This window comes from Trachurus trachurus, assembly GCF_905171665.1.
Source record: "Trachurus trachurus genome assembly, chromosome: 12".
Lineage (NCBI taxonomy): Eukaryota > Metazoa > Chordata > Actinopteri > Carangiformes > Carangidae > Trachurus > Trachurus trachurus.
Window position 1 is genome coordinate 23,096,863 of NC_139908.1, and position 144,179 is coordinate 23,241,041.

General features: G+C 42.7%; 1 protein-coding gene across 1 annotated transcript; it reads right to left on the reverse strand.

Moving 5' to 3' along the window:
• Positions 1-35,333: 35,333 nt before the first annotated feature.
• Positions 35,334-110,363, reverse strand: efna5a (ephrin-A5a). The gene is made up of 5 exons (XM_083982876.1): positions 110,206-110,363; positions 45,873-46,165; positions 37,026-37,091; positions 36,800-36,880; positions 35,334-35,499 (listed from the first exon to the last, which is right to left on the reverse strand). Exons 1-5 carry the CDS (start codon positions 110,328-110,330, stop codon positions 35,375-35,377), a joined length of 690 nt encoding a protein of 229 aa, XP_083839002.1. The 5' UTR covers positions 110,331-110,363; the 3' UTR covers positions 35,334-35,374.
• Positions 110,364-144,179: the final 33,816 nt, after the last annotated feature.

Genomic DNA, 144,179 nt, shown 5'->3' on the forward strand with positions numbered 1-144,179 from the left:
CTCTGGGGATAGGAGGAGAATATCTACGGTATCACAGGTCAAAAATGGTTTATAATGTTGTTGTTTTTTCCAAGAAAGTTTGTTTCTTTTATGGAGGCAAAGCAGGGAGGTGCAAGGAACAGGGTTTGATGACATCTGAACGCTGCATCTGAACTTCTGACATAAATGTGAAATATTAAAACCTCCTCTCACCGTTTGAAGTCCGGAGCTCTTGGCAGACCTGCAGAGGACACACAGGGAAATGTCTGCCTTCAATAACTCTGTGTGTGTGTGTGTGTGTGTGTGTGTGTGTGAGTGAGAGAGAGAGAGAGAGAGAGAGAGAGAGAGAGAGAGAGAGAGAGAGAGAGAGAGAGAGAGAGAGAGAGAGAGAGAGAGAGAGAGAGAGAGAGAGAAAGAGAGAGAGCTTTTGTTTGTGAATACGTCTGTCCCTGCGCAGTCCCAATTTACCAGGAAGTCTGGTTCTGTGGGCATCATGCAGTGATGCATGCTGGGAGCCTGAGGCAGGGAGATATTAATTAGCTCAGAGGAAACAATAGATGACTGGCTAACAGGGAACAGAGCACAATAGCGACACTAAAATGGGACCATTTTCATTCCAGCTAAATGAAATATCTCACAAACATGCCATGATTGAAACAGCAGCATTTTCATCTATTGTATTGAAAAATATGCTCTTGTTATTTTCAGAGCACAATATGAAAAGCTGCATTTCTAACAAGAAATGCATGAGGGATGATACAGCAGGAAATGCTGCTCTGCCCAGAGATTCCTAATCAAACAAAGTGGCTTGCTTGCAATGTATTTTTGAAAAAAGTCAAACTAAGTACAAGCCTTCATTACAGGTTTCTAAATTGTTTTCTCACATATCACAGAGTGGGTGGTGCCATTCAACATCTAGTTTCCCATCATGCGGTGAACATTAATTGAAATTCTTTTATGCGGTGAAATCAAACACATCATGTTTCATCTGCTGTGGTATTTAGAGTTTTTCAACCTCACTTTGTAACATTAATATTTCAACTCTGCTGTCAGGGATTTGGTTTGAAATGGGAACATTATAATCATACTGAATTACCAGTGAAAGAGATTGATTTTTAATAAATAATGCTTTATGATGAGATCAGACACAAGAGTGATTGAAGCATATCTTCTCAAGTGGTTGTGGTGACGGCAAGAAATATGTTAGTTTTTCAAATCAAATTATAATAATAATATTAAAATCAAAATGGCCCACTTCCTGTTGGGTTGAGGTCATGATGTCAAGAGGCTTTTTTACATATCTGGGTATGAGATCCGATTTTCGTGTGCGTAGGACAAAGTCACCCAAATTCCCTATGGGGATTTAGAAAGTTTGTAGGGGGCGCTATTTCGCGTCAACCATGTGCGACCACCCAAAAATATCGAATTTTGGATCAGGCCGGAGGAACGTGCAAAGTTAGACAACTTTTCCAATTTGGGAAAGGGGCAAAATTGGGGCGGGCAAGAATAATAACAGAGCGATTTCAATAGGGCTTTCGCTGGCAACTTGCAACTCCCTAATAAGTGTAACTGTTTTTTGTTTCTTTGGAGTGGAGAGAAAATATGTATTTGTTCCTTTTCCTATTAGTTCTCCTGAAACCACGGCATGTGGAGACATAAGATGTTCAGTTTACAGCCAAAACAGGCTTTTTTCTATAAACTGTCAAAACAATCGCATTGCAATTAAGAAAGGGGTGTTGTTTTTAGATTTTAGATTTTGCACCACTTACATGAAAATACATTGGGTTTAGCAACAAGAGAAAGAGAATTTCAACCGCACAAGCCCAATGAGAAGCACAGCAGAGAGGTGGGTTTTGACTACATGGACTATTTGGACATGTCCAAGCACACATGCTATTTGCTTTGTGTAGGTATGCAAATCGACTGCACTTCCTGTAGGACTTTTCTAAACTCAGGCTATTGACCATTCAAACTGCTTTTCTGCATACAGTATAGTGCTTTTCTACTGCACATACACTCCACATGGGTGGTAAACAGGGGTTCAATATTTTCCCCAAAAGGGACCAGACCAGCAATTGATCCATCAGGCTTCCCATTAGTGGGTGACCTGCTCTGATTCCTGAGCCACAGCTGCCTCAGAGCAGAGAGCAGAAGGGATGAGATGGATGCATGGCCATTCAATAAAACAAACAAACACAAATACAACAACTTTTAAGTCACATTTCTGCTGTAGGTCATGACTCATGTCCTCTCCCTCCTGTGATGCATCAGTATACCACCCAGACCGACAGAGGACTTTCAAGTTTCAACTTTCAAGGAAATGACCTAACTATTGGGGCGCCACAAAAACTGTGGGTCAGATTACTTACAGTATACATGTCAATAACTTGTATATACAGCTAGTTAGCCATACAAACGTAAGCAAACTAATCAAAAAGAAAAGGTTGTCACTTTAAATTCAAATGAAAAGCTTAGAAAAAAAGAAAGTTTCAGCAGAGGAACCATTACATATAGCAACTGTGGATCAGTAGCCTACTGTATCACCAATGGTAACATCTGTCTGCATCTATTACCACTAAACCTGCCTCAATTTTAACTAACACATCTTCTAAATTAAAGAATACATTTATATTATGTCTGAAAAGAACACATTCAAACATATTTTTTACATTGAAAGCTCTGTGGGTATGTTTCTTCTGTCTATACTGGCCTCAAACAGATCCCTCCTTAAAGCCTGTTCACTGTAACAGAGCAGAGACAAAATCCACAGTCCAATCCACTGGATGTTCAGCCAAGGCAAATGTCAGACTTCATTAGCCTGAGCTAGACAAAACTAAGCAGGTATCTTTCAAAGTTAAAGTTTTTCTAAGTACATAAAATTCCTTCTTTTTCGCAATCCGCTATCCTTCCTCGGTAAGGACAGACTGGAAACAGAGACAGGGAGCAGAGAATAAAGGGCCGTATGTTTGAAAGACACTCATTTGATTTTTCTGGCTCAGACCGCTGTACGCTCACATTAGCTTCAGCTTGGACTCAAATATGTTTTACACAGATCTCTGGAGTGTGTCTGCCATCACTTGTACTGAACTCGCTTTAGGAAGGTGTGTTTTTTTGCACTTGGCATGATTAAGAGCAGAAATGTGAACCTGTCTTTCAAATAATGAAATGCATCACTGGTCCATGTACCTCCAGCGAGAGACGGTCCTCGCCTCCCCGTGGCCCCGATGCTGCCAAAGGATCCTCCCACCTGAGCCGTGAACCATGTGAACCATCTTCACGTATAAAATGCTGTTTATACTGTGGCTTGGCTGAATAATTAATGGTTATTGTTTAGTGAGAGATCATTGTCTTGTGTAATGATGTTTTCCATTGTGCAGCGCCAACATGCCATGCTGGGATTCTTGAGTTTCATCTAATGTAGGTGCATGTGGACACATGTTTTTGTGCAGCATAATAGAGGAACATTTCATGCTCTCATCAACATTCTCAACAAAGATGAGACAGGGCTCTATAGGTAACTTTGCTGTTCTGTTCCTTGCCTCACACCCATGCACTAGAGCCGGTTATACCCGAGTTCAAGACCTTATGATAATGGATGGGCAAAACTCTGATTTGTGCAACTGTGGATAGAGCTTGTCAGGTCCTGTCTGACGTTACAACAAGTGCTTTGGTTTCCCCTGTGTTTCATGGTAACTGTGTTTTGAACTTTCCACATACATGCTCGTATATGTGCTACAAATGCTTTCAAAAGAAAATATATACGCACAGGATGCCTCTAATATGTCTCCCACTTTTTCAAATCACCATTGTTGACACCTTTGAGCGGCGACCGGGTACTAAGAAAGGCGATTTATGTTGCCCACTTAAAAACCTCAAAGGTCGCAGCAGGATGGAGATGGAAAAACCGAGCCGATGCTCCGCGGCGACGAGGTGAGAGCTGCTCTCACGAGGCCCCGCGTAACGAGACACGTCTGCAGCGGGCGAAGCTGCGATTTCCGCCCATTAAAACAGAAACCCTGGGTTTCGCCCCGGCCGTCGTTATGAGGCAGCTGTGTGTGCGAGGGTCAGCGCTGACACCGAGTTGGACTCTGATAGCGTGTCTCCAGCTAATTGTGAGAACACTCATTATGTCTGATAAAGAAGAACATAAATCACAAGGAAAGGCTTGACCCGCGGCTGGCCCCGGACGTTTGGCTCGGGAAACTCTCAGGGGCCGACTCAGAGCAGCTAAGATCTCATTACGTCTTTGTCTTGACAAAGAGCCAGCAGCATCTTTGATACTGCCGGGGAGACCTGTTTTCATACACGCTGCCTCTGTTCTGTGTGGCCGGATAAAAGCAACCTGAGAATGACACCAAATCTGGCAGCGAGTCTCTGATGCTGTTGGCTGGAAGTCCTGCCTACCTCACTGAAAATATCAGTGATCTGTCTGAAAGCATGCTCTGTGATCCAAACCAACAAGCAGCGGTGAAAATACCAGCAGCATCTCCTGCGAATTCCATTCATGTGAAACTGTTCTACATCAGCAGTTATTTTCTGGGAGAAATATAACGCCGCGGTGACTCAGACCTGTTGGACGGAAACATGATTACTCCTGAGCCTTCAGAGGTCACTCGGGCGGCTTTCACACCTAACTTATCAGCTTCGGTGTAATTAACCCGGCTCCCTTCGCTCCTTCGGTTCGGTTTGTTTAGCCTGGAGTGAAAGCTGTCAATCAAACTCTTGCTGCAGACTAAACATGTGAGTAACTAAGTGGGTGAGTTTGTTTACACAGCGCCTTTGGAGAGTCGCCTCCACTAAGTGCTTCACAATATAAGACAACAACACTCGCGACACGTCGTCGGGCCGACATGTAGGGACAAACAAGGAGTCACGTTCACGTTCACAGCTATGGTGGGAATCACCAATTAAGAGTGTTTGTGTTTAGACTGTGGGAAAAAGCTGGAGAACCTGCAGGGAACCCACACTGGCACAGGGAGAACATGGGTCAAACCAAGAACCTACTTTCTGGAAGGATCCACTGAATCCACAGAAACGAGGTGGGATTACATGGAGCCAAATATTCCCAATTAGAATTGGTTTAGATGTCCAAACCAAATGAAAACGCTCCATTTAAACAGATCAATCAGAATAAACAGGCCCAAACCGAATGGGATTCATCATTCGTGGGATTCCGTCTCGACATAAATGCGTAGACACATTTCTTCACTGGCAAATGATTGAATAAAAGTGTCAAAACAATGACACTACTGTGCTAATCAGCTACCTACCTAAATACTGCATGTCTAGTAGAATCAGAACAATATTTGACTCAAATACATAAATCAAGCTATTAACATCAAAATGGTCCGTCTCAGATATTGATCTACAGTAGCTTGATATCATACATGAGCGGAATTTATATACTACAAAATTCAAATTGCGCGAGATTTGCACTGACACAGGCAGAGCAGTGAACTGAGACACTGGGAGCTTACGCTACAAACAAGCTTAAAATATAGACTTATCATACAAGAGGGACATTACAGACGAGCAGTATGGAGGTATTTGGATGTTTTTTGGTGTGTCTTTTTGGACGAAGAAAAGTGAGCCCTGTTCGCTACTGTCATATGGACATGCAGTGCTGCACGGAGCCCCCCTGTAACTCCTAAAAGGCACGGAGGACTCTGAAACTTCTCCCAGCCCTTAGTCGACATGAGGGTCAGTAGAAAATGAGTGAAATTTGAATTTTGGGTGAACTATCCCTTTAAAAGTGGTACAATATGAAAGTGTGCAAATAAAATACAAGTGAAGTATTCAATAGCTGATGTAATTTCATGACTGCTGCATGTGAATGATATATCAGGGAAAACTAAGTGGAGTGACGACAAGTTGAAACAGTTTGTTGAATTTCCTCCTCAGCAACACAGACTGACATCACCACGGCCACTGTTTCCCAGCAGGCTTGTTTGTAAGAAATCAGTGTGAACACGAGCTGGACCAGAATGAAAAATAATACAATTGTGTCCGAATATTTTGGAAACTGACATTTCAGCTTCTTATTAGTGAAGACAGAAGAACACAGAGCAGAGACAGCAGCAGTCACGTCTGGCTTTTCAGGAGTTGAGGAAAAATTCAAAATGACAATTACATGATAATCTTCATCCCCACACATCAAACTGATTCTGGCTTTATGAATGAGACTGAATTATAAAATATAAAACAGATACAGTGACTGGCCATGTTTTTTTTTGTGTGTGGGTGTGTGTGTGTGTGTGTGTATCCTGACTGAAAATGTGATTTCTAACATCTCCCCTCGATACAGCTCCACTTCCTCCAACAGATCGAGTCTCTCCCAACAATTCACCCTTGAACGACTTCGCAGGTCATCGACTTCTCTCCCGTGTGCATAAGAAAATAGAGAATTGGTATTAACACAGTATTTTGGTTGTGTTTTTCTTTTTCTTTTCTTTTTTTTTCTTGCTCTTGAGCTGTTGCCCAGTCAGTCCATGTCTGCGGTCCAGCTGCAGCAGCTTCACAAAGAGATATGAGACGGATCATGAGGTTTTTTTTTTCAGTAATCCACAGTTTCCTGATCTGAAACAGGAAGTTCAGTCTCAAGCCTATTGATAGAGTGTGAAGATTCATTTAAAGGATCAAAAGAAACGACAAATCAAACTATTTTAGAAAGTTACAGCTATAAAAACTGAGTTATTAAGATCTCATACTTGACTGCTGTGTTTTAGTTTTCACTGGACTGGTTCTTCCAAACTATGTAAGAATCTAAGTATTTTTCAAGCCTGACTTTTATTTCACCCGTTTTTCATCTTTCACACCTTATTTTCATTTCACTGTTTTTATTTGACTCTTCTTTTTTCTTTTTGTTTCTTTTCCTCCAATAATCTGTCTTCACCTCAGTTGTTGTCAGATTCAACATGACATGTATTGTAAAACTTTGGAATATCTTTTAAAAAACATTTTTCCTTTTCCTTCTACTTTCCTTTTTCTCTCCACGTATTCCTTTCTCTGTTTCTTAATCTAGCCTTACACTCTTTTCTTCATGTCATTTGTACTTATCCTTCTTTCCCTCCTCTTTGTCTTTCCTTTCTTATTTCTTCTTCTCTTCTCTCTCTACCTCCTTCCTCTCCTGCAACATCTGAAGACAAACTGTAAAAAAAGAAAAGAGAAAAAAAAACCTCTCCTTTTATCTCATTTCCTAAATGTATGTTTTTATTTAATACATTAAAGTGCAGTGTTTCTGATTATCTCTTTCTTTCCCCATGTAAACCAGTTGGAGAGGGAGGGTCTCTGTGCAGCAGGGGGAAGTATTGGTTTGAGGAAGTGGTTGACCTTTGACCCCAGCTACATGCTACCTAACTGCCAGAGGGTTGACAGCGCCCGGCGCGGTTCCAGCTTCGCTTCAAACGCCTGGGCTCTCTCCTCCAGAGGAGCGAGCCTGTACGATACTGCAGGGCTCTGACACGTGCTGTTATTCTAACACATGGCTAATTTTCTCCCTGACACATTGGAAGCCAAGACAAATATTCACTTTCACTCTCCTATGTGAGTTTGGATTATCAGCCGGAGGTTTGACAGCACAGTACGGAGAGAGCAGACTGAAACATTTTGCTTCTGTGGTGAACTGCTGAGGCTCCGCCGAAAAAAAAAGCCCTCATTGGTTTGGACATGAAGTATACTTTCATTTGACATGCGAGACATGGATGTGTCCTTGTCTTCAGACAGCGTGATTCTGACTATAAACATTTCCAGGACATTCCAGCTCTGTGAGAATCAAAGGGTAGCGACATCTGTGGGGGGAACGGTTACCCCTCCTGAATCAACTTCTCACCAGCAGACTGAGCCAAAATCATTTTCACCATTTAGCGGCTTTTCAACTGAATTATGCTTATTCTCAGGGCCGGCTCTAGCCATTTTGGTGCCCTAGGCGAGATTACTCTCAGGCGCCCCCCCAACAATGATCATAATGATCATAACGATAACATAGCAGTGTATCTCTATGTCCCCTCTGACCCTGAGATACACAACTTGCACAACAATCAGTAAAATTGCATTGAGTAAATCCTGGGTGAAGACATGAAAAAATTAGTCTCTTCACAATCTGATGTGGTGCTTGAAATGGGTATACGAAAGTCTGGGCTTCACAAAAGCAGTGGAATATACTGTATGATATAAGGCGATAAGTGTAGAAAAAAATTGTGAAATTGCTTTTTGAGCATAAATGTTAGGCCTAACTGTCATCCTCACCAAATGTCTCAGATGTGGGATAACAGAAGCTAAATATTGACTTCGCGTTACATTTCAAACTTCATGAGATGTGTGTAGCCCTAAATGAGAAATTTTCTCCAAATATCAACTAAATAGACAAAAAACACACAAAATTTACAATATTTAATAATGTACCCTATATGTGTTGCCACTGTGGTACTGTTTGAGAGGTAAAAAAACAAACAAAAAAAAACTAGTTTGAAAGCTCAGCAGGTCTGAATACAGAGCTGGAGCTGATCTGGAGCTGTGGCCCACTGGCCCTGCTGTCTGAGCAGGCTGAAATCTCAACTCTCTCTTCTTTTTTCATAATCTTCCTCATCAAATTAGTCAGAACTTTAAACCTCTGAAGCACCTTCATCATCCTCACTGTCTCTCTCTCTCTCTCTCTCTCTCTCTCTCTCTCTCTCTCTGAACGACTCTGCTGTTTCGAAGCGCTTCACAGTTGTTGTTTTGATTGACAGGTCATCAAGGGCGTGCAGCCGTACCTATTTGACAGAGAGTCTCCCGATCACAGTAGTTGAACCGCATTTCTACTGCGTAAATGACCGACACATGAAAAAAAACAAAAAAAAAAACATATCGAGACGGTCGCGCAAACACGCCGGCATTTGTGCCACACATCTAATTAAAAATGTGGCGTTTCTAACAAGAAAACGGCTTGAGAGCATTCCTGCTGCAGACAGGTATCTGCTGTGTGTGTGACTATACACAATTTAGGAACATGTTTGTCATTGTTTATTTATTTGTTTTGGGGTTTTTTTTCTACACAGAAAACACTAAGTGAGGGGGCGCCAGCGGACATAAATCATTATCTTTTTCTTTTTTTCCCCCTTGACTGGCGGCGCCCCTCCAGCAGTTGGCGCTCTAGGCGACCGCCTATATCGCCTATGCCTAGAGCCGGCCCTGCTTATTCTAGTGAACAATTTACTGTGTGATATGAGGATCTATGGGGCAGCAGACAGTTGGCTCTGACATATTTCATATGAAGCTATTTCTCCTTCAGTTAACATTTCCAAGTCTCCAAGTTCGTCTCTCTCAGTGGGATTTTGACCAACAGCTTCATGCCGCACCGGTAAGGTGACCGCAGCAACATCATCTCAACAGTTTGTATTTTATGATACATTCACTGTCAACTGTAGTCAGTAATTAAGGCCCATTTCAATTTGAATGGCTAAGATTAGCTAATGTGTACTGTACTAATTATTTGCCACGGTTGCCTTTTTGATACCACCACTAGGGGGTGTCAAAGTTAAACATTTTCAGAGTTTTAATGTCAGAACAGCTAAAAAAGTAAAAAAAAAAAAAACAACAACTAAAAAACACCCATATTTTACAGTTATTCTGTGTTTTAATTAAAGTGGTGATCCATTAGAGGATATATTTGTTGTTAACAAAAACATCTTTATTCATATCTCCTCTCTCTGAAGCTCTGGTCAGGGCAGTGATCCAATCAGAAGAGAACAGGCTGTGATATTTTCTTCTAATTGTTTTTTGGTAAATAAATAATTAAATACATGGAAAATTGGATGGTGGGTTCAGGTGGGTGGGACTTGGGGTGTGTCTAGGGGGTGGCGACTGCTTTATTGTGACATCACAAAGTCACAGAAGTCCTGACAGCTCATTTGAAGGCTCAGTTTTTCAACACAGGCTGAGTGCATTATACATTTACATCTTAACACCTAGGTCTTGCAATATATTATATATTGTATATAATATATAATTTACAGTATATGATACACAGTCTGTCAGGTCATATTTGATGGATTTTGTCAACAAACCCCACTAAAAAAAATGAACAGGAAATTGCGCAGTAAGTGTTTATGTATCAAAGTCTAACATAGCTTCCTCTGCGCCATAACTCCATTCTTTCATTATTTTTCCCTTTTTCTCTCCCCTAATTTGCCGTTCTTTCCCTCTATCTATCCATCATGTTTTTACTACAACCACTAGTAGTAGTATTAATCTGACTGCGTGTTGATTGCAGACACATCCTCACCCACCTCACACAAACTCTCACATAAACAGCTGATATTTTTATTATCTGACCCACATACACCAAACCTGCACAGGAACATACATTCACAACCACCACTCAAATATTAAATAATCAGAAATAAAATAAAGTTTTCTAGTCTTTGTTTCCAAAAATACAGTGAACTGCATTTTGTGATGTTTTTTTTAGTTTTTTTAAGTGACTTCACTCTCTCTCCTGCTGCTGTAAATATCCACTACCAAATGAGTAGGCTATTAATCCGCCACTGAAAATAAACCCATATAATGCACTAATCACTGCTGAGTAACAAATGCTAAAATATACATTGCCGGGCTTTTATTATGTGCATATAGTAAATAACATAATAAATTCATAATTTATTAACAGTTTATGAAACACCCAACAACAACAACAACAAAAATACATTTTATTGGCTATCTTGGCATCTTCAGTAAAAAACCATTGGGCTGAGATCCACAGTCAGGGAAGAGCAGTGGGAAAGAGAGACAGACATTTTTGACATAATTCACATATTTTTTTATTGTTTCAGATTTAAAAAATAAAGCTGTAGACTGGAGTCTGCACACATGCCTTTTTAAGGGCATTTTAGTTATTACTGCGGCTGCTTGCTGATTTGTTTTGTTTTTGTTTTGTTCTCCCCCCCTCCCCTTTAAAATATAATTGCCAAAATAAATGAATAAATAAATGAAAAAAAAATGAAGGAGGAGTTGAGGAAAGCCAGATGTCCACACGGGACCTGGCCCTGCCAAACATCCAAACTACAACAAAAAAAATTAAGTGCAGTTTCATTTTTCATTGGTAATAATCGGCTGTCTCTATCTGACCTGTTCAGCCCTGGGAGTGGTGCCTCTTAGTGGCACTGCATGACTAATGGACCATGGTCATTCATCCATCAAACCATGAGAGCAGGCGTCTGTAAGCCACCATAGCTAGCTACACTCCTGGACCCCAGGCCTGGGCAGTGGCACTGTACTGTAGCATGGGAAACAGGACCAGGTGTCACCTCACTGTAAAGCTATGCTAATTAGCCCGGCAATAAAAACATTCAGGATAATTAACAATGAAAAGGCATATAAAAGGAAGGAATGTCAAACAGGAGAGGGGAGGAGGGGAGAGCTCAAACTGTGGGCTCACAAAGGAAGGAATGTAAAAGACCAAACACCAGCTGAGGGTGTGCTGAACATGCTCCTGTCTGTCTGCGTGGTTTTGTGGGTTTTATTTTATTTAGTGGGTGTGTGTGTGTGCGTGCGTGTGTGTGTGCATGTTAAGGGGTTTGTGTATGAGTTATGGAGGCCACGATGTCTGAGAATATGCAGCCCTTCCATATGGTGTCTGAGGTCTAATTACAGCCTTTACCATGTTCATCTTCTTCCTGAATAATCTAATATTTATTATGATTGTTGTTTTTTATTATTACAATACTTATTTCTCCAATAGCTGTCCTGAGCCACTTTCCACCTGATCTTATACGTGTCTATTACTTTATAACTTAACAAAACAATGTTAGATAGAAACACACAAATATAATACCCATAATAATCTCAGCTAGTACATAACTATTATGTTGGAAGGTGTATTTGGTAATTAATGACCAACAGTAGTACTAAAAATATACCACATATTTGTAGCTTATAAAGTGATAATAAGAACTGTGCTTGTATGATATAAATAAAGTTTAATAAAGTTTATGTAATTCACCTTTGGATGTTGCCAGCACTCATTAGTAGACAACATAAATAAACTAACAAAACTATATTAATATGAATGTTTTCAGATGGTAAAGTCATAGTAAATTCTATAATGCCATCACTATATTTATATTCTCTGCATGGGCTCTTAATTAACTTAATTTAATGTTTTTGTTAAGTCGCCCAGTTTAGCTAAGCAGTAGGTAAAGGTGGAGATAACATGCTCGGGTAAATGGTAAAAAAAAAAAAAAACTCCTGAAGCATAAAGCAGACTTTTTTTTTCTTGATTTTTATCTCTTTTTTTATTGTTTTAAACCAATTTATGACCAGAACTGTCGTTTTCTCATTGTATCTTCTCTGTCATATTATTTTTTATAAGCTGTTGTGTTGCAGTGTTTTTCTGTACGAACTTTTTCTGTTGCCAAATACCCACACTGGGTCAGACTAAGGAGATTATGGCAATTAAAAAAAGTAGGTTATTTCCTCTGTTCGAAATATTCCTTGCAAATCCGTGTCCTGAAGGACAATAACGTGCTGCATGAACCCCAGTAATTGTGTCCTGTGTGGAAAATAACCTCCTGGACCACATAAAAATACAAACATAAAGAAACAGCTAACTGGTGATTCAAGGCCCCTATCCAGCCCGTCAGCCCTGATCTAACCTCCACATGTCCCTGCTGTTCCTCAACAACTTTTATGTGTGTTGGTTTGGAAATGAGAATGTACATCTCAAAGCAGAGCTCGTGTCATCCTGTTTTTTAAGAGTACAACTAACAATGTTTTCTTTATCAATCTCACACATACTCCCGTTAGTCAGTCCGTGCACGTCACCGGGCCTCTCTCTGCTCTGTCTGCTGGGCCTCCTGCTCCCTCTGGTATTCTGTTCTCAAGATTGCAATTTCATTCAATGAAGAGTTATTGAAGAGAGAGACATCTTCGAGCTAACTAGCTTGCTAATTGACATTTTAGGGACAATTAGTTCACACGGTTTATTCAAAAGCTGCACTTCTATCATCGACTCCTGTCTCACAGACCACGCCTGTTTGGGTCGAGTGCTTTTCACTCTGATAAATGCAAGTGGATGGTGCCACATAGGTGCTGACAAAAGATCTCTCCGTTTTGGATTCTCCAGCTCTTCATTTTCTCACAGTTCAGCACAGTCAAGAATTGAGACACAAATTAAATACTTAAGTGCACTTTCTCTACCCCAGACTGAATCCACTTGTGATTTAATAATGTATTTAGAAGTCAGTTAAAGGTAGGGTTAAGGATCTTATTCCTGGTATTTTTTTACTGAATTGCTTGAAATCCTCTTCACACTCTGATTGCAACCAAGTAATGTAATGCTTTTTCACAAAAACGAACGAACAAGCCTGGCAAAACATGATTCAATCGTCTTGAACACCATGTTCAAGATGATTGGATAGTGATGTGTCAATCAAGCTGCCGTCTCTGTCCCTCCCTCCCTCCTCCACTCTGCGATCAGAGTCTTCAACGAGTTATGCTGTGGAAAAGACAAAGCCAGTGATCCATTAATGTACCATGCTGAAGTCTGGTAGGTGGCAATGTAGCTCTAAGCTGGATGCTGATGGTTTATTATGATGTCAGGTGTTTTCTTTTACCTGAATGAGCCATGAGAATTGGTGGAAAGTTAGCAATGCTATGCAGTTTCGTTCTGCGATGGCGATACCTTCGCGACACGACCCAATGTAATCCCAATGTGAACGACACAGCTTTCCGCTGTACCGTTGTGTGTAGCTCGGCTTCACCTTGATGTGAACCCAACACCCAACAAGCGGTGTGTGTTCCTGCGCTCTGGAGGCGTGGCTTCAGGAAGAAGTCTGAGGAAAGGCGTTTGGACTTTTGACTTGTGTATTTTCAAAATGTGGCCTGTTATAACCGTTTTTCCAGGATCTCCAACCCTACGTTTAAAGATCCTGTTTGCAGACCATCAGAGCCTCCGATGTACAAAAACAAATCATACAGTTTCATGCAGGTCGTATGTTCAGTTTTATTTCACTCTACAGAGGGTCTGACTGAGCAGCCTCGGTCCTATAGATTATCACATTGTAAACAGGCAGTGCGGCTCGGGGGTGATATGTTTCTGTTCAGGAAGTTCCCTGTGACCAAAACCCACAACAGAGTGATTCCAGCTGCAACAATGTGCGGCTGTAAAACGCACTGTAAAAAGTCAAAACAGGAAGAACTTCTAGATCCCAGCACATCTGTGTGTTCGACAAGTATTTATGAGAGTTGGTGAAAAACACCAGTCTGGTCTAAGACTTAGGGAGCCCACTGTGGGGCAAACTTGTAAGAGCATACCAGTGGCAGGTGTACCTGTCCTTTGTTGTTATGGTAACAATAATCCGGTTGTTAAGTCCTGACGTCACAACTTTATTTCCGGGTCCACCGGCATTATCAGGCCCATGGCAAACACAACAAAGTAGCCTACCGCATAGTCATGGTCCCATGAAAAACAATGAAAACCGGACATTTTCATGAACAGAGACGTTATCGATACGTATTAAGTTTCGGCCGAGTTAAGACTGAGAATTGTCGCTAATTAGACGGACCACATCGGGTCCGGTGTTCAACACCCGCAGGTCGGACCCGGGTTTTAATTTTCAGGTCTGTTTATACTTGTAGTAGGCAGCAAAGACAGGAGCAGCTCCTGAATGGGGAGTGTGGAGGCACCAGAGTTGCACCAGTTAATCACAGCTACTCTCTCTAGGCCTACTCTTTTTGAATTATATGAATTCAATCCATGTTTTACTCTCAGAGATGTGTCATGGAAGAAAGAAGTTATAGATTCACTGCTTCTGCCATTGTTTACAACTTGTAACTGCCACTTGGACCTGGAAATAGAATATTTGCCGTCACGCTTAACAGCCGGATAAAGACTCCTGCAGCTTTTCCTTGCAAGTAGCTTCATGGGTAACCATCATCCTGGTGGTGTAGACCAGCGTTTAACTACCAAGAAAATGATTTTAGGTTAAAAGCATTTCGATCAGACTCGGCCTCTCAAAGCACTTACTTTGACCTATAACGACTGTGCGAATGTGTCCTGAAAAGGATGAGCACCTCAGTGATAAAAGAGAGCAGATTTAAGAAAAGTCATAAAAATACAGAGATTAGAACTTAACTGCACCCGCTCAGACTTATCTTGTGACCTGCTGATGGCTGCTAACCTCCACATCAGCAACCACTGATCTACAGCATCAGATGGAGACACAGTTAAACCTCTTTAAGGCCCAGTGAGTGGGTGAAGTTTCACACATGCACAAAACCAGATCATTTACATGAAACTGTGATGAGAGAGATCAACGTGCAAGAAACTTTAATATCAAGTTATAAACTTAAAATCTTGACTTGTGGCTTCACAGCTGTAGCCGGTTACACCATGTTGGCCCTGAACTCTGCAGGAATGAAGAGTCTGAATCAGAGTGAGCTATCGTGGCCTTTAGCTGTGTCACCACCCCGCTGTGCTGCAGTATAAGCAGCTCCACAGAAGATGAGTGGTTGGGAGCAGAAGTCAATGGAACAAAACAACTCTTAAACTGTCACTGTTGCATTAGTGATTGAGCCAGTGAAGCTTACCTGACCACTGCTGATTCAAGCTCGTTAGCTCTGTGACAGTGTATCTGACAGCTCTAGTATGATTCTCATGCTAATAGTGGTGTGAGCTATGGGGTGCCAAATGTAAAATTTAGACATTAGACTAACATCCCCAGTGAAGATTAAGATTTATTTAGAACAATTGTTTATAACATGTTGTTTTACATGAATTTCTGTCTCAAATGATAAGCTAAATGTGAGAAAAGTGAGCTACAGGTAAATACTCACAATATATCTGAATGACTCCCACAATCATGATGCCTTACACAAGAGCTATCAATTGATGACAGCACAATACCCTATTATGGCAAGCATGGCTGCAGGCATATTATCAAGGGCAAACCCAACCAAGTTTGGGTACAAGTTGTGGAGCCTTGCTCCACCCACAGGGAACATGTTTCACATTTTGTGGAGCCCAGACACATCTGCCTGAAACTGACTTAGGACAGGGCCCAAGTGTAGTCCTTGGTCTGGCTGAACAAGCAGAAGCATCTCCAGGATGCACATTTATCCATGCCTAGTTGTTACACGTTAGTGTTATTTTTAATTTTTTTTATACATGTAAATGAGTCAAAGTAAAAAATAAAAAAAAAAGTGAAATTGAGACAGACAGCAATTGTTACTGAGTATACAACCTTAACATAACATGCAATTGAAACAAATTATGTGTTAGGGTGGTTTAAGGAATACACTTATTTTGCAGGGAAAATTTTGGGATCAATGCTAATGTGTTTTTTTATGTAAACCAAAATTTGATATAAGATACAATAGTTAACCAGCATACCCTGTGAGTATTGCGATATGTGGATGGATAGGCTGAAAGCGTTTATTTTTTGAGACATTTCAGCCTCATTTTATTCTTCTATCTCAAAATCACTTGTGTGTGTAATGGTTTATTTGTGTAACTTAGAAATACCCAAAATGTTTTCTTTGAATTTTCTTTGCGGGTCATTCATGTAAAAGTGTCCGTCAAGAGTTTAACTTTGCAGACACCTGTGATCAGTTGTCACGACTGCAGGACCTGTCTGTTTCCTGCTCTGTTCACCAGCCAGTGTGCCGGTGGTTTTTTAGCACTTCTTTTGAGCTCTCTAATAAACTCACACATGTGTCTGCTATTAGTGTACTGAAGGTTTAAATATGTGTCATGATGTATTGTTGGGAGGAAACATGTCGTTCACCCAGAAAAAATACTGCAAACTGGAGCAAAACCTTTTCGCACTCAACACCACACATTATCTGTCTCTTCATGTTGACTTTTTTCTCCACAGTTTCCTCAGGAGGACCCATTGACATCCTGAAGTGCCCTCTATGTTTAGGCTTTTTATTATAGGGAAAATAAATGAACTAAAAGTCCAAACAAACATTAGACCTAATGAGGCTTAAACAGTTAAAGACAGCGCAAACACAACTGTCCAAAGTGGAGCTAGGGCTGCAGTGATGTAATTGCCAGTTTAAAAGCTGCAGCTCAACGGGCCAGCTGAGAATCAGGGTTTATGCGCTCCTGTTAAATATTGAGATGCCTTCTTAAGTATGAACCCTTAATTATCAGCACAGTGATTCCCACAGATCAGACTCCAGACTGCTGTGGTTTCTCTGACTCTGGTAAAAAAAAAAAAAAAACCACACCAGCCACACGCTGCAACTGACTTTCTTACCAAATAATGTTTATACGTTCAGTACTACAAATCAAACAGACACAAGCAGAGTGCTGATATAGCATGAAGAAAAATTACACGTGAAACATGTTGGAAGAAAAAAAAGAAAAAAACTTGTTTTAAGAAAATATGCTCTTTTGGTGAGCACCAGCATCGCCTCTGCTACTTTAGCTGATTAAAGGTCCCATATTGTATAATGGTAAATGTCCGTTATGTAGGCTAATACTGTGAAAGTACCAAAGCACTCAGAGGTGTATACAGCCTGTGTTCTTAAAACAAGACGTCAGGAGTTCTGTAACTTTGTGATGTCACTATTTGCCATGCTGCAGTATGACTTTATCAACAAATGATTTCCTGTATTTTTATTAATATCAATTCACTGTTCAGCTCAGAGGCCACCAGCAGCTACTGGCAAATTTTTAATGTAGAATATTTTCTTGCTTGTGTCTCGATGTATGACTGACATTTGGAAATGAGTCAATACACCATAAATCTCATTGGTCATTTCATTTGTGTTTACTAGCTCTTCATGTCACACACTTTAGTGATGACTGGATTTTTCAAGTACATAAACATATGAATTTCAGTCACAGTACATAACAGTTTAAAATAAAACACTGTAAAAGAGTAAACTATGGAAACTTTAAGTGTTGTGTGCTTAATATGAATGTTTCAAAACCTTAAGACAGTCATTTAAAAAGACCAATATAAAATTACTGCCACGTTCCTAAAAGAGACACTGCCACAGCAGCTCAGGACCTTTTCAGAGGCTCGGTCCTTTTCTGTGGTATCCCTGACATTTGCAGACCCTTAAGCAGCAACCAGGCTGCCAGATATTTAAACATAGCCTCCAGCAGTTAATATGCAGTCTGCATTTGTGAGAGGTTGGTACTTAAGATTGTCGTCAAACCTCACTTTGACTGCTCCCATTAACAATAACATTGGTTTAGATTCAAAAGACATCACTGCAGAGTTTGAGCCTGGGAGACTCAACACAATAGTGTTTGTATATGTTCACTCAAAAGGAGGAACATCCCAACTAATGGTCATAAAGACTGAGTAAACAATTATATATTTTCTTTCCATATAAAGCTACTTCTATAGAAGACACTAAGAAACATAGACAGAGACATTATCACATCCAAAATCATTTTGTAAACACAGATGATTCATCTCATAGATGGCTATTCATGTTTTTTTTTTTTTTTTTTTTTTTACCTGTTGTTTATTTGGTTCACTTATTTTACTTTTGAAGGCCAAAAGTTTTTTTGTAAATATGAAAATCAATTTGCAAAGACTAAGTTGCAGAAATTGAATTCTCATTGTATAACTATTGTATTAATAAATATCACCTTAAACTGTATTATCACAAAATTAATTGATTAAATCATATTAAAGGGATAGTTCACTCAAAATTGAAATTTGACTAAGGGTTAGGAGAAGTTTCAGAGTCCTCCGTGCCTTCTCGGAGTTACAGGGGGGCTCGGCGCAGCACTGCATGTCCATATGACGGTCGCAAACGGGGCTCACTTTTCTTCGTCCAAAAAGACACACCAAAAAACATCCAAATACCTCCATAGTGCTCGTCTGAACTCGAACTGAGACACTGGGAGCTTCCGCTACAAACAAGCTTAAAATATAGGCTTATTTAATTTTTTTCGGAACAATTTCTCATGTTGGGCCTTCAATACAAGAGGGACATTACAGATGAGCTGTGTGGAGGTATTTGGATGTTTTTTGGTGTGTCTTTTTGGACGAAGAAAAGTGAGCCCCGTTTGCTACCGTCATATGGCAGTGCAGTGCTGCGCCGAGCCCCCATCGTAATTCTGAGAAGGCACGGAGGACTCTGAAACTTCTCCCAGCCCTTAGTCGACATGAGGGTGAGTAGATAATGAGTGAAATTTCAATTTTGAGTGAACTATCCCTTTAATATATCCTGTACCAAAGTTATTGGTACAGAATCAACTTATCAGCTGCTCCAGATTTGATTTCCACAACTCCAGTCACTGCTCCAGTTACTTTGTACCACTTTGTACTAATTCTACTGAGCCAGAGGTCAACTCCTCAGTGACAGGTTGAGCATGTGTGTGTGTGTGTGTTTAGCTGCGTGTTGTAGAGCTGCCCTGTCTGTGAGCCGGCTCCTGGGATCTCATACAGTGACACTGTTGTGAAGTGTGTGTCTGCATACAGTAACTGTGTGTGTGTTTCTGTGGTTTTGTGTGTATGTGTGCGTGTGAGTGAGTGTGTACCTGAGTAGCAGGTGGCCCCCTGAGGCCCCGGGCTGGGAGAACACCTGCCTCTGCACCGCCTGCAGCTCCCTGCTGTCCCATGTGTTTCGGCTTCATGTTGTTGTTGTGTAACAGTTACTGTAACACTGTGCTGAAGGCTGAAGGAGGCATCACTTATACTACAGAAACGCAGTGTTCCTACCACTAACACATCTAATGTTTATCAATTATCAACATGTCTCTATGGATTCTGGACCTCAAAATGAACAGCTCTGTTATGTTAAGTCATAAGCTTTTATAGCGTTTTTCATTATTATTTTTCTCATATCATGGGTGATTTTTTCCTGTGATCATTTTCCTGAATGAGGTGAACATGATCACATACTGTACCATTTTTTTAATAATGTGCAGAACCATAAGAGAGCTATTGCCCTGCAATGTGAAAAGATACTGTCAGTGTGTTTCCATTAAACTATCGAAATAAAAAACTCTCAGATATCGCTAAAAAGTTTTTAAGCTGTCATGAGGTGGTGCATTTACTGTACACATCACCGGAGTTGTGTGTTGGGTTGGTTAATGTGACTGGAGGGGACGAATTAACCACATGTTTTTTGGCATCCATTGCTGACATGGGCATTGTTTCTCAATAAATTAGAACAACTTTTCCTATCATTCCCCTTTTCCGTGCATGGTTGAAGGAGATTGGCTCGCATCCACGCTCCACGCGCTGAAATGTCCCCTCTAGTCAACCAACCCGGGCGTGTGGACACAACCACCATATATTGTTGTCAGCACCTCATCAACGCTGGTGTCTCTTATTTGTGGCCGCTGCCAGCGCCACACAGCCTTTAAGCAATCAAGCACTGCCTTTGTCTTTGTTAAAAACAATAACAGCAGCAGCATGAAAACGCAAGACGCTTACGTCCATCTTCCTCAAAGTGAAGTCTCGCAGGGCGACAATTATGGGATATCGCGAGACTAGATTACGGCTCATTCGCAAAACACCTTTCAATGGAAACACCTGCAAATAGCAACTGCACTTTTTTGAAGTTTCAGAAATATCGTTTTTATTTTGTGAAAATCTGTAATGGAAACACAGCTAGTGATCACTTCCAGGTCAAATGAATCTGCAGCAGTAAAAAGTATTTATGAGCTCCAGCTGCAATCAGCAGTGATGTAAACACCACTTGCGGGCAAGCACCTTAATTTCCTCTCCTTTTCCATGCTGTGATGTCTGTAAGAGAACAAACGCTCACACATCTGTCACCTTCCCAGCACAGAGCTGTTACACCAGAAACACAGCAGCAACACGTTCAGGTGAGAGCTGCTGCTGCCCAGAAATGAATTTCACAAACAAACAATCAACCGATCGAAGCGTCTTGCACACAGGAGCTGCTGCAGCGTGCAGAGATGTGGTAGAACCATCCCAGCAGTGTGTGCATGGCAGCTTAAAGATCACTCTTCAAATGTACATCTGTGAAGTTACTGCATGTGATGACATCGGTCCCAGCAGGTTTGTCTGTCTCGTCTCAGTCCCACTGTCTCCTCCGCTTCCATTTGCTATTTCCATAAATCTTGGTATGCATTTATTGTTGCCTTCAAGTGGGATTGTTTTTTATAGAGTTCATGAGAAGTCAGTTTCAACAACAATGTGCTCCTCATAAGTTTGCAAAAGAAAAAGTTTATGAAAATTCCAAGTTCATAATTTGCGTGTGGAGTAATCCTGATAAAAAGCTAAGTCGCCCAGTTTAGCTAAGAAACAGTGCAGCCTCATGACACTAGTATTCTGGCTGTGAGTCAGATGTTTTTCACATTTGATTTTAGATGCCTTTGATTTATTGAAAATAATAAGACAGTAACATTTGTTCAGAGAACATTTTTTCGGAACGGGTTGAACAATACTCTCCTGCACTAAGCCTGTACGATCCTTTAGATCTTAAAGCGCTTTCCCTTTAAAATCAGCCAGTCGTTTTTTAAACATGGGTCAACGCGCTAACAATCGGCATGTGGCTCCTTTCCCACGGGCCAAAAACTCCAGGTTTGATCTCCAGCTGGCGAGCTGCATGGCCGTTCACCCAGACCACAGTGTGTCTGATGTCATGTTGATGACATCATCAGTGCGACAGAGAACAGCGAAATAAACAATGGAAAAGCAGCATGGAGGCTAGTGAGGCGGTGGTCATTGTCTTTTCCTGTTTTACTCTTTCATCCCTCCTCAAAATGATCGAAATGCTGATGTAACGCAGGTGAATACACGTTACACGCTATACAAACAGACGCTACACGTCATAAATAAACAATACGTAAATTAGCAGGTCGATCTAGGTGCAACGTTACAAGTGCAAGCAATTGCAGAGTCGTTTGATGGGTTTAAACAGGTTTTTTGGCCAGTGGGAAGTATTACCTACAGTGTCTCACAATAGTATTAGTAATAGTAATAGTATTTGGAAGGAGCTGTTTTTATGTTTTTTCATCATTAGCTGCTCTTTACTGACCAGTGCAGGAAAGCGTTGCAAGCTTTACATCAAATTTATTCCATCTCTCTCCAAGAGCTGCAGTTGTGGAAAGCAGCTCTTTTGTTTTGCTTATATTTCTTTAACTTCTTTTATTCTACTAACTAGTTAACCCTAGCGCAGTTAGGCCACCTTTTAACTTTACAATATGAAGTCACTGTAGCATACAGTCTGCCTTTAAGTAGTGCTGTTCATGGCACAAATTAAAAGGTTTTGGAGTTATTGGATTGTGTATTTGATTTGTATTTGAGTTTGATGAGGGAAACCAAGAAATCCCATTAGCCTCCGTAGCGTAGCTCTGAGCAGCTCGCAGCTGCGCTCAGCGGTTTTGCCAAAACGTTGAACTATCCCTTTAATAACAAGTAGTTAATGCTAACACTTAGCAATAGAAAAAACATTAAAGGAAAAAATAGGTTTAAAAGTTATTTATCTGTTGCACATCCTCCAAACTTCACAACCATTTATCTTTCCTTCACCTTTTACGCAGATGTACTGTTGCTAACTGCCTGAGAGCAGCGCTGCACTGAACAGTCTGAGACACAAGTCCTAGTGACAGTTTAGCCCTTAAAGTTTATCACCCACAAAATACAGCCACGGACGTCATCCCTGCTTCATTTATGCAGAAACACACAAAACTGACTCAATGATTTAATACAAAAGATTCTTCAAATGTGCCACAATACATTAGCTCAAACGCCGAGAGGAACAATTAATTATCAATCATGATGCTCCACACTGTGTTGCACCAGGATAAGAGGACATTTTGCCAATATTGATTTTTTTTTCCCCCTCTAAGGTACGGTCTTCACGCTTCAGTCCTGTATGTGTCTGAATAATAGATTTAGCCCTCTTCACCAGCCTTGAGTCAATCACAGTGCCGTGCTCTGTGTTTTCTCTGGCTCAGCTCTCTCTCCTTTCAGAGAGCCCATTCAGCTCGGAGCCATCTACAGCCGGAGCAGGGAGCAACGAATATGTTCTATTCCACTCAGCCTTTATTTTTAGGTTTGAGTAGACTTACAGATGGCCTACATAAAACTGAATAGGGCTTCATTTTAACAGCGGGGCAGAGAATTGGCCGACATACCATTGTGTGGTCTCTATTATCAGAATACGGGGGGAGTTCAGTAATACAGCCAGTCCTTCGCTGTCCACACACACAGCCAGCACGATTTTTCCATGATGATGTCTGAAATGGGTTTGTCCTCAGGGTTTGCGGCTGCACTGCTGCACTGTCGAAGGTCAACATCTCTGAAGAGGTGGTGCAATTGTTTGGCTGATGATATTACATCTTGCCCCCACCTCAGACACACACACACACACCAAAATAAATAATAAAAAAAAAACAAGGTTTCATTTACCAAGACCCGTCGACCAATTCCATCTGCCTGAGTCTTCAGCTAAATTGAAAAAGACAGGAATAAAAGTATGGAGAGGAAGCGTTGAGAATTAAAGTGGAGATATTACAGAGGGCTCTCCCTCTGAGAACAAATTAATGCGAGCCTCGTGAGACGCTCTAAAGACCAAGACGACAAGAAAATTAATCAGGAAAATGAAGGATTATGAATTAGAAGGTGTCAAACTGAGTGTGCTGAGTGAGCTGGATATTTAGAGATTCTCACATCTCATTTTGACCAGCCACTGATCCCTGTATTCACTTCTGATATCTTATTTTATAACTTAACTACATTTTTATTTGGCATTAACTCTTCTCCAACAATGAGATGAGATTTACATGATAGTTTTATCTTTAAAGATTGTCACTGAGTCGAATTCGGCTTCACAGTTATAATTCCATGGTTTACGGCTGACAACAGCTGACAGGGAGATGACTTCACTTTTCCACATTAAATCTCCAACAACTGATGTTTGCATATCACTCTTTAATTACAGTACACCCAGAGCTGTTCATCATCACTTGGAGGCAAAGTGAGACTCTGTCTTTTTCCTCTCTTTTATCCTTTCCTGTCTTTTTCCAGTTGAAAGTAAGCGAGAGTGTGGACACGCAGTGTGTGTGTGTGTGTGTGTGTATGTACAGTATGTGTGCAGAGGCTTTTGTTGCACCTGCATGTGTAATTAATTTGCATTTGACCTGAGTAAAAGTCAAGTGGACACAGGTTTGTGAAATGAAATCACCTCTCTTTGCTCTGGTGTGTTTACAGCTGTCAGACTCCATGAGACTCGGCAAAGAAAACTCTGTCCTGTCTGTTTGTCCTCCACTGCTGTGAGACACAGCTCAGAGTAAAACAAGCATATTGTCCTGTCCTGTGACCGGGGCCTTTATCAGCCAGATAGTGTGTAATCGTATAAACATTTGTGGGATGTCCTCGAAGAGTGGAGCCACATTTCAAGTGCAGTTTAACTCTTTATTTTACTATTTAATTCATTAAAAATTGTATTTAGTTGTTGGTCTTGGATGCTGACTGTTGATTGAATTCATTTAAAGTCAGAAATCAATTTTTCATGAAAAACAGTTTTTTGATTGTAATTGTCCTTTAAATTCCCTGCTATCCTTCACTCATTTGCAGGTTTATTTTTAAATCTCTGATGCAATCTAATGACATGTCTGCACACAAGTAGTTACACAATACAAGGCCAAAAGTATGTGGACACTCAACCATGACAAACATACTGGTTACTATGTCAGAGGTTCCCCATATTTTTTGAAATATATCTGAAATGTTTAAACATAACATTTAATGAGTGGATACATGCTGAATGAGTCTGAGTCATAATGGCAAAATGTGGTGACACCTACTGCAGTGGGAAATACCTCGGAGGCAGTTTTGAGTAGTTTGGCAGCTTTTATTACCTTTTAGAGTCAAAAAGAAAGAAAGCTAAGTTTGAGAAAGTAAAAAAAAAAAGTTTTGTGTAGCAGAATCCACTCCTAGAACAGCCGTCTTTTTGCTGACTTCAGACTTTCCACAAGATTTTGGATTTGCTCCTGTTCAGCCGCAAGAGCATTAGTGAGGTCCAGTGCTGATGTTGGGTGATAAGGCCTGGCTCACAGTCGGTGTTCCAGTTCATCCAAAAAAGGCTTGGATGGTGTTGGAGTCATTGCTCCGAGTTCCTCCACACCAGACTCTGTAACTCATTTCTGCATGGAGCTGGCTTTGAGCACGGGGGAACTGTCATGTTGGAACAGGAAACGGGCCTTCCCCGAAAAATGTTGCCACAAAGTTGGAACAACATTAACACGGATTCTGGGGACAGGATCCAGATTTGCCACCGCAGCACTTATCATAATCATCATTATATTATATTATTAACGTCAAACTAAAAGTGTGTCCACATAGTTTCGGCCACATAGTGTAGTGTCTTTGGAAGTGAAGCTATAGGCTCAGACTTTTTCCCTGTCTTTTATCCATTTCTTTCTTTTTTCAAGTAGAAAGTGAGTGAGTATGTGGTTTCCCAGTGCGCGTGTGTGTACACTTTTAATTATTATCATTATATTATTAGCATAAATCTAAAAGTACAGCAGACATGTGTCCACATAGTTTTGGCCACATACTATATGCGGTGTCTCTGGGAGAAAACAAACCCGCTGCAGCTGCTGTGTCAGTCCTCACTTTATCTCCTGCTCTCTCAGACGAAACAACAGCAGCCAGCCGACTCTGCTTCCTGTCGCTGACATTTTCTCAAGGTGGCAGGTTCCTTCACAGCCGAGTTAATGAAAGAGACGCACCTCGCACCTCCCGCTAAGGCGTCCGCTGAGTGAGGCGCTCTGCAGGTGGAGAAAAGTGACAGAAAACAGCTTCCAGGCCCTTTGGCTGTTTTAAAGAAAATGATGGAGCAGGTTACCTCCTCACCCTCAATCTCTCAGGTGGTTTAACGTAGGATTACACACAGATGCTCAGCCCTGAGCTCACGCACAACACTCCCATGATGTCACGCCGCCGCCGTACGGGGTAAAAACCATGTATCTCCAAATGAGGTGCTTTGGAAAGGATTACATGTTTTTTATGAGAACTGAAATGTCTTCCCAGGGTAGTAAAACCCCTCAGAAACTCTCAGAAATGCTTGAAACAAAGCAGCGTTTCGTAATTCAGGAAAAAAAAGTCATGAAAGTGTGGCAATGAGCTGTGAGGAATCCATCCCACATGATAATCAGCAGCTTTTTTGCAGTCTTAAAGTTGATCTATCTAACAGCAGAGCAGATACAGTGAGTCTGTCTGCAGCTAATCCCGCTACTGTGAAACAGGTTCCTGGCTTTATCCTCCATAATCACACTGTAAGAGTTTAAACACAAGAGGAATCGCTTCATCTTATACGCACTGATTATATCCTCTGCGGAGAAGCAGATAGCTCTGATTGCATGTTTATTTCTTGACATCGGCGGAGCAGACAGCCCAGGAAGTAGACGTGTCCCTCAGACCGAAAACACAGATAACAGAGAGAGTATCAGTTATCGGTGAGAAGCCCAGGTCAACACATTCCCACAATCCACTGTGGGTCAACATGAAACACAGTAGTCAGAGTGTTGGAAACAGAGACTAGCGTGATGCCACTTACAAAACCTTTACTTTTATATAAATTTGCAGTTATATATGGTCTGAATTGCACCAGTGTAAATCTGTAGAGATGACAGCCATTGATTTAATATGTGAGTTTCCATAACAACAGGAGACAAGAGCACAAAAGAGTGAGGATAACTCATTTGTGAGGCGCAGGTGCATCAGTCTGACACATTAAAAAATGTCACTCTGAATATTATGGATGCTAAGTTTCTGTTTTTATGTTTGCTCACTACATAATTTTACACTAAAGAACTCATTAAGTTTTTCTGCCTCAATTATCTCAATCAATTTATGTTCTTTCTTTCTGTGGTTCCGTGGCTTTTTTTTTTTTTTTTTTTTGATAACTCCTATAGTTATTTCTGGCAAGACAATTACATTAGTCTAACTTCAATGCAACACTATATTGCAGGTATTTTTGTGCTGCTTTTCAGTACATTGGGTGGTTAACTGCTAATTAGCATGAATTCAAACACCCTCAGTTCTCACAGTACTGGTTAAAGCCATGTTAAATGAAGTGCTCACATTATTTCATCCACCCACTGTGAATAGTCGTAGGCCTACAGCTGGTAACGCTCGCTATCTCTTCTAAGACCGCCACCAAAAAAAAAAAAAACAGCAGGAGAAAAACTCATTCACTATTGTGTCCTAACCAGCCACAGGCAGGACTTCACCCAGACTGACATACAGGAGTCCATCCTGTCCTTATGTAATCTCATCATCAGAAAAGGCCAGAGAGTTAATATATGATATAATAATAATAATAATAATAATAATGATAATAATAATAATAATAATAATAATAATAATAATAATAATAATAATAATAATAATAATAATAATAATAATAATAACAATAACAATAATAATAATAATAATTATTATTATTATTATTATTATTATTATTGTTATTATTATTATTATTATTATTATTATTATTATTATTATTATTATTATTATTATTATTATTATTATTATTATTATTATTAACAAATTAGTCATTTTACTCTTAACTCATATAATACAACTTTTAAGATGTAATGCCAGCATTTATACACCTGAACATAATTTAAAAAAAAGTTTTTAGCATATCTGCTGTAGCAAGCAGTGAAAATATTGATACTGAACTCTAGTTAAATGTTAACTGACAATAAATTGCTTTTGTTTCCCCCCCAGTTATCTATTTATTATTTATTTATAGTGATTTAAACACTAATCATGTAGTTGGACTTCACCAGGATATCATGCTTTCCAATTTCCTCCTAAAACAGCCACCTTAAAATATATTTGTTCTGAAAATCAACCCTTTCTAGGTTCTTATACGTTTACTTTGTATTTTCTGAGTGTAGGAAGTTATTCTTCATGCAGGGCTCATTGGGAGGAGAGGACATGAAATCTCTTGACTTTGACACTGCAGACTGGGGTTCACATCCTCCTCTGTGGGTTAAGCTACAACAGCACTTTAGTTAAGGTTAAAGAGTTTTATCCAAGTCAACACGTCCTGTCTCGTGCTTCATGCTGCTGTGAGTTTCTCTGCAATAAACCCAGATTGTGACCTTTATCTAAACCAAATGGCTAAACCATAAGACGGTTTATTAAAGCTGTGTGGTACAGCAGAGCGGAGCAATGGTTTACAGATATGCTCAGAATCAAAACTTTGTGGCTCGTATGTTATACACAACATTTCCCAATTATCCTCCCAACATAAACTGGGCAGCATTATGATTTCAGCCTGTTTCCAATACAAATAGACATTTCTGAATTTGTTTAGCAATAAGTATAAGTATCGTGAAACATTACAAAGTGGAGCACATCAGAAAAGAAATGTCAGATCTGAATTAAAAACAGGAATGACTTCACTAAATAACTTTTTGAAGTGTTTCTTTGAGGGCGCTGTGGCAGGGAAGACATTTTGGATTCAAGAAGCGACTGAAGCGGCTCACTGTGCCTGTCGTGAGGAGTCTTTAACCACCAGGGCCTCTGTTCCCTCTTTAACCACTGCTGCACTGACTGAGAGGGAAACCAAGTGTGTCCTTCAGACTGAGAATAGACACCGTCGCCGCGTAGGACCAAGAAGGAAGGTGGTGATGGAGCAGAAGAGGAGGTCGGTTACATCAGCAGCAGCTTCTCTCCACATGGAGGTACATTTCCACATTATTCACAGTAGGAAAACAAACTTTATTCCATGTTCCTCAGAGAATAGAAAGATATACTCACAAAGTCTCCAACATCATAGCTGCAGAGACAGAAAGTAAGTTAATACTTTTACAGCACATTCCACATGTTCTAACAGGCCTGTCATTACCTCACAATCTTTCCAATGTATCTCTACATGACATTAGATTCCAATCAAAGTTAATTTAGTTTCCACACTAATGTGAACAACATCAGGACTGATCTCACAACGGAGTTTGCTCACACACTTTCTACTGCTGCTAGTCACCCGTCAAGAGATCCAGGATTATCACCTCCAAGAAACGATGCTCTGACCTCTGACCTCTCAGCTTGGCCTCAGCCCTCATCAATGGCACATCATGTTCAAATGAAAGAAAGTGTAGATCAGTGATTAACAACTCATGGCCCACTTGAAAATGTTAAATATACACTGCCTGCCCCCCCCAAAAAAAAGTCACACTCTAATATTTCGTTGGACCACCTTTATGTTTGATTACGACACACATTCACTGTGGCATCATTTCGCTAAGTTTCTGTAATGTCACATCATTTATTTCCATCCAGAGTTGTATTCATTTTTCAAAGATTCTCAATGGGGTTAAGATCTCGACCACATTGGCCCACATTTCTTCCTTGAAGATGATGGTTCTCCACTCTCCTTCCAGTTTTTAATAATGTGTTGGACATTTCTTAAGTCTCAGCAATCTCATTGGATGTTTTATTTGATGCATGTCAATAATTTGACCATTCTGAAACAGATTAACATCTTCTCCACGATCACAGTAGGCCTATGTGTCTTCCGACGTGGTTGTTGAAGAAATGAGAAGCTACTGACTGCATCAGTTAGGGTTCAATAAGTTGTTGCCAGCTGAAACATCATCCAAGCAGTAATTATCCAATGGGTGGCCCTTACCTATTAGCTTAGTTAAATCCAAGTGGTGACTTTTTTTTTTGGACAGACAGTGTATATTAGAGGCCGACTCTCCTGACTCTCTTTCCCTTCAGTTCATCCTGTTGTTAACCAGGTACATTTCGATACTGAGGTTTTTACCGTGTCGTTTAGCAGCGATCATGCAGATGGAAGGGAACTGTATAAGTGTATAATGTGGTTCACTTTGCTGCCAAAGTGCAGACATGTTTTTATGTGAATTGGATTAAGCCACATGATCCATCATGATGGGACGACCTGGGGCCCATCCTCTAGATCAGTAATAAATAACATGAACATGAATCCTTCATAGACTAATGCTGCCCTGAGATCAGACGTGAGGAGAGATCTACTTCAGAATACTAAATTACATCTACTGTTTGCTTTAGCTGGGATAAGCACGGCTCACCTCGCCTGCCCCGATCACACACCACTCTGTCTGTCCTCTCCTGTGTTTCTTTCCCCCGACAGTGAAACTCATCTTCCCCTGTTTGTAATTTCACTTTTGACACTCGAGTAGATTTGTGTTTATTGCTCTTTACTTTTACTAGAGTTGAGTTTCAGACTGAAGGTGTGGAGTTTAAAAGACAGAGGCATGTGTGGGTGTAATGAACAACACTATCAGGTTGCCGGACGGAAAATGAAGGACACATGTTGTGGGAGCAGCCGGATCCTTTTTGGGGGAATAAAAGTTTGGATGTTTCAGCATCTGCTGCTTCGATTCAAACCATTGTTGTTTTTCTAATCCGCCTTTTGTGACTCTGCTAACATGGTGGAAGTTTCCCCTTCAGTGAGGAGAAGATTTCCCGCCATCCCACCTCCCCCACCTCCCCCACCCCCCCCCCAAGAATTCACGGCTCATCCCAGATCTGCAGCATCACCATGCACTTTTGATTCAGACGCCTCAGCTGCACTTTATTACTGGTGATAAAGCAGGTTGTTACATTTGACCAGGGTACAGTGCGTTCTTGACCTTTCACTGCGCTTTCCTGCATGTTCGTGACAACGCTGTCGAAACGCTACAGCGTGACGACTTTTAAGTTGTTGCATCAGGTTGGCAAAGTCACCGGAGAGATGGAGGGAGGGAGGGAGGGAGGGAGGAATGGAGACAAAGGGGGAAAGACAAAAAAAAGAAGTGAGAAATTGAAGCAGACAGCAGGAGAGGCAGAGTGGAGCGAGGAGCAAGAGAGCGTGTGAGACGGAGTTTTCTTGGCAGAGCTCCCTGAAGCGCTGTACATTCCCGCAAGATTAATTGAAGCTGTTTCTGTTTTTGTTTTTTCAGCCTGTGAATTACCTCCAAGATTATAGAGAAACAGCTGTTCACCCACTTCCCCCGGACTCAGGCTGTGTGATTATGCATCGAGTGACAACCAAGACAAACATCACATCACAAGCGGCTCGCTGGAGCTGCTCCGGCGCAGCCTTCACGCCTTTCTGATGTTCGTTCCGTTTCACAAACTGTCACTCATTTACATAACTATTAATAAAACAAACCAGACAAGATGATTACAACGACAAAGGAATATTTATTAAATCTTTTTTTTTTTTCATGTTTGTTTTGTTTGTTTTAGTTAGTCATAGCTGCTCCAACACGTGTATTTACAAAGAAATGGCCTTTTTGTAGAAAAGTCTAGTGAGGGGACTGAGCAGGAAACAGACATTAGAACAGTTTAGATGAGTACAGGAGAGGACGGGGCTCATATAGGCACAAGGTACAGTTACTACAATGTTCAAAGAAATGTGCAGTTTTGTGGCACATCCATGTCATGTTTGGGAAAAATAAAATAAAAACAAAGTTGTGGCTAAAGTAAGAAAACATTCCCGATGCTAGATGCACTGACAAAAGCACACATCCTTTACTTTTTTCTTTTTTTTTTTCTTTTCTTGTTTCAAATACAAAGGATGGAGAACAGATGCTGCAAGCCAGGGACACAGTGCTGTTAGCTTCAGGCTACATGGTACCAAAAAAATCATGTGAAGAAGAAGTCCTCAGAGCACATCGCCGCCGCCGCCCTCCTTGTAGCACGGTTTATTCCAAAAAACATGAAACATCAAAATTTGATGTGGGGAAAAAAACCAGACTTTCTCCCGCTGCCATTAACAAACAAACACATCGAGCGTCTACACCAAGAAAAAAGTCAATCACATCTTCCCGGATCCTTGCAACGTACGTCGTCACAGCAAACCGTTAACCGCAACAAGCTGGAGGTGAAGATTAGCGAGAGACCACAAATGGAAACAAAGATCGTACACTGCACCTTGAAGACACGTTGGATGCAACAATACAATAAACAAAAGCAGTACTTTTTTTCTTTAAAAAAAAAAAAAGAGAGAAAATGGATTTTCAAGCTCTTGGAGATCCATCTGTTCTTTCTTCAGGCCCTTTGATTCATGATTGTTACCCGACCACACTGCATGTTTGATATGTGCCATGTCTGCACGAACACATGTACCCTCACAGGGTGCAATGTTGATCCTGTGTTTTTTTCTGTTTCATATAAAAGACATATAAAATGAAATAAAGCGTTTTTTTTTATTACAAACATTGACTCTTTTTTTCTTGCTAAGAACATTAATGTGTCAGTTAAATCGCCCTTCAAAAGAGGTGTGAAAAAAAGAGAGTATCTAACACTGTATGTTACAACAGGCTAATTGTTGGATACACAGTATCCACAAAACTAACTGATTGGATTTTTTTTTCTCATTGTGGCATGGCTAAAAGGCAAAGACGTCAGTGACAGTGGACTTTCATATTGAACTAACTTTGTGTACGGAGGCTGAAAGGTGTCAAGAGGAAAAGCTTTTTGATTAAGTAGAAATTATTTGTGCACTCAAATTCAAAATGATTCCCTGATAATAAACATGTTAAGTTGAACTCATTCATTCCCAAGTACACTTACTCTCAACATTCTAATCTCCAATTATTTACCTTACTAATTATAAACGTATGGACGGAAAATGTAACGTAATTGACAACAGTTTTTCTCCTAAGCTCCAACAGTTGAGATGTAACTTCATTTTAAATAGATTTGATACTAAGATGTGAGAATGTTTTGGAGGTTAAGGTATAGAGGTAAATCAAATATGACATTATCTCCTAAAATTCAGCAGTTAAAATGGAAAATATCTTGATGTTGTGAATTTTTTCAATCTAAATTGGGAGGGTGAATTACTTCTTAGGGGCACTCATCAGTTTCCTTTAGTGAAAATGTCTGGAAAAAAATGACATCACTATGACATATACAGTATTCAGCTGTTTGAGCTTGACCTCACTGACACCAGTCAGTCTCACTACTGTGGCAGAGTGGTATAGGCCACCGTCAAGGGAAATAAAAATCTGATGCTAGCTCAGAAAACATTTTTCTTGTAATATTGTTTCTCATAAATTATGAATGAAATTATAATTCATAATAATGTAACTTTTTTTTGTATATTTATCACTTTATATTGTTATATTTTGACACTCTTCATAAAGTTAAATTTGTATTCTTGTATTATTGTTATCTTTACTATTAGAATAAAATTAGAAAATTCTGATTTACTTTTATAATAGCCTCTTTGCAGTTACATTTTATATTGTTGCCTTTTCTTGTAATTTGAACTTTAACTTAGGCTGCTTTTCAAAATGATTACTTTCTTCTCATTGTTCTGACTATGATCATCATGTCTTTCATCTGATTATTTTGATCTCAGTCGGATATGTTTTTCCCCATAAAGTGGCCCGTTCCTCCTTTGCACTGTACCGTATGAGCAGGTACTGCAGTGGCTCTGTAAAACTAGCAGGGCTGTGGTTTGGTTTGGTTTGGCAGTGAGTGCACGTGAAGGTACAGTAACAGTGCTGCTGCGGCTGACGTGTGGGGAGGATATGTTTACCGCACATATCTGTTTAAAAAAAAAAAAAAAAACAAACAAAGCAGAAGAAAAACACGAGCATTGATCTCAGCAGGAGCACTACGAGGCTTCACATCTCAGTCCGTCCCCCTCCCGGGTCCACTGCTGGTAGAGTTTCAGTTTTGCCCCGGAGAGAACAGGACACCTCGCTCCGTTTATTCCATCCCTCCTGGTGGTCGATTTTTCATTCCAGAAATAACCGGTACGAGGGAGGGTGCCCCTGGTGTGTTTTCTGTACAGACGCCACTTTACACAACATCAAAGAATGCAACCCCAGACCAACAACGTACACGCTGCAACCGCCACCTGCTCTGTAACTCAGTCACTGTCTCACAGAAACATCTTTAGCCACAGAAAACTTGTGCTGCTTTATTCGGGGAGAGTGACCCCCCCGATCAGAAAACAAAACAAAACAAAAAAGACTAGAATCATTTCTTACCTCATGTTAAGCATGGACACATCCCTGAACTTTGTAGGAAATTTGCCTCTATATACAATAGTTGTGTTATGACAGTGATCCACAAAAGCAATAGTGTAATAGTAAAACTACATTTGTGACATTCGTTAATGACAAAAATTGGAAACACAAATAATCTATGATTTCTACGCCCTGATAGCATATTAGACTTGTTTTTTTCTTCTTCTTCCTGGACAATTACAAAAAACCTCCATCAGCAATTGATCCAGACAGATACTGTACATACAGTGTTTTTGTATGATTGTATCAACTGAACTGCGTGTAATATGGACTAACTTGAATGGGACGTGTATTTGTTTTTTTATTGCCTTTCTGCTGTACTAACAGACTAAACCAGAACAGAAAAAAAAGCACGAGGACTTCACAATAAATAGGAAAATACATTTTGCCTGGCAAAATACCATATTGACTTCTACGCTCCACTCAAATATTTTACTGTACACTCGTGTTGACTGCTACAATTGAATTATGTGATTTATTTAAAAAAAAAAAAAAAACATACATTATTCAATCATTAAATCGCCTCTACCCAAACACTAAAAGATGAGTGCTTCTTTCTTTTCTTTTTTTTCTCCAACTCTCATAGGGGTCCTCCACAGTCTGAGACGATGCATCCTTTTTAACCTGAGAGGAAGGTTAAGTCATCAAAGACCTGCCCTGTAACTCCGCTTGCCCTCGGCAACAGTCTCCTAGCAACAGCATCCTTCTTGTTTTTCCTTTCTGCTGGCCCGCTCTGTGATGTGTCGCTTCCAGATCTTCTTCGAAACCTTCTTCCACTTGGTTGTGAGATTTAATCATGATACATGTCGGGGGTGGGGGTGGGGGGGTCTTGGGGGGTCTTGGGGGGTTTGGAGGGTTTAGGGCGTTTGGGGGGGTTGGGAAGGGTGGGGGGTGTTCACGTGATCTTCCTGAACACAAAAAAATTTTAAAAGTCTGTAAACTTCAGAGGGATCCTGATGTGCTCCTTTGCCATTCGCGCCAAAGTGTGTACTGATTGTGTAGTTTGTGTTCAAATGTGTGTGTGTATATGTTTAAAAGCATGTATGTGTGCTTTTGCTTAAACACAAATAAACGTGTAACATCTGCGTACTGTGAACAGCAGCGAGGCGAACGGGTAAGAGACTCTTTCATCTCAGGTGGGGGCGGGGGGGGAGGAGGGGGCGCGACCATCAGCACCCACTGGAAAGTCAAGAATCACACTAGTTGGCATTTTCCAAAGTCAAAAACAACAACAACAACAAAAGGCTTCAGCACCGAAGTCCCATCCTCTCTCTGCTCGCTGAGAGAGATTGTCAGTGTTTCTTTTTTTTTCTTTTCTTTTTATGTATTTTTTTTTTCAAAAAGTGCTCCTTTAGGGGGAGGGGTTGTAGGGTTAGGGCGGCCTGTGGTCCAATCAGGACAGTCCATTCCTGCAGGGATTCCTCACACCAGGCGCTATAAAGACAAGATGGCGGCCAGGAGCATGAGGGCGGAGCTGAGCAGGAGGACTGAAGTCTGGCACCGGCCGACCGAATTCACATCCCTCCGAGCCGGCTCCGGAGACTCGTGACTGATGCCGTCTGAAGAGGAAGAGACGGAAATGATTAATATTCACAGGCGGCGTAGGAACTGAAGTGATGGTTTTTGTTTTCTGTGTGAAAATATTGAAGAAATGAGACTCTGGAGGGGACTGCTCAATATGCAGAACAACACAAGCACACAGACATGTAGAATAAGGCTGCATTGCCAACCAGGAGAAGCCTGTAACAGGCCCTGGGCCCCCCTCCACCTTCATATTAATCATGTGTCAGTTGGTTTGTGGTAAATTGAATGAGTGCTTTGGTTGGGAATATGCACCCCTACAGCAGAGTAGAACGTGAAATGAAAAGCACTTTAAAGAGCAACACGACACCCAGTATTAGCTCTGACGCACGCCCCTTCACATATTCAGATAATGCACCAAACCCAAGGGTCTGTGTTAAAATTACAAGCTGCTAAATACAATCCAGTTTAAAGGAAATTAGGGAGCTTTGGAGGCGCTGGTAGGTGGGGAGGCTGCGTGTCTCCTGGCTGCAGCTTCATACGTGATGGGCAGACTCAGCAGAGGCCTGAACAAGCTTATTTTTGCAAAATGTCAAATTATTCTTTCCAGACACTTATCGTAGATAGTGGGGTCCATGGGGGCTCGTTGCAAATCTTTGCCCCGGGGCCCCCCGATGTGTTGATACAGCCAGTGGTGTACAGGCAAAAAAAATAAAAACCCAACAAGCTGTCGACAAAAACAAAACCCACAGAAATGGGAAAAAAAACAAAAATGTTGACACATTGGTGACAGAAGGACGGTCGGCTTCATCAGCTGATAATGACACAGCCAGGACTAAACACGAGGCGGCTCTGGCCCGTGTACGGCTCAACCTGCGTGAGCCCAGGCTCCAGGCTCCAGTCAGACCCAAGTGCACTTCTGTTTGAGTTTACACAAAGTACCATTTCCTACATACAGTATACAGTTCTTGGGATAATCCTATCCACAGTGCATCAACAGCACGATTAAAACTCACATTGATTCAGTCTCTGTGATACTGTTTCCTTCGCATGCTTTTTATTTTGCTGCCTTTGTTTTCATTTTTTTGCTCCAAACCTCATTAGATTAGAATCTAAAAGAGTCATGATGTATGAAATGGAAGTAAATTCTCAAGGAAATGAAAGGAAAAGGGAATTATCTGCAGACACAGCAGTTATGGGACACTTAAATCTCTCTCTCTCGCTCTCTCTCATGCGCACACACACACTTACACACACACACACACACACACACACACACACACATACACATAAACACACATAAACAGACTACAGTATGTACTGTATATTCCCACCAACCTCTGGGTTCTAGGGAGTTGTGACTGTTGTCCTCAAAGTCGACCCCTTCCTGCACGCTCCCAGTGTTTTTCACACAATTGTCTTTGAGGAACAAAGAGAGGAGAGAGGAGATGTGAAGATTAGAGAAGTGGAACGTCACTCGTTCGACAGCCCGACCGCGAGCTGGTAGCACAACAGCACGTAAAAAAACTTGGGCAGAGCACAGACACAACAATCTGTGACTCACTTTGAGGCCTGACGAAGACTTTGAGTCGAAGGCAGCTCCGTCTTCCCTTCTCGTCGGTGATGGAGGCTGCGGAGACAAGAGTCGAACATGTTAAACACGTTGCCCACACTTTTCCGTTCGCCTCACGTGATCTGATCTCAGGCTGCGTGATTAGAGACTGAAAGGACTGGCAGCGTTCCCTGCTCAACAATGAGATCATGATGATTCCACCATCACTGGAAACAAAACACTTTTACTGCACTTGAACATTTTCATTATTTCACTTCCACCTTTTACGTCACGTTCGGACAATATAAGAAAATACACTGAGATTAGATAGACAAACTCAAGACTCATTCTGCCTGACATCTTATCAGCTTTGATCGAGACAATTTACTATAAAAGTGTCCTTGTACTTTTTAGGCTTTATCTGTGGCAGGTAACATTTTGAATTAGCTCCTGTTGAATGACAAAAGAACAAATAAGACTGATTATGTTGAAGTATAAAGCTGTTGGGCAGAATATTGTCTTGTTATGATAGTACCATGCTTTGATGTCTGCCTGCACAACATCTTTTACTCGCCATTATTTTCAAGCTAAAAAATCAAATCTTGGTACTTGATTAGATTTGCATGTATTCTTTTATCCAAATAGCTCTTGATTTCAAAGGCAATTTTGCCAATTTTAGTATTTTGTTTCTATTTCAGCAAAGTTCTTGGACAGATGCTTGTGTTTAGAAGTTTAGCATTTAATATTCAACAAGGTCTGGCTTCTTTTGATAGATGAAATAAATGAGCTCTACAGGTCAATAAAGTGCAGAGGATGCCAGGTTCATCCACAGCATCAGCAGAGTGATGGTCACAGGCAACATGTGAGCAGTATGCTGACAGAACATATCATTACTTATTTTTATCCCATATTGTAATAGGCGAAGAAAAAAGCAAGAAAAAGAAGAAGAATCTTTCTCTGACCCACTTTTACAGCGTCTACAACATGTTATGTGGTGTTAAACTGCTGTTTAGCTACAGTGTGTTCTGTACATAATGGATGCAAACACCCTACGGTATGTTGTCTCTCTGTGTTAGGTCATGGTCACAGTCTGAGCTGCATCGCCGAAGACAAAACTCTCCTTTTTGTATCAAATTAAGCTTACTGGTTTCTGGTAAAAACAAAAAAAGAAAAAGAAAAAAAAGAAGCTCACTCAACATTCTCCGCTCATATTCGCTGGAGCAGAGACCTCTTGACTCTGTGAAATCCATTCTTCATTCATAAACATCAGCTCGGCGGCAGAAAGGAACAATATGACAAGGTCGATTGTTTCTTCATCAGAGGAATTCCACTCTGTCTTCCTCTGAACACAGTCTGAAGAGCTTTATCTGTCTTTACCTCGCTCTGTCTGAACCTCACACTGGTGTGGAAGCATCTCTGCCATATTTTTTTTATTTTTGATATGAAACAACTCAATGTCACCCTCAGATTTCCATGTCTAATCTGGCCACAAGCTGCTGTTTCTGCAGATGCGTGCTCACCTACAAAATCTCATTTCCTCTGTTTCCTGATTGTGAAAGGCAAAGATTAAAAAACTTTTTTTTGTTTTTGAGTTGGTGTGATTATTTTGCAGAGCTAACAAAACTAATTAGTTTTCAAGTAGTGCTGGGGACCAAGTTGCTAATAGAGTGCTGAGGGTGTCTCCAGCTGTGACGAATGACTTCAACTTCTGTCTTCACTTTCGTCAAGAATATTTTGTCTCCAGCCCTCGGTGCGTTTTCTCCAACTGTTTTCCTCATGTGCATCCACACTCTGCTCTTTCCTGCTGCCAACTTGACTCACAAACACACACACACACAACCTGGAGTGTGTTTGGATATTCGTGACTGAGTGTTGGGCATTCATGCGTGCACGTATGTGGTTGTGGTTTCCCTGAGTATGTGCATCTGTGCACAGACGTGTCCGTAGATTGTCCACAGACACTCGCTCTTCTATCCTTTCACCCAGACGCTCCGTGTGATGGATTCAGGCCCCGGCGGTGAATTCCGGATAAAAGTAAACCATGTCAGTGTTTCCACTGTCGCAGATGACTCGGGCTCTTATTTCAAAAGGCACTTTATCAGATGCCGCGTGGCTGTGGGAGGAGATAAAAATCGTCTTTAAGACTCCTCCATGAGGGGAATATTGAAAGCGAAGCAGCAGAGGGAGGAACGCGGTGTCCATCATGCTGCTGCTTCTGTCTGTGTCAGCGGGTGTCCAGTAACTTACCTCACGCCCCGACGGTGGCGGGAACAGACGGGACAACTCACTGTCTCAGTTTCTGCCTCTGAACTCCACTGGCCAAAGCTCTGTCTTTATCTCTCTCTGCCTCTCCTTCTGTCTCCTTTTCCTCTCTGTCGTTATCTCCCTCTAACTTTTTCTGTTCTCCCCCCCTCCATTAAAAAGCCTGCGCCTGCAGTCTTGCGTGAACGTCTTCAGGGGCGGCAATATCAAGATGTATTAGTGGAAGAAATAAAGAAACAATTGTCCGGAGCTCCCATCTAGAACATTAGATCCATCTAATGTAATTATTCAGATTATGACTGCAGCTAACCAGTGCTTTGGTTATCAAATGATCCCCTGAAGAGTTCTTGATTAAATGATTAATCATTGAGTGATTGAAAAAAGAAAAATGTTGTCATTGCAACAGTAATCCACATGCTTTTTCCCGTTTTCTTGTTTTTACAACAATTTTAGAATTAATGACATCTTTTTTTACCCATCCACTAAATAAGAGACCAAGCAAACTGCAGGTAACCATAGCAACGACGCATATGCTTCACATTACATTTCCTGTTTACAAGGAGGCTGAGGATGCAGAGCTCTACTCAGGGAGAGAAAACACAGCAGCTTGCTGCGAACCTGTGAAATGACTGTTTAGGAGTGAATTTGTATGTGACACACATCAGCCAACGTGATTAATATTCCACTGGTTAATGCCAAATGAGGCCCCACACATGGTGAGCTTCACACGCTGGGATGGAAATGACCTGCATGTGTCAAAAAACATGAGCAGACCTCACAGTGTTATGTTAGTATTAGCATTAGCTAGAGAGTGTGACCGATGTTGTTCTGTGACCTGCCCTGAGCGGGTTTCAAACCAGGTCTCATGCACCACGGGCGACGATGCAAACCGTTTCGCCAAGAGGCCAATGACCACTTGGCAAGTGGGTTAGCACGTCTTTTATGGGTGAGTGAGTACTTCAGTACAGCTAGCCGCCACACACTGTCACTGTCTTCTCCTTACTGGTACCTCGTGACTGTGACTATACCTATAGTTGAACTAACATGTATATTAGCCTGTATGTTTCTTCAGAACGCACCCACACTGGAAAATGTGCTACATTAAAAGCAAAAGCCTCACTCCTGATAAAATGTGTTACATCAGGATTCAGTGTCATCAGAGTTGTTGGTGCAGACAAACAGGGTTATTATGAATTGAGACTCCTGTGTGTCTGTTTTAATTTTTTTCCTCTCTGGAAAATTATAAGCATAACAACGTGACACATTTTCCATCCAAAGCCATCAGCTGTCACCCATTCCCAAACTGAAACCCTAAACGCGAGTCAAACGCAGAGCCTCGGCAGCAGTAGCCTCCTTCATCAAACAGCCTTTAACACGCACTAACAGTGTGAAGCTGCGTGACCTTAAAAAGCTGCAGTTAAACCATCCAGCGCCTCCGTCCATCCTCTGACCCAGACTGCCCGAGCTAATGGCTAAAAGCTAGCTCAGCTCAGTGAACTAACAGGCAGATTAATGAATGTTCTCCACTCATTATTTCTGTCAGTTTTACTGTTTCAGGCAGAAGGAACTCCTCATAAGCTCTGTGTTATTTTGGGTCACTTTCCGTCGCCCGCCTCGCTGATGATGACGTCTCTTTAAAAAGCCCCTCTTTTAATTCCCTGTTGAAACAAACACGGTTTAAACTGACCACATGTGTTAGACGGCACTATATCAAACTCACAGTTATCAGCTAATGTGGCAAACAGGCGGCTCTAATTATTTTCATGAATCTATTACCGCAAACGGCCAAAACAAACTGAGGAAACCACAATCAACTGCAGATGACACCATGGCTCCCTGTTAATGTCAAATCTAATTCTTATAGCACAAGTAGCGACAGATTTATCAGATGTGCAGATGTCAGACGTTACATAGGTGCAACTGTGCATCAGGTGGATATGTTGACCAATCACAGACCGACCTGGGAGCAACAGTAAAAGCAGTTGCAGTTGTTTTTAGATCATAAAAAGAGAAATTAAAAGTATAAAACTATTTGAGCCTCTGGAGGAATGAAACACAGCTGCTCTTGTTTTCCTTTGGTTAGTGACCGTGGTGTAAGCAGCATAATGCACCCTGCAGGTGTCAAATATCAACAGAGCCCGTCTCTTACGGATGACCTAGATTTTTTTTTTTTTTTGGTTGATTTGTCTTGGTGCACGGTCGATCATTACAGTAAGTTATTGTACCTAACAGTGTATGAGATGCATGTTGTGCAGCTGTTACAGGATCTTTTTCTTCCTTCTTACTCTGTTCTTCTTGCATCTCGTGTTCTCACCCTCTATTTCTCTCTCTCCACACCAGCAAACCTTTAAAGATCTCAACACACACACACACACACACACACACACACACACACACACACACACACACACACACACACACACACACACACACACACACACACACACACACACACACACACACACACACACACACACACACACACACACACACACACACACACACACACACACACAATTATCCAACTGTCTCTCCTGCTCTGTCTCATGTCTGCCACTGAGGTCAGAGTCTGGGTTTTCTGTCCCGGAGCAAACGCGGCCGAGCTTCGCCAATGACTGTAACTCCAGCTCTGCCGCGCAACTTTAGACTCAAGAGCGCTGGTCGGGTCATCTTGACATCGCCTCGTCATGACGACAGGGTAAGCCTCCCAGTAACACGCTCATCATGACACACTGTGCACGTTCGGTCTTGTGCCGAATGAGCTGTGAACCCTGCGATCGTGCATTCACTGCAGCGGGCTGGGATGGCGTGTGAGGCCGGGCTTTAGTGTAGCTGCGAGGTGAATTACACTGATTCCGATATAAATAACTACTGTAGGATCAGGTGTTTTTCTTGTGATGATCGGTTTATCTTGGGGGACAAAGCCCTTTGTCTTTGCTTTTCAGCTGCGAGAAGCCAAAAGGAAACCGTCGGGGGAACTGGTGCTGGCGGGGTTCATGTCATTATCGATGTAGATCTGCACTGGCTGTACGGAGCGGGACCCGGGCGTTTGAAGCGCGAGGGCTTTACAGGGAGACAGTCATCCCTCTCACACGGGGAGAGCCAGACTCTCAACTGTCTCCTCTGAAAATTGGATTTCTATCCCCTGAGATTAGGATCAGGCTTCCCCCCGCTCCACTGCGGCTCTATTAGAAAAACATGCCGCCCTCCGAGACCATGAGAAGCTCGCAGCGCAGACCTCGCCGTCATCTCGGTGACCTTTGACCTCCTAGGACCAGCCGCGGCACTGATCCCACACCAGGCTTTCCCCCCCTCCCCACGGGTGTGTGTCTGTCTGCCAGACGGGGGCAGGCCCGTAGCACACTGCAGGTGTCATCTATTTGACTTGACCCCGCCTCCTAACCCCCCCACCTCCCTCTGCCTGGGGCGCATGACAATCACCAAGAAGGAGCACAAAGGACTGTCTGTCTTCAGTGAGACAAGCAGACATGAACCCCCTTTCTGTGTCATTTACATCGCCACTTAACAGATTCCCAAACCATATTATATGTACAACACAGGTATTAACTATCGCCTATTGTCAGGCGCTGCTAGAACAGGACACTGCTAACACGCAATTTGACACTGATACCAGCAGCTGATAAAACTTACAGTAGTTTACTGTGATGCAGCCAGAGTCTCTGGACCTGGATGATGCTAATGGGAAGAAAAACAAAGGGTCCATCTGGAAAAACATGTTGTTCCTGAACTACAGCAAGACATTTTCGTCTTCTGCATTGATATGAACTTCAAGTTTCCAAATGAAAAAAAACTTACATAGGCCAGAGACAGAGTCCTGTTGTCTGCACAGACAATGTTAAGTGCTAAGACAGTCGGAGTGCCGCGGGGCTTGGATGGACATCAAACTCTGGTACAAAACTTACACAGCTGCTTTATAAAAATGTCTTATTCAGAGGCAGAAGGTTCAAGGTCTGTGGAGCCTCAGTTCAGTCAGAGACCTGGTAGGAGACCGAGCAGCTGCACTGATCAACATTTTGTTATTAAAAATGGATTAAATGTCTGTGTGTAATGTGAATGGGGTCATACAGTAATGAAGAACCTACAGAGTCTAATGAACTCGGCAGTTGCCCCCAGGTCTGCGCAGCATTTTAGCCTTGTTAAACTAATTGTTTTATTTTTTCTCCCCCCTGTCCTCAGCTTTAATATTTTTTGGTTTTCTCTCTTCAACCTAGTTTTCAGTTACAAAATGCAGCTACTTTCAGTGAAATAATATACCCGGTCTACATCCACCCTTGCACCAAATTCAGACAAAGGATCGTTTTGCATTGATTTGCTTGATTAAGGTTCTGACAGCTTCTTCTCAGCAGCAGCCGAGGCTCGTGGGTATTGTAGTATTTAGAGCCATATGTCATGACTGATAGAAAAAATTCAGACTTCTCAAAAATCAATCTGGAACAATGCAAACTAATAGCCACGAGATAAACTTACAGTGCTGTTACATTATCTGGGCGACTCCTGTGTTGAGGAATGAGGGAAATGGAAACTTCCACATTAGAGTTCAGGGGTAAACATCACTTCCTGAAGCAGTCCTTTTTTTTCCCAGCTACACAACTCTACACAATGAGGACAAATGTTGGTATTATGTTAATGCTCTGACTACAAGGTCATGGTATGTTCCCTCAGGTATCTTTGTCTGTTATTTCGTACCATACTCAGATCCCATGTCAGGAGGAAAACAGTGTCTTTGGTGAACAACGATTTGATGGATGAGTCACGAATCTGAGTCAGCGAGAGATAGTCCATATGGCCTCAGACTGCTCAAAGCCATATGGGCTGTCTCCCCTCTCTCTGTGTCTTTCTCTCTCTCTCTCCATGAATGATCAATCATCATCCAAGATTGCAAGAACATCATCTTCACTAAGTCTCACATCAGCCAGAGCCAACCGCGCAAATGAAGCGGAATTAGGCAATCTGATTTTTCTTATCAACATCCAAAGTATTGCAACAACATCAGTAATTCTCTGGCAGGGCTAACAATAGACCGCAATTTCCCTAAACAGTCAGATTTTATGCAACGGAGTCACGTAGACTGGCCAGCGAACGCAGAGGTCCAACAGAAACATGCAGTGAAGGGTAATACATCACCACAAAAAATACTGCAACTAAAATACAGGTTACGTGAGGACAACTTTGATGATCTTGTGAGTCCAGATGCTCGTTTATCGGACAGCCTGAGATCAATGAGGCAAAGACAACAGCGTGTGTTAACAATCAACCACTTCACCAAAGTTCACTGAAAATATTTCACGGTGATCTTAAACCTGCCTGTGTCGCAGCAAACCCACAGATCTTCATTTCAGTGTCTAGAGGAGACCACACAGACACAAAGTGGATATTGGCAGAAGAGTTTGGCTTTCCAATTTTAAAGGTCCCATATTTTAAAAGTTTGTGTGTTTTAGGTGTTGTAATCAATAAGAAGACATGTTTGTGCTTTGAAAGGCCAAGAGGTACTTGTCTGGCTGCCTGATTTGTGAGTGATGGAATAAGAGGTTGGATGATCGGAGATTGGAAACTGCTTTGCTGTGACATCACAAAGTCGCAAAAGTCCAAACAGCTTGTTTTAAGGCTCCGTTTCAGTGTCTGACTGAGGCCTTGATACTTTCTCAGTCCTAACTTCTTTTCACACCGCTCAGATGAGCCAAAGTATTTTTCACATGAATTGTCTGAAACACCTGCTCTGGTTCTGGAGGCTGAAAAACTAAATGTTGTACTTTGTTGTAAAGCCAAAATAGTTCTCCTTTCTACTGACACTTGCTCCCCTTATTATTCCTGTTCTTGCTCCTGTTAATACCCATGAAGCTCCTCTGACCACAAGTGTCAGCTAAATTCCTAAAAATCTACCACAGAGCTGCGTGTATCTCTTTTAGTCCCTCTCCTTCTTTACCTTCAGGGCATTGACTTCACTTATGAAAACATGACTTCCCAGCTGCTTGTTTTCCCAAGTCTTCTCACGAGGAGCAGAAAGCTGAGCTTAACCAGTTAGCAACAAAAGATGCTTCAGACGAGACCTCGACGGCAGGGATGTTTTGCTCCCTCTGGCTCATGTTTTGGCTCGGGCCTCCTTTCCAAGGGCTTGCAAAACAAAACCCAAACATTACTGCTGTCTTTTTGCCAGATTGAAGAATGAAGCTGATATTGATCTCCTGATGTGGGTCCGATAGAGCTTCTTTTCAATGTGAATGTCTCTTAGTAGTGCTGATATTATGCCTGACTTCCAGTACTGATAACAAAATGACACATTTTGTTTTGGGTACCTTTTCCTATGGGTATCTACTTGTTTGACAAAAGTTTTCTTCTTTTTCTTCTTTTAACAAAATAAGCAAAGTTTTCCAGTGATGAATATTATTTGCACACAAGAGGCTAAACAAGAACCTTGCCAAAATTAAAAACATATTTTGATTTGAGTGTGAAAACATTTTATCAGAAAAAACTAACAATATGACAAATCTGAATAAATTCAAGGCCATAGCTGGCATATTTCAGTCGGTACCAAAAAAAAGTGAAATAAACAGCATATTGAGGTTGGTGCGTACTCACAGATATAATAATACTCTCTGCCGGGGCGAAACTCAAAGCCTAAGGAGAAGGGAGTGAAGAGCTGGAACTTCTCAGAGAACTTGAGTGGTCCGTTCGGCGACAGAGGCCTGTTGCACTCCCAGCGTTTGAAGCCCTTGGCCGTGTAGTCGCAGGAGCTGTAGCCGTCGTAGTTCACCATGTAGAGGATGTAGCGCTCGGCCCGCTCATCAGAGACCGGGCCTGTGTAGTGTGGACAGTACACGTCAAGGTAGTCGTTGATGCAGACGTCGATGTGGTAGTCACCCCGATAAAATCTGGAAGAGGAGACAAGAAGAAAGAAAGATGAGAATGAATCAAGAGTTTGTACAGATAAACCGTGAATCTGTGTTGCTGTGTTGTTTCATGTTAAATCTTTAATGATCAGGTGAGGCTTTCTGATTGGCTGGAGACATAATAAAAGTACAGCTCATGTAACCAAATTCTTCAAGATTGGACGGTGAATCAAAAGTGGGTGCAGCTTATTGTGGTGAGTGTTTCCTTGTGACATCACACAGTTACAGAAGTCACGTCTGCTTATTTTAAGGCTGAGTTTCCTAATACAGGCTGTGTGCATTATACTGCAGATTAACCATTTGATACTTTCAGTGTTAATATAGAACTAAAACCTATAATCAAACAACACATTGACATCTACTTTTATATACGGGACCTTTAATAGTGCTATGGAACAGTGTTTTTATGTATGTCTGTATTTTGTTGCACACAGACAAGAACAAGGTCAATGCAAGACATACAGTATTGCTACCAGTGGTTTCACACTATTCCAGTGAAGGCTGTGTGGCCTGGTGCTAACACTGGAAACACTTGTCCACAAAGTGGATCGAGTGCATCAACATAAACACCCGCGTTGTGGTGATAAACAGAGGACACACACAAAAACTCTTTGTTTACAGCGACATACCACAGGATGGATTTAAATCTGGCTTGAATCTGGGTTTCAGGTCAACGGCTGTGACAGATATTTTCACAAAAATCATGATTTCATTCTCACCACAGAAGCTGTTGACCACTTGTGGGTTACATGACTGGGACTGGTTGTGTTTATAAACCACAGCGGGGGCAGTTTTTTTTCTGTCTGAGTCAGCAATAACACCACCATGATTAATCTATGATGGGATGAGGTGATTGTTCTACATGCAAGCATAATTCCCACCATGGCGTCGGCGCGAGGTCATGTGATCGGTGATCTTGACCTTTCTAATGATTTATTTATCCAGTGAAAACACGCTGAGCATGCACACTCTGTGTCTGCAGCAGCCTCCTGCGGTTTGAACACATTGAACATTCAGACACCCTGAAGCGGCGTGTTGCTCAGGGGCACATCAACGGCAGCTGTTTGAGTGTGCAGATATTTTCTCATTGATTGGTCCGCGGACTCTCTCACCATTGTGCTCGTTGAAAATGCATTCTCCACAGTGTTAGGAGGAGTACTCCAAACCTTGACAACACGTGATACTTTGAGTTTCGTAGTAAGGCCACGGCTGAGGGGAAATCTGCCTTACAGTACAGTATGTGCTCCGCAAAACTGAGGCCGGACTTTGAAAGACACATTGAGGCTACGGCTCCTCTGGTTTTGTTTACAGACTCTCATCATGTCAGTCTCAATCATCCTGACTCTCTTGTGAGACAAAAATGAATCCCCACCCTCCCCTGCAACAGAAACCTCTTACGACACACGCTAGTCAGTCCTAAGCCATATATCAATGTTAGCGCTCCGCAAGTGATGACTTATACTGGTGCTGAAATTAAAGTCCCCTAGCGTTACAGGGCTAATCCCCTGGTTAGCATGTGCCTTTAGCAGCTTTAAGAGGATCCCTCAGTAGAATGAGATTTTCATTAGCCCAACATGACAGCTTGATGTAGGAGCCCCTTGTGGAATCTCGGAGTCTGGGAAAATGAGGCCTGTTCTCAAGCATCGCCTTGAAAGAGCCCCGAGATCTTCCGCCTGCTGTTTACTGTAAACCGAGTGGACAGGAGAAAAGAAGGGAAAGGGAGTGCGGCGAGGAGATATGCCAGGTATTCATTCCTGGGGAGCGTGATTGGAAACACATATTCCCATAGGCGCCGTATAAGGTTGCATTTCTGAGGCTTTTAGCGGAGACAGATTAGGCCTGGACGGACGGATGGTTATGTCTCTGTAGCTGCTAATGGCCCGCGGTCCGGTATCACTGACATACTGACATACTGCGGATGTCTTCAATACTCCACCTCTGTTCATTGACACAGTGAGGACCGTCAGGGGAGACAAAGCTAGAAGTTTGGAGCACGCAGCAGGGCTGACGATCCGATACGAGTGACCTCATTGGAGCAGAGGAAGGAGGACGGAGGAGGGAGGGGGGAGGGGGGTTACCCTGACGTTTCACTGGGCTTCACCGGCCACGGATCAGATATTATTATCTACTCCTGCTCTTCATCTGAGAGAACGGAGGATACAAGTCAGCTGATCTGAGACCAGGTGTGGCAGGCAGGGAGGGGTGGAGGGAGGCGCATGCAGCTGACATGTACGTGTCGGTGCTTGGGGAGGCATGAGCAGCATAAAGAGAGGTGTGTGCTGGGCTGGCTGCGGCCTGCCGGGGGTATCAAGTTGTCATTACACAGATTGTAAATGTGCTGCAGGATTAGTGGCCGTCCTACTGGGTTTGCAGGGGCCACAACTGAGCGGATGTGTGTGCGTGCACATGATAGCGGGGTGTGTGGGTGTCTTGTGGCACCGTCAGCCGTATTCTAATCTTTTTCTCTCTCTAATTATAGTCTGGTCAAACGAGAAACCAAAGCTCTTGTTTTCTCTCCCACTTTTTTTTTTTTTCTTTCCCCCCCTGCAGCACCAGCTGAGCGCGTTGGCTCCAGGCAGGCACAGCATGGCTTCCCTCAGCCTCAGTTTCAGAGCTGCTGGCTGGATATTTTGTCTACCAGGGGTCAACCGGCTCCACAGTATCATGTCCTCAGCCAGCAGCACTGTGGGACAGCCTGTTTTGTCCTCCCACGTCTGTCCTAAGCCTTAAATGTTTAACTTTAACCTTGCGAGTGTCAGGGGCTGTCAATCAAACCTGACCCAGGAGTAACGGCTGAGATTAGTCCGGATTAAAAGGAATCTCTAACTAACACCTCGGAGCGAGAACTGTGGGGGAAAAAAGTTTTCTGAAAGTGACGACGACCCCGTTGAGAGCTGGATATTTATATTCAGATACATTCAGATTGTGACTGGAGCGGGGGCAGTGTTTACTCGGGGCATCAACCCATCCTGTAAGCACTGTTGACACTTCTGGGGATTATCCAGAGAATTTTTCGGGGGGAAGACAAGTTGTTCTTGAATTTAAAAATATAATTTGGAAACTTTTAATACCACAAAAAAAATCTCTACAGCTCCTTTATATTGGGATGGAGGCAAAAGTTTCAAACTCTACCCAAATAAAACCATAGAAAATAAGTAAAAAATAAAATAATATCAGGCAGAAGGAATTAAAGTAAGTCTTCAAAAAGTAAGACAACTAACATGTGATTGGAAACAACATGTCCCAAGGCATCTGACATTTTTTGGTCAAACTAATCATCACAACACCTGAAGGGTCTGGAAACATCATTTATTCCTGTTTCCATGCAAATAAACTGTATTTTGTAGAGTTGTCAATTTCCTATTCCATTCCCTTTTCTCCCCCTGCTATTCATTTATGATCACTAGACGTGTCAAACATTCGCAGCCAAGAGGCTAAAATATGGACTGGAGGTGTTACAAAAGATGATAAAATGCGCATTGAGAGTAGCAAGAGAGGACCAACACATGCTCCAGATGTTTGCCAGATGGAGGCTGCAACGAGCTTTTTGAGTGGCAGAGATGAAATATTGCCGAGGCGCAGAGCTATAAACACACGGCTCCGCTCAAGATGTGAGGAGATGACATTTCCACTCTCGCTGTCTTCTGGTTTCTTCTTTAAATTAGGCTGACCAAAGACTTTCTCCCGCTGATCTCCGCTCTGATCTCCACACTGAGGCTCTGATCCACACATCGACACCCCCAACACCCACCAACCACCACCCTCCTCCCTCTGTAGACTGGCCCAAGGCGTGAGAAACCCTCATTCATTTAGCAAGCAAAAAAACCTTCAGCATTTCTTCATTTTCATTTCCAGCAAGATTTATTCACCTATTTTTTTTTTTTTTTGCCTGGAGACCGTTGCCACTGTTTAGTGAGTCATTAAGCCTTCCATGGGGCTGATGGAGGCAATTTCAACAGTTGTGTTTTCCTTTTGGCGTTGTTCTGAGCAGCAGGTGGTGGTTTGGGGGGCTTAAGGAGAGTTCAGGGTTTTGATCGGAAAAAAATAAAAGCAGTTCAGCAGTTCAACTGTCAGGAAAAAAATGTGTCGCAACGAGCCATTAACAAAATAAAAGCACCTAAATCCTAAATCCATTTGTCCTGGGGATTAATGATCCCTGATTGGCTGAATTACTCAGCCAGTTAGTGGAGGCTTATCAATGAATCAGGAGCTGGAGCTCTTAACAAAGCACACATCTATGGATAATCCCTCTTTTCAGTCAGTCACCCCCCTCCTCCCCACACACACACACACACACTTGTTTACTTTCTTCAGCCCCATCTGGTGTGTTTGGCCTAACGCAGGTATGGCAGAGCCAGTATGGAGAGAAACAGAGAGAGAGGGGGGGTTGGTGATGGTGACGGTGGGTGGTAGATGGAATGAGCAGAAGAAAAGAGGAAAAAAAAAAACAGGATTACTATTCTCTATGGTTTTTCAGCATTTGGGTTTTTTTCAGCCTCTTCCATTAGTGGTAGTAGAATTTATTCTAAGCAAGTTTCCTCTGGCAATCAACAAGTGCTTAAAAAATACAACCCCAGTCACTAAACTCTGAGTGAAGGAACTTTGTCTCCATTTGCCAGATTATGAAGCTCTTTCCATGAAATGTTTTAGGAAATTACTGGAAAATTGCAGAACCACAAACCGTTTTATTTCACAACATGAGGGTCTGAACGCTGTTTCAAAGACCTCTCTCCATGTGGCCAACAATTAAATTTGCAGAGGAAATGGTGATTATATTTTTTCTTGACATGTATGAAAAATAGTCTTACTGCTGGTATATACTGTATGTTTATTTACGGTATTTTAGTCAGTGTTGTGCTTTCTTCTGGCACACCTGACACATATTCAGGTGAGCCATTTTTAGTTATTTCGCTGACATTAAAGCTGTCAAATAAAAATATATAGTAAGGATAAAAATACTGGAAAATACAGCGAGAAATAATTAATCCCCAAAGGTTGGTAAAACCTACAAATTCCCAGAAAAAATACAACATCTCAGTGTCCTCAGTGGCAGCTATGGTCCTGAGAGGAAGGAGGAGAAGTGAAGAGAGGGAAGAAGAAAAACTAATTAGTTAGTTTGTCCGTGACAGTTTTGCAGTCCTAACAAGTACAATCGAAAACAGAAAAGAGCCCGAGCCAGAGAAGAGAGGAGAGGAGATGGAGAGAAGGAAGTAAAGAACAAGAGGGTAGAAAACAGAGAGAGAAGTAAAAATTACAGAATCGGGGTAGAAGAGGCTCTCCTCACTCCCAAGCACAGAGTGAGTGGAAAAGAAAAGGAGTGGAGAGGAAAGACAAGAGAGCAGGGTGAGAAAAGGAGAAGTACAATAGAAGCAAAGGGGGAAGAAGAACAAAAAGAAGCATAAGGGGAGGAAGAAAGGAGAACAAAAAACAGAGGAAATCAGAAGGAAACAGAAAAGATTAGAAAATAGGAGATAAATGAAATGGAGGAATAGAAGAGGAAAAGAGATGAGCAGGAAGAAGAACAGGGACCAAGAAAGGGGTGGAGATGCAAAAAAAAAGTTGAGAGAAGAAGAGAAAGAGGGAGAGAAAGAGGATAACACCCTGTGGTTGTTTTCCTGGTGAACACAGCTGGGTCAGGCGAGGGGCAGCTTCCCAGGGTTATTCCACAAAGGAAGAAAAGAGGAGATGCTTTGAGCCCACAGAAACACATGAAGCTCCTGTCTTAACACACACACACACACACACGCACAGTGATAATATCTGCACTGAAAGACAAGAGAGCACATAAACCACAGACCTCATGCTGCTTCTATATCAAGCCCCTCTATTTACTCCTCCACACACCAATGTGTACTAACGCAGTGTAGAAAAACAAGCTGTTAAAAGCTGCTCTTCCTGCTCACGGCCTCTAGGGGGAACTCTTTATGGGGCCAAAAAAGGGGGGAGTCGGGCCTTGATCATGTGACATGATGTCACCAGATGGGGTCTGTCTGTCTGTCCGTCCATCCCGTTGCCCTCGGGGTTGGGATGTCCCGCTCACCCTCCCCTCCACATGCACCATCATTCAGGGCTTTTTCGCCGCTGGCAGGTTAAAGCCATTATTACTTAGTTGGCTAATTATATACACACATCTGTCTGTGGAGTCACAAACACACACATACACACCGAAGCGTATTTAAATGTGCCTGCCAGGGGGCTCGGTCTGGACTGGGCGTTGACAGCAGGGAGATGGGAAAAATGGAGCCCGTAAAGTATAGACAGTTCTCTGTTTCTAGGGGTTTTTTTCTTGCTGGAAACCGAATCAGAGAAGGCGAATAAATGGGCTCAGATTGGAAACACATTGCTGCTTGTGGGAAGGCACCTCAGGTAGTTAGAAAATAAAACAGAGGCTGGAGAGAGAGAGAGAGAAAGAGAGGAAGCAGAGACAGGAAGAGTGGGAGCGCGCGCTGGTCTCAGGGATCCTGGTGGTCCTGACTGTGCCAATCGCTAACTCGTCCTCCGTAACTCGTGCAGCTGCAGACGCTCTGTGTGCCAGGCGGACACACAGGCACAGTGTGTGTTATGTAAAGCTTCATGTATAGGCCGATCTCTGTCTGTGTGCATGATTAGCTCCTGTTGTTTTTCTACTTTGAGCACCAGCGCTCGGGGAGAAAAACACTGGGAACTTGGTGAACTGAAGCCAAACGACTACAGTTTGAGAGATGTTTTGATGTTTGCAATGTTACATTTTTTTTTACATTCCTTTTGAATGTAAACACCAGAAATTCAATCAAAGGTCCATCATTTACAAAACGTTTCAAGATGAAGTTTCTATAAAAAACATATTTACTGAAGTTTTCCCAAAAAAATATGAATGTTCTTGTAAAGTAAAGTAAAATAAAGTGAAGTAAAGCTACAGGTACAGTATACCCCTGTGCTTCAGTATTGTGCATGTTTCCATACAACAGGTGGATTCAGCTGAGATATCCTGACTTCAGGCCTACGGTTCCACTAATGCAACTAAACAATTGCCTTCATTAGACCCTCTCGGACGGCCTCATGTTTTTCAAACCCATTCCATGGATGTATTACAGGATCACATGACTCATGGCTCCCGGTCATTAGAATGAAAATTTCTCCCTCCTGATGCAGAGACGAAAAATGTTTCCTGGCGTCTGGATTTGTGTTCATGTTCTGAGTTTTCTTCTTTTTTTTTTTTTGCTGCTGGCAACTTCTGTTTTCTTCTACTCCTTTACATTGTGATGACGAATCGCACGCAAATAAAACAATTATAATCCTACATGGGGTAAAAAATTCACAACTGACCTTGTTTACTGCTCCAGATGTTACACAGATGTCTCTTATAGTGGTTTATGGGGAAAGTATAGTTCTTTTGGGGGCGCAAATCTGCATCTGATTTCCTAGTGTAAAATCTGCGGCATGGCCCTTTAAACCCAACTAAATACGCATTTATTGGTATTTTATTACTGGAAACGAGAACCAGCAGACCATGAGAGTTTTGAGTGAACTGACCCTTTAAGGTGAATATTTGGGCCTGTCTACGGAGTGAGTGAGACAAGTGATGGTCCCCCTGTCCTACATGGACGGAGCTGGTTAATTACTGACAAAGCTATTCTGGTGTTAAAGAGGTCAAAGCAGCAGCAGCAGCATGGGGTTAGTGTCAGTCAACACACACACACGCGCACACACACACACAGCAGGGCTCCGTCATTCAGTCAGTGTAAAACCCCGAGGGGCCGACAGACTGACTCATAAAACCCCTCTGTGCCAAAGATGGTTGTTCGGGTTGCCATGACGCCGGTTTACAACAACACGTCGTTCCGACCACAGATTTCGCTGCTTTTCGACAAACAAGCGTTCGTATCTGCGGGTGTGTTCATGCAGAAACACATGTGGGAACACACACATAGACCCCTCCTCTAACGGCACAATGTAGAACTCCAGGAGCAGGTCCTGTTAAAATAACCTCACTGAAATAGTCCCATCAGCACCTGCCAGGCAAGTGTAGAGAGGAGCGACACACATGGAGCTACATCTACGTCTCACTGTGTTTACATGTGACTCTGGTGATGATGGTTCTGTATACATTACTGACCCAATTAGAGTTTAATTAAGCTTAGTGTGGACGATCCTGCAAGAGCACACAGACAATCACAGAGCGATCAGAGCTGCCTGTCGTCAGACGAACCGCCGGCCGGGCTCGGGCCGATATCGATCTGACACCTTAGACTCTGAGCTGAGGTCAGAGGTTAGTGACAGCCCATTATTCAGCCTGAGAGCTGCATGGTGTTTGGTCAGTGTCTGAGCGCAGGTGATCGTCTGTCTCAGCAGCTGCAGAGGGACGGAAGGTGAAGTTTAAGAAGTCTATTAAAGAAACTGAGTTCCCCATGACAAACTTCATGCTTCATTCATTTCAGCTTTTTTCCTGTAAACTGGATTCGTACTCTCTCGCTCTGTCGTCCTGCTCAGCCTCTCATCGTCCTCTTTTTGATTATTTACTAAAAGTTCCTTGTTTGGTACAACTGTGTCTGTAATGTTCTATGAAGTCACTAGAGCCGCAACAATTAATCGATTAATCAAACAATAATCGATCATTAAATTAATCGTCAACTATTTTGATAATCGGTTTGGGTAGTTTTTTTTTTTAGAAAAAAAGTCCAAATTCTCTGATTTCAGCTTCTTAAATGTGAATATTTCTGGTTTCTTTGTTCCATTATGACAATAGACTGAGTCTTTCTTTGGTTTGTGGACAAAACAAGACATTTGAGGACGTCATCTTGTGGTTTGGGAAACATTATATTGACCAAACAACTAATCAATTTAACGTTTACATAATCGACAGATTAATTGAAAATGAAAATAATCGTTAGTCGCAGCCCTAGAAGTTACTTAAAATAAGTTGTTTTTCTAAACAAGTGGATAGGTTTAAGAGCTATGTAATCAACTCAGCTAAAGTCAGAAGCACAGCCAATGTGTTTATGAGGGTTGTATTTGATCCACTGTTCCTCATTTAGTGGCTTGAGAAAGGAAATTCAAATGTACAGAGCCGTATAACCACTCTAACTACTTGCCATGTCTTAGATGGGACAGTCCTTTTAGTAATCAACATTTTTTATTCTTTTTTTGTGATGCTGCATGCAAACAGCCTGTTCAGACACTGAGACTTAAAACCCCTTAGGATTTTTGTAACATTCTGATGTCACAACGAACCAGTCCGCCACCACAGGTGGTCCGTGACCATAGTTTCTCTGCAGTAAGTGTTTCCCTGAAATCTGCTCTAATTTTATTAAACACAGTCAACCAATCAGAGAAAAGCTACAAATATATCTCCTTATGAAATAAAACTTCTAGGAAAACACCAAAATATGAGAATTCAACCAAAACAACAATACAGTTTGGCCCCAAAGAGGAATGTATAGAGAAATGTGTGGAGACACTCGGTGTCCGAACATCCACACACATGCGAACACACACACACAAACCCAGATGTGTGCTAGTCTAAGCAGCAGCAACAGCAGGAAGGCCCCACCTGAAGCATGTTTGACTAACATGGCCCTGATCCTGGTTCTGCAGGGCCGAGATTCTCACCTCTGACCTCCGTCTCCAGGGGCGATCCCAGCCCCCTGTGCTGCCCTATCACTTTACTGCACCCCAGGGAGCCGTGGCCCCGCCCGCCCCGGGCCCAACACACTCTGAACCCACAACCAGAGAGAGAGAGAGGGAGGGGGCGGTGAGGAGAGGAACCCACAACGTCTGGACTCAATCACCCGCCCATGACAAGCCTGCAAAGCTCTCTCACACACCAGCTACACTGCGCACACACACACACACACAGACGCACACACCAACACCAGCACTTATCCACCAGTGAGGTCTCACACACATCAAAGTGCGGTGGAGCTGACTTGGTTGAGTAATAGGCATTCTGTGGGGAGATGGTGAAATACTAAAAAGTCAGACTCGGAAAATTTGTTGTGTTCAAGGTTCTGAGGAGAGAGTGGGGGCGAGAAAGGGCGAGAGAGGATTACGCTCAAGGTTTGGGGAGAGAGAGACAAAGAGAGAGAGAGAGAGGGAGTAAAAAAAAATTCAAGTGACAAAGTGAAAGATTGACTAGTGAAAGAAGAAGCCAAAATGATGTGAGAAAATTTGAGGGATGTAAAAGAGGGAGTGGGAAAGAGCACATCTTCAATTTAAAACTCCCATAGGTGCCATAAGAGCTCGGAGGTCTGTGTGTGTGAGTGCGTGTGTGTGTGTGTGTGTGCGTGTGTGATGGGTCTGTGTTTATTTTTTTGGCCCAATTTCACTGACAACGTGTCAACTGCACAGTCCTGCTACATCAATGGCTCCCAACCCGACACAAGCCTCTGAATAAGACACCCTGACAAACACAGAAAGTCCCTCGGTGTCCACTCACACTGGGACGTGTCATTCTGGACTAAAATGCTTTTTTTTTTCTTCTGTGTATTTATATGGACAAATGCAACACGTAACTCTGCAGCAAGGCAGTGCTCCCACATGGCAGCACAGTGGGGGGGGGGTGACAACAGGGAGTCTCTCAAGGGGCCTTCCTGCCAGGCAAGGGTCAAGTAATTGAGGAGGAGGAGGACGAAGGCCTCAGCAGGCTGTTTGTATTATATAAAGAAGATAAAAAAACGGAGGTGGACGTTCCAGACCTGCTTGAATTTCTAGATATAATAAAACACTGAGTGTGTCACAGAAAAAGGTAGAATACGAGAAGTGTTTTAAACAGGCAGTCAGGTTTCCCTGTTGTTTCACCTCTGTAATTTTGTGAAATGACTGTGACTCACACATCGTGGTGGTCCGTCAAGAGTCTGCTGCCGAAAAGAAAAGTTGAAAACACTTAAACATTTTAGGAAATATTCTGCTGATCTGCTGTCAAGTTGTCAGCTGAGTGACAGGAGATCAGAGAGGACCAGACTGTACTCCTGCCCACTTCTCTACACACAATAGACTGTGTTTACAGAAAAAGCCATGGAGTTGTGTTGTGTAGCGTTGGTGTGGGCATGTTGCTGCGGATACAGGTGTAAGAGGACGAACTCTGTTGTACTGATGCTTCTACTGAAAGGATCACAGTGGTGCGGTTTGACAAGAGTGAGGGAAAAGACAAGAAGGGAAAGTTTTTTAGTTTTTAAGATCAATACGAATTCAAAAGTTTATGATCCAACAACAAGCTGTGAACTGGTTTGTGTACACATATTTCAATAAAGGTGTGTTCACACCAGGCCTTTTATTTTTGATGGCGACGAGTTTACATATTAAGTCAATGCAAACGGGCGATTGAGCGAATATTCGCTCAGGCTCATCGCTCGAGATGAGAAATCCCAAGTCGACGTAATTTCTCTGGTCGTCAACGCTGATTGGCTGCCGTCATCCCGCTGGTGCCGGTGTATACAGAGACATGGCAGTGGACACCGACAAACTCGAGTCTGTTGAATTGTGCCAAACTGACGAGCGATTGCAGCTGAGCGATACAGCGATAACAAAGGGGGCGATACGAGCCACAGCGGCCCGGTGTGAACGCATCTCAAGTCACTGAGCGCACATAAACATCAGTATTACCATCCCCGCTGACTCACATCACTATTACAATATCTCCTAAAATAATCACAATGTGATTTTTTCCCAGCAACAGCTTGAACAAAGCTGTTGTACGAGGCTGCACCCTGGAACTGTTATCAATTAGAGCTGTTTACAGGGGCAGGGATTAAGGTGGATACAAACCTTCATCATGATTCATTATGTTTTTATTACTATCAGAGGAAACATCCATGACTAAGCTTAATGGTTTATATATTAAAGACAGACACCATGTTTCCATATTGAAAGTTTCATGGTTTGAATTAACGAGATATTAACACGACTCGTGTTTTTACACAAAGTTTTCTGTGTGATGTGTGACAGCGTTGGATTATATTAAGTGTGACACTTAACGCACATACTCACACTGGAACAAAGCCAGTGAAAGAAGTGTGTGTTGCAGAGAGAGAGAGAGAGAGAGAGAGCGAGAGAGAGAGAGAGAGAGAGAGAGAGAGAGAGAGAGAGAGAGAGAGAGAGAGAGAGAGCAGTCAGGAGTCCGACAGCAGGCCCAGGAAAAACAGCACATGTAACATCATGTAAGGGCTAAACTTAGAAGCGCCCTCCGAGTGCCCCGCATGCCAGCGCCGAGCCGTACCACCTGGTCCGCTCAATCTGCCCCCGCAGGGCCCCCATAACGCCCCTCTGCCCCTTCCCCATGACACAGAGTGGCTGTCACAGTCTCATCCATCAGGAGGCAAACCGGAGAGCCTCAGATCTGCACATATCGCCTTAGAGAGGCTCGGCTCGGATTCACACCAGCCGCCTTTAGAAGTTCCTGGGCTCGGATTCAAGCGCTCCACCTTAAGAGGCCATATTTCATATTCACACCCGCCGCAGCATTCCGCCATCAGCGCCGGCGGAGGCCATGTTCCTCATTCACATATTCAGCGCAGTGCGAGGCGTGCAGTCGGGGAGGTGTAATGGCCTGTCTTTTGGGACGTCCAGCCGGCGCATTTCAATGCATATAAAAGCGTCTCCTACTGCTGAGGAGCAAAAAAAAAAATCAACCTGAGAGGCTCCAAAATTTCAAACACGTGTTACAGACCTGTTATCACATACACACACACACACACACACACTGTGGAGGAGGCAGGAAGGTTTAGAAGGTGGCTGCTGGTTTGAATCCCTGTCTGAGCAGGAAAATATGTGGAAGAAGAATAACAATCCTCTTCGCTGCATGCTCACTGCATGTAAATCCACCAAATTTGAATTCTTATGGATGCTACATCAAATCTGTAAGGATTATTTCTTTTGATTACTCTAAGTAGAAAAAACAAAACATGAATAATCAACTTTTCTTTTCTTAAGATGTATAAAGTACTAAAACTTATGCCACAAGAGAAGAAAGGGGGGAAAAAAATGGAGATACAGATATTATTTAGAGCAGATATGGAGATTTAATATTGGAGATTTTCAAGACTGAAATTCATTTAAATTTCACCCAATATGTTTTTCACTGAGCTGTCTGTCAGTATCCACAGGGAGTGTTTCTTTAGAAGACAGTAGATCTGTTCACAGTGTTCTTGAGATTGTCGTATCAAATGTTTCCAGCACCGTTCACCTCCATCTCAGAGACTCATCTCGCTGAGTAATATAAAAATCTACAACAATACAAAATTATTTGGGTGAATTCGGCCTTTAAATAATTGATAATTGGAAGAATTTAGGAAATGGAACTAACACAAACTCTCAGGAGTGTGTGCAACAGTTGAAGGCCGTAGTGTAGGTGGTGATGTGGTCAAAACTGTGATCTTAAAGCAGGGCGTTGCCAAAAAAAAAAAAGAAAAAAAAATCCCAGGATAAATAAAAGTTAAGAAAAACAGCACCCATAAAAATCTATCCGCCCACATGGATGTGCACTTTGCCGACACAGCTCGTATTATTCTGAGCAAAAGGCCGCAGAGAGCAGCAGAACTGTGGATGGGTCGGGACGGGGCGGACCGACCGGCCAAGAGAAATATCAGCAGCTGCTGTCCGACAGCTGAGCAGCATTAAACCAAACCGAGCCCACTCACAAACACAGCCTTCAAACGGTTCCAGCAAACTACGTCCAACTTGTATCTACTCATCTATACGCCCTTCCACCTCGTGTGTGTTGGAGAACCTCGCACACACCCGTCCGCCTTGTCCGCCGCTCTCTGAACTCCACCGCTGACCCCGGATCGGCTATCATTGCAGTTTCCCCCCGCCACGATTAGCGTCACCTGGGCTGAATCCGGGCTGTGGGATCGGTTAGATGGGAACCACATGTCAGCGGCTGTACGTCGGTTTGAGGAAGGATTTACTGGCTCGATGTGATGATGGAGTGGGCCATAAAGGAGAGATAGAGCCGTTGTTGATAGATCACCTCACCGCCGGCCCGATCTCCATCTCTGAGAACACAGGCGGGCGGCTTTTTCACCTCCACACCTCGCCCCGAAGGGAGGGAGACATGAGACAGATGTGTATCTGTTTTTGTGACAATCTCGGCGTGTGAAACTTCCTTTTTCTTTTCCTTTTTCGCCCAACACCAGCGTGTGCTTTTTTACACGTAGTACGTGCGCGCCTGGGTTAAATTAAGCATTTCACGGCAACCAAATCCACCCCTCTGCCTGCGTTTCAGGGAGCAGACTGCAGTGATTAGCCCCAGCCGCTGAACCTTGGGCCACCTCATTTAACACACCACTTGATGTAATTGTTATTGGAGTAGAGATACTAGCCTGCTATTCAGACTGCAACACACAGCAGCAGCAGCAGCACTCCTCTCCTCCCTGCCTCACTGTTTTGCTGGCGACTCTCTCATCGCCTGCCCTTGTTTGTGATTCGGAAAATGAGAGGAAGAAAAAAAAAGGGGGAGAGAAATCAAGATTTGGCAAAGGCAACAGAGCTCTAACAGAGAGAGTGAAAAATGTATGAACGGAGGCCAAAAGTAGAGATAAAGAGACGATTTGTTGAGCCAGAAACATGGAGAGGGAGAGAGATCTGAGCAGGCCACTCCTGACTCCTGATGTTCAGGTCAGAGTGTGTGTATGTTTGAACGGGGCCACGTCCAGGTTACATACGCCGAAGAGGTTGTTTCAACAGGTTATAAATAACTGTGTTTAAATGTAAATCAGGTACTAACTACATTTTACAATGTATTTAAACACATAGTCATGACATACTTTTTTTTAAAAATCAACACAGGTTTCTGTTGCTATATATAACCTGTGACGTCTGGATTCAAATAGCATATTATGCATGTAGCCTGGCTCCAGGCTACATGCATAATTGTGTTTAAGTCGGGTGCACATTGTCCAGATTTAGAAACATGATCACGAATATTTGGATCAGAATGGGGATGCCATTTTTATACTGACATATTTACTTTACTTTACTACAGTCATGGAAAAGGAGTGGAAAAAATAAAACAGAAACAAGTGTTTAGGAGATGGAAAGAGCTGTACAGGTTGTTGTAAGTGAATCAAAATGAATTGTAAAACACATCAGCAGGGCGTTTATGTTATTCACTATTGATTGGTCAGGACTGCATAAGCAAACAACCTCTCTCTAAAACACAATTTAAAAGTGATTGTATGAGGTGAAACGAACTGGAAACTGTCAGAGGTAACAGACGGTGGTGATCTTCACAAATTGTCATTTCAATTTTTCTCTATAAAAACAACCTGACACAGGGAACAATGAAGCTGTTTGAGGTGTGGTTTGTGTCCACAGTGGTGAACACTGATATTTTCATATGGAAATCTGGGAGCAACGACAAAGAACTTGAAATGCCGGTCAGGAGACTGTTTTCATTATTGTTGTAACATTTTGACATTAATGATTCGAGTAAGTTGATTATAAACCAACGGAATGAGTTGTTTTATAATAGATGCTCCGCACTTTTGCCATAATTGTGACATACTGTACATCAGAAAAAAACACCCATGTTGTAATTATAATACTTGTATTTCATTAAATCTGTAAATGACTTAGTTGAGAAGATAAAGAGACAAAGGAAGATGTGCGAGTGAAAAGAGAAAAGAAGAAAAAAAAAGTGAGCGGAGAGAAAATTGAAAATGAAAGATTTAAAAGAGGAAAGAGAGGGCAAGAGCTCAAACAGGGATAGAAACATGTTCAGTGGGAGTCTCAGGGTGGAGGGCTGGATAAATATACTCCAGTGCACTGAATGACAGGCATTCTCATCTCTCATCTCCCCCCTGGGGAGACACAAAGAGCAGAGCGGGGCCGGACCTGCCATCTTAACCCTTCCTCTGCGCTCATTTTACACTACAGTAGCCTACTATTCCACTTTTTCATCTTTCTGCCTATTTTTCTTCCCCCTCGCACCATCTTGGGCTGCCATCTTTATCCTCCGCCTGTAATGATCCTAATACCACCCCTAACCCACCCCTTCCCTGCCCTCTCCCTGCTATTACCAACCCCTCTCTCCCGTCCTAAATGGCATGTGACCGCCATTATCGCCTTGTGGAAAGAGGGGCGTCATCATGTGCGCCATCATTTTCATCCATAACCATTAAGGGACGTTGTAAAAAGATACGACCACTCACACGGTATCCTCAAATAATGGACTGTAGGCACACGGTCGGACCGGAGCTGCTCGCCGGCATCGGCAGACACTGTCATTACTTTTTATGACTTTGAGTACTTTGGCCCTTAATGTACATCCTTCCTGTCCTTCAGCGTTTGAACCCAGAGGAGGAGGAGGAGGAGGAGGAGGAAGACGGCAGCAGAAGAACAGACCATCCAGTTATCACAACAGCCACAGGTTCAGCCTCTGCACCAATTAGCAGCGCTCTGAATCAGTGTCAGTGTTTGTCGTCCGGAGTAATCACATCCCATTAGAGTCATGTGATGATGATGCAGGACTGTTTTTTTCCTGTCAGGATGGATCTAGTAAAAATGTGTACCAGGTTCAACGGCAAGTCGCACAATACTAAAAAATGTCAGTAAGATACATCATCTGAGGACCATGAGGGTGTGAGAAAAAAGTGACCGTTTGAAAAATTAGCAAAATGTTCTGCCTCTTAATGATATAATAATAATAACTTTATTCATGGAACACTTTTCTTATATAAGATTCGGTGAAAAATAAGACTAGATAATGAGTTGGAGCACAGGCAACGTGAAGAAGTAGAGCTACATAAATTAAAAATATATACATATGGAATATTCTGCAAAATGATCTAACAATCTATGAAAAGAGAAATAAAGTATGGACATATCATACATGGAAGAGCTGCACAAGTAATCAAAGCATATCTAAAATAGCACTAAGTGTTAACACATAAGTGTTGTGGTGCTGAACGCCGACAAATCACATTCAACAGTGTTATTTTGAAAATATTTCAGTGACACTATATACAAAAATCCATCATTCTAAATGAAATTGTGACTTATAATCACAAAATATGTGACGATTGTTGAGCCTGATTAAAACTATCAATTAAACACCTATCAAACATCGCCAAAGGCTGCTGTGAGTAAAGAGCTTTAAATAAAGATGTGAGAGACCTTAGTGAGTGGGCTCTAATAGCAAAAGCTCAGTCAATCTTAGTCTCAGACCTTGACCTGGGGGCGAGCAGCAGGCCTTCTACCACAGCCCTCAGTCCTCGGGGGTGGGCACATACCGCGCGTCTTTTGTGTAAACATATCTTAACCGAATCAACGGCGAGCTTACAGGTCGAATGTTGGACACAAAATCTATAAAGTATATTAAAAGTTGACTTTGACTGGTCTTCATATTCCTCGTGTTTACGCGCAATTGGCAGATTTGATCAACGCCAACAAGAAAATGATGTTGTTTCCATGGTGCCTGACCTTAGGCTGTGATCCGTGAAGCCTTTGTGATGCTTATTCTGTTCTCCCTCGCACGTCCTGAGGCTGCGGCGGACAGGAATGCATTTCAATGGGAGACAAAAACAAAATAAAACACCTCAAAAATGTGCTGTTGACTCAACATTTACCGAATCAACAGTTAAAAGTTGGAAAGGAAATTCCCCCGAAGGAGTCATGGAGTGACACAGCAAAGGCTGAAACGACAGTAAAAATGTGCAATGTGCAATGCACTGAAATACTGCGATACTCCTGAAAAGTCAAACACGTCTGTCACTTTTTCAGGCTAATTCATGAACACAGCTCCACCCCAGAGCCGCTGAGGCTGGTGTGACACATGCTGGACAAGTGTTTCTGCTGCTGGGCTAACCTTCAGTGACCAACAATCACCAAGTGAACCTCCATCATTGACAGAGACGCAACGTGTGTGCGTGAAAGAGACAGTTTAGGTAAGAGGGCCAGAGTTTAAAATCACTCTGAGCCAGCATCAGTCAGCACACACACACACACACTGCTCTCAGCACTCACCGCTTTAAAACACACACACACACACCGAACACTTCACAGGCTCAACACTTCTCAGATAGTGTTTACCCTCTGAACAACAGCCAATTACGTGGACAGGGAGGCTTTCAGCGGCTAAACCAAGGCCATTATAATCACACACACGCAAACATTTGGACATTTTTCACGTTATTCCACACACACTGCTGCCGGGGTTAAATTAAATAGAATCAACAGGGCCCACATCTCAGCGTAGGAATGAATACACTGTTAAAAACATTTTTCAACTCGTCATTTCTCAAACCGACCATTTCCTCCTATTTGTACAGTTTTTTCTGAGGCACGCCGGTGAAAACTGTCACACAAATAAAAGTGGTAGCATGGCCACATTAACCTCTGTAGGGGCCCCGGGCTCCTGTTAACAGTAACAGTCTGCTCCTCACTCTCTCTCTCTACAGTGTTAGTGTAGTGTTTTTCTATCTTGAGCGTTCCATTTGATGCTGTGTTTTTCTGGTGCAAATTACTAACAAAATTAGACCAAAAATGTTTACATAGGGTGTTTAGGTGGACTTTCTGGTTGGTAACGAAGACTCTTTTTTTCTAAACTATTCCAATAATTTAGTATGTGTGTGTTATAGGTCCTATATCTCTTAATGCTTTTCCATAAGAAGATATATTTGTGGGTTAAGAACTAAAAATCATCTAATTTAAAATTTACAACTCAAGAAAGACATAATCATAATCAAAAGAGAACTCTCACTTGACACAGTATGGGACCTTTAAGTTCTTAGTATGGACTTGTACAGCTGAAATGAATTAAAGGGCACTTTGTTGTCTGCGTCCCATGAGATGGATAACTGTTGGTCCATTTGCAGTAAAATGTCAGTCAGCAAAGCTGAGAGGTGTACTTAGGCTTTATCTTGTTGGTGCTTTTTATTATATAATGTCTAGATCTCCCATTTGATCTACTGTCGACTGACCATAACAGCCTTCAGAAGTAAAGATCAAAGCCGAGCAACGTTCAGCTGTTCACCACAGAAGAAGTGGTCGTCTCTGGATTTCTCTGACTCACCTTCCACTCCATTCATCATATCAGCTCAAAGTGTGTCTGCTGTGCAATTGTCTGTAAAGCTGTATTTAATGGGCCTGTAATTTCCCAATAAATTCCTGAGCAGATTCCTTTAGAAAACGATGTAATTTGAAACTAATCACAGGGAAAATGGGGATTTTTTTTTCTGGATGGATTTCCATAGGGAATCAACTGCGGAAATCAATTCTCAATCTAAACTAAAAATAAATATGTATGTTTATTTATAAATCAAATCTAGATTTGTCGATTTATATACATGTGAGTGGATAGTGTTCACATTTCAGCTGACTGACTGCTTTGACTTAAGACTTCTTACAGTTGCACATGATTTTCTGTTCAGAAATTTGGAAAATTAATGGAAAAGAACCATAAGAATGACCCTGTGAAGATCCTCATGTGCTACTTTAGATTTTAGGTTTACATTGAACATTCTCACTTTGTCAGTGTCACAAAAACAGTAAATCACAGTTATACCATTAGTGCAATCACTTAAGCTCAAGCGCTGCTGCTGTGAGGTCATTCACATGGAAAACCAGTTGTGCGCTGAGAGTGAAGATGTCATCTCACACATTCAACCTGTCTGATCGCAGAGCCGGGTCATCACAGTTTAGAAGAGGTCTCAGTTTAACACCTACAGGTCACAAAGTGCACCTTTCCTCTGTCATTAGGCGCTAGCTGAGCCTAACCCAGGGAGTAACCCGAGCCCAGCCCTGCAGGCGGCTAATCCTCCCCAACAAAGCCTTTCTGCCGCTATGACAGCCTCAACGATCATCAGTCAGGTAAAGCAAACTGCTCCGACCTGACCACTATACACACAGGTGGCTTTGCTGACCGCTGTGTGTTTGACTAGGTGTGTGTTTGTGTGTGTGTGTCGGGGTGGTATGAGGTCTGAGGAAGCACATTTGATAAACAGAGTGTCCCCGCCCGCCCGCCCGCCTGTGTGGTTCCGTGTGTGATTCATTCAGAGTGTGTGACATGTCCGGACCTGTTAGGTTTCATCTGACATGAGACGGTGGGACGCTGCGACCGAGGCCGTGGCCGTCACGAGCAGACAGACTGATTAGGTCGACTTTTCTCACGGCAGGTAAAGACTCAAATCCCCATAATCCCTCAAATGATTAAGCTCAGGTCAGGAGTGACAGCACACACACACGCACTGACCTCCAGGAAAAAAAAAACCTCTTAATGAAGCCTGGCAGCTCATTTCTGAAATAATAAAGATGCAAATTTCTTCAGTTGAATGGCGACATGTTGATCAATAATGTCATTAAGTTCTTATTCTAAATCTTGGTGAACAGTATCACATGTTATCTCATAAATGTCTTGGCAACATGTAAAACTAATAATGGTAATATCAAGTTGCAGATCGTCATAGCAACGGCTAACGTTACTAGAAATTAATGGGTTACCGTGACTACAGAGAGGGCTGATGTTTGGCTCTAATCCCATGAAACGACCTCCCTATACGCTGTGTCTCAGTCTGTGATTGAGTGTACATCTGTTAAAAGAACAGGCCATAAACATAGAAATAAAAGGTTTTATCAGGTTTTTATCAAACGGTACTTATCAGGAGCAACTGAGAATTTGTTTTGGGACTATTTTCGGCAGTGGATTAATAAACATGGCGCTCTGGTGCATATTCCCAGCAGCCGGCGAGAGTGTATTCATGGTAATAACAGTGCAAGAGTGTGGTTCACTGATCTATTTGAAATTATTTTTCACCAACAATGGAGCGCTATGACACAGAGGAATAAGCTGTATCAGCCTTTACATGCACAGAGAATGAGTCACAGGATCAATTCATCGCTGGTTTCATGGGATTTTGCTGACAATAATAAACACATAGAACATCAAAAGACTCATTCTGTATGTTTAAGACATTATAAGCCACGAGGTTATGCGGCACGAGTTTGATAATGTACTCTGAGGTGTTTGGTATAAAAATATCTGCATCTTCTTTAAAAAATTGGAACAACTTATATTATAAACAAGTAGCTGAGCATTATGCTTCACTTAAATCTTATTTACTTAACTGGCGACCAGACTAGTTGAACCAAACTGTACTTTACAGGGTCTTACAATATTTGTCCTTAAAAAACATTGAGCAAGCTAAAGGTTTTGTTTTTTTCTGTTAAGCCTACCCAAGGCACTGGATTTAAATGTCTACAGTTTTTGACATAGATTAGGGTGACACTTGCATTTTAACTATGGGCCAGTGTGCAAAGAAATTCCCTCCCTAATAAATAATAATTACCACATTTAAGGAAGTATAGGCAAGAGAACAACTGGTGTGACATAAAAAGGAAGTGAAAGGTTTTTGTTATAGCGGGGCTGGTTGAGATTCTCGAAGAGACGCAGGTTCGCCAGAGGCAAACAAACTAAGAAAACAACATGAATTGCCTTCAACAAGCCAGTGAGAACAATTCTTCCAGTGTTAGGCGAACAGAGAGCGAGCTACGCATACACAGACACACACATACACATACACAGAAAGTGTCTGCTACATTCCTGTGCTCCTCCTGGCTCCTGTCCCTCCACACTTGTCACCGGGCAGCGCAGGGCCCTGTGTGCCTGCCGGCCTGAAGAGCCTCTCACAGGCCTGTTAGCACGCAGATGGTGTCAGGTGACGAGAGCCGGCGCTGCAGGACGCAGACGGAGGCCGTGACTGCTGCCGCCTGAGGACTCCAAAAGTTTGCTTCCAAAATGCTACGGCAGCATGTCGAGGTGGGGGGGGTGAAGTCACATCAACTCAAGGCTTTAATTGAACTGTTTTTTATACCCTGGTTAAAGAGGGTGGAAGAGTTCTTTTAAAGGGCATTTCCAGTCGTAATCTATGTTTACCTCAGATATCAGGTCACCTATCATGATCAGTTCATTTCATACCATCCATACTCCCACCTGCAGCGTGTGGACGTTTATATTCGTTTTTGTTCAAGAATCTATTGTTTTTTCAATGTTCATTAATGGGCTCTGGACTAATTTTAAAATTGTTCTGTGGTTGGAAGTAACGTCCTTTTGACTATCATTTCAATTTTAAAATTAGCTTTACAATTAAATGAAATCAAAATTCGGACTTACCGCGGCTTCTGCATTGTTCCTTTCCAGGTCAGAGAACACAACAGTAGAGGGACTCTGAGGCGTTTGTTAAATTGCGGATAAGGTGATAAATAATTTAGATTTGTTGTATTTATCCTGATTTCATATATTGAGGTTATAAGAATGCCAATAAGTGCACTCTTCTTATTGGCTGAGACATGTGTAACGTGATGTGTGCGTACTAGATTTTTGGATTGCTGCACAATTCTTATTTTGTTGTAACTTGAAGAAAGGTTTCAATAAACCCTTGTAAGAAAGAAGAACTGTGGAGTTTTGTGGCCTAAGACACGTGTCAACTACATGCCCACGCTCCATAGTTTTAGTGTGCGTTTAAAAGTAAAAAGAGACGGAGTCACACTAACAAAAGCATTTTTCACATAAATTTGATGAAAACTGGTTTTATACCCACGTCTGATGTTTATGATTTTGCCATTGTGAAATTTGAAATTATATCCTGTTTTGTAAGAATTGACAAAAGACAAAAATAGAAAATAAATAAAAAAGGCTCCATGTGGTAAAAGAATATATTCATACCCCTTGTTAGCCGTACAGACTGACAAACCGTGACATCTGTGTGGATGAGGCCAGAGCGCTGACAGTCAGACTCACAGCGGTGAGTGTCAGCACTGGCGGTGCTGGTGCTGGTGCTGGTGATGTTGGTGATGGGTAGGTGGGGTCTTAATTGGAAGGAACTACATTTGCTCTTTTCAGCCCAGCAGCTGACGTGGAGCAGGTCTCAGACAGACAGACAGACGGCACATGAGGGGAATGTAAATGACCTTTCTGACCTTTTTCACCTATCAGACAGCGATCTCTGCCTCCTCAAGATGGATCATTTAAAAAAAAAAAAAAGGAAATAACGTTGTATTCTGAGGTTATGGCTTTTCACAAGAAAAGGCACGGCCTCTTTATTTGTTATCTACAGTATTATGAACCTAAACTTAAAGGGATAGTTCAACATTTTGGCAAATTGGCCCATTGCCATAATTCTTATAGTCATAGCAGTAGGTTTGTTACCTTTAATTGTTGATGCAAGCTATTTTTAGAACGGCGGAGCAGAGCCGCAAGATGCTCAGAGCCACGCTACGGAGGCTAATGGGATTTCTTGGTTTCCCTCATCAAACTACAACAACTCCAAAACACTCTCGTGGACAAGTTGTCACCTGCACATTCACCAGAGATAATGACGGAAGGTTACGAGACGGAGCTGTTTTCGAGGTAAATGCAGAGACTGCTTACCGAAAAACGCTCCCGACAGCGGTTTTGCATGAATTTACCTCGAAAACAACTCTGTCTCGTAACGTTCCGTTATTATCTCATAGCGTGGTGAATGTGCAGGTCACAACTTGTCCACCAGAGCACTTTGGAGTTGTTGGATTGTGTATTTGATGAGTTTACTGAGGGAAACCAAGAAATCCTATTAGCCTCCATAGCGTAGCTCTGAGCAGCTTGCGGCTCTGCTCCGCCGTTCTAAAAATAGCTTGCACCGACAATTAAAGGTAACAAACCTACTCCTAAAACTATAGGGATTATGGCAATGGGCCAATTTGGCAAAATGTTGAACTATCCCTTTGATCTAAATAACCCAAATAACACTCCTGGCACCTGCACACGAGTGTCTGACTTCACATGTCCATGTACTGCACTCGTTTTTGAATGGTTTCCCCAGCTGAGGTACGACCAGAGGAGCCCTGGGGGGGGGGGGGGGGGGGGGGGGGATTCCAGGAGAGGCAGAGATCCCAACTGAAGGGTCACAAACCAGCTGTGCTCACTTGGCTTCGTTTCACTCAGGAGGTGGAGAAAAATGATAGGAGATAATAGATGAGGGAGCAGGGGGGGTAATTGACTTCTTGGTGGTTTGTGCGCACACAAATACTTGTCAGCTCTCGTCAACTAAAATGTTTATAAAATCTGTAGTAAGTACAAAATCTACACAGTTAGAGAATATTGAATATTTAGATGTAGCAGTGTATGTATAGTCTACACTGAATGGAACAGTATGTCATGTTGTGTCTTTGTATATCGTATTCGGGGTCCTGTTTATATTTCGCCACATGTTTCAGTGTAAACTGTCCCCGTGGCAACGGCGGTGAGACAAATCTTCCCTATTTAATGTTTCCTGGTGATTAATTGATTCTCTACTCCCACGTTCGCCGCCTTGCCAAACACTCTCTATGCCGTGCATTGTCTTCAAATGTGGTGCAGATCAAATAAGACAGGAGATCACAACACTGGATGATGAAAACAGGCAAAGTACCATGTGATAATAAATGCTAATGAATCTTGGAGATGGTCTTTAATTTTGAAATTCTTTCCGGCGCCGCATCATCCTGTATTTGTCTTCATGAAGAGGAATTTCCCCTGTTTGCAATAAATATTCACCTCCCTGCTTCCTCTCTTTGCGCCGATGATCTGACACCGGAGATGAGAGCTCATACTTGTACACACACACACACACACACACACACAGATAGACGCACTCACACACCTCCAGGCTGTTCTGCTTCTCATTAACACCGCAGTAAAGTTCACAGATGTATGCACACAAAAAGGCACGCACACACGCACATCCTGAGGTATCCACACACACGCTCGTCGTCGTACTCACAGTTGCAAATGAGGCTTCTTTCAGCGCAATCAGTCAGCGTGCACATCGGCCGATATTTGACACAAGTCTTTGTTTCTGACACACATCACAGCGGGCTGCGTTCAATCACTCAGTAACGTACTCTGGCAAACAGCGGCGGGCCGTGCCAGCTCTGCCTCTGGGCCTCTCGTCATGACTGAAGCACTCAACTGCCTCCGCCGTAAATGGAATGGGAGCGACCGGGGTGGCCCGGCGGTCAGCGGCGGGACCAGCCTTTTGCGAAAATGACATGTCACAGATTCGGTGCCAGCAGCGACGGGGGCGGGGGCCGATATGAGCATCTGCGGCGGCGCTAAGTGGATGGTGCTGACAGTGAACGCTGCACAATGGGATGATGTTACAGTCGATGAGTTTTTAAATGGCCTCCAGTGGGTTTGTCGGCGCGGAAGAAAATCAGCGTGGGTCTGAAGGTTGGCGTGACACCGTTTCGGAGTTATGGCCGCGCGGCTAAAGCACGGCGCATGCGCCTGCGGGGGAGGAAACAAGTCGAGGCAATGAAAAGCAGTGATTCAGCACCATATGAATTATGATATCAGTATTGATTTAAAGACATAAAGACCTACTGAAAAGTATCCAAACACTTAAAGAGGAGGCAACGTGGAACAAAAACTGCCTGAGCTGGGATGGATCTGGAGATCAGAGATGCAATAAAAGTGCTGTTGAAGCCTGGAGATGGCTCTCCTTACCATTTCACTTATTGATTTTTGATTTGCACGAGCCATTTTGAAATGCCCTCTGGTATGATATCATTAATGGAAAAAAAAAGGGAGGGGTCAGGGGCTGAGGGCAATATTTTCATTATTGATTCATTTATTGATTACTTTTCCATTAATGTAGTACATGTAGGTAGTTATGTATCAAACAGAGACCATGGTGCCTTCCAATAAACAGTCCAGCAGCCTTGAACTGAGATTATTGATGGAGATCATCATCTCCTCTTAGTTTGACATGACATATTATGAGTCTTTTGGTGTTTGTGACGGAGTAGAAGAGGGTTTAAGGAACAGAAGTGTATCTGACGCTTTGTTTTGACCAACTTTAAAGCAGAAGTAAGTGATATATTTGTGTTAATATAAGTCTTAAATAGTTATATCTTCCGACAGCAATCACTTACATAGAGTGTTTGGTCTGAAACACGGGTCTGTCAGTCCCTCTGCTCTGCTCTGAGCCGAGGAGAAAACATTTATCGTATCCTACAGTTTTTATCCAATGAGGAGAGAGAACGGCATGCAGGGCTGTGTGTGCAGCCAAGGGACGCCGTGGATGTGGCGACGTAGGGACGAGGACTGTTATGGTGCGTTCAAGGAAACTCGTATTTTTCCGACCGTGAAGTCGTACCAGTTCGATCTGGTACGAGTTCACGGGTCAGAAGTTACGAGTGGCCGTTATAGTGACTTTCACCGGTAAAACAGGTTGGAAAAACACGAGTGGGTTGCCTGGAACGCTACAAAGTCGGAAGTTGTGACTTGAAGCTGTAATTTATGATTTCAAAAGCCTGCCTGGAACGCAGCATTAGCCAAAACGACCGGACCACTTACTTCTGCTTTAAACTTCTTTTGGGTATTTTTTGGGCACCGCAAAATTTCCTGAACCACCGTGCCACGAGGTGTCAGCTTCAGTTTCTATTCAGCTGAAAATCACCAGAAGTTTTTGTTCCCCTTTTTTTTCAAATAGTGTGACAGCTGCGATAAGTCCTACTGTACCCTCTGAAGAGTAAGGAGCAGTGGCTGGTTCATGGCAGAAGGGGAGGAGGACGAGGAGGGAGGGGGCTAGTGAGGGATGATGGGAGGAGTGGAGGGGGGGGTGGGATTCACAGAGGAGGGGCTTTGTGGCCCTCTTCGCTGAGGCTCTAATCCGCCTGAGCTCAGGAGAAGGTGTCGGCGTGGAGAGCCGGCCTGTCAGCACCCACAGACTGCATCCTCTCCCCTTTTTATCCCTTCTCTTCCCCTCATCCCTCTCTCTCTCTCATTCCCTCCATCTCTGGGCTCCGTGCATTCCCACATTCCTCAGATAAAATGGCAGGTAGCGAGGAGGAAGAAGAGGAGGAGGAGGAGGAGAAAGTTGAAGGGGACAGCTGCGGCTGAAGGCGGCGGAGGTGCGTTGGGTAAAGCCCATCACTGAGGCCCTGATAAGCGTATCTCCCTGCCCCATGTGTGCCAGACAAAACCCATTTGTTTCTCATCGGTTCCCCTGATTTGGACCTGACAGCTCAGGGTGAGCTGTGGACGATCAGGGACAGAGACACGGAGTGCATTCCTGTTTCTTACCATGCATCATTGTTTGGCACGTTGCTAATGTCTTTGTACGTGACCGGATTTCATAGTTTAAAAAAATGATATTATTTAAATCTTTATTATATTCACTTGTGTGTTTCAATAAATAAACACTGACTTTGTTTATGTATCATATTTAAAAATGTGAGTGTGGACTCTTTTTGTTTTACGTTCATATTAAACATCCAATAACTATTTTATGGCCGCCTAGGGGCGGTAGAAACAAGCTGAGAACACAACAGTCACTTTACATTGATGTGATTAAAATGTTGGTGTCTATCAACAGATCATTTGCTGGTGTCTCTGTACAGCAACTTTCCTTTTAGCTCTGTTTTAGTCTCCACCAGCAGCTGGCTGAACCTCGTAGCTCTTTAAATGCTAAATGTCCCCACTTTCTTTACTCATATGCGATTTGTTAACTTTGTCGTACTTTTGTTTTGTGGTGCTGGGAAGGTAGAGCAATGAGAGTTTGCTAAAAAAAACACACATACACACAAAATAGTGAGAGCAAACTGGAACAGTAAGACCAAAACAATCAGATGAAAGATGCTCGAAAAGATAAATAATTCATGCCTGCTGCTGCTGCTGCTGCTGTTATTCGCAGTCAATGGATCCATTATTATTATTATTATAAAAAGATGAGATTGTATTCGTTATAACCAGATTTAGGTAATCAACCAAAAGGTGCCAAAGATTTGGAACCTCTTACCTACTTTTTTTTTTTTTTTTTTTACTTGTGTCAGTTCATCTGGGTAACAGCTTCCCTAATGCTTTCATGAACTGTCCCCTGAGAAAAATACTACCCTGTGTTCAGTCACATGGCTCCACTCACTCGAAGCAAATGACAATATGAATGAGACGTGTGCAAACACTCAACCTCAGGCTACATTCATTATAATTTGTGTATCAGATTTGCTAAAGTTTGACACCTGACGTCCACTCCAGAGTTCGAGCCACTTTTTGAAATCTCTGCTGGAGCCACTTCAGTTCTAATACTATAAATAAATATAGAAATGCCAGAAATATAATACTCTGGAGTGGATATGCAGAAACTGAAACAAAGACAGACACTCTCCCTCACCTCCTGACTGGCTCTTATCAGTTACAACAAATCGACGTCGGTGAATGCACAACAGGTAACGGCCAGCTGTTTACTCACACGCATCGCCCTATCCAAACACACATTACAGTGCTCTGCTGTGAGGTTGAAATCCTTCCCTCTGTATTAAACTCAAATGTGCAGATGAAAGCTGGTCATCAAACAGCAAGCCCCCTCCGCCGCGCACAAATTCCAAAGCACTCCAAAAAAAAAAAAAAAAAACATGTGGTGCGACCGTGACCGAGACAGCTGTCGCACAAAGCTGGACGTTATTCTAATAACTTACAGAAGTGACTGCACAGGCCGAGGGCCTAACGAGCAGGAAAAGAAGTGTGTGGTCGTGCAATTGCTCAACTGGCAGAGCATGGCACCGCCGCCGCCGCCGCCACGGTGTCGGTGGTGAGGAGAGGAAGGAGGAGGTATGGGGGGGGGGCTGGTGCATTCCCAGCGGAGCCACCGGTGCTAAAAATGTATCCACGCATGGTACGGTGAGGCACTTTGGATAAAAGAGCTTACTAAATGGCAGAGGAGAACAAAGGAGAAGGGGAGACAGGAGGAGAACACGCCTGCTGTTAGTAAATGGACTCTCTCTCACTCCCTGTTCTTCCCTTCATCCTTTCTTTTTTTTTTTTTTTTTTGTATGTGTGTGGATGTAGGTCTCTCATCCCTCATAATCCCTTCCCCAAACACTGATGAGTAAGTCCTGACACACAGACTCATTGCCAGACTGGGTCCTGCCTGCCGGGGGGGATTTACTACCTAAATAAACACGGTGCACGAATACACACAGAAACACGCACGCATAAAAATTAAATTGAAACAATAAATTCACACTGTCATCTGTTACCAGGGATGGATGTTGCTGGGATTTTTTTTTCTCTCTCATTCTTGGTGCTGATTCAGTACAAGTGGCGAAAGATAACACCGCTATCTCACACCACATCCATTTACACAGACTCTACGGCATCAGTTTTAAACTGGTCATTAGTTAATCTCCGTCTTGATATTTGAAACAAGCACCAAGTAGGTGTTAAATCTTTGCTCCGTGCATGGTGTGTCCAATTAAATCTGCATTTCACATCCTCTTCTTTTCCTACTACATATCCCCACTTTTAGGTGTAGCTACAGTTTGTGAAAATTAATTAGGCTACCACTCAGAAACTGCAGTGTTTCTGCCTTCTCAACCAAAAAGAGCTGTTAACACATCAAAGTTATTTATATTTCTTTGCGAACTTTAAAAGCGAAACCTAATTAGATTGGTTTGGAGGATAATTTTGGAAATTGATACTGGATTTGATTATTGCAAATCCCAATAAACCCCAATCTAAGTAAAGATATGTCAAGATTATAACTTTCTGGTACCAACAAAGTACTGTGGTTCGATACTATCCGTTTATTCCTACAGATGAAATAGCTGCACGTGTTTTCTCTGTCACTGCTGCCTGGAGTTTCATTAGAATCGGTCTCGGCCGAGATGCATCAGCTCGATGCCTGCCCGGGGACCAGCGTTACTACCGGGGTGAGACCCGGTCTGAAACAAAGTTAAAAAATCTCATCTAAGACATTATAAAATTTTATGTTCCCTCCTAATGTGATACCCAGAGCCTGAGAGACGAATAGCTCCCGGGAGGTTTTTTGGCTTGCCTTCACCACAGTGTTACTTCCTTCTTCCTGCCACGTCTTTGCCTCTTTGCCCCCTCTCTACCTCTCTAATGACCGTGCTGCTTGCTGGAACATGGCCCACGTCCATCTATAACCACCCATCTGGGCTGTACGTCTTGCTTGTGTGGGTATGTGTGTGTCTGGCACACCTGCTCCACATACAACCGTGCACACGGCCTGTTAGCTCCCCTCAACGCTTTGCATTGTACCGTTAGCCAGCGTGGCGTTGCTAATCCGCGGTGTTCGGGGTTAGCTGGAGTCTCCTGCGCCGCTGTCTTTGCACTTGTGTGAATGTAGGGGAGAGGAATGTAGCACAGATGTTTCGCTGTGTGGGCCTGGATGTTGACTGACTGCATGCACGTTTGGCTCAGATATGGATTGTTAGTGCACCTACAGTACCTGTGTCCCTGCATTTCTGAATGGTGCATTTTTAAAATGGTATCAGAGCCACAGCAATGCTCTCCGTTCCATGCTGCGTGTGAGGCGACAATCCCCTTGTTAGTTGTGTGTTAAGATTAACTGCCATGCCAGATGAGCTGTTTGCAAGACTGCTACCAGTGCTCCCTGCTTGTTGTGCCAGATGTTTTATCAGTTATTCTGTTTATTTCATGTTTTGATCTTTTTTATGTGTATTTTTTTTTATTTGCAGTTATTATTTGTATCTTTTAATGTCAGATGAATTCTATAATCTCTGTCATATTTAAATGTGCTACATTACACAGCTGCTTCATCTGCAGATTTATAGCCTAGAGAAATGTACTTATTTAAGAAGAGATTGGATTTTTCTAGAACAGTCACCCATGATTTCTTTCCCCAGCTTTTAATCCACGACTGATAATTATTTTGTTAACACTCATTAAAGCAGCGTCCTGTGACTTAGCGGCGACGCGCAGCAGCAGTGAATGACTACGACACCAGGGCCATGTTGTTCACTCTCCGTCAGCAGCTGTCATCATGGGTTAACATGTGACAGTGTCACCGCCAACACAATCTGATGATCGCTAGAAAACCGGCAATTTTATCACATCGGGCACATGTACCTTGACAACTTCCTCGGCCTGTACGGCTCATCCAGTGTGCGCTGCAGGCGTGAAAATGACATGATGCTGCATGACACGGCAAGTGTGTGTTGTCCTTTAGCTTCTGGCACACTGTCGAAGCCTTATGGGGCTGTTGAATGCTATCAGAGCCTTTTTTTTTTATAAATACTTCCGAAATACAAGTTTTATCAGTTTTAATGTCATTTTTTGTTTATTTTTAATCCTATGATTCACATTCTTATTTACATTATAATTATTATCATCATTTTTTGCACCTACAAGTGGATACAATCTCATCAGAGACAGAGCCAGGAGATGTGATGGGGCTAAATCACTTATTTTAAGCAGAGGATTATATGTGGGCCTGGTCTCCAGTGTCGTGGTCAAGGACGCTCACACATGGGTGGACACAGTGGCTTTTTGCAGGAATCAAACCACATGACGTGACACTGCGGCCACGAGCCATCACTACCAGGCCGCTCGGCGCAGTCCTTACGTAAGCACCCAAACCTGCGGCTCTCCGAGCTCTCCGAGAGGAAGACACGCAAACAACTGCAGCAGGAAGACAATGAGGCCATAACTCTTCCTCCCTGAAAGGATTGTTATTATGACAGCAGACCCATTAGCTAAATGGAGAAAGAGCATGTGCAGCATGTAACTCAGGCTATATAAATCTACATCCCTCACCCTGACCTCTAGCCGTCCCTCCCTAGAGGAGTTGACCTGGGATAATTCCAGACACCCCCACCGCGGCCTTCCCCGGGTCAGGTCACCGTAAATCTCCCCGCTGATCAGGAGGACCGAGCGACACCCAGGGAACGTCCCTTTTTCCCTCCGACGTTACGCCGGGTGGCGTCAGCGGTCGCCGAGGTATGTCAAGGACTTTGTCATGACCAAAAAGTGCTGAGCTGGTCAGCTGGTGGCCAGGACGGAAATGACCCGAGTCACGTGTCCCGCTTTTGGTTTTTCCGCTCAGGATATTTATGTATCCCTCTGCAGGCCCTCGGCGAAGAGAGAGACAGAGACAGAGAGAAAAGCATTAACTGTGGCTAATAGCCATGTTAGCTAACGAGTCACACGTGCGCAGGGGTTACCGAGTGACTTCCCCTCCCTGCTTTAAAACAGATGAGGGCTGCGACCGCACAGACGCACAGTAAAAAACAGGGCGTAAATTAAAGCCTTCTCTTTCTCCTCTGCTGGAGAAGCGTAGGGTGAAAATAAAAGTCTTAAATCAAACGCTGCAGCCGCCTCCATCCACCTCTGTGGAAGCTAGACCTCAACAATCCCACAGTAATGGCTCTGAGCTTCATATCAAAGCTGGTTCACAGAAATCTCGGTAGAGTGATAAGAGCCAGCGTGATGTGCATGATTTTTTTTTTTTTGCTTTTCTTCGTTTAATAGATTCTAAATAATTACTGGTAGGAAAACATGTTTTACACAGCAGACATTTGTTGTGCGCTTTGAGCTACAGAGCCATTATTTGCACAGTGAACAAAGAAGCGTAATAATTCGCTGTAACAACTGAAGTGCAGTGTAAACAGTAAAAAGTAGCTGAACTGGTTGAGTGTAAACTTTGTACAGAGGCAGCGGAGTGATGCTTATAATGACAGCAGCTTAGTCTGTGGGTGTAAATGTGCAGGAAATTGAAGAAGAAAAAAATCCAAATATTTAATACTCAAATTATGTCCATTTTAATTGGTGTCACAATTCAGTGTGTCAGTGGCTTTATGTCCTCAGGTCAATACATCAGGAGGAGCCAGCACTTTTTATTCACTTGCTAATCACATTTCTCTGTCAGAGTATTGATTCCATCACTTTGGTTAAATGTAATCTACTACTCTACTCTATTTGAATTACATCACATACTACAGACTATTGCACAAAGGAATGTGACTTTTTGAATACTTAACATATTATTTAAATGTAGCACTGTGGTATACAGCCCAACCAGGGAAAAGAGTTGAATATCAGCACAGCTATAAACACTCATATAAGTGTCAAGCTTTGTTGTGGATGTAAAAATCACATTGTGTGTCCAATCTGAGCTGTGGAAGAGAAGGATCATTCCTCTAGCAGTTAAACCATCTTACACTATATAAGTACACTACTGTATATAACACAGTGTTTCCACTAGGATTTTTTAAAGGAGTGGCGGCAGTGTGATGTTGGCCTATCTCCCATCATTTCTACTGTTCTGGAAACAGGATGTGGTATACACTGAGTATGATGAAACTTTGGCCCGTGGGCCAAATGCGGCCCGTTGGGCTTTTTAATCCGGCCCACCACTATTGGTACAAAATTATCAGAATTATAGGAAAGACCTCAAAATTTGATGCACTGGCAAAAAAGGGTGACCAACAACTCTGCTCCCACTGAAACTGAATGTAAGTTTCCTTTTACTTTTAGGTAATGGCTTTTTCATGCCATTTATATTAGTTCACACAAACAGTCTCCAACCATCTGATACTGGCCCGGCCCATCCGTCAAATTTTGGAACTCATCATGACCCCTGAGTCAAAATGTTTGCCCACCCCTGCATTAAAGAGTGGGTGTTCACTCTGACCTGTACAGGTTCATACGACTGTATCAACACACAGAGCCACTGGAACTGTGGCTGTCCCCTCTAAGAGACCACAGGTCAATGATGGGACCGTCCCACTCCCTCCACCATATTGACGTCTAGTGTTTTATCGACGTGGGCCGTCTGGACGCGTCACCACACACTGGCAGGAATCCTGTCCTTTCAAAGGGGAGTCACTGGCAGATGTATTGAACTGTTTTGGAACATTTCCTCTGATCTGCTTTGTTTGGGTGTGTGTGTGTGTGTATTGATGATCTCAGGAGCAGAAGGGGAGGATGGGACGCAGGAGGTGGTAGAGACACCATGATAAGGTCAGACCCCCTTACATCTCTGTCTGCAGATAAAGCAGGACACACACTCACACACACTCAGACAGCCATACCAGAGCATCAAAGACTGATAACACACCTTTGTGTTATCTTCCTGTGGCTTTGTCTCCGGCCACGGCACCACACACACTCTGTCGCGGCATCGTGGGGCTTCAACAGGGCGAAACTAGCTCAAAGTGTTTTACAGGAGCTCAAACACATTTAATCAGACTTTTGTTCTGATTAAAAGTTTTACTCCCCCCAAAAAAAGGAAAAAAAAGAGATTTGTATCAAAAAGGTGCTATCATACAGTGACAAGAGCGGCAGGAGATACTGATAATGGTGCATTTCAAAGAATTAACTTCACTCAGCTCCTTGGGTAATGTCAGACGTGTCACCTAAATATCACATTTCACCAGTCGCACTGAAACAGAGGGCGGTGATGTGACACGTTTCAGAGGGAAGCAGAGTAAGTGAGCGGGGTTTAGCTACAAGATGGATTTGAATCAATTTCAACAGGCAACCTGATCTCTCAAAAGTGGGCGGGACTTAGTGAATAAAGCAAGATGATGCATGGTGGAAAAGAAAAAATGGAGCTGGAGGAGCTGCAGAGAATTAGCTGATGGCCTTGTCCCTTAGGATGAGCATTAACCAATCACATTAGACCTCAAATGCACGCTTTGTCTAGCTGCTCTGCTAGCCACCTCTGAGCTAATGGTAAAATACAGTTCCATGTGATGGCAGGGTTAAATTACAAACTGGATAAATGATTGAAAATATTTTTCTATTGCGAAACACATTCAAAATACAGTTGAGAGGGTTAGAGAATGATTTTCTTTCCCCGTGTTGAACATTTTGTTCACAAATGAACCATTTAAATCCATCCTGCTATTTAAAACTGCAGCCGACACAAGATCTTTATTTGCATCAAAAAATTCAGAGAAACCCGAGACTGTTTGTCTCAGCGGCGGAGACCCAGCGACTCAAAACTCAGAGACAAGGTAAACTGAAAATCCTTGGGCATTTTGACAAAAGCTAAATCCAAACAATACTCTTATCCCTCATCCAGTACAAAGCCCATTCAGTCAGCTCTTTCATCTGTGCAAACAGGGCAGGGGGGAACAGAAAACATTTGATCAAGTCAAAGTTAATCTTCTAACAGTTTGAACTCGCCGAGCCTTGTTACAATGGGACCCATCGAAGGATTTTGACTCAAAGTCTTAGAAAAAAGAAAAAGAAAACGTCCCTGGGTGATGAAAATGCATTTTTTGAGGCTGTTTCCATATCAAAGTCTCATCGTCTCCTCCTCTGTTCACCTTATCAACACACACTTCTCCACAGCTCCTGGAAATTCCGTTTATTAAAAGGTGATAATGTAAAATGACAAAACAGATTCTGGGTGATTCTTTCCTTCCCGTCCCATAAAGAACCATGGGGTTACCTTAGAATTTTAAATGAATTTTACTGTCGTCAGACGACCAGATTTACAAGACGATGCGAGGATTCTTTGTGTTTATTTTGGTGGTTGTTACACATGTACAGTATGCGTGGAGCTCAGAGATCCTCCTCACTGCGCTCTCTGCGTATGTTACACCCTTCAGTCCTCTGTTAAGTTGTCAACACATCTCTTTACCAACGGCAAAACAAATTCCTCTGCAGCTAATATGATTTTTCACTCTGAATATCAAGTTTGTGCTCGTGAAAATAACTTTCCTCCAACTTGTTTTTACAGTCTCGGATGGAGCTCTTGAGTCAGACCTTATTATTTTTATACCGCTTTGTCTGAAATCAGCGAGAAGCGCATTTTAAAAACTGTGAAATCTTCTGCGTAATACAGCCGATATTTACTGAGTAACCTGAGTTCTTTCTTAAATACATGTTGAGACAGAAGCCATCAGGTATCTGTGGGAAACTCGACCCTGCGCCGCATGATGAAAAAAACAAAAACAAAAACTGTTGATAAGGGCATAAACTTAAGTTATTAAAGGGCATTAAGTAAACAACCGGGCTGAACTTGACTCTTCGGGCCCTTGGCTGGCACACTGGGCAGCGGCCACCCGATCCTGGAGCCGCGGGGCCTCGTCACCGTAAATCAAGAGGCACCCGAGACGCTGAGCTCGCTGGGTGAGACGAAGACGAGACCACAAGCAGACAGACAGGAACGCTGATGCACGTCTCTGATAACAGATCTACACACTCATATAGGACACACGCTCGCACATACACACACACACACACACACACACACACTGCATGTCCCTCAGCGTTCCCACTCGGCTCACAATAGAGCAGCACAGACAGCCCAACACAAGAGGAGATCACAGGACAACTGACATAGTTGTGTACACACTAATTAGGCACATTGGCTAAACCACAATGGGCTTTTTCATAGTCCCCATGCACGATTCACACACACACATACGCACACACAGGACGGGTATCAAGGATGGGATCTCTGCCATGTTTGCTATGATACCCTCTTTGATCTGGGGTGAGAAGTTCTCTGCCCTCCATAATAATGAAGAAAAAAAAAGAAAGGAAAAAGAAACGAGACAGCCGCGTTCTTGTGGTGGCAGCGTTTGTTGAGCGTTTGACAGTCGCAGTGTGAATGGAGGATGCTGTGTTTTGTTCCGGCTCTGTATGAACAGGCGTTTTGTTTGCAGGGTGACATTTAGACAATGGCAGCAGGACGGGTGGAAGGAGGGAGGGGGGGGAGGGACAGAGGGAGGGAGGGCGGCGAGCGTGAGGGTGGATCTGTTGTCGGCAGCGATCATATGAGCGACGTCTGAGGCTTTTGTGGACCGCCGAAGAACAGAGGGGTCAGTAGGTCGAGACCGAGTGACCTCTGCTGACATCAAGGCTCAAAACTGACACGAGGGGAGCGGAGCCGGCCGTGGTTCTTTTCTGATTTTCCAACTCCGCTCTGGTCGGTGTGTTTCATAGGGTTTATAGTGGACGCTGTAATGTAAGTCGCTCTGTGCAGGGGCTTCAAATGTGAATGAAAGTGTGATTTCTATCTTGAAAAAGTTCAGGAAAGTCAAGAGATGTGATTTGTGATGATTTGATACAACTTTTTCTTTGCATGGTCATTAGATTTCACCAGGTTACTATAGAAAAAGAAGCCATCAGCAGCCAAAAAGGGCGTTGAATGCTTTAAATCATTTAGTTTTGTGACTTTTTATAATTTCTTTTTTTCTAAGACATCATTTTAAGAAATATTATAATTTTAGGAGTTGCACTTATATGCTGTTTTGTTGAAACTAGAATGAGATGATTGCCACTTTGTTATTGCTACTCTCAAGAGTCTCATCATCACTCTGTGAGGTTGCCAGGCAACCAGCAGAAGCTCCAAGGTGTCACAGGTCGAGAAACTCTAAAAAAAAAAATTAGAAAAAAATAAAAAATAACGTCTTTACAGTCTGAAGAAACAAACTGTGTGTTAATTAGTGAGGTTTTCAGGTGGTGGTAGGTGGATTTGGTTCCATGTTCTGTTCATACACCTGACCTGTCACCTATACACCCACTCTCAGCAGGTGTAGCTGGAATATGGAAGAAATCTGTGGTTATGGTGTTCTCGATGGGTGTATTGCTTAAAAATATCTACAAGATGGATTCAGTGGCATTTGCTTGTGTGGAAACCAATTACACGAGTGTCACAACACCTGATGTGCACTGGCAAAAATACACAAATCGTGCACCAGACAAAGAGAGATGAATGGAAAGTTGCGTGAAACTTTGTTGTGATGAACTTTTTCACATTGGAGGAAGAAGAGAAATGTTGGAGGAGAATGTTTTACCGAGCAATTCTTTGAACGCAGCTGTGGCTCCGCCGCAAAATTAACACCACGCAACCACCTGAAGCATCACAATGAAACACAATGTGAGCTGAAGTGGCAGAAAAACACAAGAGAGCCTCAGAGCGGTGTGTGTGCGCGGCGGGGGAAGCCTCCGACTGCGTGCGCTGAGCGACTTCCTGCCGGCTGTTTGTCCTCTTATCTGAGAACCAGAGGCCGATTGGTTTGTGATAAAACACACAGCGAGTCATTACACACACATGTAAACACTCAGGTGACTGCAATCACTCCTGTTTTGTTCTGTTGCAGTTCTTCACCACAGGTGGTGAGTCAGGTAAGAAGAGCTGCTGATACCAACAGACACACACTCACACACGCAGGCTGAGCAGCGTGAGAGGAGAGGTGGCCGACAGGAGATTACAGGACCCTCTCTGACCGTCTGAGCCCAGTGTGATTCAGCGTCTCCGTCGCAGTTTGAGAAGATGAAGATGAAGATTTGAGGGTCTTCACTAGGGGTGTACCCGAACCCCAATACGTATTTGGAAGTACACGAATAATGCTTTGATCCTGAATAGTTTTGCTGTCCGAAGTTTCTCCTCATTATTCGGGAGCTTTTTTCTAAAGAAAAAGAAACGTTTGAATCAGCAACAGCACATAACCAGGTGATTCTGGTTCACACTCCAACACAGTAGGTGGCGGTAATGCTCACCGATACTTCCAGGGTCACCGTTCAACAACTTAGCATTTTTCTCAAAGACAACAATGGGAAAAGAAGCGGCTATAAAACGGTGGATCTTTTTTTTTTGAGTGTCACAACCCCCGCAAAACGATTCGTTTCACTACCAGAATTTGATCCATTCAGTCCGATTACATTTGGAAAGTCTAGAAGAGCCGCACGATTAAATAATTTTCTTCCCGTTCTAGTTAGCCGAGAGCTAAAGTGGAAGTTAGCCGGCTAGCTCGCCTGAAGTCAGTGCTTCCGGTTTCTTCCCGAATACGAATCCGGATCCGAAGTTTTTTTTAAAAGCCCAAATCCGAATACAAATAGTGCACTGGCTGTACACCCCTAGTCCTCACTCTGCTGGAGCTGCTCTACCCGCCCTCCTCCTCTTCCTCACCACCTCCTCCGTTGGTTATCTGTTCATCCTCAGTCATTTACTGCTATTAAAACGCTCAGAGATACTAGATTAAAAGTATTATCGCTTCTTTAATGTGCAGATTTCCTTTTTCAAACGGAACGCTGGAACATCAGACGGCCTTTCGCTTGGAGATGAAAAGCGAACATGGAGAGAAAGCTGCTTTCATTTGATCATTTATTTCCCTTCCTGACACCGCTTGTCTGTTTGACCTACTTATATCAGCTTTCACTTGAATGTAGGGTGACAACTATCAGCTGCTGTTTCAATAATGGATTCATGTGTAAGTTATTTCAAACACCAAAGCCACGTGTTTAATGATTCCCTGAGGATTAGCTTTGTTTTCCTATATTGAAGCATCTTATATGGTAAATCGACTTCTAGTGTTTTTAACCAATCAGAATATAGCAACTCATGCTTTTCTATCACACTCATGCACTGATCATACATCAGGTGCAACTTGTGGTTCAGTATTTTGCCTGAGGACACGTGGAGCGGAGGAGCTGGGGATCAACCACCCAATCAGAGGACAGCTTCCTGCTTTCTGCTGTTGTATATGCACCTATATGAGTTTCCTGTAACGCTGAGGTCCTATCAGTTTCCATAATGTTGCTGTGGGAACCAGTTTTTCTCTTCATCATGACATTTATATTAATCATCCAGCAACGACCCTGTGAGTTCAGTGAACGTGCAGCGCCTGTTTTCACTTCTCTGACCTCCTGTCTTCATTCTTTCGCCCACTTAAACCCCCCGGTCCATCGCAGGGGTACAGACAGGATATCACGGCGTCCCAAGCTTGGCCTTTATCCCCCTCCTCCCTGATTTAAGCACCTCATCAAGCCGGACTTACACCTCACCCAGAAATAGACACTTTCCATAGATAGTAAATAAAATAAACAGTTGTGTGTCTGCGTCTGCCTCCTCCTCCTCCTCCTCCTCTTCCACTGCTGCTGCTGCTGCTGCTGCCCCGACCGAAGATCAGCTGCTCCGGGGCAGCGGTTAAAGAGAATCACATGTTTGGCCTGACATGAGAAAGCTCTGTCAGATGAGGGAAAAAGAACGACATTGAAAAATATGTGTGAGGGAAGAGCAGTGACTGGTTGCACTGGTTGCCTTCCAGCCCCGACTTCCATTTCCCAGCTCTGACCAGCTCGGTGAGATAAAGAGAAACACATTTTTGTGTTGAGTTTTTTTTTTTTTTTTTTTTTTTTTTTACTGTGTGTAATATATCGGGTGTTGATAAGACAGCGTGCAGTTGCCGGTCTGAGAAAAAAGAAGAGAGAAGTCTGGCGCTTCAGTTTTATTTTTGGGGTTAGTTTTCCCATCAATTTCACTCAAGTCTCTAAAAGGTCCATTAAGGCGAGCAGAGTAGAACAGCGACAGAGGGCAACCTGACATCCATCACCTCCGCTGCTTCACAACACTCACACTCTGAAGAAAGCTAATGAAAAAAAAAAGTTGGTGATGTTGTGTGTGTGTGTGAGTGTGTGCGTGTGCGTGTGTGTTGCGCCTGCGAGCACAGGCAAAGCGGCTTCTTTTGTGTACAATCCTATCAGTGTCACAAAGGTTACGCTCCCTCAAGATAACCCGCCGAGATCGCTGTGGGTTCCGGCTGATTTTTTTTCACTCCTCTCTTTTTGTGATTAGGTGTCAGCAGAATTTCCTTGGTGCGCGGACGACGGCTTTCATGTCGGGGGTTTCTCATGGTCTCATAGTGTCGAGCCGCCCATTCAAACACCATGCAAAGCGGCTGCAAAGCAAAGTACACATGTCTTTTTGTAGTCTAGTCGCACAAGCATGAATCCATATTTATCCAGGCTTTACTGAGCTCACTTTTGCACTTTCTATTGGCAACTGGGAACGGCCCTCTTTTTTTTTTTAAGCACCATAAAGTTTAGACCCAAAGTCAAAGCTGCAAAGTGCAGTTCTCACATGCAGTAGCTACATAATTTGAGAATTTAAAACCCTGGGAAAATCTCTGCTCCATCAGAAAACTGATAAAATCATAATCTTATTGTATCTGAGCTCCATATCCTCTGATTGAAAACATATCTGCATATTTTGTGTCGAAGAATGTAGCAGAAAAAAAAAACTTTGAGTGGGCACAGATGTGGCAGTGCTGGCAGAGTGCTCTTTGGCAAAGACACGCAGTGTCTGGAAATGAAGGATTTGTTCCTCAGCCACCACTTGGGTGGACTGTGGTTCGGTTGGTATGTATTTTCATTTTACACTAACTTCTCATTTAGAGCAGTAAACACGCCGGGAGGATCATCGAGGCAACTCGGGGCTCCTGAGACTCAGCTCATTGTCCTTCATGCCTCCACCTGCACCAGCGAATGAGTCAAGGATTTTGTTTCAAGAGTTTTTCAGGGGATCTGTATCACATCGAACATGTCGAACGAACTTTATCACTGAGACTGAGTATTAAAAATGCTGAGTTAAATAAAAAAAAAAGACTTTAACTTGGAGAGTCCCTTGAGTAACTGGGTTAGAGACCTGCTGTATATAACAGCACTTGCTGCAGGTTTATAAATAATGATCTTGAAATACCAGCTGTTAGACTGAGATCTAATGGCAGCATAGAGAGGCTAAGAGCTGGGATTGGCAAGTGCAAAGCCAGAAGAAACATATCATCCTTACAGTTGATTTACTGGTGACAATAAGCTACAGGGTTTAAAATTTCCATCTAAATTATAAGATTCACAGACTGATGGGAAACATTAACAGTTTTGGGGGGAATATAATTTACTCCACAGTGACATACAGAAAATAAACAGCATTTTTATGTCCAGTGGACCTGAGTTTCACCTAAATGTCAATACCAGTGGTTCCCACCTGATGGGCCACAAAGGTATTTGCAAGTGGGCCAAAAATCACTTTCAAAACAGTACAGTTGGTGAAAGAAATGTTATTATTTAAAACAAAAATACGGATGAACACGTCTTCTTGCTTCAGAAGGGCTGTTACTTCATTAATCTCAGTGACAGTGCAATGCATCATAGCAATATGTTGTAAATTTCCCCATCGTAGGACGAATAAAGACACAACCACAGCAAAAAAAAAAACACAGGTTCATCATCTGCAAAAAGGCTGAGCCTGAGCGTCATCTACAAACACTGCAGTGTTGGATCAATCCTGCAACACTGTGCATTATTACTTTGCAGCATGTGGCTTGTGTCTGAGCTGCTCTTTTTGTTTTGTTATTTATGTTTTTTTATGGCTTTCTTTTATTTGACTTATCGTTCCTATTTACATTTGTTTTTCTTGTATTTGTTGACGCCGTATCTCTTAGCTGACTGTAATTTAAGATACCCCTACTGTTTACCTCACCAGCACTGAGTGGGAAGGGGAAATTATTGCTTCCATAACTTAAACCAAGTTGTAAATTCATGCCTCAAGAGGAGAATAAAGCGCTGTAAAATGTGTTGGTTTTTAATCTTCTTAACGTTACCTATGGCGACACCAGTGCATTACGTTATGTTTTTTCTTTTTTCTTTTTTTTGATGCAGCCGCTGTGGGTCTGAACATAGCCTCTCCCATGGTATTCACTGCATTCTGTTTGAGGCCTAAAATGTAAATGGGAATGTGATTTACCATGGGAACTTCATGGCATTCTTCTTGTTTTGGAGGACTGTGAAAGGAAGCGGACTTGAGCCAGCTAAAAGGAACAGTGAGGCCTAACAGCCCAGAAGCGGCTGCAGTGAAGCTAAATTGAGAACGCCGTATAAATCTTGGCTTTTTAGAGAGTTAACATTAACACGCAATCACATACACACACACAAATGCGGACACACATAAGCACAGCAGCTCTGCAGCGAACAACTGTTTACAGCTGATATGTTAATAGTTCATCCCGGGCTGGTTTGCAGCCAGGGTGTCCACACACTGGCCTCTCCCAAAAAAAAAAAAAAAAGCTCTGATTCTAATGAAGACGAGTTCACAAAACTCATTTACACATGGAGGACAGAGGAGAAACGCTGAAGGGTGTCCTGTAACTGAACAGAAGCCTGCCAGCTCGTCAGTATGTGTGCAAGGATGTGTGAAATGCGTGTGTGCAGCATGTGCAAAAGAGAGAGAGCAAGGAAGGAGATGGTGGTAGACAGTGAGAGACAATGAGTGAGAGAGAGAGAGAGAGAGTAAGAGAGAGAGCAGCACATGTCAAAGCCAAAAAGCCATCCCAGCACTAATACACACCTTGAGCAGAAGTGTCACAGGAGAGGAAAAAAAAAAAAAAAACGGGGGAGGAAGGAGTATGGGAGTACGGGTGAAGAATGTGGGAGAGTGTTAAGAGCAGTGTGCAAGTGAAAATGGAGTGAGTGAGTTGGAGAGACTTAACTAGCAGCAGAGGAGACGGCAGCTCATCTCACGGCTGGAGGAGCGTGGAGCGGTGGGTGTCGAGGTGAGAGAGAGCCAGGGGCCGCTGATGTGAGGATGGAGGAAGCTTTAAGAGGGCGAGGAAAGAGGTGGTGGGGGTTTCCTGGACTGTGATGTCACAGCGTGGAGACCTGCAGCTCTAAAAGCTGACCCCAGGCCTGCCCGCATCTTCCTGATCCTTATCAGAGCCGTGGTGCTACTAAACTACCGCCCTGGACTCTGTCACACAGAGTAAGCCGAGCCGGTGCTGACACTCTGTTTAATGCCTATATTTGGAGCACCTTCTTTCAATCAAAGCTGTTTCTGATGTAACCTGATTTTTTGGATCACGAGGCAGACCGTAAATACGAGCGTCCAAAATGAGATGACTTAGCCTCATTGTACCAACGGAGGAGCGTGAGATGTTGTAATTTTCTACTTGGCATAGCGCAGCAGATGGTTGCCATAATAAATAAATAAAATCCCTTATTAACACTTAAGTGTAGAAATTGTGTAGTGTTAATTGATGTGCATAAAATGATGTCAGTAACACACAGGGGCCACACAGGGAAAACACAACAATTATTTGTTGGTGTTTCAGTGTGTCAGCCCACCAGAGCAGGCGTATTTCACATGGTGAGAATACAACATTAAAGGGATAGTTCAACATTTTGGCAAATTGGCCCATTGCCATAATACCTATAGTTTTAGGAGTAGGTTTGTTACCTTTATTTGTCGGTGTGAGCTATTTTTAGAACAGCCAAGCCGAGCGGCGAGCTGCTCAGAGCTACACTACGGAGGCTAATGGGATTTCTTGGTTTCTCTCATAAAACTCATGAAATACACAATCCAACAACTCCAAAACGCTCTCGTGGACAAGTTGTGACCTGCACATTCACCACGCTATGAGATAATAAGACCGAGTTGTTTTCGAGGTAAATGCAGAGACTGCTTGCTGAAAAATTGCCCCGGAAGGCAACACGCATCAGCGGTTTTGCATGAATTTCCCTCTAAAACAACTCTGTCTGGTAACGTTCCGTTATTATCTCATAGCGTGGTGAATGTGCAGGTCACAACTTGTCCACGAGAGCGTTTTGGAGTTGTTGGATTGTGTATTTGATGAATTTTATGAGGAAAACCAATAAATCCCATTAGCCTCGGTATCTTAGCTCTGAGCAGCTCGCCGCTCGGCTTAGCTGTTCAAGAAATAGCTTACACCGACAAATAAAGGTAACGAACCCACTGCTATAACTATAGGGGTTATGGTAATGGGCCAATTTGCCAAAATGTTTAACTATCCCTTTAACACGCTAAACTAAATACTGATGGAGATCAAGAGCTACAGACTTTATATAACATCTGTTGTGCACCTCAAACAGCAGTATCAATGCGCTGGAAGTATCTAATAGTGAAAAACATCCCGTGTGTCTGTATGGAAAGTGACTTCGGACAAATAAACTTGTCTTGCAGTTGATTAATTCGTGATAAAAACCCATCTCTGCTTCACAGACCCACAGTGTTTTCTCTGGCTTTCTCACTGTAAAGTTGTGGACAGATTATCCTCCTCTGGCCTCGAAAAAATATTCAAATAAATCAGTCTGATGAGGGAAAAATCACTCTATGGTTAAAACACACTGCATTAAAGTTGACAAGGGGTCACAAATACTTCATTTCACATCCGCGCAAGCCAAAAAAGATTTGGAACCACTGATTTATGGTAATAAATCAAAGAATTAGAAAAAGTGTATATTAACGGTTTATAATACATCATGCAAAGTTAGGGGTGTTTTACTTTTTGGTTAAATCTGAGAGCTGGCTCAAGGACTCCTGGGACCCATTAAAAAGTTTAACAATCTTATACACCCATCATTAACATATTTGTGTGTTTTGTTCATTGGATCAGCAAGAAGTGTGTGTGAGAAAGCGCACGGCCGAAGGTAATGACCGAACACCAACATGCGAACCTCTGCTACTGCCACTTGTTTATTTATTTCCCTCTCTCTGGGTTTTCCCTTCATGCTCGGGCTCAGTCAGCACATGCTAACCGTAGGCCAAGGCCAAACACCCGCAGGGAGCGACCCTGTCCTCGTCACCGCTGCCTAGCACATTATGCGGCTTCTCTCCGCCTCCCACCTAAAACCCTCACCGCGCACACAAATATGCGTCCTGCTGCCCAGACACACACAAAATATGCTGAGACCAAATAAACATGCCGAGCCGGTGAGGAAATGCGAATAAATGCTGAGATGTGGAGCAAAAATTGTCCGGACGCTGAAGCCAAAGGCAGGGTGAAGTGATGCTGGCGACGCACCAACGCACACATACATCCGAGAGCCCGCGCGCGCACACACACACACACACACTTAGGTCTGCAGCAGAGCGAGGTGTCAGAGCCCGTTAGAGGCCTTTGGCTGGACGCAGCTCCAGAACAAGCTGGACAAAAGCGTTGCCTGTCTCCCCTCATTAAGTGATTTAAGATCCCGTGTTCCCCCGACTCCTTTCATCGCCGTCCAAAGTGAACACACTTAAAAGGCCCAACAAGAATGCCAGGGCCCGCTGACATGAATGGGGTGAAGAGGGGCAGGAAAGCCAAGTTCATGGCAGAGGACCAGGGTCTAAAGCTGAGCTACGCTAGCCGTTCCTATTCGGTGGGGGCATCTAGCTTGAATAAACTGGGGTACGGTGGAGGCTTGGCCCCCGGGTGGGAAACAGCAGCCACTTAATCCATTAACAGTTCTTCCTCCACAGAAGAAGCAACGTTTTCCCATGAAGGTTCAGTTCAGCAGAAATGTGCCGTCTCTACATTCCTGGCTAACAAGGCGGCGCGATCTGGGGAGGTGGGAGAAAGACGGAAAGATGGAGGAGCTGGATGGAACATCAGAGCGCCGTCCAAAATCAACCTCACAAGAGCATAGCTTTGGTTGAATCCTGTCATAATTATGAGTGATTAAAGGAGACTATCATATATCACACAGTTACCGGGGATCTACGATGTAAACGCCATTACGCTCTGAGATCTGGCTTGAGTCTGGATTCGTCAGGGTGGATATTCCAAAAAATGTTGTAGCAGTTGCTGCAGTAAAACTACCACCATCTTCGCCAAGCGTTTCGACGCATTGTTGAGCAAAGAAAGAGACAGCAGCTTGTTTTGATAGAAACAGGAGAACAATTTCTGTTTCTAGAGATGTCAGTCTTAAAAAAGGGAGGAAGAAGAAGAAGACAGCAGGGGGGATAGCAGAGGAGCTGCAGTAATAAATCTTACCAAACATTTTGTCTATCAGTCAAACTTTAAAGTCCTCTTGTGAAAACAAGTAAAAAAAAAAAAAAAAAAAGTGTTGATGCTTGAAGAATTTTCCTAGATATGAGTCACCATCTCAAACCAAGACAGAAAAACTGAGTTTAGAGACAAGCTGAGGAGTGTACAGTACCACAGGTTTTAGCAGCAGCTGCCAAAAGCTTTTCAGGAAGTGTTTGTCTATTATGAAGCCCTTCAAAATCCTGTCTTATTAAAACAAGTGGATTTTTATCAACTGTCTCGGATACGTGTCAGCAGCTTGAATGAGTGCCGAGACAGAATAACACACAGACAGAATGTACCGAAGGATTTTACAACTCGACAAGCAAGTTTCTGCATCAGCATCTCAAAACCAGACGGATTAAAGCAGCTACATGACACAATCAAGCTAATTAAATCTATACATGTAGCCAATGACTTTAAAGGTCCCATATTCTGTCTTTTAGATTATTGAAAGTCTAGGTACTATGTTAATACTGTTCAAGTATCATAGACTCAGGCCTCAGAAAAATGGCCACAGCCTGTGTTTAGAAACTGAACCTTAAAACCAGCTGTTAAGATTTCTGTAACTCTGTGATGTCACAACAAAGCAGTCCCCACTCTCGGCCATGCCCCAAACAACAGCCTACCTTTCATAGCAAGTTTTTACCTGAGATCTGCAGTATTTTTATTAAATAACTCAGAGAACCTGTTTTGACCTGCTTTTACTGGAGCTCCAGAGAAAAGCCTGCAAGAGAAGTTGTGTTTTTGGCTTACAAATACAAACTTCTTATTCTTCTTCTTATGGATCAACACTTAAATAAAACACAGTAAAAGTGTAAAGTAAGGGAGCGTTAGAAAAATACAGATTCTAGGTCTTAATTATACAAATATCATTGGAGAAGAAAGAGGTTTTTGTGTGTGTGTATGTGTGTGTGTAGGGGTGATTTTATGGTAAAATACAGTCACACATGCACACGCACATACTATATAAACATACCGCACACAGAGCTTCAATTAACACCTGAAAGGCAGCAGGGCTCATGTGGGTCATTATGTCATCTGTTAGCGTTCAGATTGAAGCTTTGAGAAACGCCTGCTGCCATCCACCACCGACTGCAAGATCTGCACTCAGGGAACCACTCGGTGTTTGATGTCGGTCAGTTCACTGAGAGACGTGATGAGCTGAGGAGGAGAAGTGAACTGAGGTGACGTCAACAGACCTGTAATTCACCACCAGTCTGATACAGCACAGACCTGAACCAGAGAGATTGTGGTGAGGGGGGAAAATCTTTAATGTGTCCGTTAAAGGAGAGGAACTAACTGGAGGTTTGAGTTTGGTCTAAAGTGGGGAGGATACAGAGAATGCAGAAAATGCACTATTTGGATTTGGAGGAGAGAAGAAAAAGTTCACTGAGCAGCCAAAGTCCAATTAGTGTGGTATAAAATGTGGGATCCAAACATTTGTTTACAAGAGGCTGTTTTTTTCTCCCTGAGCTCCCTCTCGGTCGGACGGAGGGACCCCGGTCAGATTCCACGGCGGCTGCACAACAGAGTGGGTGTGGCCACACCGCACAAACCTCGAGGCCTTTTGACATTACACTGCGCAACCATGAGGTCAGAGGAAGGCTCTTTCTTCTTCTGCACAAAGGAGTGATTTTTCACTCGCCCCGTGAGAACAGCGGCGAATAATGAACTCTCGGGCCCCTGGTATCACGTTCGGTTTCACACGCGTCAACTCCATTCTGGGGTGGAACAAAAGGGCAGTAGGAGAAACATTTGTGGGGAGGGAACAGCGTGCCCATGGGCATGCCATGATGCGGGGAGAGTCTGATGCATTTTGAGGCATCTGAATGGCAGGGATGCTCAGTGATTCTTTCAGACACATATGCAGATGAATGCGCAGGCGTTGGTGAACCTGTAACTTATGGCAGCGACCCAGTACAAACTAAATCGACGCCATACAAAGTAGCTACTGACCAGGATTTACAGAACGGAGCGATATGAGCAGTATGATATAATGAGTCAAGCCTCAAGATTACTTGTCTTGGAAATTTAAGAAAAAGCTCATCATTTGCGGTTTAACATCGACTATTAAACGATTGTGTGCCCACGTAAACACTGTCTCTTCAGCTTCAACACGATGTGTTTGAGGACATTTACCATAAATGTTGTCTTATTGTGGCGAGCATGTCTCAAAATGCTTCATGTAGTTTAGGAAACTTTTCCGCTGTTGCTTTTTACACCCGTCTTTTAGGAAATTGAGTCAGAAAATCACTCCTATCAAAGGAATGAGGATGAAGAACATTTAAAGTGAATAATGTGGCTCCCTGGTGTCGTTTCCAGTCGCAGATATTTGAACCTACGCACCTGAGACGCTGCTATCAGACAATAGAGAGCACAGATTCCCCACCTACACAGATGGTGTAGACAGGACAAACTGTCTGTATGTGGAGGCACACGGCTGCAGGAAGAAAACGAAATACCGCGCTAGACGTACATTTCATCAGAGGGCTAGGAGTCCATTGTGCCCAAGACACAACTGGGACTAAAACCTGCGACCGGAGAACCGGCTGCAGCACCCAGCCACCCTGCTCCGTGTCATCTGCTCTGCTAAACTATAAAGCATTTGGGAAAGGCCAGACGGATTAGGCTGCAATTACTCTGACATGAAACGCTGCACTTAATTCAAAAGCTCTCATGGCTGATTAATCACAAATTATGATCAAACATCTGATTTACAGGATAAACATATGACACCCTGATCACAAGTCTGTGTCTGCATCTGTGTGTGTTTGCCTCTGTGTGCAGGCACGCATGGCCTGGCTGCATGTGTGGGTGTAAAAGTATGTGCATGTGTGTGTGTGTGTGTGTGATCACACTGTCTCCCCAAAGTCTGCAGACTCATTTTCCACAGCAGATTAAATGTGTGTCTGCACCCACAGAGCACACCGCCAAATTAAAGTCACCAATGTGCTGACATTCATCTGTGCAGCATCTGAACCTTCTCTGTGCAAGGGATCACGACCAAAGTCATTTTCTCAAGAGAAGATCCTGAAATGTTTTTTTTGTCCCTGGAGGATGATCGAACGCTCTCATCCAGAGACGAAGCGGAGAGCAGTAGGTCTAGACGTGATGCACACATGGAGGAAGTGACTTCAGCTGAAACCCGGCGGAGAGCGAGGGGAGTCAGCTGAGCGGTCAGGGGGTGAACGTGTAATTTTTTGGGGGGGGAGCAGAACAAAGAAGTGAAATCGGAGGAGGCTTAATCGCTCCCCCTCATATCTGATAGCAGAGCAGCAGGAGTCAGCAGCTGAATGACAGACATCTGGACAGCACGGAGAGCAGAGTGGAGGCAGCTCACAGCACAGGGACCTGCAGCACCGTGCACTATGACACATTTATTGGTCAGACTAAGACGTTTTTAAAGGGCCACATGACACATTTTGTTACGATAACGAATCAGAGCCGAGTACTGTTAATCTGACACTGTAAAAATAATTCTGTGATATAGTGCAGAACAAATTCCAGCTGCACTTTTCTACATTTGAGGATGTACATGCATCCTAATGTACCGTACTTCATTTTAACATTGAGAAATTATGAAGGAATCCTAACAAATGTGTTGGATTGCAGCAAATACATTCGTAAATTTTGTGATTTTCACACAATCGTCACCAAATATGCGTGTTCTCAATGAATGCCCGAGCATTTATTTTTTTATTTTTTACCAGGAAACCTGTATGGACTCATTAAAAATACATTATAAAGTCTATGACTAAATTTAATACTACTAGACCAAAATTTGGGAGTCTGGCACTTTAATAATAGATGACTCATAGATTAGTTAGGGAGTATAATGGGAAAAAGAAAGAAACAATTCCCTGCTAGGAACATTACAGCAAATTTCGTGGATTTTGCTACATTTCTGTATTTGACACAAGCAGGCTAAGGTGAAAATGTATGTAAAGGGAAAAAAAACCTTACTAACTGTAGGTTGTAGGTCAGTGGGGGAGTGTGTTGGTGGTTTGGCAATGGGGGGTTATCAGGTTAATATTTCACTGAGAGTGACTGTAATGTGAACATTTTAGACAAGAGTGTGGAGAGAAGGTTTGAGCCTCAATGAAAGAAAAGTAAGAAGGATGTGGGAGCGACAGACAGAGACATGAGACGCTGGAAGATATAATGAGCAAGCACAAAAGAGAGAAAGCACACTCAGCTCCCTGTAACCTTCTAACATTCATACTGTGGCAGACACTACTACCATGTGTATGTGTGCGTGACTGTGTGTGCGTGTGTATGTGTGTGCCCTTGCCACGATGCATATAGAGACCATACAGATAGTGATTTATTCAGATAGTTGTTGGCATTTTGAGTTTACATCTCCCAGAAAGCAGCAGGCTGCTGCAGCACGAATTCAGCATGCTGCATTAAGAGCTTTGCTCCCTTCAGGCAACAGGAATTCTGGGTTATTTCTACCCTGGTGTATCTGGCACAGTTTTGGTTATCTGCGCTCAACAGGCCAATGACAGCACAGCTGCTCCACGGCTCATTGGCTGCCACGAGCTAATGGGTAATGGCTTTAATCCTGATTGGTGACTTTCTGAGAGGACACACCCCTCCATTTTTTTTTTCTGAGCTTGGATCACATTAGCATATTTATCCAGTTTCACTGTAGGATAGAAGATTTCTAACCTATTTTGGAGAAAATTTTGGGCCTCCAATGACAAAGACATAATATCAGCAAATGTAGAAATAGCCTCTCAGCTGGTGCACAGTCATTCTTCAAACTCTTCATTCATCACGGGAATAATTATTCAAAGACAATTTGATCTCTTTAAAACAAACTTTATACCCACAAAGAGTCTTAAATCACTCCACTATACTTAACAATATTCAGAAAATAATGTAATTTCTGGCTGGATAACTAAAGAAGTATGTCAAACAGTGGTTCTGCACCACAACACCACATCTCCCACTACACTGCTGGGTTGCTGGGCAAAATTTAGAACAGGCCTGCCTCCATACAGGAGTGGCTTGGTGGATGGTAAATGTGTGTGACGTCTTAGCCGGCGTGTTTCTCTAACCCCCCTGTGTATCGCGTGTCTAGACCTCACCAGCACTACTTCTGGAAGGACCATGTGACCCAGAGGAGCAGTCACAGGACTTCACCGTCCTCACATCAGGGCCCCTTTTATTCCTTCTTCTTCGATCAATTCTTGCCCTTTATTCCAGCCTATAATCAGAAAGGGAAACTGAGGGAAAGTGACAGAACTGGAACCCGGCGCCAACAAAACATGGCCGCATCAAAGCCAGGTTCAACCCTGCGAATGCCAGCTCGCCTTAGAATTTATTTCCCCCATACTGCATGTGAAATACTGGTCATAAGACTCAGAGTCTGAGTCATTTTCAAAACTACAACTACAACGGTGCAAATATTTAGAAGTTGAAAAATATTAACATTTTTCTTACTTTTCTTTTAAAATACGAAAATCCCGACGGCAAAAAAGAAAAAAAAATCAATGCTTAACGATGATTAATTAGGAAATATTTCCTTTTCATTAGAAAACACATTAAGTAGATATAGCATTTTTATACAATATGCGATGTTTATTGAATGAATTCATTTTCTGTTCAAGTAACTGTAACCAGAGCATCATATTACACCCTGGAAAAGTAATTCTGTATTCTATGCACACATATAATAAAAAAATATAATTTTAAATGAAATACTATATTATTTTGTAATTAATAAATTATTTCAGGCATAAACCTAAACTGAACTAAATTTTAAGATACATTTTTTGTTTTACTTTTACTAGAAATCTGTTTCTCGGATATTTTTGTTTTAAGAAATACTGCTGTAGAATCTAAAAAATTATCTTCTAGTCAATACTAAGAATAGACTATAAAAAATATTTTTTTAAAGTTTATAAAGCATGACAAGCGATTAATAAAAGAATAGGTGTGCAGATTCAGATAAGGATAATCTGATTATATTGATAAAAATCTTTCTGTGCAAGGATTCAGGTGCTATTACTGACTAGAATATTCATAAATAAAAGGAAATAATATCTACTTGCATTATATATTTTTCCCCTTTGATGCAGAAATTTAAATTACTTGCCGTAAAACTGCATTTTCTGTCAGTTATGTACCCATCACACTGGAAAAAAGTCCAGTGACGAAAGACAAGAAAATAATAATCACTGAACTTCTGGTGACCAGGTTTTTGCTACTAACAAAAGTCCACTAAAACTTAATTTCACCTCCATCCAGAGACAGAAACATGAGCACTGAGCCATAAAGACTTCTGATGGAAACCTAAGCAGCCGGCACACTCAGGAAACAAATAAAACATCTTTATGAGCAGAATTTTATGATCTTAATGGGCACAGTCCCGGTCCAGTGGCCTCTAAGTGCTCGGCTGGACAGGTCTGTGTTTCAGAGGCGACTTCAAACACCGGCTACTGTCTGAACGACCACACAAAACTCTGCACAACTTGGTGTTTTCATTATGCCTGACTGCTGCATAATTAAAAGAACACTTTCTCTGCCCGTGAAATTTCAATAAATTCCCATTAGCTGAGGCTAATGCACATTTTGCACATTAAGACACCGAATATGAAACTAATTGATACACAACAAACACTATATGAAGGAGTCATATGGTCTGTGTTATAGGAGATAAAGTGAAGAAAACAAGTTCTGTGAGTTTGTTTGGTTTTTATTTGTTTGTCTTCACAATTTTCATCCCCTTTCATCAAAAGTGGGATAATTACACTGTAAAACTCTATTTAAAATATATGAAAACTGCTAATGAGGTGAAATTGCAGCACTTTGCAACACAAATGAACATGTTTGATGCTTTTTTTTTTATCTTTTTTTTTACTTTTTTTCTAACTTAATTTTGTCTTTTTCACATATATTGGCCCTAATTGCTAGAAGATTTCACAATAAAAGGAATTATCTCACCACCACAGGCAGATTTCCCACTTGTTTTCTGGAAAATACATTTTGCTGATTGATAAAGAGATAAAATGACTGGTTGTGGTTGATGTCTTTTTTGTCGCATGTGCTTAAACTTTTTTATTAAATTGCTTAAAAGTGACAAATTTAAGTAAAATTTGATTTATGTTAAATTTGTTCAATCAGAACTACTAATGTTAATTCATTGTGGAAGCATGCTTCTTCTTTATTAATGAATAATTAGAATTTGTCAGATTTTTTTTCAGATGCATTAATTTCTTCCAAAAAAAACAAAGACAGTAAAACTTTGGGTGAGGCAGACAAGTTTTTTTTTTTGTTTCCTCAGAGTTCATCAGTCTCTTTGAAGCAGGACGGGACAGGTTATCTGTGACCTTGTCTTCTTTGTTAAACAGACAATACAGCCTTGTTGGGCCATTAGTTTTCCTTTGTAGGTGCTCCTCTAGGTGTGATATCCACCCTGTCAGTGCCGATACCGCAGAGACAACCTTAAGAATGCACTACAGGGACAAAGGAAGAACTTCTGAGGCAAAAAAAAAAACCCTAAGGTGATTTACAACATTCCTCTCCAGTCAACGTGGAGTCTCCAGTTAAATGTAAATGATCTAAATTATACCTCAGACTCAACCTGAAGCTTTAACACCACAAACAAGGAGGAACAGAAGCTGCGAGGAGGTCTAATAACCGAAGAGTCTCTCCTGCCCGATTCATGAGAACGTAGTACTCTGCTCAAGTGGAGACCTCTCATTGGTGGAGAAGAGGAGAGCAGTGATTGGCTGAGCCGGCGACATATTCTGTGTCGACTCAGCGCTGGGACCTGTTACGCCAGATGCCCTCCTCTCGTCCCCTGCAATGTTTGCAGCCCCACGCACGCGATCCCTCGCTCCGCTTGGCTGCACCCTCTCATCGCATTACTTCTGCTATTCTAACTCCTCCATCAATTATGCACTAGAATAACTCAGGGCCCTGATGGAGCCAAGACATAAAAGGGGATCATCAGTGCGAGCGCTCGCAGCGTCTGCCCCGCGTGTTCCCGCCGCGCTGCTGCCACTGTTGCCGCGGCCACTGATACGAGCACCAAGGTAGCGACTCGTATAGGGCAGCGGCCATGGCACACACCAACAGGGTCTGCGCATAAACAAACACATGGCAGGCTGCGCCATCATCATTGTGTTAGTAGGTCAATCAGATGGAGCGGCGGAGCGATGGCCCTCAGTGAGAGGCCGCTCGGAAAAGCTTGTTTTACTTGGTCCTGATTGTTGTTGATTTTTCAGAGGGAACTCACAAGGGACAAATCACAACAGGGAACTATTTCAAACATGTGTCACCATGACACTGGATGATTTCACTGTTTCCAATAACAGACCAAAAACTAAACAATTGTCTCTGTAGTTTCTAACTTGAGCAGAACCTGAGGAACTTTTTTTTTTTTGTTATTTGTTATTTGTCTCGTTTTGTTTTTTGAAGTTTTAAGCTTTATTGCTCATGGTGCCTGTTGGTGTTTTGTAGTGTCCTGTAATTTGTCAGTAATTAAGCCTTTGTAGCTTCGTCTTTACTTTTTTTGGTAGGGAACAAAATATGTTTGCCGCAGTGTTTAATTTTTTAACAGTGCTGCTCATCGACCACAAATGGTTCAATAATTTTAATTTAAAAATCTGTAAAATTTTGCAAAACTATAAAAAATATCTGCCTCAAAACACAATTTTTCTTCAAACAAGTGAAAAATCTGCGGACAGGAAGGTACATGTTGCATGTTTTTCCAAACTGAATTGAAATTTTAAAAATGTTGCAGAAAAGAAAAACAACAACAGGTCACTATAATATGGAAAAAGAAACTACGATCATGATACTGGAAAATATTTCAAATAAGCTCACGATGACAAAAAAAACCTGAAACTTCTCTGTTTCATGTTTTGGGAAAAAATCAGACTTTGAGGACCAAGTGGCAGACGTAAGTGATTTCTTTCACAGACATGAATGACTTCATGAGAAGAAGATTTTCGCAGTAGTTGAGTGTCAGATCAGAAAGATCAGAAACTGCTCGAGTGACATCCCAGGATTCGTAACCTACTTTTATTCCCTGAAACAAAATGGAGTCGGAATTTGGAAAATGGCTGCCTGTGCTCCCCGCTCCGCCGCACACCACAGAGAAAAGGCGCACAGGAGAAGTCTGCCACGTCTATGGAAAGTGTACAGATCTTGGCAGTCTGAGATTTCAATTAATGACCCTGCAACTCAAGTTGCGCGATGATAAAATACCAAAAACAATGTAATCGCAGTCATTCATCACCAATGAAGCACAGGCCAGGAAAGGATTGGAGTAAAAAAAAAAAAAAAAAAAAGAAAAGAAAAGAAAAGCCGACATAATGTCGACCCCTCTATTAAAGTCATGGCGGTCCTGACCTGGATTTCTCCTGGTTGCGTGTGAAGGTTTGTCCAGGCTCTATCGTGAGATCACAAACAGCTTTTTTAATATTTCATGAGTCCCAAAGCACCAAGTGTGCAGAAATCCAACAGGAGGAAACACTTTGAGTCTCCACGGACCAGAGAGCCACACGAAAGGTCCCGCAAAGTCACACCAAGTTCATCAAACACCCGCTTCTTCACGCTGATGAATAACATTTGTTTTGTTTTTTCTATATTTTTCACCACGGGAGTCAGAAAGTGGGCAAAACAGTCTGAAACCACTTCTCTGTTGTGGTCTGACGAACACAGCTCCAGACCATCATCAGATAAACCCTCATACCAAAACCATTACACCAGACATCTGAACCTGAGAAACAAAAGCAATTAGATGGCAGCGGTGTCTCCCGCAAAAAGCATGTTCAGCTTCATCAGTGATGTTTTTCTTTTGTCTTTGTGGCCAAAAGAAAAACTGTGTGTCATTTGTGCGGCTCAGAGAAGCTTCATCGCTCTGTGAATCACACGTGATTCACAAAAGTGACTGGAAAAGTCCTGCGCTCGCACATCGGCCTTGTCTAATTTCTTCCAAGATACACAAAAAGCGAGAAGTCAGCAGCCATTTAAGATCAGGAAATATCGCTCTGATGAGGAGGTGCACATACTTGCAGTTTCAGGCCTCCCTCCAAAGCCGCACTGACCCACATATAGTTCCAGAAACATTTACTTGGAGGTTTGGCCCCCGCTGTCAAAATGATCACATTTGCTTTTTATCAAGCATACATTTCAAGCCAATTTACATTTCAGCTGTAATCACACACGAGTCCAATCCGCTGACGTGCCAATTTTCTCATTACGTCCGTTTGTCTTGAAGCAGAGGAGACAGCGAAAGCCTCCCGCATCAGATGATCCACATCAGGTAATAAAACTACTGACATCAGAGCTGATGAGTCAAAGCTGCAGACGCGTCACTGACAGACTTTGGGCCAAAAAACAAAACCTGAGAAGTTCACTCCCTCGCTCTGTCCCTCCGGCTCTGACCTGCTCATCCTTTAAAACTACAGATAGATGCACCTTTAACTTCTACACTACTAAAAAATCTCCACATTATCAAGTCAATTTATATTTTGATAAAGGCACAGTGCGGAGAACATACCAGTTAATTACAGTTTCAATTTTTTCAGTACAAACCATGCTGATTCCCAGAGTGAACAAACATCATTGGACACCAGATGTTACACTGGAAACAGAAAGAATTATTGTGTGCTTGTAGAGAAAGCTTGAAACAAGTTGATCTGCATTGGAATCAGGATGAAATAACATGTTTGTGCATGGAGAAAAATGTAATTCATGGATCAATGATACACAAAACACATATTTCACAGTGAATTCTTGAACAGGTGCAAAAAAGACAAAACCAGCAGTTTTCCTGGACTCCGGTTCACACTGCAGCTCTGCACAGACAATCTAAACCGACGCTTCGCCATTTTACAGTGTAAGTGCAGGCGGGATGGCCGAGCACCCACCCAGCTCTCCTTGATGCTGCATGATGCCCTACAAACAGCAGCCGTGCCCACTCTGTTAGCAGCTTAGTGGCTCTTTAGGAGCATTTTGGAAGCACTTTTCAGAAGCTTTACTGCAGTCATTAGGAGCTAAGGCTGATTAATGTGAATGGTCAGGCAGGGCCTGGCTTTCTGAGGGAAGAACAGAGAGGGGTGAAGGGTCCCACAGGAAGTGTTTTGTGTCTCCACACAAAGGGAGGGCTGACCTCTTAAGCCCCTTAGAGCCTCTTTGCTAATACCCTCACCGGTGCCTACAAAGACACAGGGGATGCCATTTCACCACTCACATTTAAACAGCAAACACACAAAAAAGCCCCACCAAGATTAAAACAGCAGAAAAGTGAACCTCTGTGCAGCGGAGTGAGACTGAGATTAGGCCTGAAGAGTCCCCCCACTAATCCATTGACTGTCGCACATATCAAACAGAGGAGGCCAAACTCACACAGGATCGGATCTGAGCTCAATGTTGCTTTTTTCTGGCCACTAGTGACTCTGAAACATTTGATAATCTTCAAATAATTGAAAAAAAAATCTACTAAATCATTCAAACTTATTTCTAACACCAGTCAACAGTTTACAGAATGTTATAGATTCTAAGGTCACTTTCCTTCACCCATTGTATGATATCTCAAAATAAAAACTAATCTCCAGAAAAAATCTCAGCAATTTGTGTATTGAAAACAGGTTCAAGTAATTGATGCTTATTCCTTTTGACTTCTTTTGTCCCTAGCTCAGGAAAAGATTGTAGTATTGCTGTCTTCCTAAAACCCTGACCCTTGACTCCATGACATCCTTGAAACAAGATGATTTTCATCAGAAACTTGCTGAAACGATCACAGTTCACTGACACGATATGCCGCCAAGTCCTCGAGAGCAATACTCGAGTTCATCCGTCATCTAACAAGACACTGAGACAAAGGACATTCTTAAAAACATGTAGGTTTGTACGGGATATTTGCTGAAAGGCTCGTTCTGCATGGTCAGATGAGATGAATTTGCTACATTCAAGTTTTTTCTAGTGTAGTGATTCTCCTTATTCTACATTCTTTCAACCTGCTTTAGAAAATGATTGAAAGCAGCTGACTTCAGTTGGGGTTTGGGTGAGGTAATCAAGCTGTTCTGGTCTCTTTTGTTCTCTTATTTTATGAAAACAGGTCTCATGATGACAAACACCACCAGAAAAATAAAGGATGATGCATTGATTTGCAACAGCTATTGTGACAACAGTGCGTGTGCTGTTCCAGAGCTTGAGAGAATTATTGCGTAAATCAATAAACCTGTCACACTTATTAGTAACCTCTCGTCACTAGTTCCTGTCAATCACGCCCTGGCAGCCAGAGGACCTGGCCTTATTAGTCAGGGTGTAGAGGGAGGGCCGGGGCAGCTCCTCTCTGCAGGCGGGGTCGCACAGAGCACGAGGAATGTTCCTCCTTTTTTGCAGAAAGCTGAGTGTAGAAACTCGCAGTTTAATTGACCTGAAGGTTGAGTCTTTTAAGTACATCCTGTAAGGTACGACCCAGAGGTGGGAAACTGACGTGAAATGAGAAGGTGAATATGGGTTCTCATATCATAAGATGTGACACTCTTTCATTTCATGTGCTGAGAGACTAAAGTGCTGCACAGAGGCTTAATGCTCCTGCACTTTGTAATAAAATGGAAGGTAAAGCTCAGATAAGAAGCCTCTCATCCTCACTTTATTGATAGTGTCTGAGGCCCCCCTGTGCAGGAAATCACATTCACTGAGCGCTCTTTGATGCCTTTTAAGACTGACACTTCCTTAGGGTGGAAACACTGGTTGTGACCCCACCCCGGGACTCCACGACCTGGACACTGTCCCTCTGTCGTAGCCTCTGGCCTCTAATGAGGAAGTTTCTCTGTTGAGCTGTCCCGCCTGTTACAATCTGCCAGCCCCACCTCGGTTAACATATGCACACTCTCCAAAACCACCGCTCCCGTCTCCTCCTTGTCTCAGTCTGCCTCTGTGCTGGGCTAAAAGCCGGCTATGGGCCGCTGAGTACGAGCGGAACAATAGTGGCCTTTCAGGCAGTCTGTGCCGGGCGCTGGGAGAGGGCTGCAGTCCTGAGACCCAGTCAATATTTGGACGTGGTTGCCTTTTTGTGTCCGTTTTTAATCCAAGCGGAACCGAGCGGCAGGGAGCCGGGGAAAAGCCTGAGAGGGGAAAGCGAGGGTAAACAGTGGGAACAATGCAAACGGGGGAAACTCACAATGCCACTGGGAAACTATCACAACATCAGCTCGCCACCAAGTGAAAAATGGAGCATTGTTTCTTTAAGTGGAGATTAAAAAGAGAGCAGTGTAAGAAAAGCAAATAGCGGAGGTTATACTGCTATGAGAAGAAATATGCACAAGTGTCAAGTCATGGAGCTTTCTGAGGTATTACCTCAGCCAAAAATAATCAAGCATGTCCAGAAATTGAGAGGGAAAAGATCATTTGGATCATCAGAGAGTCAATAACCACATTTAGACCAAACATGAAAAGATTGTTTGATTGCCTTATGGAAGGAGAAATATGTTGCATCTGCTGGGGAAAGCTTTGGATAGGCATTATCAGGGATTAAAGGAAACCCCTGGGGTGACAGAGCTCTCCCTGAATACTGGAATCCCTCTCTCCCCAGCTGTCAGGTCGTTAGTCCCACCCAATGAGCTTCTTTGATGACGAGGGGTATCAGTTTCCATGGCGTCTGAGACACAAACAGTTTGGGAGATTAGGGACGGAACTCGGCCCTGATTCTGCGTTGATCCCACCTATCAGCAACAAATAAACACCTTGGGCCACGACAACGCCTGCGTGCCGACCATATGGACCCGGGCGGGTTTTAATGAAGCAGCTAAATAGCTGGTGAGCAGGGAATTCGCTAATAGCCCCTTGTCAGAGCAGCAGTAAATACCCCACTCATACACTTTATTCCATCATTTGGTTACCGACACAGACGGCCGAGCTGACAAGGAACATCTGTGGCTCATTTTTCTTACATGAGCGTTTTCCACCACGAAAACGCTGCTGCTTTTGTTTTTCAGGTTTTGATTTCTGGCCTTGGTTGGAATGTTTTTGTCTTGGTGCCACTTTTCTAACAAAACCTGCTCAAAACAAGGTTTGTTAATTGTAACTTTGTTAATGAGTAACAAATTAGTTTAAAAGTTATTTTTTATTATTATTATTATTCTAATGTATGTAATGTGGACACAGCCCTGCTTTAGAAGGAGTTTAAAAGTTGTTACTGATGGTTTCATCAATGTTTGTTAATATTTAAGATCATTAATGAGCTATTAGTAATTATTGTGCACATTAAAAATCCATTTATTAACATTTACAACTTCCTAATAAGTCACTTTATAAAGGTTTTAGAAGTTGCAACTAATGACAGATGATTAACAAAATACTTATCAATGCTTTAGAGTAGCTAATGGCACTACAAACTCTGACCTAAAAAGCCATTATCATTTATTTATTAACCATTTGCTAATTGCTAATAATGCATTTCCAATCTGACGAGAGCTGAATTATCACTGCAGTCAAACGCTGATTATTCTCTCATCATAATTATCTAAAAGCAGAGTGTGTCTGCAGCTAAGTTTGTACTTTGCTGCATTAAAACAATGCACTTTATAATAAGCCAACAGATGTGAAACTATAAATATTAGCAATTCATCAACAGAAAGTTTCTTCCACTACAATAATACACCATGTTTGTGACTGTAAACATTAAGAAGTTGTTAATGTAAATTAGTTTTATACTGAATTTTCTGCAGCCGTCCTTCAGGAAGAGGGTCGATCTGTTCTGTTCCAACAACCTGGCAACCCAGAAGTTAATCTGACAAACGCCCTCTTACTGTCCTACTATTAAATAACAAAGCCAATAGTTATAATTCACAGATCCTGTACATGATCTGCTGCATTAGAAAGTGGAGCCGGGTGCTCGCCTACGTCCAGTGAAGCACGGACACTACGCTGTACTTTTCATCACTCCTCTGTGAGATAATCTGAGACCTCATGGCTCCACAACTCAGAGTCAGACACAACAATGATTTGTCACATACTCTGTGCAGACTTTGAATTTCCTACATTTTGTCATACTTCAAAACACACTACAATTCCCAGAGCCTGCAAAGAAACTATGTGCGCAGTTTATGCACACCCACGTACAAACGGACTGAGACCAAACAATGCGAAAGATTTCACTACGTCCTCTGCACAAAGGGATAAACGACAAAATGGCACAATTATCTGAAGCTGTTTCAGTTTATTTTTTTGTGGCATTAAAAAAAATCACCTAGGAGCAATAACTAAGCTCCTGATACTGGAGTTTCATTTAATTTCATTAAGTCACTTATATGAGCACAGTAACTCATAGTCGGCTCGGAGCTTTTTAAACTCCAGGCAAGACTGAACCCTCCTCAGGGCTGTAAATCCCCCCACCGCTCCGACTCCTGCTCATCTGAGCCTCGTCAGCATCAGGCATCAGAGCAAGAAGATGCTTCCCAGAGATGAAAGCACAGCAAACATAAACGCATGTTTATCTAAATTACAAAAAGGCTCCTATCTGCCCCTTTGAAACAATAGCAAAAACATGAAAATGTCATCGCATTTCCATTTTTCACGATTCACTTCCCATTTCAATTCCAGAGCTCCTGTAGGGGATTTCATGAATGGCTGAGTATGGACTGCTGCTCTGGATACTGTTTTTCCCCACTTTAGTCGAATATACAGCGCTGACGGCAGAAGAGGGGGGTAAGAAAGCTCATCTGGAAGTTGGGACTGTACCGCAGCAGGTTCCCAGGGCTCCAATACTGAGTATGGTTACATTAAACAGCAGGGATCCAGGGCCCGCGGGCTTCTATGGAATACTGTTAGGTTCTGCTCCGGGTCAGGGGGGCCCCCGGGCTTTGAGCGCAGCCCTCTCTTACATTATACAGCCCAGGTCAGGTTTAGATTAAAGTCATGAATGAGAAAAGGAGACAGTCATTTAGAGTTACTCATTTATTTAGCCCCCATTCTGCCGAGACAAAGCCCAGGCAGGGTGCCGTGCCGGGGCCGTCACCGGGCCCCATGGCCAGCGGTACTGCCCCGGTTTTGACCCTGACAACGGTCCCCTCTGTGCTGCTTAACCCACGACTCGCTTGGTTACTACCGAGTGTGTGACCTCAGCATGTGTGGATCTCTCACAAGACCGAGCACCACGCTGTGTCTTGGCCACTGCTGAAATACCCCTGTGTACCCCCTTATTGTCTGCCCCAGCGTGGGCCGGGTGGGTGGAGGGGGACACTTGGACGGAGAGGGGGGGAGCATGGCAACCAAGAAACCAGACTTAGGAACTGGGAACTGTTTGAAGGCCAAGAGGAGGAAAAAAACAAAACAAAACACAACAACCTGCAGCCTGTGAGTGGGACAGAGAGCTGCTATCAGACTCAGATATCTGTCTGTTAGCAGAGCAGGAACTCCGTCAGCCCTTTCATGTCACCACAGCATTTGCATTTGTATCATTAACATCCTGTCAGGTCAACTCCTCTACATCCAACTCTGCATATTATCGGCCTCAGGGTCACTGCTGCAGCCACATAGTGTGTTTTGACTCTGAAGCCTAAACCAACCAGTTCCTTGTCCGCTGAGCAAACACCGATTTCAATGCTTTTTTTCCTTTTATTGACTCATGCCGATATTGTGCCTTGTTATTACCGGTAAGTCCAATTACTGCTGTTCAATTGAAGCAAAGTGACACACACTCATTATCTCCATATGCACTGAGAGTGAGGCACTGAGTCACTCAGGGAGGCGCCCTGACAGACACAGGAGGTAGTGTGAGAGGACAAGTGTCACTTTCTAAGCCACACCGCGAGAATCTGGGAACATTTCCAAATATTTATAGGTGAAAAAAAGTTGTGATAATTAGAACCAGGAAGAAACCTGAAGTTTTTTTTTCTCTGCAGTTTCTCACTCAGCCAACACAATAACATACATTTCATCAGCAATAAATGCAAGTCAGTATGTCAGTGGGATGTGCATTATAATAATTAAAATAATAAACGTAAGCTTGAAACAACTTGGCACAAAATATCTCCAGACTCCCACTGGATGAGTCTCCATTTGGCACAAAAACTACTCTGTCAATTCTAATCGATGGCAGCAGACTGGGGGCGACTCAGCTGCATTTGAACCCAGCGTGGCTCGCGCTCAGCGGAATACCGTTTCTCACCCTGCGCTCTCGTGTATTTCAATTTCCACCAGGATGTGGAGCAAACACTGGCCGTTAATGCGTAATAGCGCATAATGGTGCGTATTAGCCGTGTGAGAAAAAACGCCTGGTTGTTCCACTGCCAAGCGTGATTTATTGCTGCACGGTTGACTGCGAGGATGATTCTGATGTGGAGGGTTATTAAAGTGTAACCTTCACACCAGTCTATCAATGAGAACAACAGATAAAAGACTGGAGATGAACGAGAACCAAGGAAGGAGCTCGTGTTAATTCAAAGCAAATGTTACAACGTGATGACCATTGTTTCAAATTGATATATGATTTTTTAACTGCACATTTATGAAGTGCTGTTTGACTCTCTCCCATGAAATATATGAAATTTGACTTTAAGCTCTTGCGATGCTGCAAACGGAGCGCAGAGTGTTACGGATCCATCCAGACACCCCAAAGCCACTACTGTAAACCGCTTAGAGCGCACCTTCAGCCGGGTGAAGTCCGCCGCCTGCACCGGGGTGGAGGGAGGAAGCGGGCGCTTTATGCCGGTGCGTCCCTGTGAGAACTACAGGGGCAGACAGGACGGGTTTTTACTTACTTGGGGTTGGTCCGGTTCCAGAAGACCGCGTACCGGTCGGACACCACCTTGGAAGCCGGGTCCTGGCCGTACACACACATCCCTACGATGAGGACGAGGAAGAGGATCATTTCCACCTGCGGCATGTTTGAAGCCAATCGATTACAGTCCCTCCTGGTTCAGGTTTACAGGTTCTGTGCTGGATGTGGTCGGGGAAACGCTGAGATGAGAGGGGAGGAGAGGTCACTTATTCCGGCACAGATGGAGCTCCTTCCTCCTTCTTTACAATAAAACTAAACGATCTTATTGTTAAAACAGAGATTTTTTTTTGTTGTTGTTGTTCCTCCACGCGCGTTTTACACTCAGTTTGTCCACTCTGCATCAAGCGCTCACTCTTCACTCTCTTTATGAGAAACACTTGTTCTGAAACAAGACAGTGAAAATCCACAGTGATTCTGTCTACAGCGTCCAACAGTCTTCCTCCGGCTCAACTCTGCTCCGCGCAGCGAACACTTTCTCCAACTCGCAGTGAATTTCCCAGAGAGCAGGCAGCGCTGCAGCGCGCAGAGAGAGAGAGAAAAAAACACGGAGAATAAATGTCCCACGACAGAGAGAGAGGTGAAGAGAAGAGAAGAGGAAACACCGCCGCGTGTCTCCAGCTCGGACCCTCCGCTCCTGCTCGGTGTGGATCTCCAAGACGCCGAAAAATAAGAAGAGGAGTCAGTCAAGCCCGCAGCTTCAGCTCCGGCTGATCCCGCTCCTGCCCCGACGGACTACAGCGCACGCAGTTAATCAAACGTCTCCGCCGCGCGCACACGCACACACTGTCCGGGTTAAATGACGAGCGGCTCCGACACATAACCGAGAGCGCGAGAGAAGCGGTGTTGCCAATCTGGAGGAACCAAACCAAGTCAGCAGCGCTGAGACTCCTGCGGCCATGCTCTCCCGGACCAACCCCCCCTCCTCCAACTCCTACACCCCCCCTCCCAATCTCTCCCCCCCCCTCTCTCTCTCCCTCCCTCCCACCGTGCCAGCGGGGGCACACTGCAAAAAGTGATCGCCTCCGCACTTGAGGCTCAAAAACTGTTGAATCATGTGCAGTTGATTTTGTTTTGTTTTGTTTTCTCACAGAAAGTGACGAAAACTGATAAATAATAAACAGATTCACCAAGTCTGGTTTGGTTCTAAGTCTTTTTAACACCTGTCAGAAATTAACCACAAAGCGGATCAGTCAGATCCAATCTCTCCAGTTCATTTTGTGCCGAGTGCACAGGGGCTGGAGGTTGTATCATTCTCAACTTTCCCACTTTAACAGACGGGATTTCGAGCGCAGCCGCTGCAGCGCTGTTTGTTTTTGCGGATATTTTTTACAGTGTACAGTTTCACGGTTGCGCACAGTCTCATTGGCTTGGATTTTGAATGACGGGCGTCTCGCTTACAAAAACAACATCCCTCCTCCTGGGGGGTATCTGTGCTTCCCAGGGTCGGCAGACAGATCCCAGATCATTTCATACACAGGCTGCAAAACAAGCCCCCTTTTCACTGTCTAAACATTAATTCAATCGGGGGAAAAAAATCTGTGCAAGTTGCACTTTCTCACAATCTCCTCCACTTTCTGTAAAGTTGCTTTTGCTTTGTGCCACAACCAAAGTCCAGCTGTTTCCAATGCTAATTTCATGAACTATGTTGTCAGCGAATTCACGAGTCTCCCATTGTTCTTCCCGTGCGTCAAACAGACTGGTTTCAATACAGTCATTTCTAACGTGCAATACCAGCATGTATGACGAGCACCGCAGCTGGCAGGCGTTTCACTTGTTTTGGGGAAAACAATATCTCCGTGCATGACTCAAAAATAAATAGCCGCACATTTCTTCTGTCAGCACAATTTTATTTTCTGCATCTTTTATTGGCCACACATCCATCTCACAGACCATTATTTAAAAAAAAAAAAAAAAAAAAAAGCCTTCAACTCTCTTTGCAGGCTTCGGAGCTGTAGGTCTGCAGTGACCTGTGTGCAGCTGCTCGGGTTCATGACTCAGTGCGCCACGTAGTGGTGGTGATGGGGAAGACCTAACCGGACGCTGCCTGCAAGCTCCACATGCACCGAGTCTCCTGCATGAATTCAAGACTGGGCTCATTAAAAAGGAGGCAGTTTAACTGTTCATCCTCTGGATTGTAAATAAAAAAGGGGAAATTAAGTATTTTCACAGCCTGAATATCAACGGCTGGACCGAGGGGTCCATTAGTGAGTCAGTGCAGAGACACTTGAGCTCAGACTAATCCCCCTCATAACAACAGTACCACTGAGGAAGCTGGTGTGGGCTTAACGGGAGGATTGTAAACTTTATTGAGACACTGAGCAGTCTCCTCAAACGGTGGCTCCTGTTCACAAACAGCCTGATTTATTCCACCTGAACAGGCTCCGTGAACTCCGTCCAGCCTGGTCCACAGTTTCTCTCCACCTGTCTGGCCCCTTATACCCCGGTGTTTACACTGACTTTAAACTGTTGGGCCTCACGGAGTCTGAAATGAAATAGCTTTTATAAAAGCGACAGTTAAAAGGACGAGTAGGAATACTTTTTTTTTTCTTATATGATGAGGTTTTTCATTTTACCCGGACACAAGCTCTAGGGTGAGCACCTGCAAAATGAAGTGAAATAGAGAGGGCACTGGGTTGATATCACATCAAATGCTTTATATATATCACATCAAATGCTTTATTGCCTGTGACTGAGCAGCACTGGAGCTGAGAGCTCCACAGAGTGAGATAACTGCAGCAGGTTTGAATCCACCAAGGGCCTTTATAGTACAAATATGCATGTTACCTTAACATATGTTGAAGCTGTTGTATGTTCAGGCCCTGTGGCTGCTGGATGTTCACCAACTCTGACTGTAGTTCAGAGCTGGGTATGTCGGGAGTGCATCAAAGCAGAGTTGAGGAGGAGTGTTTCATAAAGCCGAACCAGAAAAGCAGGTTTTATTGTGGAAACGTTAACAATCGGAACCAGCAGTAAACAGTTTCATTAAAGCAGGTTAGAGCCGGCGCTGAGATACGTCCAGTCTGGTTTATACGTATAACGGCTCTGAAACACAGGCCTGAAACATCAAGCACAGATTAGATCAAGTTAAAAAAAACAGAACTAACTGTGATGTTCAGTAGCACATATTAAACAAAACAACACACTATAAACCAACAGTGAGCCCGGGTTTAACAGCAGAGATAAACCCTAGTCTGGTTTGTTTACTCAATGCTAATGCTAATGCATCATTACAGATTATCCAAAATTAATATGTGTACCAAAAAAATGCATTAAATAATTTTGACACAGAAAATATAAGCAGCCTGGTGATTTCTTCTGTAGCAATGTGAGATGTGAGAAGTGAAATAAGATAGAGATAAGATAACGGCCTCCATATGATTGTTATACTGTTTTTAATAACTTCAGAGTGTCCTTTCATATCTAAAGGGTAAGTGTCAGGTTTTAATAATGTAAAAAAAAATCATTGAAACTGGAATATTTAAGGAGGAACTTTGGCAGATTGACTGTAACACCGGTCCTGACGTGCACATAAGCCTGAAAATGAATGTGAGCAGCGCTAGGCTAGTGTGAAAGAGATCCGTAACTTAAGTCAGGTTTATTTGAACCTCCTTAATGAGGCAAAGTCTCCTGAAGAAGAGCTCAAAGCCATAGCGACGTCCTTCACTCGCATAAAAGCATCTGTCAAATAAGTAAATGAAATGTTAATGTAAAATAAGAATGACTTACTGAAATAAACCTGGCTTCACAGGTGCTCTGATTTAATACAACCCCTCTCTGTATTTTTTTTTCTCTTCCCGGCCCATCTGAAAACACATGCAAATCAAACTTGACAGCAGTGTAATCATCTTGCAGTGGGCTTTTTTACAGTAAAAACATCACACACCACTGGGGTGTCGAGATGAGGTCACAGCATGTGTGTGTGCATGAACATGTGTGTCCTGTGAATGCAGTGTATGGGCTACAACCCTGCAGGCCTGTGTGCTCGTCGTGAATGCATGTGTTTTTTTATGCGTGTGTGTGAGTGTGTGCACATCAGGCCGATCATCCACCTAACACAGGCAGACTAATCCATGAGCTATAATCACCTCATCTCAGCAGCTAAAGTGCCTGTCCTACTTCATTTATGCCTGATGTATGTCTGTGTCCCCCAAGACAATGGAGTCATTATGAATTAGGGTCAGTGGGGCTGCCAGCACAACACACAGCGGTGCATTCTAATGCTTCTCATGGCCTTATGAGTCCACTGTAACACACACACACACATATACACACACACACACACACACACAGAGGACTGAGAAGTCTGCATGAAGTGTGTACTGTATCACACAGGTTCGCCAGAGGACAAAAACTCACTCAGCAACAAGAGCTGGAGATTGTTCGGATGTTTCCTTCCTGTTGTAGTACGAATGCGATCTGTAATAGAGCAGCACTGTCAAAGTGTCACCGAGTGTTTATGCTGTGACACAGGCAACACAACCCCTCAGTGCTCTTCTATTAGCAGTTGGTAAACACACTTTAATGACGTTCGGCTCTGCAAAGAAAAATCCATTTTTAATATTCCTATCTTGTTCTAAGTACAAATTGTTTCTTTTTCCCAGCAAAAGCTAAATATCTGTTGTAACCACTTGAGTTGTTTCATGGAACGTTTTTTGTTAAAATAAAAAAAAGATATTTTAAAGCCCCAGTACGGTATGTAACTTATTTGGCTTTTTATTAGCAAAAATCAAATATTGCTTTTATAAATAAAAGTACCTTAGAATGAGTTGTTACAAGTCGTTACAAATACATAAGGGGGTGACGCACCGAACCGAGGCTGCCATGTTGCATCGCCATTTTTTACGTCCAGTGGCAGCGTGACCGTAGGTAACCACAGAAACTCACCGGAGCTGTCGGCTCGGGGAGAAAGTTTTCCAGGTAGCGCCTGTTAAAACTGTCACCACTGTGTAGTGTGAGGAAGGACGGAGGCACTGGTGTTGCATTCAGGTGCAGTCAGGCAGACGGCCGTCGGCAAACCAACCGGATGTAATTTTACTCAACAAGAGAAAGACGGTAAAACGTGGGTCAGGTAAACAATACAAAATCACCATGACAACATATTGTCACGCCTGTATTGTTTTGCCTCGTGCTGACGGACCACTTGTTTAGACACTTGTTTATCCTGTTACATGCAGCGTCTGTTGTCTGTCTGACGTCTGCCCGATTTCACGTGAATGCAACATCAAGAATACGTTCCGATATGCTACCGCACCGCTAGATGGGAGTAATTCCTACACAATGTACCTTTAAGGTTACTCAAAAAGCCATACAACAGTATCAATATGCAAGTCAGCTGTTATGAGAAAAAGGGACCAGGCTAAGACATATACACCTACACTGGCCCATTGGTGACAATGTATTTCATGTCCACCAGCCAGAGGTGACAAGGAGAGCAACGAGCAGCAATGAAGATGGAGCAGGCGACTGGTGATGGATACTAGAGGTGAAAAATTGAAAAAATGTTTCTGATGCTCCAGATGAAAAACCAAAAGTCATCCAGGGGAAGGATTGCAGTGTAAAATCTCAAAAATCACAAAAGGTCCAGATGAAGCGTACTGACAGCACTGACAAGACAAGACTTTAAATTTTCAACTACCCATATTTGCATTCTGCCTAGTGTCAACTCTGTATCTGTTTGCTTCTCCCCCTCACTCTGTGCTCACATGTACAGTATATTAATACTGCTGAACTGACAATAAAGCTGCTCTCATTTACATGTTTTTTTCTGTAACTGTTGTCAGACAGCTGAACAAGTTGGAGATAAAAAGCAGTCTTAAAAGCAGTCCAAGTAAGGCTGCGTGCATTCTCAAGCTGCTGCTCTGCTGCTGAAATCCTGGTTTTATAATGTAGTGTAATACCACAATAACAACTCGTGGTCGGACAAAATCAAGTTAATTAAAAAGACAATGGCTTTGATTTCAGCTCTGTGCACTAAAACGATCAACCGGGGAGAAGCTTTACAATATCACTTGCACAAGCCACTTTTCCACTCGTTAAAAAAACCTGCTAAGACTTGCTAACATCAAGGATTTGTCAGCAACGGAAAAAAAGGGTGCAATCAGCATTTATACCAAGGTCAAATGACTCTGCAGTTGATGCAGGTATTTCTGAGTTGGCAATGACATAAAACACAACATCTGGGTGAACCTGTTCATTTCAACCTCTTTCTTGCCGTAACATCTTCCCGAGCACAGACGTTTCATCTCTCAGGCACATTGCACAATGTTGTGAAACCAGAAACGCAGCATCTATGCTGCACACAGGGACGAAAAAGAACGAGCACGGCTTCCAACTAAGTTTTAAAGACATGCAATCATCAGTGGAAGGCTCTCACAGAGGCCCTGACACTTTTACAGGAGCAACAGCCCGGGGATGAGATGTGACAGATCCATTTTACCAGTTTACACAGTTGCGAGCAGCTCGCCCTCTCTCTCCACTGTGTGTGTGCTGTGTATAGATAGATATCACGTGACGTCACACAGCGTTCGCAGCCGGTCACAGCGCCATCTTGGGTACCGACTTCCAAAGGCAGTCTATGGGCTGTGACCTAATACATCCATGGCTGTGACATCAAATCTCACAAAAATAGTGGATAAACCTTTTTTTATTACATGGCTCTATTGAATGTCGTATTCCGATAATTTATTGATATTTCTGATATTTATTTACATCTTGATTTTGCATTTAACAGTCTGTTATTCCTGTTTAACAGATCGTTGCTAAGTAAAATACACCGTTGCTAGGGACGCCGCTCTGATCAGCGCAGCACAGAAAAGAGAAACCAGAGCGATAGATAAAACAGAGTGGTGACAGCTTTTGATTAGCAGCTAATTCAACAGCAGTGATGGATAACTGTACCGGAGAGGCTCAACATGAGCTTCATCTGAGGAATAAACGGCAGCTTTCACCTGACGGGAGACCAGAGAGAGAGAGAGAGAGAGAGACGAGGAGAGAGAGAGAGGTCCACTGGGTGAGCGAGATTCACTTTTAACGGGAGAGAGAGCGGCGCACCGCGCTGTCAAAGCGTCTCAGCAGAAAGGTGCTGGAGGTGTGTGCTTTCAAGGCAAGGCCATCAAAATGAGAAATATCCATATCCAAACTACATAAAGCAGCAGTCATTTCTGGTCAGAGAGGATGTGGCTGCACTGAGCTGGTGAAGAGGTGAATCAGTGTTCGGTACCCAGCATGGCGGCGGCCCGGTGGAACGCACCGTGACGTCACCTACTGATATCTATCTATACACATGTGATGACATCGCTGCATGCCGTTGTGCTCCATCCCCCATCTGAACGCAGAGGTAGACTCAACGGGTGGTGACTAATTTTACCAGGTTTACCTATGTTAAAAAATAATCTGCTTTGTTTGGTGGAAAAATAGCAGCCCTTGGTGCACAGCCTCTGACTGGGTAACAAAATAGTCAGCACAGGGGAAGGTGTGCCTCTCACAATGCACGGCATTACTGGCAACTAAAAAACAAGTCTCTAAATCATTTGTCAAAATCGCCAAGTTGACAACACTACAGGTTGCTAATGCCGCGCTAATAGAAACTCTGTGGACCAATTCACTATGAATGAGCAAACAGCCTATCATGCAACTCTATCACTCAGTCACGCATTCGTGCTTATAAGCTGGTTTAAAATGTGATTGCCAACCAATGCACAGCTGAGGTCACATATTGATTTAAAAAAATATATTTTAATCATCTTCAAAGTATTATTTACATGGGTTGGTCCCTTCTTAATATATCTGAATTGGGGGCCCCCACCCTCTGGAATCACCTCATAGCAATAAAAACTGCAGTCGATATTAAGGAGCTGCTGAACACCTATCTGATTTACATGCACTTTAACTCATGATGCATTTTATTTACTGTGTGATTGCCCTGTGTAACTTCATTTGTTTTTCTTTTTTTTATTCTTTTGTTGAACCTCATTTTTTATGTATTTTAAAATGTCTTGACTGTACAACACAGTGCAACCCTGGTGTCAAAAGGTGCTGTATAAATAAAGCGCAACTTGCTTATTCATAAGCCTGACCCATCTGTTAATGTCCAAGTCCAAACAACATGAGCAAGTTAGCTTATGTATTATGTATTATCTTTACAGATTTTTGTATAATAAGCCATAATGAACATACATTACATCATTCAACTATGAATGTGAAATATGCATTTAGAAATCATCAATCAATAAACATCATTAAAAGCTTGTATGTGTTTCTTTTCTTTAAAAATATTACAGTATATTCACATCCTACCCTTTACAATATGACAGCCATAACATACATATGCAGTAGCTGTATTGAGTTTCTATAGGCCAGTGTTTTTGAAAATTGCTGCATTTTCTTTCAAACACAGTTTCTAGTGAGATCAGGCCAAGGCTGATATTTCAATTTTTCATTTAAAACCATCAAATCACAGCTTGCTCTGCTTCTTTTCTCTTGTTCAAAGCCCACAGTGTGTTCTGCTAACCTGCCCGCACTGCAGATTAATGCCTGGTAGTGGTTATGGTCACTTAACATTCAACAGGCCCTGCTCTGCTAGTTTTCAGAGGGCTTTTCGGAAAAAAATGTCAGGTCAGGCTCTGTTATTGGAATAAACTGTGCATTAAACACAGACTGATGAGTCACACACTTCCCTTTCTATGTATATCGTCCTCTCACTGTCCGTTTGACTACATTTAACTTCCTTCTCTTTTCTTCATTTCCAACTCCTTGTAATGCTATCACCATCCCCTCATGGAAAAGTAAATGTTTATCTCTCCCCCAAGGGAGCGGTTTATTCCTCCATCTCTCTTTCTGTTCATCGCTCTGTCTAAAACTCCAATGTGAACCTTAGCAGCTGGCCTTGAACGCGGTCCTGAGCACAATGTTGGTGTTGAGGTTGGAAGAAGAATAGCCCTCTAATAAAGAATTTTGGCTGTGGTGAAAAATATACAAATTAAAGTGAAATAGGAGTTGAGAGAGACGGGGTGTGAGGAAGATGCTCGTTGACAAGGCAGCTCGGATCTAGAAAGACGTGGGAGGTCTGAGTTATTCCTGTCGAATCTGCACTTGTAGGTCTGTGTGTGGCACCTGGTTGAACTCCTTTTGTATACATGACCTCTGCAAACACAAATACACAAGCTCACACAAAAGCCTGAGAGTGTGTAAACTCACACAAAGACAGGAGTCTCTCCCTCTCGCCGTCACACACACACACACACACACGCTTCACATGTTTTATGGAGGAAAAAAAAACTCCTCTCCATCCCTGTTTTCTCAGTGATGTTTCCCTCCGTGTAGGTAAGTAATGTCTGTGACCCATGGAGCCTGCCCTGCTTAAAGTCATTCAGACTGAGGGCTGCTGACACTGGAATGCTAGCTATGTCAGTGGGGGGAGGTTCTCCCCACATTTGTACATTTATACCAGTGGTGTGCATAGAGGGTGGTGGTGGGTTCAAGTGCCCCCTGTTTCGTGGCTTTTGTATTCCACGGCATATGTCATTGTCTCTTGTCACACCAGAAGCACTTGGGTGGCCCAGATGACCTTGCGATTCACCACGGAGCACCTTTGCCCCCCAAGTGCCCCTTTATTTGGACCAAGCATCCATCCTCTTGACAAAGTGTCCTTGTGGTACACCTGTGACCGGCTCAAAAGTGCCTCTCTGGTCAGTCCTGCTGCCCTCTGGTCACGCCAAGTACATCTGTGGTCACCCAGGGTGCACCATCAGCTGGAAACAAGTGTCCCTCTGGTCAGTTCATCTTCTGTTCTGCCAGAGCGGTCGTTTCAAAGACGTCTTTGTGTGAGAATGTGACAAAATACAAAGAGGGAGAGGCGTCCTTTTATTCCCTCCTGGCCATCAGGCTTCATCCACACTAATGAATAAAAATGCATCACTTTTGCAGTGTTACTGCATCTGAGGTTGATGTTTTTTTTTATATTTCTGTTTTAGTTGAAAAGCTCTGCGGTTGGGTTTTAATCTCAATGAGACATTTGGAAACAATGATGTAGACACACATGTCCACTCCCTGATTGGGTCTTATCAGTCTCAGCCTACACTTCCCTGATTCCTCTCAAGTCTTTTCCAGATGCAGTCTGTGTTTTCCACCCGCCATGACCTCCTTTGATATGTGCTAAAAGAAATCTCAGGTCTTGTTTTTTGTCCTTGCTGTTTCTCATACATAGTATTTTCCAAAAACGCAGGGTAGACAAGCTGCTTCCTCGCTGCATGCCCCGAGGACATGAAAGGTAATGTAATATGCTATGCTGTATATGATATGTAGCCTCAGAGAACCACTGATTCTACAGTTTATGGGGGAACCGAGCATGGCTGATCCAGGATCTGATCTGTGCAGCCCTCATTCAAAAGCCTGGAAGAGACACAGCTGCGGGTGACTGCTCCAAAGACTAAATGAGAGGGTGTCATCTGAATTACAGCCAAATCTGCCTCGGGGAGTCGCACAGTACAGAGCTGAAGGTCCAGAGCTCATCTGCTCATCGATCGGCCCTTATTGCCCTTTCAATCAATCCACTCACTCCCATTCTCATAACACAATTTTGTCAGCCTGAAATTAGCTTATTTCTAAAACCACAGGAGTCGAGATTAGATTTGGGGAGATGGATAAAGACAGGATGATTTACATGTACTGAGTCACAGTTTGTGCTGGTGCTCGGCGTCTTAGCTCCTCTTGAAAACCAGAAAAACATCCAGTACAGTGGTTTGGGGCTTTAAACAAAAGCAGAAATCAGCTTGGCAAGAAATGACCCTTTGAAGCAGCTCTTGAGTTAATCTGTATCAGAGTGATTTATCATACATGCAGCACTCACACCTTTCTGTTCATCAAATAAAAAGGTCTGGATATTAGCTTAGCCAGCTTTTATTCATTAGCCTTTGATCTGAGGCACTTTAATCTGAAGTGGGTACTTGATCATAACAGGACATCGGGGAGCAGTGAATCGGACTACTAGAGCAAAATCGCTCCAAGCTCGGTAGAATTGATCTGAAGCCAGTGATCGAAAGGACTCATCAGCTCATGTGTCGGAGGGATGAATGAGGCAGGGGTGCAGGGTTCAGTGGGGCTTCTATTGGCAGGTCAAGAGCTCGACCTGACAGTGTCCTGGATGGGAGGGGGGAGCGCTGGGGCTATGGAAGGGCAGGAGGGAATACATTGTCTGGCTTCGCTTCCGACAGATATCTGATCCCCCTCTGGGAAGGCCTGTGCGAAAATGAAACAGACACTTTGTAATAAAGCTGGTGGCCTTTATCACGGGTTTTGAAAATAAATGTCTTGCGTTGGGGTCAGCTTGAGGAAGAGCCCCCGATATGGATAAAGAAACATAACGTAAACTAGAACAATAATTGGAGAAATGATTTCAGCATAGGGAATGAAAAAACACTCAACAGCTCAAATAAACGACTGAGCGGTGGTGTGTTGATGTAAGTATATGATACTTTGAATATAAATGACATAAGATATAAACATAACCCACAAAATTGATCCTTCCTTCAAGAGTTGCTTGAGGGCTACAAACTTTAATTAATAAATTCATCTTTGACTTTAATTAATTCATTACTGACTATTTGGTCTATAAAAGATTTAAGAGGAGAATCAGAAAGTTGTGAAAATTACCACATGACTCAGGTTGACATTTTCAGTGTTGAAATTCCTCTTCACATGTTTAAAACTATGGGACCCCTCCTGCTATGATTAAAGGTTTGTTTTTGTCACGGTGTTCTTTAAGGATTTTAATGTTTCGAATTGTGTGCTAGAAAAAAGTCAACGGCGTAGTCGGAAAAGTCGAAAAGCATATTGAAATCTATATGCAAGAAACAACAGCATTCTTCAGTAACTCACATGGGGACACATGGTTCCTGCTCTGCAGCCAAACACCAACTGACTGAGCTGGGCAAAGGCAGCCCCCTTTTAAAGTCCAATCTCCTCCTACTGAGCCTTAACTACATAGAATGAACGGAGGAAAGTAGAAGCACGTATGGCATGTATGTGTGTCTCTCTGCTCGGTCACAGTTTAACTGTTGTCAAACATAAAATGTGAAAAAAATGGAACAACAGGAACTTCACATATCTACACATTAAAAAACCTGAATGAGGCCTTTGTGCTCCACCCATCACCACTCCTTGCACTAGGTTGACAGTGCTGAGGTGGAAATACTCACTGCACGTGTTGCTCTTGATATGTCTTATGTTATATAAAACACATATTAACAAGGTTAAGCCGTTGATTTTCATTAGAGGAGTTGTTAAAGTAACCTACTGCTACTGGTGGTAGCAGCCAGGCAACAGAGATGTAGCCGGTGTTAACACTCGTGCTTCTCTACAGCGGTCAGCCGCCACACTCACATGATGCAGGCGGTATGTTTGCAGCATGATGGAAGAAAATTCCTGCATGTTCCAAAAATGTGGAGGGTTTATATAGCAGCATATGGGTTTTGATTGTGATCATACAGTATGTGGGATCAAATTTAATGCCCACCTACGTATATTTGGCCAGCTCATGTGAAACACAGGCCTCCAGTGTTCAGGTTGTTTCATCTGCAGTGAAGTGAAAACTGTGCTACTGTCACAGTGAAGCTGCAGAATTACAGCCTATTGACGATAGAGCCTCATGCACCACTATCAATGCTGAAGACTCATATGAAAAAGAAGGTGACCAATTAGGAGGCAGCTTATCCTGAACAGCAGCTGACAGTAGTATGTACACACCGCATGTTGCCTTAAGGGGAAAGCACACTGATTAAAAGAAACGCTTATGTAGTTCATATTTAACATACAGCTGATTAACCCTAATGTGGATTGAAACGTGATTTAATCAAATCCACGGAGAGCCGAGCACGAGCTGTCAACCCCACTCTTCCTCATTTGTATATCTGTGACTTTCAAAGTTTGGCTCGGCACCAGGAATTCCTGCGCAGCTTCCTGCGAGCAAAAAGCAAACCGTCACGAAAACTGTCAAACAGCCAACGGGAACCAGCTGCCAGGTGTAGCAACGATGGCAGCCATTGGTGGGACATGTGGTAACAGCAGTATGTGGGCGACACACATGATGCCACTTTAAAGATCACCTGAAAGCACTCATCAGCGTTTATCATCATTTCTCTGCTCGGTGCAAATATAAATAAAGATCCGTGCCAGGTGGTGAATTGAGATGCAGCCTTTATCCACGTGTCATATGAAAACATAGCCTCATAATGTTCTGTGCATAAAACAGACAAATATGGGCTATGTTTAATATCTGATGGTGCTTGGACCCCAAGAAGAGTTTTTAAAATTAACGTTATTTGTCATCTTGTCCTTAACATTCAGCTTAAGTTATCCCCAGGGCTAAACTTTTACATTTCATTTTAATTTTTCCAGTGGAAGTTGTCTTTTTTTAACACAAAACTTTTGATATAACGACATATTTAAAGCATGCCCTCACCCACCTAAATCTAAAATATAACTGCTCCATATTGGGGTGCGCATGCATAACTTGTAGATGTTATTACACCGCAGCTACTTCACAACTCTCTGCTTCTCCTAATTAGCAGACAGCCTGCAGAGAAGTGTGGGGCCGAGGTGACTCCGCATTGGCTGTGGCTGGTAATGATGGATCACAGGCGTCTGTGCCAGCCCAGCAGAGCGGAGCAGCCAGGACTCAGTGGAGAGAGAGCTGCAAAGTATCTGCATGTTAGCTACTGACTCTGCCTTGTAGTGAGTCAAGGGATCTGTTGCTGTCTGAATGCAAAGAGTAATACAAGTTATTATTGTTTCTTACAGAAGTTATTTAAGATTTGCCTTCAGTCTAGTGATTAAAGCTTTTCATAAAGGTAGATTCCCGCCCTATATTAAAATAACACAGTATCAAAGCCTCAGTCCACAGAGAAATCTACACAGACTGTATTCAGAAACTGAGCCTTAAAGAGGAACTATGGAGTAATTGGAGTAATTCTGATGGTTTAATAAATGGCTTAAAGGGGTAGTTCAGAATTTTTGAAGTGGGGTTATATGAGGTACAAAGGGCCATTAAGTATAATATCTGCAGTAGAAAGGTCTCTGTTCCCCCAATGAGAAACACTGACGCATTGTGCTACACCAAGACACAGGCAGTACACTGTTGTGAATGAGGGACAATTAATCAGCTGAAAAAAAGTTTTCGTGACTTGCTGTATCACTCCGCCTATCAGCTGTTTGGATCAGCGGTGTGTGGAAGAGGCGGAGTGATACAGCGCGTCCCAGAGCCTGTCTGTGTGGAGGAGTACTGAGTGAGTTGGTTAGTTCCAGATGAACTAACTTTTGCTAGCTGATGCATTGTAATTTTTTCCCTTAGATACTAAGTACTCTTGAACTGGTGTGTTACTGTATTTTAAGACGGGACTTCTCGTTACGAGGGAGAATGGAGGCTCTCTTCCTTCCACGTGCGTGTCACTTATAGCGTCTTTTGGCTGAAAACTAACCGTGCAAGATCAGCACCGCCGACCCGGTGTCCCAGCTCTCATCTTTGCGGCACCGCAACACAAACCCGCCCGTAACCCATAATCTCTTGTTTATGACGGACTACACAAATATACACGTTATAACATTGTATATGATACATTACGTTATGTACTGCTCAATCTATGGATTGATTTCTCGCTGGCTTTATTATAAACAAATGCACATGGCAGAGAGGAGGGTTAGCAAAACAGCGGAAAAGCGACCAGACTTACATGAAATAAGCAGTCAGGACTTCTGTAACTTTGTGATGTCACAACAGCCCAGTCATTGCTCCCAGCCATGCCCCAAGCCCCACCCATCTGGACCCACCACCCAACCATGCAAGATTATGTCTGTATTGCAGATTACAGGTATAGAGTGCCGAAGCGGAAGCAGGAAGTGACCTGATTGAATTGTGCCATGAGAAAAAAATATGACCTCTACCTGTTTAAAACATCACGTTTCATGTCGAGAAATCAGCAGTTTGTTGTAAACCTATTGTAAAATAAAATTCCGAAGAATCCTTAACCAGAAAGTACAAGTCGCATAGGTGACGTCACACACCAAATGCTGCCCTTTCCCGTGTCAGTTGGTGACTTGCGGGACACAATTCTTCTGTTTCCGTTTTACGATAAACTTCTGATTTCTCGGCATGAATCGTGATGTTTTAAACAGGTAGAGGTCATATTTTTTCTCATGACACAATTCAATCGGATCACAAAATAAAACTTTGACTCCCGTTCACTTACATAGAGACTTTTTCCGAGTTGAGGACCCATAGCGACGTTACTTCCTGCTTCCACTTCGGCACTCTATAACGCTCAGAAAACAGTCAGCCAATCAAAGGAGGGGCTCAGAGCCTCCTCTCTTCTGACTGGATGACTGGCCTGTTGTAACAAGAGCTCTACAGAGAAGCCTGAGAGAGCAGATGTAAAACTGCTGGAGGGTTTTTGGCCCTAAAAACCACAGATATATCTTCTCATGGATCAACACTTCAAATAAAACACAGGAGAAGTGTAACTCTCTGTGGGCTGAGTGCATTTCTCAGTGGTCTAACTTATTTTATACTTTTACAGTATTAAAATAGAAACTAGACATGATGTAGGTGTAGAATTGTCAGCCTCATCTGTGAATTTATTAGGATTATTTGACTCCCATGGATGTGGTCATTTTTCTATAAGGCCAACCAAATATAATGTTACATTATGTTAACACACTTGAAGCGTCCTAATTAGTGTCTGAGCACTAATGTTATTAGATTAGATTAGATTTTATTGTCCTTTCCTGGATAATTGTTTTCACTTTCCATACAGCCATGAGAAATTCCACACACCACTTTCGAAACACGACATCAAAAACCACAAACGTATATCCGCCGGCCGCCACCATACATACATTCCCACAATTACATATATTAATCTTACATATTACCTATTATAATCTTGCAATTACCTTCAACGATGGGTGAAACCACATGCTGTGAGACTTTAACTTCTTGCAGTATTTGAATGCCTATAATCACCCTGTCATTCAATCCAGACAAAATATAGTTTCTTAAACAAAAAGTGGCCTCAGTAGTCAGAGGGAGAATTTACCAGAGCACTGGCAGTCTCCCACGGGCCCCAACAACCAATAACCTCTTTTTCTTTCTTTTTTTCATTTCCAAAATTATGTTTCCAAATATCCCATCAGAACGCACTTGTCCTGTTGATACGAATATGGTTCCTACTCACTGTAAACTTCTGAGGTTCCTGTAAAAGCAGACTGGTGTGGCAGTTTATGGCGATGCCACTTGTAACAGTTTTCACAACAAAATTGAAACATATATATTTGAGGGAGGCAGAGAAACGACATAAGGAGCAGGAAATCAAGAAGCAAATTGCTTAACTCCCAAAGGAAATGTTTTTTTTGTTTGTTTTTTGAGTTACAGTCCACTATGTTGGAAAAAAAAACAAAATAAATAAACATACAAAACGACTGACTGTAAAAAGATGTGACACAGTAGGTGTGATTGTGAGAGGAAATAAGCTTAGAAATAAGCTTAAAAGAGAAGGACAATAGAAGGTACAAAGCCCATTGTGTTTGCTTCAAGCCTCCAAAACATGTTTTGTTATTGCTGTTCCCACTGCAGGGACGACAATCATCTGATACTGAAGAGAGCGTTGATGATTATGTACAAATAACTCCTCTACAATATGATTGCTAAATGGATATATAGACATTGAAGCTTGACGGACACTAGAGTCCCTGACACCACTGAGTAATTGTGAGGAAATATATTGTATAGTCAAGAGGCTTACTGTAAGTGCAACACTACTGCAGTGATGTTTCATATTTCACACAAGTACTCGAAGGATACATAAATGTGTGAGGGCTAGGTATGTCTTTCAGTCGGCAGGAAATGCATTTTAATCTGCAGATTTGTAACTAAAACAAACACTTGCCTTGTAGGGCTTGCACAGTAGAGCAACAGAGGGGGAAAAAATCTTGTGTATCCACAATAATTATCACTGTGGCCAATAAATCTAATAAATGATGGAACTGGTGTAATTGCATCAGGGAATTCAGTGTGAGGAGCCGGGTGAGTATCACTCCCACTCCTGGTGATCATTCACAGTCCTCAATGGAAAAATGATCTCCACTTTTCATCAAAGCGCTGCGTCTCGAGGTCCACACGCCAAAGTGCAACCGCTTTTTGTATTTCCCCGTACATTCAGCTTTTGAGCATTTTACAAAGTCAAATAAAGACTTGTTTTATGTATTGTTCACGTAAGGTCATGCAAACCAAAGGAGTGGAAGCCCTTGGCAGCAAATCACAGATTTTTTTTTTTTTTTTTTTTTTTTTTTAACAGCTTTTGCTCAAGGACACTTCAACAGTGAGTGACACATTGATTGCTGTAAAGATGAAATGTGTGATTTCCAAGTCACAAAATGCCCTTAGTAGCTATCAGATCACCCTGCTGCCACAAACGGACACCTCGGTCTCATCCATGGTCTTTATATTCCTGCGCAGAGGCTCGTCTCTCACAAGTCTCCTTGAAGACAGATTTAGCCTCCAAAGGTGATGTATTTGTTTAGTTAATCTACTTTACAATCCTGAAAGCCCTCGGTGGTGAATTGTCAGCAAGGATTACAGGGTAAATCTGTTAGGGGGCTGCTCCGAGTGAAAGCAGGGGTCACATTTTTTGAGGAGGAGGTAGTCGCTTCGCTACAATGTCAGTGATTTTATCTTTCACGCTCAAATGGGACAATTACAATCAAGCGCTCAAAAGATTTTCATCACCTCTTGGCTCCAGAAAGCAAACGTGTTTCGAAGAAATCACGGCCATTGGTTTAACTAACAATTTCTCCTATTACCAGAGAAAGACGTTGATGCTGACATTAACCTGACGGCAGGGATCCACAATGTGAGTAAATTCCTCTCGGTCCCTGGTTTGTGTCACACAATGGATTCAGTTGAAGTGATTCATAAAAGGTTGAACGGTAGCAGCAGAGATATCTCAAGGTAATTAGTATTTCACTGGCTTAGGTGCCTGGTTATTGTAACCTCGTCATGAACAAACAAAGGATGCTCATTATGTGCTGAACTAACTGAGGTTATAGAGAGCAGAACTCAATCTATCCACGTCGACAAAGGAAGGTTAGCTGCGTGAAAACTTTCTCTTGCTTCCAGAGAGAGAGCTCTTCTTAAGGAGTGATGAGGACGAGGTCAAGGCGGTGATCATCATGATAATTAAACTGATCTAAACTGAGCTAATGAGATTGTTTTTTGCGGAACCACATAAATTCTTTCATGGCACTGACAAGGTAAAATTCAGATCATTTCTATCTTCAAAAACATTACTGTCTTCATGCATCAGCCGTGGTATCTTCTCTATCTATCTATGTCAGTAACTGAGGGACTCAACAGTTTCTCCATTATATCCTCTATCACAGTAAAGAAGCTGTTGTAAGGCTGAATGATCATTTGTCTCTCTATTGAAATTTCAACGAGTGTTCGAGTAGCAGCACCAAAATAAAAAAGTATTACAGGTTAGAGAGTCTTGTATCAAAACATTGTGAAGCAGATGTTTGTCATTTTAGGCCCTGTTTACATGACAACGCTCGCGGATGAAAACGGCAAAATATTTAATCGGATGTGCCTTTCTTTTAGACGGCGACTTAAAAACTTAAAAAGTGAAACCACCCTCCTGAGTGGAAATCTTAAAAACGCCATGGCCTGACATGGTTAAAATAAAGGCTGGCTTTTCTTCTCTATGTGTATAACTGGTAACAGTAACTACTAATTACAATAATACAACACCAATGTGTTTGGCTGATGTTGCCATCACAAGTTGGCTTACTGCTTACTGGTGCAACGGATCGTTGTTGATCTGTGATCCGTTCGGATCGCTCTCAACAGATCGGCACGCAAGTGGTCCACGGATCAGTTATCCTGTAGTGTGGGAACACTTAGGGGCACCGCCGCAGTCAAGTAAATGGGCAATTTAAAAAAAACTCTGTTTTCATACTGTTCATATCGGCAGCTGTACAACAACAACAACAACTGTAACAACAACTGTAAGAACAACAACAAAATCGGGTAACCCATTAATTTACAGGCCGCTAATTACGTGATAATTATGTGATAATGTCAAGAAATAGCTTAGAAATAACAAGTAATTGCGTAGTTATGTCAATAACCTAGAAATAACAGTCAATATCATATTTTTCATAAAGGCAAAAGATTACAAATGCTTTTCATGCTTTGAATTTTTTGGGAATGGCCAGAATTTCCTTGTCCTTGCAATTGACTGATAATTCTGGGCTATTTCTACGTAATCAATTGTTATTTCTTGGCTATTTCTTGACATTATCACGTAATTAGCAGCCTGTAAATTAAAGGGTTACCCAACATGGTTCGTTCTTCCAACATGTTAAGGTCACTTTCACTGTGCTTCAACACCTTGCTGACAGAGAACATGAAGGGATGGGAGAGGGATTTCTGCAGTTTAAATGCATGAGGCTGAGCATGCGCATGATGCAGCCGGACGGAAGTTTGAGCTCATGTAAACGTGACGTATCATGCATCTTTTTCCAGTCAGTCGTCATGCACACATGACGCTCTGCCAGTGGTACAGCATTTGGACCACAGTGAAAACAAACGTGAATGAATGCACAAGCTGAAAAATGAAACAATGTATCATTTTTGCGTCTGTTAAAACAGCCTAAATGTTAATGAGATTTAAAGGGACAACGAGGAGTTTTGGAAAAGCGAAGCGTTTTCACACTACATTTATGAGCCTCCGCGCGCACCGTAAAATTATTTGACCAGCGCAAGACGGACTCATCTTTTCATTCATCAATAATTAAAGTCAGAGGTTCGAAGACGATCACATACCGTCGTAGTTCCGACCATAAACGGCGATTCGGCTGCGTTATTCTCATGACTCGTTGCGAAACCGAAAGTAAGGAAACGCTGGTCGGCTCGACCAGCATTTCCGCCACCACTAATAATAACAAAATAAAGATAGAGACAAAACGATATATTTATCGAAAATGGGCCCATTAACAAGTGTGGGTAGTGTAGATTCATCCACATTGTTAGTGAGACTTTTTTATAACCAAATAGAAACTCCTCGTTGTCCCTTTAACGTTAAATCAAATGAGTATTGAGACTGATGGAAATTAACTGGCATTACTACTGAAATTCTGGTATGGTGATAAGCCTATTGAGAGTGAGGAGTTGTCGTCACAGCTCAGAGCCCTAATACATCCATGTCAGAGCCCCGCCCCCCTTCTCCGCCATGATGGAAGGATTCCGGTGGCAAAAGCCATACTAGTCTATGGGCAAAACAAAATCGTCTACTCCGTAATTTACTGTTTTACAATGCCGGAAATCACTGCTGTGTTAAAAACTGCTCCAGTGATTTACTTTCTCCTTATTCTTTCTTGTAATTTGTTCATCTGTTGGCGCAAAAAAGAGCTAGAATTTAGTCCGTCTCTGTGCTGTTCTGATGACGTTGCCCCTGGCAACCGATAGCGTCTCCTTCCATCATGGCCGACTGGCTGCTCAAATCGGCACGTGACTCCTCACTCTCAATAGTCTACTGTTACAACCTGAGGCATACAGTATGACTCTGAATGAACTGAGCTGTATACTGTTATTGTGAGATGTAGGCTAACTTACAGGCATACACTCTTGACCAAAACCATAGCCCTTGTTTTTTTGACCAAATCACAATCATATGAAATCACATCATCATCCAACATTAATAATTGTCAAAACACAATTTTTTGCAACCAGAGACATTTTTCCCACCCTTATGAAATACAATTAAATGAACATAAAAACACCCTGGTTTTTTTTATGTTTACAGTATGGTATTATACATTGGCATCCTATTGCAGCTCATTTTAAACCCTAAAGGAAAGTGTTTCTGTACTCACGGTTTCTTCGGAGACGCAGAGCATTGGTGGAAACCGCCAGTCCAAACCTCCTGTCATTAGCCATGAACAAAACAGGTGTGCAGGAACACAGGCTTTCTCTGGCAGATGTTGTCCTGAGCAGCTACTGCAGCAGCGGTAATAGGAGCGTCCGAAGCGCACTAGCAATAAAATCAACAAACTATCTGTCAGTTAACCATAAATGTTCATATTATTCCTCTTTTCAGGGTTCATGGTTCATACTCACTCAGAAGCTTGGTAGAAAACGTATTCCCACGCGCGCACTCAGTCTGTTGTCCAGTCTGCAAAAGCAACAGCTAAGTTAGCTAACAATGTTCACGTTTGTCATGAACGTATACTCACTGAAAACCATTCCTAACACGGTTCACTTACCCGTTTTACGGGTTACACAAACTTATAATAACGCCGGCTGTTAACTTAGATGAACTTAACAAACATACAAAATAATATGTATTTGTGGTATCGTCATTCGTGCTCTCATTTGCGTTTCCACTAAAGTCCCACCCTCCTCGGTATCCGCTCTGATTGGACACCTGGCTCACAAACAGGAAATAAAAACGAGAAGTTCAAGGTCTACATAAAACAGAGGAAATCTCTAAATCTTACCAAAATTGTACATTTCTACATACATATAGGCTATCAATGCAAAAACAAATTAAAGGCTAGCCTACTTCTCACGAATTATAACTGAAACCAGATAGCCTATTTCAACATTTGCCATGTAGCCTAAATACAAGTGAAACATATATTGAAGTAGCCTAGGATGAAAATAAGCAGGGTAGGTAGGCTAATACATTTATAATCCATGTATTTGAGTCCCCGCCAACGCAAAAAGTTACGGTAGACTACTTGTAAAACATAGGCTACTTCACTCAATGTGTATAAAAAGAGTTATTTAGTGTTGGTGTTGATTTTCAGTCGCTGTTGGATTATTCAACCAAGGTAAAAAGAATGACAAATAGGACATTGTTTTTGTACAACTAACAATAAATTGTTAGTTCCATTATATTCCATTACCACTGACCTTGCTATTTCATTGGAAAACAAACAATGATACCAGCAGATCAAAGACTTGTTGGGACTTTATGCAACTTTTCAGGCGGTAGACTCACTGAACAGAAAAAGATAGTTTGGTGGTTTATGGTGTTTATCTGTGGAACCACAAAAAAGTGTAGCATTCAATAAAATAAAAAAAAATAAAAAAAAAAGCAAAAACAGCCGAGCTAGATTTTGCAGCATTTCATCTATCAGGATAATTATGTGATTTTCTGCAAACATTAAGGACAGTTCCAGGCAATAGCTTGTCCTTGAGAGTCTATTACTGCAGTCAAACAATAAGCCCTGCTGCGCTAGCAGAGCCATTAGCTTTGTATTGCCTCTGCCTCTTATTTCCACTTTATGAATATGGTTTGTATTTCATCTGCCAATTTGGTCAATGAATAAAATTACAATAAGCAGTTTCATTGTTTCTCTGCCTCCTGACAAACTGATGGAACTCGACTGTTCTGATCTCCATCAGGCTGCATGATGGTATATTGCTGTTGTTTTTCTGTAACATTAAGGCGTCCTCATGATGTGTGTGTGACGTGTGTGGTCATGAATACATACATTCATTGTTTTCTTATGATAATAAGACCATTACATTGTCTTGTAATTACATCTGATGGTAACACTGATACTAACATTATTCCTCCCTTTCCCCTCTGTCAGGTCAAAGCGCTGTGTCAGCAGCAGTTCAGCACCTGCTGGGGATTCAGTGCCTTGCTACGTGACACTTCAGCAGGGCAGATTCTGAAAGGCAGAAGCACGACACAGAGTGGTGTATCAAAAAGAAGAAATTATGTAATTTGGATATTTAGCACTTTTATTCAAAACACATTCTGTAGCAGCAGCAATCTCAGTTCTGTGTCACAGTTTCAACAAAAGTAGCAGTAGTGTCGGAGCCAGAAAGAAAATCTGTAGGATGCAGCAATTTAAGTTCAACTTTAAATCATGCTCATTTGAAGAATGAAAAATTAATGAATTCAATAAAACCAGCCATCAGGGGCCTTAAGCAGAATGTGGTTGATAGATGATTGGGCCTTTTTTTTGCAAAGCATCTTAAAGACTTGAAGTAGCCTAACTCTTCTCTGACTAAAGCAAGGCATACACAATATTATTTTAGAGCTGTACAAGTAAACTGTCTGCAATGTAGGTTCACGGTTTATGTGCTCACACTGTATGGTCCAGTCGTCACGCACAACCTTAGTGCTTCTACTGATTGTGTAATCATGGCACCTGTGGTCTGTTTGAAAGCTCTGAGGCATTGGTTTAGCAACAAAGCAGAAGAAGTTGCAGCCTTGATCATTTGTGCTGTCATATAAACCAAAAGCTCTAAAAAGAGAGGTGCTGACATTACAGTATTCTCTCAATTATAAATCATGTTAGCAGGAGGAGGTAAACTCAAAGCAGCACACTGTTGCTCGACCAACCCGACTATAGTTTCCATCTAGTATTGTGTTGTGATGGCATTTCAGAAACTTTCTGCAGCCTCAGTGAGGAAATAGGCACCGATGATGTGGGATTTTCTCGTGGCTGTGATTCAACTGCACTTGAGCCTGACGATGGACAAGAAAAATTTCGGACATGTGTTCGGCAGATGATCAGTCCATGAATTACTTAAAAGATATGACTCAATCATCAGGGAACAATGATTGTTGTAGAGTCTGTGAGGGATGTAATAACATCTCCATCCAACTGACACAACCCAAACAGTGTGGAAATTGAGTGTTTGGCAACGCTGCGTTACTTGGCAACAGGAAAAGTACAATTTTACAATTAATGATGATAAGAATAACTTTATTTGTATAGCACCTTTCATACAAACAATGCAGCTCAAAGGGCTTTCCAATGAAAAACAATAATAAAAAAAATAGGATGAATAAAAAACAATAAAATAATAAAATGAAAATAAAATGAGAAAAAAAAATTAAAAGTAAGACCCAATTAGTGAGTGAAATTGAAAATTGATATGAAGTTTGAATACAGTATAGAAATGAATCAGAATAGAACATTTTAACAGTGCAGCAGACAGTGGATGCCAATCTTGTTAAATACTAGTGTATAGAGAAAGGTTTTAAGCTTTGTTTTGAAGGTATACGAGCTGGCGTCCCTGATATCTATGGGCAATGTGTTCCATTGTTTGGGGGCATATTTAACAAAGGCTGCATCCCAGATCTTCTTGTGGCTGTTGCTGGGAACCTCCAATAAACCAGCAGCAGATGATCGCAATGTCCTAGAGGGCACATAGCTGATAATGCATTTGGTGATGTAGTTTTGTCCTTGCCCGTTCAGAGCTTTGTATGTGAGGAGAAGCACCTTGAAAGATACTCTAAATATTACAGGAAGCCAGAGCAGAGCAGCTAAAACAGGACTAACGTATTCTCTTCTCTCGGTTCTGCCTAATAATGGAGCTGCAGAGTTTTGGAAAAGCTGAAGCCTGTCCGTGACTTTTGTGGGGAGGCCAGTAAATAGTAATCCAGTCAGCTCGAGATGAGGGGAAGATGAAGACATGGTTACAATGCCCCAGCCGTCCGTAAGATGACCTACTGACTAAACAATAAACACAGTCTGACTCAGCATCATGGGATAATTGATAGTTTTCTTTGAAGATTTGCACACTACAGAGAAAAATGTTTGAAAGGCAACATATATCAGTTGGATGTCTCTTGGTGGAGGACAGTAGCAATGTACATGCTTCTCACAGAAAACATATAAGGGATGTTGCATGTGTTCATCAGCACAGACCGGCCTTTCATCAGCTAATCCCACTTGATTTAGCAAGCAAGCACATCTATGTCAACTGACGTCAGCCATAGCTACTGAGTGATACTCTTAGTTTTCAGAAGTTTCCCTCAGTACTAAGAGTTGGTTTCAGAAACTTTATGAAGACAACTGTTTTAGTTAGTGACTTTTAGTGTGACAACTCTGAGTGGTGAGATGAAATGAAATTCTGTGAGAATATATAGCTGCATGTGTTCACGTGTGTAGGTGCTGATGGTGTGACATGACGTGCCGCTTCTGCTCTGACAGTCCATAAGTAGGTCATTGATTCGTTAGCTGTCAGATTCGATTATGGAGAGCACATGAATGATGAGTTTTAATCATGTCAAACTCCCATGTTTGATCTTATTGATCTTATTATAAATAGTCAGCTGGAGCTGATGACGTTGTTGCCGTCAAACTCCTCTCTTCACTCCAGTCACTTCACTGTGTATTTCTCCTCCACACCTCCACCTCCAGCGCTAGGTCCTCTTCTTCTTCCCTTCTCCAAAGCCATCATTGTCTAGACTCTGGACGCACAAGTGTCGATGACATCACAATAGAGTCTAATTGCTGAAGACTCTCACATCTCTCATTTTTCCTATCTTGTTCTGTACATATAAGGTAAGATAAGATTAGAATGACTTTATTAATCCCCAAAGGGCAATTCATGTAGGGCTATAAAAGTACATCCACTGCCTCAAGATGAAGACTCCGCGTCTTCATTTCAGTTACAGAAATTATTATATCTCTGTGCATGCTCTATTAGTGTTCGTGTCATCCTCTCCTCCACCCTTGGTTAAAATAACTGATGTGATTGATGAGTCACTAGAAGTGGTGTCATGGTCATTATCGTTCTTATTGAGTGGGTCTGTCAGAGTCAGATGCCGACAGAGGAGGAGGGAAAACACTCACAGAAGAAAGTTGGTGTGCTGCTGAGCTGAGGGAAGCTGCTCTTACAGGACTGACTGACAGTAAATAAAACCCTTATCGCGGAAGGGACGCTTTTTTGTGTCTGTCTGTCCTATATGTTAAAGGGATAGTCCACTATTTTGGCAAATTGGCCCATTGCCATAATCCCTATAGTTTTAGGAGTAGGTTTCTTTTAATTGTCGGTGCAAGCTATTTTTAGAACGGCGGACAGAGCCGCAGGCAAAAATGTTGAACTACCCCTTTAACTTGATTGAAACAAACTTTGAATGAGACAGAGCAGTACGCAGAACTCAGTCCAGAGGAAGTGACAACACAAGCCTCAAGTCAAGTCAAATTCACCTGGGTTGAGATCTTGGTCCATTCTCTGGGCTGTGGGGCCCTATATGGCATGGGAAGTCCTTTTCACACTTTCTCTTCATACAACATTACACTGTAATGTGGTCGCTGGCTGGATTCAGAGTCACCGTAGTGGCTGGTGGGTAAAGTGCAAAACTGTCAATGACTGGGCTTCCTATCATGTGGTTAGAGTCAGGCATCAAAAGAACCAAACAGTTGAAAATCTAAAGCACTGTAGCAGAATTTCACTTCTGAGAATCAGAATCACTTCTGATGCACAGTGGATCACTCTGTCTGTTGTGGTGCCTTTACACATCACTATCCTCCACCTCACATTTTTCCCAGATCAAAAATGAATCAAAATGTGTCATCAAACTCGCACATTAAAACAGTTGGTTACAAAGACTCGCTCTGGTTTGGGGGCACCCACATCTGGGACCTTACTTTGGGGAAGTCACAGTTTTCACAGCACAGACAGGAAATTCACTTTGAAGTATGTTGGGTTAAAAGGTGCGAGACCCTGTGCGCACCCACTGCCACATTTATGCACCGGTTACATGCTGTGGCCTGTTAGCAGCTGGAGTAGCCACAGGGCTCAGTGTAAATTAGGCTAATACCCTGACAGGAGACAACAAATTATGTACCCAGTACTGCCTGTGTTGTGACAGCAGTTAGTGGTCTGAGTATTAAAAGTAGAGGGGTTATTACTAGCAGTGTTGGCACACACTCTTTACCCAGTGTTTGGGATGAATGCCAGCATGCCATCCCATTAGCTACAGCTTTAATTCACCAAAGAGTTTCAAAGAAATAATAGGTGACAGGTTCTATGTTTCTGCCTCTGCCTCTCTTCAGCCCCTGTGCAGCTTCTTATTTTGCCACCTTCTCCTCCTCCTCAGCCATTTTCCTGTGTAAGGGCGACAGATAAGAGAGGAGCAAATGAAAGATGATGATGATTAAAATAATACGCCTCTTATCACAGCAAAGAAAGTCTCCACCGTGCCCGCTGAAGAGCCCGTTTTCAGACAGTCGATATTGCCTCTTTGTTAAAAATGAAAAGTATTGATCGGCTTTACCTCAAGCCGCTCAGCTGATTGAGCCTGAGAAAATGTGTATCAGCTTGCCAGCGCTCGCAAGCAGGGCCGAGAATGATAAAGCAGGCGAGTTCTTCTGAGGGGACCGCATTTCCTGTCAATGTGATTTCAGGGAGCGGAGCCCGGGTTCGCTCGTCCCGTCCAGTCCTGTAAGTCACACTGATAACAGCTTTATCTCTGAGACAGGCCTGTCCTCAGTCACACCTGGACATCCTCCAGGTTTTAGATAGACCTGCGCCGGGCGATGTGTTCGGGAGACCAGCCGTGACCTCTTGTTTACACTTGCGCGTCCACCTTGGAGCTGCTGAGGTGTCTAAATTGAAGCAAAGGCTGCTCACTCCCACAGTAATCAGTCTGGGAAACATCCGCCAGCTATCAGAGTCGGTCCAGACACAGCCTGTCATTGAGCAAAAGGTAACGTGTTGACAGACTGAGGTCTGTGTTCACCAGGACTACAGTTCCATTCATAAACGCCTGCTCACAGCTGGATGATTAGATTAGTGTGACCTGTAATCGAATGACAGGGTCTGGTGACACACACACACACACACACACAACACAAACAAACACACTGCACCGGGTGATTCCTACCTCTGCCCAATATCAAAACATCACATGCGCATACCATCACACTCGAGTATGTGGGATAAAACTGGAGCAGGGACACAAACACACGTCTCCTTGGTGAATACTTCCCATCACCGTGTCCATTTGCAGCTGCTCCGAGGTGAGATAATGAGGAAAGTGGAGGATGAGACAGAGAGACGGAGATCACCTGCTACATACTGATGAGCCATGTCACTACTTTCTATCTATTAGTGGCTGACGGGCTGGGACTGAACAGAGCGTGAGGTTTAACAACTGAATCTTTTGTCTCTGTTCATGATTTGGATCAAAATTAGCCTCCACGAAAAAAAAATGAAGAAAAACCATCATCATATCACTTCAGCACTGTCACAGGTGGATTATACTCACAACTCCATCAGTTTATCAGTCGTCCTGGTCAAATATTACTTCAATACAATAAAATATTTGGAAACGCTTTAATTTACAGGCGAGAAATAATAATTAATTGCATCATAACATCTAGAAATAGCGTAGGAATAAAGGTCAGTTTCATATGGAGAGAAATATCGCCAAGAAATAACGATTGATTGCATAGAAATAGCCCAGAAATATTGGTCAATTGCAAGGACTTGGTGGAGAAAAATTCTGGCCTTTTTCCAAAAAGCAATTAAAGCAAGCAAAGCATGAAAAGCATGTTATAAAGCTAAAAGATTGCCTTTATGAAAAACATGACATTACTATGAAATTGGCCGTTATTTCTAGGCTATTTCGTGACATACGCAATTCATTGTTATTACTTGGCTATTTCTTGCTATTTGTTGACATTATTACGTAATTAACAGCCTGTAAATGAAAGGGTCACATACTAGAGTACTTGCCATTGAACGTATTAAAGCATTTGGTAGTGTCAGTGTATTGTATTGTTCTACAGTGGACCTACGGACCCTGATCTACCTTGATCATATGAAACCTGTAGAACTGTAGAAAAACTTGTAGAAGATGCTACAAAGCTGGAAGAAATGGCCATAAATGATACTTAGCTACTACAAACTGACTGATCAAACATATATCGGGAATTAAATGAATATTACATAATCAATATGCCTCATCAAGGTATATGGAATGGTGACTGTCTTAAGTCATTTGTCAATATGAAGGATCTGTCCCAGGATCTACATTAGGGCAACAGATAGTCTACCTATAAGGCAAACTCAATACGGTTTTGTGTCATTCCTTTGAGTCTGGACTCTTGATTGTAAAGTCCAAGAATGCAGCTTCTCTGCTCTAGTGCGAGCACACTGTCTGGCTTGTGTGTGGGTGACTGCTGCTTCACTGTGGCTGCAGTGCAGCTCCATCTCTCTACACGGAGCTCTGCAGGTCACGGGACGGGAATGTTGTAATTCACTCCATTATAAATACATTTCTGATTTATTGTTGACAGAAAATGTCGATAGAGTGTCACTGCCTCCACATGCGGCTGCTAAAATGCTTCAAATCAATATTCATATCTCCTCATGTCTGAGATGAAGACTTGGTGGAATGTGTCCGTTTTGTGTAATGTTGCTGGTGTGATGTCAATATGACATCAACAGGTGTTTTCTGTCTGTTTCTGTTGCACACACACCATACGTCCAGTTCCTTTTCAGCCTTATGGTCTGTATTAAAGGTGTTAGCTACAAGTTTTATTCCTCCCGGCCAGTAAGTGTTGCACTCACACTCGCCCGCTCTCGCTCCAACCTTCAATTGTAGGCTACTGGTTGCCAGGTAGGCCTATAGGGAGCGGCTAGTAGCTAAAGATAACGCTAACCGTATTTAACAAGAAAAACATCTGAATCATTTCACACTAACTCACCTGCAAACGAACCCAACAAACCCGCAGCATCTCGCCTGCACCGGAAACGTTACAGTACCAGCTCACCGTTAGTTAGCATTAGCATTAGCACAATGCCATTTCTCCACAGAGCTATCACGATCTGGCATCCCCTGAGCTCCGCCTCCCGTGACATCAACATGCTGTTGGCAAAGAGATAATTTCATACCGACGTTGCCAACATAACCAGATGCAAATATTTATATATTTTGGACCTGTTAAAATTTTAAAAACAATTATTTATATAGTATAAAAAAATTCAGTGAAATTAATACTTGTATTCTGCAATCCTCAACACATTCTGTGGATGTATTATTATTGAAAAATGTATTGTTTTAATGAAAAGTTCTAGCTATAACCTTTAACTTATTTTTTGCCACTGGGCTTCATGAAAACGCAGAAAAAGGTTGAACAACAAAGCAAAGCCCCTCAGGGCACCTACAACTTATCTTTTTTGAAAGCTGATGTTTCAGTGTGAAGCTGCTGAAAACTGTGATGTCTAGTAACACTAGGACCAGTCCGATTACACAGTGGGCTCAGCCAGGCTTAGATAATATGAACAAATCCACAATAGTGAAAAGGTGCTTAGATGAAGAATGAACTGAGGCTCATGCAGCCCTGAAATAGCATCAACCCATGCATAGAAAGTACTGAGATTATTGCAATGTATAGAATTAAATCAGCTCAAATAAAATGTAATACTTTAATTTACTTATATTAAGTTATCTGTCATGGGCCTTTGCTCCTTTGTGCCTTTTCTCAACACTAAGGGTTGTCAGCAAGTGAACAATAAAAGAAAGAGGAGCCAGTATTTTCAATAAGAATATTCAAGCAAGTGGAGTTACTTTAGGTTATCACGTCTGAAGACGCGTGGAGATAAGGTCAGCCTGCAGTCTCAACCTCCACTGGCTGCTACCTATACTCCCTGACGTCTGAGTAATATTGTGTTTGTCTAGCCTTGACACAATGAATCACACAAACACTGGAGCCTGAGAGAGAAGTTCAAAGCCACTTACTCTCACTGATTCATACACCTGGACAATTACAACATAAAGTTGGGGGTCACAGAGCTGCAGGTCAGTCAATCACATCATTGTCAGTCACTCTTCATCCAAACATAAAGTTTTATTGTGCACACAATCATGTACAAACAGTGTTACAATAAGGTGAGCTGCTCATTTTCAGAAGACATCTCCCTCATTCAGTGTAAAAGAGGTGTTTGCGACGGACACTTAAATGATGACAGTGTGAGTGCTAATGCATGTAGTCTGATTAAAGCAGAAGTGAGTGATATATTTGTGTTAATATAAGTCTTAAATAGTTATATCTTCCGACAGCAATCACTTACATAGAGTGTTTGGACTGAAACACGGGTCTCTCAGTCCCTCTGCTCTGCTCTGAGCCGAAGAGAAAACATTTATCGTATCCTACAGTTTTTATCCAATGAGGAGAGAGAACGGCATGCAGGGCTGTGTGTGCAGCCAAGGAACGCCGTGAATGTGGTGACGTAGCGACGAGGACTGTTATGGTGCGTTCAAGGAAACTCGTATTTTTCCGACCGTGAAGTGGTACCAGTTCGATCTGGTACGAGTTCACCGGTCGGAAGTTACGAGTGGCCGTTATAGTGACTTTCACCGGTAAAACAGGTCGGAAAAACACGAGTGGGTTGCCTGGAACGCTACAAAGTCGTAAGTTGTGACTTGAAGCTGTAATTTACGATTTCAAAAGCCTGCCTGGAACGCAGCATTAGCGAAAACGACCGGATCACTCACTTCTGCTTTAAGTAGAGAAAAGAGAAGGAATATGAATAGAAGCAAATGGCAGAGCACAGTTACCACTGAGAGAGGATGAGGAATGAAAGGAGGAGTAGAAAGAGGTGAGATAAGGAGTAACAGGGGTGTGAGGGGAAGGGAGCTAGAGGGGAATGGGCATAGAAAAAGGAGGAGAAGGTTAAATGGTGAAACAGGAGAAACGCCAGAAGATGGAAAAGGCAGAGGGTTTTGCGAAATTTGAGACAGAAAGTGGAGGAGAAATAAAAGCAGGAGGACAAAGACGTGTCAGGGTAAGAGGAGGGCAAGGAATATGAGAATGAAAAGTAAGAGATAGATGGTAGCGGCTAGGGAGGGAAGAAAAGAAGGATGAGGAGGAGATGACTGACAAGGAGGAGGAGGCGTATCTGACTGGCACTGAGGCTCCAGGCTGCATCGGCGGGCCTGGCTGCGGGTCACGGAGGCCACAGCTGAATCCACAGATCTTCCTCAGTCAGGAGGATGACCTCTCGCGATGAGGAGGTGATATATCATTTAGGCCATAAATCAGCATGTCTGAACTCCCCTGCACACAGTTCACGCCCCGGACAGTTTACTCTGCCGCCCCAGCCATCCATTATGTGGCAACTGTCAAGATTCAACAGCAGCAGATACACTGCTGATACACTGGTCAGAGTCATCCTGGGTCTGGACTGGAGACACACTCTTGGTTATCTATCAAAACACAGACATTTAGATCTTCTTTTTGTGCTTGTCATAAGCTGATGGTGATTATGACAAGATTGTTGTCCTACAGGAGATTGTAAGATGCTGGCTGAGCAACTATAGGGCAGATAGGAAGCCACGGTGGGTTTCTATTGGAGGGTGTCAAGCAGTAATGGGAATAATGGCATTATAAAATAACGGTTTAACAGCGCTATTTTTTTCAGTAACAAGTCATCAAAAAAGTTACTGTTTCCATGTTGGAACGCCGTTATGTGCTGTTACTCTTGACTCAACAAGTCCCTTCAATAATATAGCCTACTTGTTAAAGTAAAATGTCACATACATGTACACATTTTTTTCCAGTTCATCAACTAGTTGGAAAAAAGCTGTTTATCTGAAACTAATCAACTCACTCAGTATTCCTCAGGCTCCGCAACACAAGGGAGGTTAAGGTTATGGTTAGGGGGTTAGGGGGGCAACATTTTTGAGCACAAACACAATACATTTCCTGGTAGTTGGTTACTTTTATAATGTAGTAATTCAGTTACTAACTCAGTTACTTTTTGGGAAAAGTAACTACTGACTATAACGTAACATACCCAACACTGGTGTCAAGACAGTCTGGAGTGTGTGTTAAGTTCAGTGGAAGACAAAGTGATGGAAATAAGAGATAACATAAGTGTTGCCTTCAATGTCTAGAAACAGCTCTTAGGTTGAGGAATGATGATTATTGATGCTGAATTTGCAACATTTCAGATTCAAATGGGTGAACACACAGCTGCCGATGCTAACATTAACTATGTAGCAGTAGCATCAGCAGTGATTTGGAATTGAGGTATTACACAGCTGCACATAACACACACACTAGTAATTCAACATGTTGCGTTTGGACATTGCATTAAAGGCTCTGTGGAGATCACCTGACTGATCTTATTTCAAATACACCTGTACCTGGAAGGTGCGGCAGCTGTTTGGTTGTGGAGTACATCTCCAGTTCCATTCATAAATAGTTTTGCCAGAAACACTGCCAGTGTTTTTTCCCTGTCCACCTTGTTGTGCCCAGAATTTGGATAGAGGGTGAGCAAAGAAAGAAAAAATGGATATTCTGTAAACTGTCATCAGGTTAGGTAAGGTTGGGGGAAGATTGGTTTGATTTGTTTCAACATAGACTACTAGAACATTTCCCTACACTTGTGTTTTAAGGGGCATTAACACAGTGTAACTTAGGGCCTGGTTAACTAAAGGTGTGCGTGTGTAAAAACATGCGCAAACTTATCACCCACAAATAAATGTGCAAGCTTTGCTAATGATGCACAGTGAGGATTGCACTTTAAACCCTCATTTGAATACTGCTGCTTGTCATTTTTTGCAATTACTCTCAGTAGATCACATGCAAAAAGTGCACCAACCAAACGTGCAAAATCCAACTTCAAACATTAAATCAGGCCCTTAGTTAAATGCTTCCATTTGCACCATAAAGTAAGATTGAAATCTCATCTAATTTGAAGAAAGACATTAAAAACAGAGAAATTAAAATGTAACAGCATAAAGAAGTAATATATCTCCCTGAGGTTTTAGTTTTCCGCATTTGCTTTGCTGAAAAATGTCTGATCTTTCAACCCGAACTAGACATGTTGAACTGACGGTGCTTTGCATTTGTACGTTTCAATGAGTGCTAGTGGAATGATTATGTACAGTCGTATTTTCCAAGTGGCAAAAGCAGAAATGAAGTGAAACCACATGAGGATTCCTCCTACTGTCTCAGTCTCCCACTGTGTTAGTTTAGATAAGCTAACCTATCACATTTAAGATAATCAAGCTTAATTATCTGAAAACTGGAGAATGTAAACAGTGACTTATCTGGTGTCTGAAGGGGGCTGCTTGGCTTTCATGTTGTCATTTTGTGTCCCTGTTGTCATCAGTAAACACTCCTCACCTTTTACAG

What these genes read in the sequence shown, in the direction of transcription:
- efna5a (XM_083982876.1), bottom strand. Translation starts at nt 110,330, where the DNA reads ATGCCGCAGGTGGAAATGATCCTCTTCCTCGTCCTCATCGTAGGGATG. An exon ending in CAGAGAGTATTATTATATCT is followed by an intron (nt 37,092 to 45,872) that starts GTGAGTACGCAC and finishes TTGTCTCCGCAG; the next exon opens with CCTCCATCACCGACGAGAAG. An exon ending in CAACTCCCTAGAACCCAGAG is followed by an intron (nt 35,500 to 36,799) that starts GTTGGTGGGAAT and finishes CTTCCTCTTCAG; the next exon opens with ACGGCATCAGTCACGAGTCT.